Consider the following 112542-nt stretch of genomic DNA (forward strand, 5'->3'; position numbering starts at 1 on the left):
AAAAGGTCATCCTCCCTTGACTTGGCTAACTGATCCACCATGACCATTATCTCCATAGAATCTATTTTATTTTTTTAAAGATTTTATGTATTTATTCATGAGAGAAACAGAGAGAGAGGCAGAAACATAGGCAGGGGGAGAAGCAGGCTCCATGCAGGGAGCCCGATGTGGGACTCGATCCTGGGACTCCAGGTTCATGCTCTGAGACGTTCAACCACTGAGCCACCCAGGCGTCCCTATTTTATTTTTTTTAATTTATTTATTTTAGAGAGAGGGTGAGAGAGTGAGCAGCAGGGAGAAGAGAAGCAGAGAGAGAGATGGAGAGAGAATCTCAAGCAGACTCCCCAAAGCTGGGCTCAAAGCTGGGCTCCATCCCACGACCCTGAGATCGTGACCTGAGCCAAAATCAAGAGTCAGACCCTTAACTCACTGAGCCACCCAGGTGCCCCTCTCCATAGACTGTATTAAGTACAAAGTTACTCTAACATTATGCTGGTCACCACAGAGAGTGAGTTGATGAGTAGAGTTTGGATATTTTCATCTACTTTGAATCAGTCTTCGGTGTGTAGTGGATGCTGTGCTCAGAACTGGGCTGGATTCTGAGATGTACAAAAGGAGTGTTAGGCTTGGTCCCTAACCTGATGGCGTAAACAATCTTAACACACCTCTTTTTAGATTGGTCTTACAGCTGCATTGTACAATAAAGCAATTTAAGAAATTGGGACACATTCCAAGACGTTTGAGAAGTTAAGGGTCTCAGGCAGGCAGATGGAAGGGAAAAGCAGATAGAAGCCCCAGCACATAAGTACACTTGAGACCGCAGGAGTGTGAATCTAGTAAGTATTTATTGAGTGCCTGCTTGGTGCTCAGCACTACTCAGACATCGAGGGTGAATACAAGAGCTAAGAGGTTGGGTACCCACTTCAGAGGATGACCTTCAGTTGAGATTTCTAGTCACTCCAGAGAGAACAATAGAAGTGAGTTTCTATTGAAACAATAGAAGTGAGGTGTGCTCTGGCGCAGAGGTGGGGGGCAGGGGAGGGGTAGGGAGGTGGAGGGGTTGGGGGGGTGGTTCCTGGAGGCCCCTGAGGCTAGTTTTACGTTGTCAGGAAGATGATGATCAAGCAGTTTGGAAGTGAAAAGGCAACATCTGTGAACAGCTCTCTGGATTCTTCTCTCTCCGTTACACCTGTCATCCTGAAGAAAGCATGATCCAGTCCGATCACTGGATCTGTGGGCAGACCGCTATAGTACTTAGATGAACTTAATGTGAAAAGAGTGTGCCATCCTTTACACTTAAAGTGAACAGCATGTGCCACTCTCGCTCCTGCAACCCTGCCAGCAACTCATGGACACTGTCCTTGAAAGAGATCCATCCGGATTCCATACAAGGCCCCACTTGCTCCCACCATATAGCCCCTCTTTTCTATTTTGACTCTGGCCATGCAACAAACATTTCCACTTCCATTACGACCCCCCCACCCACCCCGCCTGAGTAGCTGGCAAGGCCAAAGACACATTTTCTCTATTACTCTCAAATAGGAGCAGAGGTGGAATCTCAAGGCAGAAATAAATACTGAAAGCCAGTGAAGATGCCCTTTCCCCAGGCATGTCTTCTTGGGAGAACTATTCCTGAACAGAGCCATGGTTTTGATATTTAATGACATCTTTATAATCTCATATACGTAAATGTTAATTTTATGGTACAGACGACAATAAAAATCACCTCAAGAGGGAATAAAACAGATTTTCCTAAAATGAAGTCTGAGCATCATCCACATTTTGGAATCCTGGATTATTTTCTCCTTTACTCAAGTCCACGGAGGCATAAGGATTTTCTTCACCTCTTGCTTGATCATTCCTGTTAAATAGAGTAAAGTAGCCTTAGTAGAAGTACCGCTGGATGGACACTGCCTCCCTCGGACCCCACTGGCCCAGGCGTCTCAGACACCTTAGCATCTAATCCCTCCTCAATGAATCAGCCCCCTCCCAATGGACTGTGGTCCCCTAGAGAACATGCCCCATGAGTGGTTGGCACGATGCCTGGCAGGGCATGGGAGACCACAGAAACCTCTGTGCTCCGGGGTCATAGAGAGGGTGCCTCTGTACCTTAGTTTGCCTATTTGGCAAATGATGCCCCTTCACCGAGTCACCGAGCTAGTGCTAGCAGAGTGCTCATAGTACCTGGCACGCAGGCCTCAACGAGTATCAACCACAATTATTATTTTTAGGAGTGAAGTGGTCAGTTAGCCAGTTCCCTCATTCTTTTTTTAAGATTCTATTTATTTATTCATGAGAGACAGAAAGAGGGAGAGAGAGGCAGAGACACAGGCAGAGGGAGAAGCAGGCTCCATGCAGAGAGCCCGACGTGGGACTCGATCCCGGGTCTTCAGGATCACGCTCTGGGCCGAAGGCGGCACTAAACCATTGAGCCATCCAGGCTTCCCCCTTTCCATATTTTTAAAATTCTAATAATATGAATGTCTTCTATTCAATGCCTATTTTTTTTAAACTGAAGCTACCTTAGGGAACTAAAAATCTCTATGGTGAAGAATCGGTCGGACTAGACCAGTGCATGTCAAAATTCCATCAGGAACACGTTTAAGCAACCTGGATGCGCACAGAGTTTTGTCAGGTACTACAGAATATTCACCTTAATTACAGAAGCCCAGCGAAAGCCAGTGATTTCTCAATGTCAGAAAAGCCAACTAGTGGCAGAGCACGAGTATAAATCAGGTCTCTGACGATTTAAATCCTCCATGAACTTGGATCTTCAACTTAAGGACGAATGAGAAGTACTGGGGCCCACGAGTTAAGGGGATGACAGGGAGCCTGGGCCACCTGAAGGGGAAGGAAGGGGATGGAAGGGCGGCTGTATGGAGCAAATCTTAGAGCTCATTCTTGAAGGATTTTTCAGTGCCAACCATTGCTGTACCACTTCATTTCTAGACCAAGGTAGACTACGAGTGAGGACAGCCCCCTGAGCCGGCCTGCTCACGGCTCAGGCCTGCTCACACTTGCTGAGTTTTCAGGGCATCTTGGCAGTAAGGAGAGGATGCTGTGGCCAGGATGGAGTTTACCAGGGCACACTCGAAACCCCAGGCTGAGCGTTGACTGTGGGCCGGCGCTTGATAGGAAGGCAAAGTGCTGATGAAACCTGGGAAATCTCAGACACTGCATATTCAGGTGCAAAATTGTCCAAATAAGTAGTTGGCTCATACAGCCTACCACTTACTGCAAATTTGCCAGTTAGTTTTCCCTAAACCTTTCTGTTTTGAGATAGGTAAGTCGAGGAAAGGTCACTTACTTCCTTCGATTCCTGATCCCAGAGAAGATGAGCAGGACAATACCAACCACCACCACTCCCATCACGACCCCAAAAACAATCAGCCAGATGGTGACAGGTGGCTCATAAGGGGGTCCCAGTGTTGGCTGAATCCCCAGAAACTCCAGGCTGTTGTCATCCAGGCGGAAAACATCATTGATACGGCTCCGGTACATCCTATTTCCAAAAAGCAAAACACTTAAGCTAAACAAAACGGTGTGTAATGATTTACTTCTTACATCATTGGCCCCTGAAAGGACTTGATAAGGCTTATCCTAAGAATATATACCTTAAATAGCAGTGAACTCAAAGCAGATAACCAGGTCCGATGAAAGATAGGAGATTTGACAATTAGGCACCTTTTATGTCCTGCAGCCTAGATTAGGTCTGGCAACAGCTTCCTTGGAAAATTGGGTTGCGAGTGTGGAAATGTGCAACTGGCCGGCACTTGTTCATTTGTGACTGCTGTGCTGTAAAGGTTAAGTCAACCTATTTGGCAAGAATTCCCCTTCTGTCAGAGTATGTCTACAATGACTTTATAACAGATAATGGAAAAGGACAATTGGGTACATCTCTTCTGCAAATCAATCGTTGGGTCCTATACCCAGGTCTTGACAGTTACATTTTCCAAATAAAAGGCATGGACCTGGGACGCCTGGGTGGCTCAGCAGTTTAGCGCCTGCCTTCTGCCCAGCGCATGATCCCGGAGTCCCGGAATCAAGTCCTGCATTGGGCTCCCTGCTTGGAGCCTGCTTCTCTATCTCTGCTTCTGTGTGTGTGTGTGTGTGTGTGTGTGTGTGTCTCATGAATAAATAAATAAAATGCCTTTAAAAAGGCATTGACCTTTGGAGGCAAGGGAGGAACACAGGAGAGGGGCCTTTGCCAATTTCTCCAGCACTGGGAGGGGATATAGCTAAATTTTATCGAGCAAAAAAGGATGAAGATTATTTTTAAAACAAAATAGGGAAAGTGAGAATATTCTGGATTGAAAGCCAAAGTGTCTGGCAGCCCGTCCTTCTACCCTTGGGTGTAGTGCAGGTCAGGAGATCAGAAGGAGAGAGGGACATCAGTCAAAGCAGAATTAGCCATGTAACCTCAGCCTGAAAGTGTGTCAAGTCCTTCTGGAAGCAGTAAGTTTGAGAGCCCCTGCAGCTCACAAGGAGGGCTGGGCTCTTTTATGATGATCTCAGCTGGCACTTTTCCCCAAGACAAAAACAAGTCATTTGGAGGCAGGCAGTGAAGGCTCTGTGCGTGGGTGGGTTGTATACTGCAACTATGCCAGATTTTCCAGACACACTTTCCCCGGGCTGGTCTTAGATTTGCTTCCAAAGATGAACAGCAGCTCAAGAGGGCCACCTAGTGAACTCCCCCATAGCAGCGGGTATCTTCAGCTTTTTGTTTTGTTTTGTTTTGTTTTTTGGTGACAAGGGAAAACATCTACATCTATCCATTCTTCACTCCTGCTGTTTGGGGAAACAGATGAGGCACATTGGGCCAGTCGTTCCTTCTAGATGCTCACTGCCCATAGCAAGTCCCTCTCTTAGTGTGAAGGCCAACCGATGCCTAAGGAATCCTGTTCTTGCCTACCTCATTTCAGACTCTGGTTGCTAAAATGATTCCTTCATCCAAGTCCCTATAGCAAATGGTGGCAAAATGTGTCCGTGACCCTTCTGCATCTATCATTCTCCGTGCGTGCAGGCCGGACTCTCTTCAGCCGGTACCTGCTGCCTCTGCCCGAGAGTATTCTCAGGCCACAAGGGCCTTACTGGCCTGCAAGCCAGAAATGCTGGAGAAGTCACATCACCTGTCGGGCAGTTCTCAACCAGTGACTGGTGGGAGGTGGTGGATAAATACACCAGCACTGACGGGACAATTCAGGTGCATATTCTGCTCAGTCTCCCAGAATTCCCCAGCAGTGGTCCCTTGCTCGGTAACACGTCATTTATCACCTTCCTTCCAACCTCTGTCCCCTATGCTTTCTCAGAGCTTCTTGAGATCACCTCCCAAATGAACTACTTATGTTCAGATACTGTTGAAGGGCCTGCATCCAGAGTAGTCCAAATCAAGAGAGTTCCCTTACTAGGAGATCCTTCTGGAATTAAACCCCACGTTTTTAAGCTGTAAATGGCTGAGAACAGTGCCGGGCACAAAGCACACTAAACCACCAGTGACTGTTGTGGTGGCTTGTGTTACCTACCCCCACCCTTACAGTTTGTTTGAAAATAAAATCACCTGATGGCCTCTTCAACTTCAGTTCTGGGAATGATGTCAGACACATTTCCAGGTGAAGTGACAAAGAAGTTGAAGGAGATTCTTGGTTTCAAATCGCTCACCCACACGTTATCCTCCCTGCAGAGAAACAAAGGAAACACCTTTTCTCATGGCCAAGGACACAACAGAGAGACTGGGTGCTTTCCTTGCCAGTGGAAAGGGAGCTGGGGTGGGGGGTGCGTCACAGGACGAAGTCAAGAGACATGAGTGAGTGCAAACAACGGAAGGAGGGGATTGTCCCCAAATCCTTAGCTCTTCCCAAAGCACTTGAACTCAGTGACCTAAGTTGTGATAACACACTATTGGCACGATTTGTTCTGCCCCCCCCCCGTGTGAACCCCGGTTTCTTCTTTTTTTTTTTTTCTTCTTAATGACAGAATGGTGTCGAACTGAAAGCAGCCAGAGAAGCAGCGAGGAACCACTGGATGGGGGGCGTGGCCAGGACTGTGATAAACCCCACTGTGGGCAGCGATGGCTCAGTACCATGAACAGACGTGGTGTGTTCAGATCCTCCACCCTGCTCCACGCTGCCGATCCTGACGTGTTACACCCACAGCTGGGGGGGGAAGGAGTGCGCTTTCCGGGACAGTGGGACAAGACTGCGCTCTCCCAGCTGCCACAGGGATCCTAACAGAAGCTAAAGCAGACCCTTGTGGCTCCCAGCCCCTCTCACTCAGAAGAAAGCCAACGTCCTTGGAACGACTGGCTTGCGAGGCCCACGCAAACATTCTCGTCCCCTTCCCACCCCCATGGCCCACTACCGCCCTGGCCACAGCTCCTACTTGTCTTCTAGGATCTCACTGCTCCAGCCTCATTGGCCTCCTTGCTGTTCCTTCAACAGGGGGAGGATATCCGTGCCTCAGGACCTTTCCACCTGCTACCTTCCCCCTCATCCGTCTGCTTTGCTGGCGCCCTCTTTGCTTCAGTTGTCTGCTCAAGGGTTCATGAGGCCTTTTCTGACCGTTGCAGTTAAGGCTGACCTCTAGACACCAAAAGTAATTTGGTACTTTCCTCCCTCCAGCTTGTCACCATCTCATTCTACTATATTTCACTTAACATATTTTGCTGATTGTAACACACATGAAGCACATATTAGAATGCAAGTTCGATGAAGGCAGAGATGTCTGCCTTTTCCTGTCAGTCTCGAGGGTGGAGGAAGCATCTAGTGGAGGGTGGGAGTGGGGGCAGAAAGAGGGGAGAGGAAGGGAGAGAAGAAGGGAGGAGTAGGGGAGGGAGAACAAGGCTCTTGCCATCTACAAGTCAAGTAAGTCACGGTCCTCCCTAAAGAGAATGGCCTGAGTTCCAGGATAGCATAGATGTTTCAAAGTCATTAGGAGGTTGTTCTTCATTTCACTTGAATAAAAGTTTAAACATAATATCTTCTCAGACCCAAGAGAAAGAGAAGTCCTGGTTGGAGTAACTCGAGAGCACAGAGAATCAACTCACACAAAAGGAATCGTCTGGTTTTTGACTTCTGAAAAATACTGTCTCATGGCATATGCAATAGATGACCGGAACAAGTACATTTCATTGTTATTCCATTCATACTGCAAATACAAAAGAGAAGGACTGCTCAGTAGGGGTCATAGGATACCCTCAAAACCTCCTATTCCGGAGGTATTTTTAAATGCTCTAATACTCCAGAGAATCTTACTCTTCATTAGTCAGTGACCTCCTCCTTGGGTGAGCACCAGCCGCACCTGGAGGGCTTGTTAAACCACTGAATACCGGTTAAACCATTGAATAGTGGGCCCTACCCTCCTGAGTTTCTAATTCAGAAGGTCTGGGAGGAGACCCGAGAATTTGTATGTCTAACAAGCTCCCAGGCGGTGATAACCTTGCTGGTCAGGCACCTGTGCTTTGAGGTCCCCTTCACCGATCCCTTGACTTCAGTTTGGTAGGAGCTGAAATAAACATCCTGGGGGCAGGTTTGTAGATGGGAGTTATGCGAGTCATGGGTTTGGTTCAAATGTCCATGTATTGTACACCTGAGACTAATATGACACTGTTCGTTAGTTATACTTGAAATTTAAAAATTGGCTTAAGACAAAAAAAGTCCATGTGTTGTAGACAAAGATGCAGAGCTTTTACTATGTTTATAGTGAGTTCTCAGATATGTACAAGTGTAAAAAAGAAACTTGAGGTTCGAAGGGAAAAATAAGTGTTTGGAAACAAGGTAATTTGTTCTGGTCTTTGAGTGCTAAACAAACAGCTGGTGTATTTGCATACCCGATGAATATTTGCAAAAAGAGGGGGAAAAAAAGCATTCACTCTCCTCCAGTAGCTGGCAGTAGAGATCAGTGAATGGCTCAAATGTTGCCTCTCATTTAGAAAAAACAATTGACAAGGTTTCACAAAAGAATTATTAACTTCAGCTTGATACCACTCAGGTATGGAAGAAAAGCTGCTTTCATAATAATAATAATAATGTTATTAATATTGCTACTATGAATATTCTGGTTACTGTAAGTAAAGGTTGAGTTCACAAAACAATGCCAATCATCCAGGTGGACTTGGCCATGCAACAGCTCAAACTGCCCATACTCTGGCCTGATGTCTAGGTGTGCTAAAGCATGGGGCCGGTTTCACCCGAGCAGCCTGCTGCTCAGCCAACAGGCCTCGTAGCATCAAGAGCTAATAAAAAGATGATGGAGAAATAATCCCACAAACATTCAATGATGGTTAAGAACTAGAAATCGGAACGCTTAAAGTTTGGGAAGTGATGCACCTTCATTTTTATTCTTTCTTTCTTACATGTTCATTTTTTTACTCCTACTATGTTATCTATGTTTAGCTGTCTTACTTAGCTAGGAAAATGACACTCTAACTACTGTGGAGCCTTAGGGAATATTTAACTTGCCAGGAAAAGGAAGAGGGTAGAAATGTAATCTTGGGCTCTACCCAATGCAAACCACAATTTTCTATAGCGCCCTGGACTGCTCCACCTGACCGTCCTTCTCATCCTGCATGGCCTCCTGTGCTGCCCATCTGTCTGGGGATGCCCCGTTTTCTCCTCTTTCCCAAAGCCACTGCTTCTTCGGCCTGGCTAGCCCGAGACAGGTGTCTATCAGAGCAATAGCTGCTGTAAGAAATTCACACTCAGATGTGAGGAATTTGGTTTTCCATGAAACATTTGGGTAGCCCCCAGTGCAGATATACATCAGTAGTTCTCAACTTTGGCTGTAATTAGAATCACCTGCAGAACTTTTAGAACTCTTGATGCTACACTGCCAAACAATTAAGTCAGAATCTCTGGGAGTGGGACTCGAGCTTTAATATTTTTAAAGCATCCCATGTGACCCCAGGGTGCGGCCAGGTTTGAGAAACTGTGCTGTAAATCAGAGCTTCCCAGTCTTGTGACTTGTTGAAAATGCAGATTTGGATTAAGCAGGTCCAGGGTTGGGGGATAAGATTTGATATTTTTAACAAGTTCCCAGGATATGAATGATTGACTAAAACAAAACAAAGCAAAACTACTCGACTTCTGAAAACAATCTCTCAAAATATAACCTTGTCCTCTTCCTCAAATACAAGTAATGGTGGTAAGAGTGAATTAAGAGGGTGGACACTTGGGGCGCCTGGGTGACTCAGTCAGTTAAGCCTCTGCCTTTGGATCAGGTCATGATCCTGGGGTTCTGGAATCAAGCCCCCTGCTCAATAGGGAGCCTGCTTCTCCCACTGCCACTCCCCCTGCTTGTTCTCTCTCTTTCTCAAATAAACAAAAAAAAATTTTTTAAAGAGGGTGAACACTTGATATTTAAGATTGGATGTTTCTCATTGATCTTCATAACACCTTGAAAGTAACAAGGAAAAAATAGACATACCAATCCAATAAGGAATGTGTTACTAAAAAAAAAAAAGAAAAAAGAAAAACCCCAAGAGCCGAAGGCCAGAATCTGAGCTTGTAGATTTTAAAAGAAATATGTGGCCTGTTTTCTTTTAGACCACACTGGAATGGGCTTATTGGTCCTGTTTAAGGGAGTGCATTAAGAAGTAAAGGATGGGGGTGCCTGGGTGGCTCAGATCATGATCTCAGGGTCATGAGATAGAGCCCCAGAGTCAGATTCCACCTCCCCCCACCCCGGGAGTCTGCTTCTCCCCTTTTCCTTCTCCCTCTGCCCCTCCATGTGCACTCTCTCAAATAAATAAATAAATAAAATAAAATAAATAAATAAATAAATAAATAAATAAATAAATAAATCTTTAAAAAAAAAAAGAAGTAATGAACACACTGTCCAGAATACTCACTGCTTTTTCTCCAAGAGCTGATTTTAGGCTTATCCTCACTTTAATGCTTTGGTCAGCGTCTGATTAAAGAGAAATCACAGACTGTTACAGATGACAGATCAACCATGTTCATTTAATTCCTTCCCCTCCCAAGATCCCACCAAAGTTATAGTAAAGGAATTTTCTTAACAGGTACAAATACATTTTTTGAAAATGAGAAGTAATGGAGGAGGGGTAAGTGCTTTCTCAAGCGTCAGGAAGCCATGGCCTAGTGTGTATATCGGGGGAGTACAGACCCCAAAAGTCCCAGAGAATCCCAGAAAGGCTTGGGATTCGAGTATAGCTGGGGGTGGGAAGAAGATACCATACTGAAAACAAGGAGAATGAAAGTCAACATATGGTTAAAGCCACTGTGGGACATAGTTGATCCTCCTACCCCACATGGTCTTGCTTAGAAAGTCATTGGAGGCTCTGGTGCAGCAAAACAAGAGGTGATCCAAGAAAGAAGACATGGAATCCAGGAAGCAATGAATTAAACTCAGGAAAGCAGCAAAAGGATGGATGACTCAGGATGAAAACTGTGTGGTCCAGATTGAGACAGAAGAATGGAAGACTCTAAGAGGGAAATTTTTAGGAAAAAAAATAAGACTGAAAAAAATAGATATGTTGAAATACCTGTAAAAGATAAATGCAATGTTGATAGCAAATTAGACACTAAAAAAACAAGGCAGTAGAAACTCCAGGACAAAGAGCTACATAAGAAAGGATTTAAAATAGTACATTACTTGGCTCTTCAGGCATTATGATATAAGTACTGATAATTTCTTATAAAAATTATTAAGGGGATCCCTGGGTGGCTCAGCGGTTTAGCACCTGCCTTCGGTCCAGGGCTTGATCCTGGAGACCTGGGATCAAATCCCACATCAGCCTCCCTGAATGGAGCCTGCTTCTCCCTCTGCCTGTGTCTCTGCCTCTCATGGATGAATGAATGAATGAATGAATAAATAAATAAATCTTTAAAAAATAAAATAAAAATTAAAACATATTAAAACTTTATTGGTAGATGAGAAAGGGAGGTGGAGGAGTAAGAGATGCATGCGTAAAATTGACCAATAGTGAAACAATATAAACAAAAATGTTCAGAAATGAGTGTAACTGCCAGAAAGAGGTAATAGCATTAAAATTGATTTTTAAAAATTTGTATTTGAAGAGCAGGATTTGAGTGCAGTGGGTTGGGGAGTGTTAAACTCTTTTATTTTAAATATGGGGCTAATAAAGCAGACTTGAAAGAGAGAGGGCAGCCCGGGTGGCTCAGCGGTTTAGCGCCGCCTTCAGCCCAGGGCATGATCCTGGAGACCTGGTATCAAGTCCCACATCAGGCTCCCTGCATGGAGCCTGCTTCTCCCTCTGCCTGTGTCTCTGCCTCTCTCTCTCTCTATGTGTCTCTCATGAATAAATAGATACATTTTTTTAAAAAAGAGAGAGAAAATGTGTGTGTGTGTGTGTGTGTGTATGTGTAGTTTTCATCATGCCCAAAATATACTTAGGTGCTCAACAAATGTGCTTCCTCCCCAATAAAATGGAAGCTGCCACCATAGCACAGTCAGAAGCAGGGTCTACATGGAAAACATACTCGGCTGTGCCATGGCCCCATGAAATGGGCTGGAGGAGGCTAGGGGAAGCAGAAAGGGAGTCATTTTAAATGTGTCAACTCAATGTACTCACATGGACTCCAGTCAGTGTTCCATCCCACAAAAGAATTCCTATTTTGCTCTTTCAGCCAGGTAAACAAGGGTTCAAAGTAGTTAAGCAGTGGTCTTACATCCATATTCTTTGCTCCTACAACAATTTCCAAAGCGTAGGTCCAGGGTTTTGATTTTCCAAGTTTCAGCATTTCACTACATGAAAAAAGGGAAGGGTGGGTTCAGGGCTTTTTGAGGAATTCCAGATGTACACATATTTACACTATGATTTATGGTTTCTCCTCTTTGGCTTGGCTAAGTTTGCTCCAGGCAGATAAGAAAATAAGGCAGGTTAATGGATATATTCATCCTTCAATCTCTTTCCTTCCAGTGACTACAAAGGGAGTTCTGTAGTTAGTTATGATATGGAGAGGAGATAGACTGTCCAGCCATCACATGGTCTAGGTTCCTATGTGACCATTAAATAAACATTTAATTTGTGGATGAGGACATTTTGAGTTCAAAATTTTTCTTTTTAGAACAAGGAAATCAAATTCAAACCTAGGCATGGAAGTGAGTAATACTAGATAGCAGGAGAGGTTAAACATTTTGAAGTATTTCTTTAAAAAAGAGAGAGAGAGAGAGATTCACCTATGTATCTGAAAGAGAGAGAGGACTATTAGGGGGAGGGGCAGAGGAAGAGACTCTTCAAGCAGACTCCTTGCTGAGAGAGGAGCCCGATGCAGGGCTCAACCCCACCACCATGAGATCACAACCGGAGCCGAAACCAAGAGTTGGACGCTCAACCAATTGAGCCCCCAGGTGCCCCTTGAAGTATTTCTTACAGCAGCTTCTGCCCAGCTTCACTGGAATTGGAGATATCACACTTGTGTAGGGGACCTTCATGTTTAGCTATTTGACAAAGGGCTTCTTGAAACTGGAATTGATAAATGGTCCTTGTGTAATATCTATAAAATAGACAAAGAAACAAGAGAGCAGTCCTGTGTTTAGTTACTTTGCTAGACTCATAGATTGAGGCATATATTTAAATTCTGAGGCTAAAAAATAAAAAATAAATTCTGAGGCTCTAGTAACCAAAGAGATATTAGTCCAACCTCTTTCTCCAGAAAGACCAAAATATGAATCCTACAGACTCATCATAACCTACTTGTATTTATGTATCAGTTGATTACTAAGGCACTATCACTTTGTTACATGTTAGTTCACATTTGTATTGTGTTTTACATATTTATGGCCCTTTCATATAAATAACGCCAATTGATTCTTATGGCAGGCCAATAATATTTCTATCTTCCAAATAAAAAAAAACTTGAGGTTCAGCAAATTCAAGATCTGAGACTAATAGGTAAAGAACAGAAGTTTTTGGACTTCAAATTAAAAATACTCCATTACAGTTACTCTGAACACTGCCAGTAACAAGAAGACAAACAAAGATGATTTTATTTCCCCCAAGGATACTATGAATTCCTTCATAGTGGAGAAGAGATTTCACGTAAGTTTTATTGGACCCAATAAATCATGCTGAGTTAAACTGAATTAAAATTGATGATCTGTTTTGAGGTTCTAGGGGGAAGGAGAGTAGAAATAGGGAGAGAAATTATAGTCATTACTTCATGGATCCCTATTTCTTTGCCATTAGCACAGCTGTTCACAAAGCCTGGAAGTTAAACAGTGAGAAGAAAACCGTCACTTACCTGATGAATGAGTAATCATTAGCAACATGGAACAGAGATGCAGGGTCGCAGTATGTTTCATCATGGGGCACAGGTTCCACCACCCCGACTATATTTCGCCTTTGGGGAAAAAAGCAGATACATGAGCCAGGAGGCACCTGTCACAGGAAGGTACAGTTGGATGCAGCTAGTGTGGTTTTGTCTGCCAATGGCATTTAGACTGGAATTGGTTATCAGGTGAAATACAAACAGTGTAAAAAAAATTACAGAATAAAGCCCTGATGTGGCGATCTCTCTCTTTTTAAATTCATCCAGAATCTACCACTGGAAAACGGCTGCATCTTCAATACACTAATTTAATAAAGAGCATTGTGTGGTCAAAAATGTACAGTGAAAGTCTTCATAATCCCTCTTTGGCACCACATTTCATGTGCTCCTGGCAGACAGAATTTTGTAAAATTGACATCTTACCAATTCTTCAAGGCTAGCTCGAGGGCCCGCTCCTCTGTGAGGCCTGCCTCCGATCCCACCCACCCGCCGGCACAGTGAGCCCCTCCAGCCCCCGCAGCCTTCTCTAGCTGTGCTCCTTTGGCATTTCTCTCTGTGTTTTACAAGTCTTCACACACAGCTTCTTCTGAGCCCTGAGACTGGAGCTCCTGGAGGGCGGGGCTGTCCCTGTCACCTTTATGGTTCCAGTGTCAAGCATGGTGCCTAGTGCTAAGGAAAGGCTGCATGTATATTTGTTGAATTAATGGAGTGATTAATGCACAATGAATGATTTTAAGGGCCTGGTACCATTTACCTTTCAAAATAAACTTTTAAAAGGGATCAATAATTAATTCAATCAGGAAAAAAAAGGTTAAAAAAAGTAGGGAAACCATGTATTTGGCATTATTTAATCTTAAGACATTTGTCCTTTTGGATTGTGGAATCACTTCAGACACAAATTTAGTAATACTTAAATGCTAGAAATAGTCATTATCACTGCTGCCTCCTTCCTCCCAGGTAGGATTTATGTCAACAGAGAATCTTGGCAGAACAGTAGCACTGACTTAGACTAAACGGATACAGGACTGAATGTTATATGGGTAGATCTTTACCACAGAAAGGAAAAATAAGAAAAACAAAGCAAAAATAATTGACAGGAGTCTGACAAATAGAGGATGGAAAGATTATTCTTCCTCTTCCCCTTCCTTCCTCCCTTCTTCCTTCTTGCCTTGCCTTTCCTTCTTTCCTTCCTTCCTTCCTTCCTTCCTTCCTTCCTTCCTTCCTTCCTTTCTTCCTTCCTTCCCTTCATATCTGTCTTCTCTTGCAATTCTTTCTTCCCAAACCCATTGATTCATACCTGTACATTCCCAGGCACCATGCAAGGTACTTGGGCTACTGCGGTGAAGAATATAGTGCTGAAACTATTGAAAGGGATCATCATCTGTTTCCCAAAAGTGCCAGGCTCTCACTAGCCTGGAATTCTCTCTGTTACCCTCTACATACACCTGGCCAATTCCCACCTCTTTCTCAGAGCTCAACTCAGATGCCTCTCCTCATGTGACCCATCAGATTGGACTTTGGATCTTGCCTTGGATGTTCATGGATCCCCATACATTCCCAACACAACAGAACACATCGCCATGGTTTCATTTCCCACATCCTTCCATAGACTAAAAATTATTTGAAATCAAAGAAAACATCTGAAATGATCAGTATTGGATCCCCAGTGCTTTGCCTAAAATATCACAGTTTATTGGGTGACTGAGCACTTAAGATGAACCATGAGAAGTTGTGTCACCTGGTCCTCCTTAGGGGAGGGTGGAACCAAGGAAATGTTATCTGAGGAGAAAGTACCCAAATGGAGACTTAAAAAATAAAAAGGAGGCAGCATGTGTGCCTGTGTGTCTCGCATGTGTGCACGTGCATGTATGTGTACAGGCCAGTCAAATGCTTTTAGATAGTGGCAAAATCACAAGAAAAAACATTTTACTGATTGCATATTCATTGACTTACTTCATCTCCCACCAAGTTTTCATCCACTGGTCTTTGGGAATTTCACCCTTAAAGACCATCCACCTCCACTTTTCTAACATGTAAGTAAATGGTAGAGTTCCAACAATTGTAAGTGCTTGTTTGAGTAGGAAGTTTATTTCTGTTTCTGAAAGTAAAATGGAAAAGGGTAAATATTAACATGAGGATGACAGTGGATGTTTTGTGTTAGCTTTCCAATCTCAAGATATTATTCCTCAAGATATACTTACAACAAGGATGATTATGTGAGAAATGCTGACAGTGGACCTAGTAATACTTATATATTCATTTTCTCAGCCAAGGGACTTGGAGGAGGGTGAAGACTAGGATAGAACAAGGTAAAATGAACCTGCAAGTAACACCTAATCCTCAATTTTTCATTGGTGTCAACTGCCTTCCTTAAATATCTCTTATCAGAGCCAATTAGGGCTATTTCATCTACTGTCATACTGTTTACTCTTGTAAGCTCCATGAAGGCAGTGACAGTTAACGTTTCATTCAAGACTATATACCTAGCCTGGTGTCTCCTATATAATACCCTCTCTCAGTCTTTGTTAAATAAACAAATATTAGACAGATGTGGCCAAAAGCCAGTAAACCAGGGAGGAAAAACACAAAAAATAGCCTCCCTAGAAGAAACTATCCACTGGATAATCAGAAGTATAGTACACTTTAAATATACTGACATCTTCTTCACCTCAGTTTAAAATGCTTTAACAAATTATGTGATTTCATTTATTCTTTATTTAGTGGTGTAAAAAAGCAGTCGAGCTTATCCCTAGTGTACAAATGAAGCTCAATGAACTGTAAACAGGGGGATACTAAATACTTGGCACACCAAGTGCCTAGTGTTGAGAAAAATGCCTTGTACGTATTATATGCTCAGTAAATATCTTTGAAAGAAGAAAGTAGGCAAGGAAAAGAGAAGGAGGGAGGAAGAGAAGGAGGGAGGAAGAGAAGGAGGGAGGAAGAGAAGGAATGAAGGAATTTATTTAACATCATTCACAGATCAGGGGTAGAGCCAAGGAAGGAAGCAAGAGTTTTTCAAACCAATGGTATAACCACGTCTAGTACTATCCTAGTGATTCAATCATCTTTGCCTGGTGTCAGGGAAAATTTAAAAAATTATAAAAATAAATAGATGTCTGTTAATTGACTTAAAAATTACATTTTAAAATCAGGCAACGTGTGTGGTTGCTGTGAACTCCCTATCCTTTGCTGCTCCCTTCATGGGAGGATGTTGTTACTCGTCTATTACCCACTGGGTCTGTGCTTACAGTAACTTTCAGATGTGATGATGGCTTTACACTGACTACTCCCAGGCCTTCATGAGATTACCAAAGTCTGGAGCCAGAAATCAAGGCACAGTGAATTGCCCTCACAAAGATGGAGCTTATGACCTTGACCTCATTGACCAAACGTTCCAGCCAGTGGAGCTGATGTTTTGAACTAAATAACTAAAATGAGGGGAGAGAAATGTACAGAAGAGAACATATTTGGCTCTAAGTATCCTTTTACAAGGAAGAATCAAAAGCCACGGCATGTTCAGTGAAGAATCTGGATCTCGCGAACATTCATCATGTGCCATCAAGTCCCAGCCATCCAACGAGAAACAGGCTGCCTTGGGCAAAGATGTTGAAGGATAGCATGGAGCTGAGGGGATGTTACAGGGGCAATTTTATGCTTCAGCTGGGTGAAGAAAACATTTCAGTCCCATCCAGTCTTGATATTCCACCACCTGTTCTTTAAGAACTCAAATTTCAAATCACACTTTGCTTTGCATAATATTATGGGGAAAGCTTTAGGACTCTGGTTCTTGTTCTGCTATGTTGCCTTTGACCTCAGGCTCATTACTTTTCCCCTCTTGTCTTCAGTTTGCTACCTCTGCAAAACGGTTTTTAGAATGTTCCTGCTCTCACATTTTAGGTGGTTTTTACCTAGAACCAGAAGGATCTAGTCAGAATTCTAACACTAATTAGCTGGGTGACCTTGGATAAGCCATTTCAGTTCTGTGGGCCTGTTTTAGCATCTTCCCCCGCCCCCGTTAGATGTTTCTTAGAGTTCCAAGACCATTCATTCAGTCACCTCTCTTATGCCTTTTTCAAAGATACAAAACCACAAGTTGGCTTGTGATACATTCTTATTTTTTTAGGGAGGGGGGGAGGGGCAGAGGGAGAGAGAAAGGGAGAAACCCAAGCAGGCTGTCCGCCCAGCCTGACATGGGCCTCAATTTCACAATCCCAAGATCATGACCTGAGCTGAAATCAAGGGTCAGACGCCTAATCAACTGAGCCACCCAGGTGCCCCTTGTGATATATTCTTTAAAAAATGTTTTTACCAGTAGCAATTCCAGCTACCCATAAATATCATATACTTTATGTGGCAAAAATTAACTATATCCCACATGTGATAATAAATACCTTTGCCCACAACCAACTAAAGAATCCCCAAAACAAGCCATGAAAAAACGTCCATACCACTGTCTTCGAAAAAACTAGGAGGCAGAAGACCAATGTTTTTCAAATGGTTGGGTGTAGCTGCAGAAAGTGACATGATTTCCCCAACAGCTTCATGGAACCCTTCATTAGCTCCATTTCTTAGCAGGAAGGGTTGTGCAGCATATGCCATGTCATACTGGATGTGTCCCATCTCATGATGGGCTGTCAGGAAGTCATCCATCGTTACCTTTGTGCACATCTTGATCCTGAACAAAAAAATGGGCAAGATTAAAATTAATCTCAATGAAATTAATTTAATCATCATAGTAAGAGCAGTATAGGATTTTGGTAGCTTGGATCATCTTTGCAAATTTGTTCACCAATGAATCTTGAGGACTTACTTCTGAAACTGTACAAAGTGCTCAATATAAAGTGATGGGCAGGGCTGAATCCTATTGCTCACAAACTAATAGAAAGATAAGCAGAGCAGCCTGGGTGGCTCAATGGTTTAGCACCACCTTCAGCCCAGGGCGTGATCCTGAAGACTTGGGATCGAGTCCCACATTGGGCTCCTTGCATGAAGCCTGCTTCTCCCTCTGCCTGTGTCTCTGCCTCTGTGTGTGTGTGTGTGTGTGTGTGTGTGTCTCATGAATAAATAAATACAATCTTTCATAAAAAAATAAAGGAAAGAGGGCCAAAAACAAAGGCCTAGGTGGTCCCATACAGAGTAGAGAAAGATGATTCAGAGAGAGAAAGAGGTCAAAGAAGTCCAGAAGAGCAGGACAAGGCAGAAGCCAATGAAAAGTGGCATTTTAAAGAAAACCTGTAAACCTCGTCTAAGGCTTCAGTGACCCAATGCAATAAGGACTGCATTTGGCAGTTAGGTAGTGGTCCTGTTCGACTTGGCCAGAGCAGTCGCACTCAGGTGAACACAGGGGTCATATTTCAGTATGGTTCCCAATTAATTTTCTTACCACTCTGACCATGTCACCCCCTGATAAATCTCCTTTAAGTCTCCCCCAGTGCTGGGGAAGAAACTCAACCTCTTTAATACAGTCCAGTACGACCTGCTTTTCTACCCTGGTTTTTCTCTCTTCTTTTTTTAAACAATCACAAGAAGAGCTATGATATATTTCATGTCTGCAGTACCTAGTAGCCTAGGCTAGGAAATGTACATATGTTTAAGCCTCACTATAGCACCAGAGTCAGTGAACTGTTTTTGATAAATAAGTCTTCGTTGGAACACAGGCACCATTTGTTTATGTATAATCCATGGCTGCTTTGATGCCACAAGGGCAGAACTGGGTAGTTGCAACAGAGACCCACAAAGCCTAAACTATTTACCATCTGACCCTTCACAGAAAAGGGCTATCTGCACCACTCTAGTGGATGTCTCTGGGGTCCTGCCACTGGGGTCCTGCGCAGACCAGCTCCACCAGGCAGAGCCACCCGGCCCTCAGTTAGCCTGAGTCATCGCTGTTAAAAACCAACAGCTGCTTCCTTGTGCACTGCCTTTGGCTAAAGGAGAGGTGCCTCAACCAGGAGAGAATGTCTTCCCACACTCTGGGGCAGTCCACAGCCAGTGGCTGACTGATGTGGGGTTACAAAAGTCCAGTCCTCTTCGTTCAAGGTGTGATCAACTGTGATACACATCAGGCCCCGGAGAGCCCAGTGGGATCAAGCTGAAGGCCAAGTTTCCAACAGAGACCACACCTTACTTAACTCTTTCTCCTTCCCACCCTGCTTCCCTCACTCCCCTTTGCCTGACTTCGTCCCTCAATGAAACATTTGTACGAGAATCTTCTTCTCAAGCTGGGAAACCCAACCTAAGACAGTCACAAACCTGCTACCTGGAAATTACCATTCCAGTTTGTAGATAAGGAAAATGAAAGCCAAGGTCAAATACCTTGCCCAAGGCTGCCCAGCCACACCTGGGGTTCGAATGCCTGGGTTCACTCCACCATAGCCCAGGCTCCTCTTCACATGACCTTTATTCTAGCCTAACTTGCTGGTTCCAGTACACAATGCCAGGTCCTGCCTCTCTGCATTTGATCCTGCTTTTCTCCCAGCCCAGTGTCCTCCTCCCAGCTCCCTCTGTCCGAACCCTTCTCATCTTTTAAGCCTAATCCAAATGTCACCCGAAAAGCCCTGTCTGAACCTACAGCCTATTCCAGGTGTAGTCAGTTCTCTTCCAATTCCCCATAGAGTGTTCTCTGTGGTTTTCTTATAACACGTACCACTTTCTCTATTCTTCTTTTTTAAAAAAAGATTTTATTTATTTATTCATAAGAGACAGAGAGAGAGGGAGAGAGAGAGGCAGAGACACAGGCAGAGGGAGAAGCAGGCTCCATGCAGGGAGCCCGATGCGGGACTCGATCCCGGCTCTCCAAGATCACACCCTGGGCCAAAGGCAGGTGCTCAACCACTGAGCCACCCAGGTGTCCCTTTCTCTCTTCTATCCCAGATTATTTATTCACCTGTCCTGTCTCATTCACAGGAGAGAAACATGGAGGGATAGAACAATGCCTGGTGCACCTAGCCACCTTTGTAAATCTTTCTCATGGGGATACCACCCTTCCCAGGACCTGGTGAATCTAATGGGTGCATATTATTTCAAGTGAGGCAAACTGTCTAAAGTTCAAGACAGGGCCTGCTGATAATTCCATTTTTTCTGGAAAAGCCCAGATACGTTCTCATGGACTCCTGAGCCCTCATTTAAGGGGAGTTCACACATCCCTTCTGTGCTCAGGAAAGCAGAGAAAAAATCCAAATCCATCCTCATCACTGTCTCCATTGTTTCCCAGTTTAGTAACAGCCATATAAGGACCATCCTCACTACCTGAAGTCACCCCTCCCTAGGTCCCAAGCTGTGGGGTGGCAGACCACTTTCCAGCTGTCACTTGGCTCAGTTAGCATGGAGTTCTCCCAGAATCCTTGAGTCATGTTGGGAAGGCCAACAGACACAAAGAATTTCTCAGCCTCCTTGAATATCTTCCTTGCATCCCAGCTCTGGAAGAAAAAAAAAAAACATTTCATTCTAGCATTAAAATAACTGCATTCTTTCTGTTGGCTATGTACAGAGGCATGACTTTTCTGGAAGGCAATCTGGCGACATGTATGGACATGTCAAGCTTTCAAAGTGTTTATACTCTTTATCTCAGTAATCCTGTCTCTAGGGAACTAACCTAGGAAATTCTCAGAAGTTAGGTCAAAGAATTCCATTTAAAATCGGGGGGTTTTGTTTACTTTTAAAAATTAAGACATATTGGACACATCACATTCTGTAAATTTAAGGTGTACAACATGTAAGATGACTTTTAATAAAGAAAAAAGTGGAAACCTCCACCAGAATGGTTAAATAAATAATGATGTCTTCATGGAATGGAAAATCTAAATAAATTCAATTTATAAAGACTTTTTATTGATGTTTTTATAATTTAACATGAAGTTAAAAAGTAAAATATATAAACCACTTATATAATGTGATATTAATGAGGAGATATACAAAAAATTAACAGTCAACTGCATGATATTATGTATGATGTTTTTGTCTTTACTTTTTGTATTCCAAGTATAAACAACAGTGACCTTCCCTTTGCTAAAATACTATTCAACTCAAACAAACCATCATTGACTGAGCCCCTTCAAGGGAGGAGACCGTGCTATTAGGCTCAGTGGAAGACAGAAACAATAAAGTGCATATGAAGTCACGGACTTCTATAACCAAATAGGCCTGCATGTGACACAGTGGTCAGTAAGTAGCTAGGCATTGGCTTCATAGTCTGTATGGGAATCTAAAGTTTCAGAATGTTCCAGAACTGGAGAGGGACAGCAGTAGGTATCTGCCATCTAGCAAACCCTTCTGGGAGCTGACAGGACTTCTTTGGAAATAAGGCCCACATGAGGCAAACTAAGATTGTACAACTAGCAGATAATTCATGAATCACTTTGGGTGACACAGAAAACTTTCTCTGATCTCAAAGACCAGTCAAGTCTGGTTTTTCTCCTCTATTGCCTTTGGGGATTTGAAACAGGATGTGACACTGTGGATGTTTTTTATTATTGCCCTTTAAAGGCAATATTGATATTAATAGGTATGGCATTCTCAAGCAGAATGAACGTATGTATACCAGAACAGTGTAGACTAGTAAGCACAGTTAACATCTATTAAATGCAGAATGAATGAATGGAAAATGAGACTGGAAATATTAGGAGTTCTGACCTCAAACCTTGGTTGCTACTGATTATCTTTGTGACTTCGGGTGAGTCATTTACCCAGGCCTCAGTTGCCTCACCTACAACACGGATCCATCACAATCCCCGTCCTGATAGTCTCATTGGTTTGTTGTCAAGATGACCTTAGGAGAGATGGTGCATGTACCAATCCTGGAGATAGTCTAAGGAGCTATATGCAGATGGGCCTCTGCTGTTGCTCAGCTGTGAAACCAGACCTAGTATAGCTATGGGAGTTTGGAGGCCCTTGCAGCTTCACATTTTTATTTTGGTATGGCCTTTTCCAAGGAATATGTTATGTATGTGAAGATTTTCACTGCATGACTGTTTACAGGTTTAAAACTGGTATCAAGGAAAAATCTAGCAATATGTAAATAGTAAAGGAAATCATGATGCAACTCTCTGAGGACATTTTATACAGCCAATAGAAGTATGACCATAAATTGTACCCAGAAAATGTAGATTGTTAGCTGAATAGAAAAATAGAAAAATATGTAATTATAAAATGATTTCACCAATGGCAGGGAACACAGTGAATCTAAACCATTATGCCAAGATGGTAACAAAAAAGTAATTTAAAAATTAAAGACTCATAATACTTCTAACAATAGTGAATTTTTAAATATGCAAAAATCTCCTAAGGATATCATTTTTTCCTGTTCATAGAGATTATAGGCTGATTACCTCGCAGCGACTAACTCTGGAATGAATAATGCCAACCAGTCAGTAATTTCACATCTTACTGCCTAATGGAAAACTCAGGTCATCTCCATTTTTAATATCTCTCAAGATCAATACAATACTTATCATTCAAGGTACTTGATGTTACTGACATTGTAAATGACTTTCCCATAAAAAGATAGCTACATAAGAAATACATTTATTATTTTTTAAGGTTTTATTTATTTATTTGAGGAGGAAAGAGAGAGAGAGAGAGAGAGAGCAGGGGAAGGAGAAGCACACTCCCCACTGAGCAGGAAGCCCAATTTGGGGGCTCAATCCCAGGACCCTGGGATCATGACCTGAGCTGATGGCAGATGCTTAACTGACTGAGCCACCCAGGCCCCTCTACATGGTTTTATATGCAAAAGATAAGGAGAGAAAAATGGCAGAAAAAGAAATGAAGTTGAGGATTTAGATTTAGTTTTTTTTTAATTTTATAAATTAATTTTTTTTAATTTTTTTTTATTTATTTATGATAGTCACACAGAGAGAGAGAGAGGCAGAGACACAGGCAGAGGGAGAAGCAGGCTCCATGCACCGGGAACCCGATGTGGGATTCGATCCCGGGTCTCCAGGATCGCGCCCTGGGCCAAAGGCAGGCGCACAACCGCTGCGCCACCCAGGGATCCCTATAAATTAATTTTTATTGGTGTTCAATTTACCAACATACAGAATAACACCCAGTGCTCATCCCGTCAAGTGTCCCCCTCAGTGCCCGTCACCCATTCACCCCCACCCCCCGCCCTCCTCCCCCTCCACCACCCCTAGTTCATTTAGTTTTTAAGGCCTCTTCCTACCTGGTTCACCATTGCATTAGTAACATCTATGTTTGGTTTCTGTCCAAAGGGGACTGTCAAAGGGTACAGATTTGTCCAAAATCTACCCCACATATCACCTATTTAAAAAAAGATTTTGTTAATACATAGCAAAGACAGCAGAATTATAGACCTGATTTTACACACTGCATAAATTAGGATAAGTAAGTAGGCCATACAGTATTCTAGATTTAATTTAGTTTCTTTTCATTACCTCTTTTTGTTTTCTTATTTAAAATTTTCAAGGCTCTCTTCTTTTACTATCTCCTCTAAAAGGTTAAGATTTATTAAGATTATCCCTGTTTCTCCCATTTCAAATTACAATTCAAAGGCACAATTTATTAAATATATGCAACATCATAGCTACTATAGATTAGAAACATTCATATAATCCATCATTCATGGAACAAAATATTGCAAATTAAGCTATTAGTAATTCCTAATATTGGACTCAAGAGAGATCATATAGGATCATCATTCAGGAATCTCTACTAACTAGTAACAAAGTTCCACCTTTGTCACTATACTATAGCAATACACTTAATTGGGTAATTTTTCAAACATTTCAAATAAATGCTAAATTGGATTCCAAGGTCAGAGACCCTAAACGGCAAGATGGATCTACAAAAAGTCAATCTAATGGCAAGACCAGAATGTTGGTACCAAAGGAATGGGGCAACATAACTACATGAATAATACTCCAATGAACTCATGTTTTAAACAATAAAATTTAGTATAGATAAGTATAATGGCCTATGCTTAAATTTTAAGGAAAGATGTATCCAATATAAAAATATGTGATATGTGACTTTAGGCTGAAACACAGTCTACATGTAAAAGACCAAAAGGGACCCAACAAACAGTGTGACATGGCTTCCAAAACACAAATGTGATCTTAAGGTAAATAAATAGAATTATAGTGTCTAAAACAAAGGAAGTCATGGTACCATTTTTACTCTATATTGGCCAAACGTCATCTGGAGTAATTGTTCAATTATGAGCATGATATTTGAAGACAAAGACATCAGCAAGGGCTAGTTTGTCCAAAGGAGAACAATTAGAAAATTGAGATTTTAAAGAATGGCTAAAAATCTGTGTAGGATATTTCACTGGAAAAAAAGCAAAGAGCGTATACATTATGGTAACAATAATACTCACTAAAATATATTGGTTACGTACTCTTGTGCCAGGTACTATGCTATGCCTTATACAATGGTTGTTTAAAATATCTAGAAGGCCATCTTATAGAACAAGAATGAACATATTCTCAGTAACCTCATATCATAGAATTAGATGTAAAGAATGGAAGACATTAGAGGGGTGTTGATTCAGTCCCGTATAAGGTAGAACTTGCTTATAACTGGTGCCACGTGGCAATAGATTCATCTACCTTGGAAGGAAGGAAGAGCCACATCACACCAGACAGGTTTAAGCAGAAACTAAATTACTGAAGAATTCCTGCTAAAGACATTGTAGAGAGTACTTATATATTGCCTTAGAGTAAAAGTCTCTACAGGCCCTTTGTCCATATTCTCTCCTGCTGAGAGCTTTGGCTGTTGAGAAGAATTAGCTACCAGCAGCTTAGTTTGGTAGGAACGCTATGTATGCATGACATGACTTTTCAAACACATATTCTATTTGACCTTAGCTTCTATGGAGTGGTACAGATGAAGGAAGGATGGCCACTCTCTATAAGGGAATTAGACGATTCAGTAAAAGACCCTAGGTCTTTCATGGTCTACAAAGTCTCCATGGCAGGATAGAAAGTTCTTGGAAGATTGAGTCTCCTCTTAAGCTAGGCATTTTTCTTCATGGCAAAAACTTCATTCATAACCCATATGATTCCAGTGAACTACTACAGTTTAGAATAAATTTATGAAGCTTTCACTCAAGCTATACCTTAATTCTAGAAAGCCTTTCTCTCACCCCTGACCACCCCCAGCCTACCAAGCATTAACAATATAATACTAAAATGCCAAGCTCCACCTCAAGAGCTTAGTTAATCAACTTAAATTGTAAACTTATTTTCCCAATTTCCACTCTCATTTGAACTCGGAGTTTTCTTTCTAGTTATCCTAAATAACTCCTTATCCTTTGGACTGTGGCCAACATAATAACCTTTTGTGTGTAAAATAAAGTAATGCAATAAAGAACAATTTTAAATGGCTTTAATGTTGAAGAAAGTGCTTGCAAAATGTGATTTTGATAATGCTACTAACTTCATTCGCATAAATTTCCAAAAGTTTTATGTTGGGCCTCCTTCCAAAAAACAATATTATTGGTGGAAATAACAAAGAACAAAGTACACCGAGAGTTCCTGGAGTTTCTTACCAAGCAAATGGGCTGGGAGGCATCCAGTTGGGCTGATATAGGAAGGGTAGGTGTCCATCAACTTTGTCCTCACATAAGCATGAAGATGTTGATACAATGGCATAATCTGAAAAGCCCAGAAAGAAAATTTAAGACCAAGAGTAGCCTACTCCAATTTCCAATTCCCAACACTAAAAATAGGAACGTCTTTAGACAATTAGAATTTCCCTAAATTCTGATTTCTTTTTTCAAATATTCTGGAAAGTTTGAAAACATCTCTTCTTCCCAGATATTGATAATGACTAGCTTCATTGCATAAAGCATTAAACATACCTGGAGGAATACAGGTCCCAAAATGAAAGCTGATGCAAAAAATATTCATTTTTAAGATGATACCTACTTCCTTTGTTTATAGATTGAAGTACCATTTATATCCCACAAAATTCACCCATTTTTAAATGTATAGTTTCATGAGTTTTAGTAAATTTATGTTAGGCAACTTTCACTACCACCCAGTTTTAGAATATTTCCATTACCTAAAAACTTTTCTTGTGCCCATTTGCAGTCAAATCCAGTCCCACCCTCAGCTCCAGATCACTGAACTGCTTTCTGTCCCTATAGTTTTGTCTATTCTAGAAATTTCATATAAATGAAATCATTAAGTATGTGACCTTTGGTGTCTGGTTTCTTTCACTCAGCATAATTTTTAGGTTCATCCATGTTATTACATGTATCAGTCATTCATTCTTTTTATTACTGAGTAGTGTTTCATTGTATGAATACATCCAAGTTTGCTTCATTTAGTATCTCATGGAAACAATTCACCAGTTAAAGGACAACTAGGTTGTTCCCAGTTTGGGGCTATTATGAATTATACTTCTATAAGCATTCATGTATGAGTCTTTGTATGGATCTATATTTTCATTTCTCTCATATAGATACCTAAGAGTGGAATACTTTAATTATATAATAAATGTGTAACTTTTTAAGAAATGCCAAACCACTTTCCACAGCAGTTGTGCCATTTTGCATTTCTGTGTCTCTACAGTGTCTCAGCAGTGTCTCCACATCCACACCAGCACCTGCTATGCCAATCTTTTATAACCATAACCATTCTAGCATGTGTGTAGTGTTTTTTTTAGATTATTTATTTATTTAAGAGAGACACAGAGAGAGAGAGCATGAGTTGGGGAAAGAACAGAAGGAGAGGGAGAAGGACAAGCAGAAACCTCACTGAGTGGGGAGCCCGATGCTCGATCCCAGGATCCTGAGATCATGACCTGAGCCAAAGTCAGACGCTTTATTGAATGAGCCACCCAGGCGCCCCTGTGTGGTGTTTTTTTTTTAAGATTTTATTTATTTAATCATGAGAGACACAGAGAGAGAGAAAAAGAGAGAAGAGGGGGCACAGGCACAGGCAGAGGGAGAAGCAGGCTCCATGCTGTGAGCCCCACGTGGGACTCAATCCCAGGTCTCCAGGACCACGCCCTGGGCTGAAGGCAGCGTTAAACTGCTGAGCCACCCGGGCTGCCCTGTGTGGTGTTTTTTTTTTTTTTTTTTTTTTTTGTGTGTGTGTGTATGTGTGTGTGTGGTGGTTTTTAATCATGGTCTTAATTTGCACTTCTTTAACAACTTTTTACTTGTTTATCTGCCATTTATATAACGTCTTTGATGATGTACTCATTCAAATCTTTTGCCCATTTCTTTTCTGGGGAGTTGTGTCTCCAACTTCCTCTTTTTAATAAGAGATTTTATTCATTTATTTGAAAGAGCGAGTACACAAATGAGGGGGAGGGGAAGAAGGAGAGGAAGAAGCAGACTCCCTGATGAGCAGGGAGCCCAACTCAGGACTTGATCTCAGGACCCTAGGATCATGACCTGAGCCAAAGACAGATGCTTAATTGACTGAGCCACCTAGGTACCCCTCTCCAACTTCCATTTTTGATAGTTTTGTCTAACTAAGGCTATGACAGAGAGGTCTACATAAGAAGTTTGAAGGCACAGGGGTAAGGGAGAGAGTGGGAGCCAAAATGAAGAAAGAAGGAGACATTGTGAAATGTCCATGGGATACTCTCCCTTCCTAAAAGACTTCCTTAGTCAAAGGTAGGGAAAGAATAGTATCAGTTGTCCTGAGGAAGGAAGCAAAGCCTACAGCTCTGCTAACAAAGTAAGACAGTGTGGGTCCAAAGTATTTCACCAAGACTATTCTTTCTTATAATCTAAAAGACATTCCTCCCTGTAATCTTTCCTTTTTATAATCTTGCTATTGGCAATTCCTGGTCAATTCAGTGGCTAAAAAGGGGAAGAAAGCAGAGCAGTTCTGAACATCCATAGGGGTTGCCCTATTGTTCTTTTTTTCTTAAAGATTTTATTTATTTATTCATGAGAGACACAGAGAGAGAGAGAGAGACAGAGACATCGGCACAGGGAGAAGCAGGCTCCCTGCAGGGAACCCAATGGGGGACTTGATCCCAGGATCACGTGATCACATGATCCCATAATTCTGGGATCACAGCCTGAGCCAAAGGCAGGTGCTCAACCACTGAGCCACCCAGGTGCCCCTGCCCTATTATTCTTTAAAATCTTATCAAGCTCTAATATTCCATAACTCTGAGACCTGGGAATGGCTGACTAGTGTGTTAAGAACAAGTCCAAATGCCTTTGGTCATTGTCCCTTCTTCCCATGCACTGCCCTACACCTGTCTCTGTGTACGGTTCCTTGGTTACCTGTGTGAAGGTATGTTCCACATCATCAATCAACTGGTTGCGGCTATAGTTATAGCCATTTTCCCACTCCTCTTCATAATCTCCTCTCCAATAATCCCCATAGTCCTCATAATCTGTTTTTAAAAAGGAGAAGGAAGAGAACATAAGGGAAATAAAGAGATGAAGCACAGTATATATAAATTAACCTTGCTGGGAGGTTAAAAAAATCCAAAGATGTGTCACATTTTTATTGCCCTTCTAAATAATAACTCAAAGGCATGAAATGAATAATAATACTAGCTAGTGTCTGTTAAGCACTTGCTCTCTGCCAGAAATTTTAATGCATTATCTCATCTAACATGCACAAAAACTCTACAAGACTGACATTAGTAAAATCCCCACCATGCAGATTAGCATGATGTTCTTAGACGGTGAAATCATTTGTCCGGGGTCACACTACTGGTAAGAGGCAAAGGCACACTCTGAGTCTCCTAGCCCTCGGCCTGGCCTCTATCTTCTCCATACTTCAGTTTACATCTTTGGCTTTAAAACGTGATTGGATTTGAGTTTTTAAATTCTCCTTTTGTTTAGGACCTTATATTTTCAAATCTAACTCAACTCATCTTAGACCTTGCCATAGTGAGCCTCTGTTTGCAAATTATACGTCTGCGCAGAACATCTCTTTGTGCTACATGTAGTATCTCAGCATCAGGAAACACGAGCTTGCATTAGGATATTAGCCAATGAAGTTTGCAAATGTATTTTAATAATTTTTTTTGTATGCATATTGGCAATGAATGATCAGGAGGAGGAGAGGAAGAACTCGTTGGACGGAAGGATATAGTGATAAGCTACAATCTCCAGCTTGCTCGTGGCTTGAGAATAGAAGTTTAAGTGGCAGGGAAAGACATTTAGAAACAACAGATGAAAAAAAATTCTTCCTTACTCAACCCCAGGGTGCTGAGAATCACCAAAGCATAAAGTTACTCATAATGCCACAGCTCCAGCTCATTATTCGGGCAGGAGAATAAGTTAGGAGATATGGAAATTCCGCCTCATGTTAAAAGTCTTATGACCCCACGATTTGAGTTATAATTACAACTGCAGAACATAATGGATTTCCAGCCTAAATTCATCTTTTTTTCTTTCTTTCTGGGACACCACCCTGACTTAAACACACAAATGACCTTTGAGAATAAACTGTGGCCAGATAGGAGTTTAGGGGAAAGACAGTGTCTCTGTCTTCCATCCTATATGAGAAACAGAATCCCTACTCAATCCCCAGGTTGCCTTGGGAAGCTCCTGACACTTTCCCAGACAAGTGATTTGTTTGATGCTCTCTAATTGAGCTCTTTAAAGTCTAGAAAGTCAGTGCACCTTTCCTTATTCCCTAATACTTTCCTCTTTGAGACACATAACCTGAATTTGTTCAGCAGATGATCATTAATTTAGGGATGCCTCTTCTATCAAAGGGCAGCCTTGGTAATTCCTGAGAAATAGCCCACAGCCCCAGAGAGGGCTTCAGGACCTCTACCAACCAGTGAACTTACTGTTTGCTCTTGCCATCTCATTTTTCAGGGCCACATACTCTTCATATAATGGCCTCAGCTGCTTGCCGACCTCAGACCTCCAGCCTTCCCAGGCCCAGAGCCTCTCATTGTAGTCTTTGCTGTTTTCCATTATGTCATCCAAACCTGTCATTGCAAAGCACCCAATAGGAAATAAACATGCATTTGCAAAAATTTTTATTCATAAACAATTATGTGAGCTTTAAAGGATTACAAGTAAGGCTGGCAGACAACAAGGTCATAAGGTAATTAAATTAAATCTCATGATTTATTGATTTCTTCATCTTTGTTATAGTTTCAAAATATTTCTGCAAGGAAAATAAACCATTGAAATCATTTGGCAACTAACTTAATTAAAGTACTTGGAATGTGATATAATTTACCATGAAGTTTTGTTAAAAGTTAAAAGTTCATCTATGTGTTGAAACACCTATTTGGAATCTTATCATTGGATTACCCATTTGAAAGGCACAAAGTCAACATCTAGTGCCAATCTCAGTTTTAAAATTTAGAGTAAAAAGGGGCACCTGGGTGGCTCAGTCGGATAAGCATTAAGCATCGAACTCTTGATTTCGGCTCAGGTCATGATCTCAGGGTTGTGGGACTGAGCCCTGTGTAGGGCTCTGGGCTCAGTGTAGAGTCTGCTTGAGACTCTCTCTCTCCCTCTGCCCCAACCCCAGTGTGTGGGCACATGCTTGCGCTCTCTTTCAAGTAAGTAAATAAATAAAATCTTTAAAACTTAGAGTAAAAAAATTAAATTTCATAATCATTGCTCAAAATTAATAACCTACCTGGTTCAAGTAATAAGCACTCCTGAGGATTACTTGGGTTACAAGCTTTTCCAGTACTGTAGATAGTGCTCATTGAATTTAGGATTGTGTTCAACTGCAAATTAAACAGAATAAATAACGTTTAAGCTGGGATATCTGCTGTATAGAATGCTAAGGCAAAGATGTCCTTTTGACCGTGTGATTTTTTTATGCCTCAAAATATAGCAGTTCACATCTTTTCCCAGTATCCTCCTTTATGTAGGGCAGGGATATCTCTATCCCTACCCCCATCAACTAGCACAGAGCCTTAGAAACACGTAATAAATATATGTGGAGTGGCTGAAATAAACAGATCTACCAAAATTCCAAGGATGTTGCTCAGGTACACATGCACAGAGAAATGTCTTTATTGTTTCATTTAACATTCTTTGAGTACACATTTACTGAACATCTACTATGTCCTACACTCTAATAACTCTGACATGAACAAGTCACTGGTCCTCAAGGACCCCACAGTCATGGGACAGTGAGGCAGCCATGAAATCAATAATTACATAACCAATTGACAAGTGGTATAACTGTCATGAAAAAGTGATGTGGAAGTCTGGCAGAGTGGATAAATGAATAACTTGGAAATTCAGGAATAGCCTCAGAGAGGAGGGGGCATTAGCACTGTGTCTTGGAAGAGAAGTAGGAATTGGTCAAGTAGAAAAAGGAGATAGAAGGCAGAGCCTAAAAAAAAGATGGATGGAGGTAGGGAAAGAGCAGGCATTTTCCAGAAGTGATGACACATTGAAGGAAACTGGCATAGTGATACTGACTTAGGGAAGGAGGGGACATAAGGATGGAAGGTCAGCAGGGGCCAGGTCATGAGGGCCCATTTGTGCCACACTAAAGAGCTTAAACTTTACCATGGAGGTAAAGGAGAGTAAAGGTAATAGAGTTAAGCAGTGCTACTCAAAGTGTGGTCTGTGGACCAGTACAAGAGAGTAAATGGTTTGTTTCTATTCTGTGTAAGTACAGGAATCAAGAGAATACATTTTTTAAAGGGAATAAATTTTTATTAACTTTTTAAAACCGTTTGATATTTCCATGACATCTAGATGTGAGCAATGAAGTTAACCAAGTATTGATCTACAATGGATTTGGTAATAAGAGAAGAAAGGGAATAAGAGAGGGAGAAAAGGAGGGAGGGAGGGGGGAAAGGAAGGGAAGAGAAGAGAAGGGAGGAAGGAAGAAAGGAAGGAATGAAGGAACTGGTTATCTTTCACATTTGATTTAAGAAGCACTGGATGAAAGGCTATTTCCCTTCTCCTATTTCCCTCTTCCATTGTTCTTTCACTCTGCTACAAGAATCATTATCCTAAAACATGAAATAGATCCCATGCTTAGAACATCAACAAGATCCCACAGTCCAAAGGAATCAATCCAATTCGTTACCATGGCACAAAACTCCTCATGGTCTTTGTCTACCTGTTTTTTTCAATCTCCCCTCCTTCCTCTCCATTAAATTCATATATCCTTGAGTCCTCTCTCTCCCCAAACATTCCAAGCTTTTACACGCATTTCAGTGGTTTTCAACTTTGGCTCCACGTTAGAATTACCTAGGATCTTATAAAAAAAATACAGGATCCAGGTTCCACTCAGGCTAGATCAGTCTGTCTAGAGACTCTACAAGACCAATGGGCAAGGTTTCACATGGTGTCTTTGTGAAAAAGATGGAGAAGTATGGAATGGATAAGATAAAGTGTATTATAACAAGTTAGATAATTGGATCCAAAGAATGTGGAATAACAAATATCAACTTGTAGGAAGATATGTGCCATATGGTTTTATCTTTGTCCTTATCATGAATTTTTTCTTTTTATAGATGGAGATTACAACACAGAGTTCCAGAAGAAAAGCAACTTAGAAAGAAGACTTTGATGTTAAATAGCCAAATATTTTAGATAAAAATATTTTAATAGGTTAGATCAGGGGTCTGTAAACTATGATCTGCAGACCAAATACCGTCTGCTGCCTGTTTTTGTAAAGTTTTATCAGAACACAGCCACACTCATTTGTTTATGTACTAGCTATGCTGATTTCCTGCTGCAACAGCAGAGTTGACTCATTGTGACAGAGACTATATGGCCCACTAAACCTAAAATATTTACTATCTTTCCTTTTACAGAAAAAAAGTTTGCTGGCTCCCAAGCTAGAGAGATGGGACGAGAGATGTTATTTTAACAGGGAAAATACAGGCTTTAATTTGAACAAACTACCTACTTAAGAGCAGAATTTTGAAAGCTATCATTTTAGAGCAACATTGGTAGAAGAGATTTAGAGACTTCATGGACAGTGATATTGTTATGAGCCAACATGGAATCTGACTATCAAAGAACCCAACTCAAGCAAACAAAATCCAAATATAGTCATAGACTGTCTTTTTTTTATTTATTTATTTACGATAGTCACACACAGAGAGAGAGAGAGAGGCAGAGACATAGGCAGAGGGAGAAGCAGGCTCCATGCACCGGGAGCCCAATGTGGGATTCGATCCCGGGTCTCCAGGATCGCGCCCTGAGCCAAAGGCAGGCACTAAACCACTGTGCCACCCAGGGATCCCCATAGACTGTCTTAATAGATGTAGAACACAGGGTGCAGAACGTCATATTCCTGCTCACCTTCATGCAGACCAGAACCAACTCAGAGTGTGATGTTTACTTTGAGGTTACTGACAAAATGAAGACAGCAACTAGGACTGGTTAGAAAACTTGAAACCATTGTACAGAGGAAAATTGACAGAGCAAAGGATGTTTAGCCTAGATTTTTCTTTAAAAAAGGACTCAACTAGTTTTTAAAAAGAGCTACCATAATTTATTTAAAAACTATTGTAGGAAAGAGCGATTTGGATCCAGAAGGCAGAACAAAGCAGAGGTAAAACATTTAATGTTCAATGGAGGGAGCACCTCCATCAATTAGGGGGACCCACCTATGATATGGATGTCTTAGAAAGAGATGAACCCCCCCCACCTCTAAAGCAGTTTGAGCTGAGATTCTTAGCCATTTGTTAAAGATACTGCAGACAAGAGTCAAGAATGAAAGGGGGAAAGGACTGGACCACATACAGGACTTCTCAAGCTTGGTACTATTAACATTTTGGACCACATAACTCTTTGTCATTGGGGGCTGTCTTGTGCATTGTAGAATGTTTAGCAGCACCCCTGGCCTCTACCTACTAGGTCTAATAGCTTCCTTCCCCCAGTTATGACAACCAAAAATGTCTCCAGATATCATCAAATGTCCCTGGGGCAGAGGGCAAAATCACCCCCGGTGATCATAACTGACATAGACGAAATATATTCTTCAGGCTGCCTGGTCCTACGAAGGCGACTTCTGTATACAGTATGCATATACAACACAGTGCCCAGACAACACCAGTTTAACTTTGTGTCCTAACATAATTATTACCAGTGTCTTCTTTCACTTGCAAAAGGATTCCAGTTTGGATGACAAATTATGTGGTCACCCTACCTAGGCACAGAGCTCTTTCTAATGTCAGCAGCACTATATTTGCAGATAAAGGAAGCAGCCATGGGGATATTAATGTTTAATGTTTCCCAGATATTTCAGCTCCTGGGGGTCAGTGCTAGAATGTTCACATACTCGTTGGTTCTTGTCTGCTGAGAGCACTGATGATCCACTGTGCTGAAGGGCCCGCAATTGACGCTTGACTGTGGAATCCTGAATTTCTTCAAGTGGGTATGTTTTGGCAAGCTTGGACTGTTCTTCATAAAAGGCAGACCATTTGGCCCCAGCATTATTCTGAAATGACAAAAAATAAAATTGAAGTCAGAATGGCACTGCTTGAACAGATAGAACAGAAGATACTGTCCAAAAAAACATCTGGTGGAATATATAATATTTCCTGAGTGGTTTAGTTCTCTACTTTGCTGAAGGTCAAGGCTTAGGTTATGAGTGATCAGGCCACTCTTGGTCACTCTCTCTTTCTGGCCCAGTGCCTAGTTTTCCCAAGGGTCCTATCCCCAGAACTGGAAATGAATTCTCACAGATAATTCACATTGTGGGGCCCCGGAATTTATGGCCTTAGTACTGTGACGTGGGTGAGTTAATTGGGGATTTGAGGATGAATGCTCTAAAGGGAGAGCCCAGTAAAGCTTGGAACAAACTTAATGGGAATATAGCCCCTCATGACAATGGGAACCATAATAAATGAGAAACAGTTTGCAGTGAGCTCCATGGTGCCATGACTTACCAGGAATTCTGATCTTAAATTATGTTCCCCAAAGAATGTTGCCCAGAATATGGCCGTTTGGTAGCCATGGTGATTTTCTAACAGCAAAAGAAACCAACAAGCAGGTGATGATACTCACTTGCCCCCATCTTGAACATCAGTATAGGCAAGTGGACTTCTCTAGACTCTTCTAGTGCAGTCTTTTCTCAATGTAAAAACTAATTTCCATTTATCAAAGATGAAAATGAACAATTACTTTGTACACTGTACTTTTCTAGACTGTATTTAAAAGGTAGCATATGAGACAAGGAAGGACTCCATTCTTGAAGTCAGACACCTCTGACTAGCTGTGTGACTTTAGGCAATTTACTTACCTTCTCTGAGCCAGTAAAATGAGAGTAATAATAGGACTTACCTTAAAGGGTTGTTGTAAGGATGAGAACAATTAACAAATAATAAAATGTTTATCACAGTATCTGATACATCCTAAACATTCAAAAAAAGGTAGCTATTTTATAATTTATAGAAAAAAGTTTTTTGTCCTTAAGTTGCTTAGGACAACTTATCAGACAGTTGAGATATGCATCATGAATGTTTCATTAATAAAATATAAGAGCGTATGATAATGTCTAAACTTTGAGTGCCCAAACAGTTTCTGCTATCAGAAAAGAAAGACTCATGCAGGCAAGTAGATTTGGCCCAGCCCTCATGCAGAAGACCTTAAAGTAGGTAGGAGTTGGATGGATGGAGAGTACTTTGCAGAATAATTTACTTCATTTGAACTTCCTAATCCCATGAGATAGAAAATCCTTCTGTCTCCATTATTCATAGGTGCATAAAGGGGCTGGGAGAAATAAATAGTGGTTATGGGAATCAAGTGACACCACCTGGATCCTGGATCCCATGGTAGACAAACTCTAGGATGGAGCCCATAATCTTTACCACCAGGAGGTACACGTTTGTGTGATCACCTCCCCCTTGAGTGTGAGCAGGAGCCATGATTCACTTCTAACCAGTAGAATATACCAAAGGTGACAGGATGGACATATTTGTGTTATATAAGATTGTAATTTTCATCTTGCTAAAACTGTCTCTGTTGCTGACTTTGATGCAGCAAGATGCCGTGTTGTGAATGACTCTGTGGAAAGGACCACATTTTGAGGAATTGAGGACATGGATTCATCCCCAGTCAAGCCTCAGATGAGACCACAGTGCTAGCCAGGACCTTGATTACAACTTTATAAGACTAAGAAATGGAAAAAAAAAGACTCAGAAATGGAAGATGCAGCTACACTATGCCTGGACTCCTGACCCACAGAAGCTGTGGGATTATAAATGTGTGTTATTTTAAGCTGCTAAACTTGTGATAATTTTTAACACAATAGATAACTAGTACCAATCCCAAAGGCAGGACTTCAGGCACAATTGCATTTTCCAGGCTAAGAAATTTCACTTTTATTCTTTGAATACTAGGGAATCACTTAGGGGCTCCAAGCATGCACATAACATGATGCAAATGGCATGTGGAAATGACAATGGATCAGGCAAGAGATGAAAATAGTGGCAGTAAAAATGGAAAATGATTTCTCTTTTTATTGAGCACATACAACCAACCCCTCAGGAACTACTTTTTAAATTAATCTTCACAAACAATCTTGTGAGGTAGTTGTGATTGTCTCCACTTCACAAATGAGGGAACTGAGGCACAGAGCAGGTAAGTAGCTTTCCCTAGGTTACACAGTGAGTAATTGAAAGAACCAGAGTGCTAACCCAGATATGTTTGCCTCCAAAGCTAATGCTCCAAACATCGATTATAGATAGTATTCAACACATTCTATTCTTCTCTGCAGCACACATGAGTGGGAAGTAGTGAGCTATGGAAAGAAGAGTTTGATCTATGGCACAGACTCATCTATGCAACCCACCACTCACCTCTAAGTCCCTATCCTTCTTCCCCCAATCCAGGATGTTCTACTGTCAAGCAAAATTTCTGGTAAAACTTTAATACCAAATTATAGGAATAATTTTATTCTCAATCTCCTCTTGAAACAACTCACAATCCCCAAAAGGGCCCAGTCATAGAACTTTTTAAAATTATACTGCATATAGGTACTTTGAAGATATCTGTCTTATTTTATCACTACCATACTCTAAGTGTTATACTTTAAATCCGCCCCCCCCCCCCGCAATTACATGATGTTGCCTTGAATTTTGACCTCCTAGGGCATACTCCTCCTCCTCCTCCTCATCTTCTCCTTCTCCTTCTTCCTCTTCTTCTTCTTCTTCTTTTTAGGGCATACTCTTCCATCCCAAGCTATTCTTTTTTCCAGAGCTCTAGGGACCTGAACTAGTTTTTTGTTAATTTCTTGGCTTGATATTCCTGCATCATGCTAGTAGTGGAAGTTCAATTTCCATACCTATTAAATAACTAAAGGATGAAACCTGAGTCTGATCAAGTCTCTAGATCAGGACTCTGCCCACCATCTGATTTTATAAATAAAGTTCTAATGGAACATAGTCACACTCATCTATGTATTGTCTATGGCTGCTTTCGTGCTACAACGCCAAAGTTGAATAGAGGCTGTAGGGCCCACAATGCCTGAAATATTTACTATCTGGCCTTTACAGAAAAAGCGCTCTTCCCTCTGCCCTAGGTCTATACATTCACAGTAAATGCAGGGGACAAAAGAGCATGGTCAGCAATATTTAGACGGCACAAATCAGCAAGTCCAGAAAGTGGGAGTTTCTATAGCACCAAAAATTTAATTCTTTAGCAAATAAATTGCAAAAAATACAAAATAAAAAAGTGAGGGACTCCGTAGATCAAAAGACAGCTAATGTACATCCTTCAAAATGATTAGGAGAGGATATTGTTAGATCTTGATTCAAACAAAACAGCTGAAATTGAAAAAAGAAAGATGAGGCGGTAGGGTGCATGTGAATGCTGACTAGATATTTGACAGTACTGGGGAGTTATTAAGTTTTTGGCATGGCACTATTATTAAGGTGGTTTTAAAAATACTTCGAGTGCTCCAAGGTAAAATATACACACAAAACTATATCATGTTTTGGATTTCCTTCAAAATAATCCAATAAATGTGGAGTTGTGTAGAAAAATAAAACAAGACTGGCCAAAGTGTTAATGATTTGTAAAGCTGGATGAAGGGTATGAGGAGATTCAATATACTCATCTCTCTTCTTTTACACATTTGAAATTTTTTGTGATAAAAAAATAAAGAAAAATCATACGACAGAGTACTCTTTGGCAACAAAAAGGAATGAAGTGATGCTACATGTTACAACATGTAAATTTAAAGAAGCCAGTCACAAGAGACCACACATTGTTATGTTTCCATTTATATGAAATGTTCAAAGCAGGCAAACCTCTGGAGACAGAAAGTAGATTAGTGGGTGCTCAGGGCCAGGGGCTGGGAGGAAGAATGATAGCAGGCATGTGGCTTCTTTCTGGAGTGATGAAAATGTTCTAAAATTAGATGGTACCGAAGGTGGTATATAAACCTTCTGTAATATACTAAAAAGGCTGTAAATATACTAAAAAGCATTGAATTGTATACTTTAAGTTGGTGAATTTTATGGTGCATAAATTATATCTCAGTAAAGCTGTTGTTAAAGGCTCTCCATAGTCAAAGCAAAGAAAAACCTTCACCTTATTCCCCATGTCCTATAACTAAGTCTGAAACCCCATGAAACTGCTCCCAACCAAAGGAGTCAGCCAAAATTAACTTCATGCTCTTCTACCCAGGTACCCACCACCCACCAAGGAAAAGCAGAGGCTCCTGACCACCGGACTGCCCTCCCGGCTAGTAGCTGGTGGCACCTGCTTCCCTTTTGCATCCTAATATTTTCTCTTTCCTTTAAAGGGTCCAGACTTTCTGCAGCTTGGCCACACTTTATGATTCATGCCCTTTCCTCTCTGGCCTTGGCTCTAATCAACCACTGCAATTTAAAAGTAATAACACTTAATGATCCAGAGATGATTTCAATAAACATCACTACGTCTCATTCTTTAACATGCCTTCTCAGCAAAGGGCACTCCACGGAACTGCTACATGTCTCTTTTGCAGTTATACCTTCCTCCCACACCCATAGCAATAATACTGTGTCATTCTCCCATGCTCATAAGCTTCAAGCTCTGTTCTGGTGGCTTTGGGTATTAATTCGGGCTTCACAGACACCCTACAAGGCAGGTATGAGTACAATGTTCTTTTTCACAGGTGAGATAATGAAGGTGCAGAGAGGCAAATTAACCAACTGAAGCTCACCCAGCTGGAAAGTGGTGGGGCCAGGATCTGAACCCGGCAGTCTGGCTCCAGAGCCCGGGGGCATAAAGCTGGTATACTTTCACCCGCCCCTATGGGATCAGCCAGCTGAGAATGAAAACAAATAAACAGGACACCACAGGCACCTCCAACAGAGAGCAAATAAAAAGTGAGAGAAAAGCAACAAGAAAGAGATAAAGAGAGGTAAGACCAAAATATGAGATAAGAAACAAATGATCTCCCATGATGATACCGGGCTGTCAAAATCTCCAGGATTTCCCTGAGCTTTAGAAAAATGGAAAACCTTTTTTGGGGGAATTTCAAAGGAGGTGGTAGGTCTCAGATTTTATCTGTCCTGTGAGTAGCAGTAATTTAAACACACAGCCTACTAAGCATTTGAAAAAATAAGCTCCTGAATTACATTTTTGAAGGAATGTATTGCTATCCAAGTGTTGCGAAATCTTTTAAATAATGTTACTCAGCTTCTAGCACGAATATGTAAGGATACTGCTTTGATATCTGTGAGAGAAGAAAGTCCTAAATCCTTGCACTTGTCAAAGCATCTTGCTTTCCCAGAGCATTCTGAGATTTGTCAGAACTGGCTTAATCACAGTTTTTCTGGTAGGGCTCTGAATGGGTTCTGTGACCTTTGAAAGTCCCTCAGAGCTCCGTGACAATGAAGGAAGGAATTCCCAAATCCAGCCTCCAGACCCCTGGTTACTTTAATTACTAGCTAGCTTTTTCACTAAGCCTCCAATTGCATTTTCCAGTTAATATATCATTTTAGAGAGTCTTTAGATATTCCTGTTGACACTGTAAGCTTGGGAAAATTATTAACTCAATAACTTATGGCATTTCCACGAAATGCTTTAAAACCCTGATTATGATGAGAATTATGGTGGCAATTTTACAAAGCATGTTCAATGGTTTCTAAGAATCTGGACCGAGACCAGTAAATTATTTTGTAACAGTTTCCAAATGAGCCCCAAGGTCAATTAAGTTTAGTCGTCTGGGACTCCAAAATCAGAAATACTAAGGCAAACATCCAACCTCACAACTCAGAGCATTTCTTTGATTTCCCTTTTCAGTTGTATGGATAGTAATCTAATCTTTAAGAAGCAACAAATATCCTTATGTAGCCATGAAAACTCACCATCTTTTGGAGATTCTCGTCGGTAATATTGGTGTTATAATTCCAAGAAGCAAGTGAACTTTGATAAGACAGCTCTTCAGCTTCATAGTTAAACTTCTCCAAAAATGTGTTGACCAGATCCTCAGTGGATTGAGCAGCAGTTAGAGCAGCAAGGCTGAGAAGGAGCCAGGAAGAGCCTGACATCTTTCCCTATGCACCAAGATCCCATCCACTGAACAACTTTCCCTAGAGTAAAACCTCTTCATGAGTTTTTCTGTCTCATCAGCCTTTGAACTTGGGTTGGGCACTGAGCAGGAAAGATGAAAAAAAAAAGAAGAAGAAGTAGTAGTAGAAGAAGAAGAAACAGTAAACAATCTGCTGAACCAATATAAAGTTCATCCTGGAGAGGACAGATATATAAACAGATTTTTAGAATGATTTTTAAAGTAAATCAAATAAACAAATGTTATTCATTAATCCTAGAGAATCATAGCTCTCCTAGCATTTTATAGCCAGATCCGAACTTGCACATTTGGTTAATATGTTCCTAAAAAGCTGTTAAAGATACACTGAAGGTGTTATAATTTTACAGGGATTGAAGAAGCCTAGATTTAGGGATCATGGGGGTATTGTTGGTACTTATATGTTTTACAGACAATTCCATTAAAAGTCAGTTATCCCTCCTTTCTTTTTATTTTAAGCTCAAATTCACAGAAAGTCTCTACTTGGGTAACATTTTCCCTTCTTAAACTACTTTGTCCTTGTCTTTATGGAATTCATTTTTTTCTGATAAATTTTAATTTCCATGGCCAGTTTTTAAAAGTATAAGACTACCCTCCACTCCACAGGTTAACTCACGTGATCTGGCTTGGGTAAACTTAAAATGGCTTACTTTCTACTTCTCAGATGCCATGCTGAACCCTGGTTCTATGGCTGACTTCCCTGTGTGCCTCCGTCCCTTTTACTTACCTGTTCTAAACTCAGTCGAGGTCCCAGGGGAATAAAAATGACTCTGCATGGTATGAAATTCAAAGAATGTCCATGTCACGCTCTGGTCATCCAAAAGCATGGAATCATAGCAATGCAGAATTCAGAGAGACTTCAGTGGGTATCCTGTAGAGTCTCAAGAGCTGGATTAGTGTCCTCATTCCCGGGGTGCAGGTATATCAGAGATAAAAGAGAGGAGCCACTTTAAATGGCAGGGCTCATGGGCCAGCTTGATGGTGATTATGAAATCTTCACACAGGGAAAATATTTCTTCACCCAGAAAAACAAGTCTTCCAGGTCCAGGTGCAGTAACCAAGCCTTTCAAAAAAGTTTTCATGACTTTCCCTATTGCATGGTTGTTATATTAGTGTTACTATAGAACAGGAAAAAATAATTCTAAGTAATTGCTCAAAGTGCTTTGCATTATAATATCTCATTTAAGTAAATTTTTTAAAGATTTATTTATTTATTTTTATATATTTTTTATTGGAGTTCAATTTGCCAACATATAGTATAACACCCAGTGCTCATCCCATCAAGTAATATTTATTTATTTATTGGAGAGAGAGAGAGCGAGAGCGGGTGCACAAATGGGAGGAACAGGGTGAGGGGTGGGGAGAGAGAAGCTCATGCAGACTCTGTGCTGATTGTGGACCCCAATGCAGGTCTCAATCCCATGACTCTGAGATCATGACCTGCGCCAAAACTAAGAGTCAGACACTTAACCGGCTGTGCCACCGAGGCACCCCTAGAGGTAAATCTTTATTATCGATACTATATAGATTAAGAAACTGAGGCTCAGGGATCCCTGGGTGGTGCAGCTGTTTGGCGCCTGCCTTTGGCCCAGGGCGCGATCCTGCAGACCCGGGATCGAATCCCACGTCGGGCTCCCGGTGCATGGAGCCTGCTTCTCCCTCTGCCTGTGTCTCTGCCTCTCTCTCTCTCTCTCTCTCTCTCTCTCTCTCTCTCTTTCTCTCTCTGCGTGTGACTATCATAAATAAATAAAATTAAAAAAAAGAAACTGAGGCTCAGAGAACTTAAATAAATTGCCAAACCTCATTAAGCTAGTAAGTTGCAGAGCCAGGTATGCCTTTTGATTCTAGGGTACAGACCTTTCCATTATCGTCAGTAGTCTTAAGAGCAACAATAGAGGTGTAGATAAAGAGCAGTAGAGGGATGTGTGCCTTCAGTAAAGATGACAGATTTGTTTTTGCCATATTAAAAAGAGGGGCTCTCACTATCCTTAATATGAATCAAAATATGCAATCTTTCTAACAAAGTAATTGACAAATTTAAGCAATTATGACAAAGAATGTTAAAAGAAAGTTGGCGGGGGTGGGCATGGGGGGATCTGAATTTTCAGAGTTTCAGTATAGTACAGCACTTCCCACATTTGAGGAAGCTGGGATCCACTTACTTCTCACAGGTATTAGGAGAAAAATCAGTCAAGAGAAAGGGGAGCAGCATGTGAGGCTTTGAACAAAGAGTTGGAATATTACTTTTAATAAAAGCTGAAACAAAACCCTACTCACGTCACTTCCTGAATGAAGCTCTTGGGTTTAGAAAAAAAAATGGAAGTAGTCCAATTTCAATTCATGAGGCAGAAAATAAGATTAACGTGATCAAATTGAAATGGAGAAAGCAGGATATGAAATCTGAGAGCTAAAAATAGATGGACAAGGAGCCTGAGATAACAGTGAGGCAGGAAAATTCTGGAAGCCAAGAAACTTTGAAGAGTCGGAAATAGAAGAACTGTCACAATGATTCCGTAGAACTAGCTTGTCATAGCAAACTGCAAGCAAGTTTGTTCACTCTCCACTGAGAAGATGCTGCTGTCCTGACAGGTACCCAGAAGTGTTCTGTCCAAGCCCATGTTGAGAATGGGAGGACTCCACTCAAGACCCAGGAGATGGGATCCAGAAAAACAACTGGCTCAAAGGAACGCACTGTCTTTGAGAAATAACAAAGAAGCAGAAAAAAATAGAAAACTAGAGATGCAGGAAACCTGTTCTACTTTTCAAAAGGGTTGGAGGGTGAATTTCATAAGTGTTAGAGGAAGACTTTGATCTTGACACCTGATGAAACTATAAAATATAATTTTTAGGATGTGGTTTGCATTTGGGAAATATATAGATCTCTGGTCCTAAATACATATCCAGGGATTCATTAGGAACAAGTCACATGCTAACTGCCTCATTTCCTTTCTCTTTTTTTCTTTTAAAGATTTTATTTATTTATTTGAGAAACAGAGAAAGAGAAAGGGAACACAAGCAGTGGTGAGGGGCAGAAGGAGAAGCAGACTCCCCATTGAGCAGGGAGCCAGACTTGGGGCTCAATACAGGATCATGACCTGAGCCAAAAGAAGATGCTTATCTTACTGAGCCACCCAGGTGACCCATCTCATTTCCTTGCTGATGAAAGAATACAATAGAAAAAAAATTACAAAGATACAGTGTATCTTCCACTTTGGTGAGGTATTTAACAAAATGTAAAGTTATACAACTAGATTTTTTTAAAAGATTTTATTTATTTATGAGAGGGGGGGCAGAGACACAGGCAGTGAGAGAAGCAGGCTCCATGCAGGGAGCCCGATGTGGGACTCCATCCCAGGACTCCAGGATCACGCACTGGGCTGAAGGCAGGCGCTAAACCACTGAGCCACCCAGGGATCCCTATACAACTAGATTTGAATGTCCCCAAAACAACCACAGAGTACAGGGTGAAGCAGTCCTCTGATTAACAATAGTTCATGTCCAAAACAAGAATCTTTTTTTAAAAAAGATCTTATTTATTTATTCATGAGAGATACAGAGAGAGAGGCAGAGACATAGGCAGAGTGAGAAGTAGACTCCCCTTGAGGAGCCTGATGTGGGACTTGATCCCAGGACCCCGGGATCACAACCTGAGCCAAAGGCAGATGCTCAACCACTAAGCCACCCAGGTGCCCCCAAAACAAGAATATTGATTCAACAATTATTTATTAGCTACCCGCTATATGCCAGGTGCCATCCCAGTTATTGGATATACATTAATAAGACACAAAGAGTTCCTGTGGATATCATCTGATATAAGGCAGGGTAGAGGGAAGAAACAGCTGATGATCAATGCTATGACTTTGCAATAAGCAGGAAAGGAGGGTGGTGAGTGATGAGGTGGGGATGAGAGGATGACCTCTGAGCAAAGATCTGAAGGAAGGGATGAAAGTCATGTGGGTATCTGGGGAAGACTGTTCCAGGCAGAGAGTAGCAAGTGCAAAGGGTGCAGTCAGGTCTCAAGAATATCAGAGGCCCTTGTGTCTGGAGCCTCGTGCCTAAGGAAAGTGGCAGGAGGTAAAGATGGAGAGAAAGGTAGGGGCCACATCAGAAGGGCTGTACAGATGATTGGAGAACTCTGGCTTTTCCTGTGAGTAATGTAGGAAGTTATTGGAGGGCTTCCAGTAGAGAAGTGATTCACTCTCACTACAGATTAGAGAGCAGATACCAAGGGGGTGAGGGTGGAAGCAGGGAGATCAGTCAGGTTGTTACCACAGCAGTCCAGATGAGCTGGGTGAATAAAAACTTAATACAAGCTGTAAACCCAATCTGGTTGGGATACCTGGGTGGCTCAGGGGTTGAGCGTCTGCCTTTGGCTCAGGGCATGATCCCAGGGTACTGAGATCGACTCCCACATGGGGCTCACTGTGGGGAGTCTGCTTCTCCCTCTGCCTGTGTCTCTGCCTCTCTCTGTGTGTCTCTCATGAAAAATAAAATCTTTTTTAAAAAAAAAAAGCCAATCTGGCTGCCCAACAAAAGAAAAATTCACCTACGACTATCTTCAACTTTATTAACAGAAGTATCAGATGCAAAATAATTTAGAGCATCAAGTTCATGTCAGAGGAGCACAAGTTTAGAGAGACACAGGAGAGTATCTAGAGGAAAATAAACAAGAGAGTAGAAGGTCTAAAACAGTGTGATTTGAAGCACAGTTCAGACACAGAGGAGGACAGGATGGACATCTCTCCCCCATTGTGAGCCTGCCGTTTAGAAGCCAGGTAGCATAATGGACTTATGCCACTTGCTAGCTGTGTGACTTTAAGCAGGTAAATAGCACCTTGGCACCTAGTTTCCTTGTTTCAAAGCTGATGATAATATTATACCCATCTCATAGCATATCATGAATATTATATGAATTAATATGTGAAAACACAGAGAAGAATGCTGGGAACCTAGTAGTAAAAGCCACTCAAAATGAGAGGAGCTGTGTAATAATTCAGTCCCTTCGAGAAGTAGGGGAAATGAGAGAACTGTCCATAGTACAATTTTTGGCTGTAGGAAAACTGTCATATTTTGAGAATGAGCAGGCCCACATAAGCAAAATGAAAATGTACTACTTTGATTATAGGTTGTGTGTGCATCTTTAAACCATTGAAGACAGAAATTTTTTCTAAAATATATTTCATCCTAATTAGGATGTTGCCTGAGCAATTTTTTACGTGTCTTTTTTTTTTTCCCCAGAGGACTCAGTGTCATCATCTTGCATAGTGTTTACTGACTAGGCTATAATGTGATAATGTCTTTAGGGCTTTACATTAATGGCCCCGGAGAGCTTTATTGCTCTTAACTCTGCTGTCTCTGCAGGTTCTGAATCAGCTGTCACTTCTTGAAGAATCTACATCTAGTAACCCTGCCCACAACAAATCTCCTCCCCGTTGGAACTGCCGTCTGCTAAAACCTAAACGGAAACCAGATAACCATGGAGTTCAGTCAGAAAATCCCTTCTTCATAGGCTCAGAGCTGAGGGTGTGTCTGCACTCTGCTGGAGCAAAGTGCATAGACTTTGAGATCCATATTTCCCTTACTGCTCTACTTTCCATATCCTTCCAACTGAGTCATCAGTGGTGAGGTTGCCAAATAGCTATGGCGAAAACATCTTCTAGTTCCCCAAGCTGAGAAGATAACTTTGGTTAACTTCAGAGAATAAAGGATGTTTCTTGCAATTTCTTGTCTTATGATTGATAGATAATGCTTCCAAAAGAAATAACAAAGGGCATCTCAAACATAAAGCACAGAGAAATTTAAAACTCCACATAGCCAAAAATTGTTTGCATTTAGCTCAATTGGTTTTGACTACATACTTATCAAAGTGGATTTATAAGTACTTTATGGAAAATAAATAACAAGTTGACTTTATTGCCCAAAGGAAAAGCTAAAGCTCTTTCCTGTTTACATTTCTAGCTGCCTAGCAGTCCCTTTTCCCTACAGAAAGAGGAAAGATAATCTCCATTAACAAAATTGACAAATATTTTCAACAGAGTTTAAATTTGTGAGGATGAGCTGTGGATTCCAGGAGGGTTGTACTAATCACCACTGGTCTGAATTTATCATTGCACGGTGCTTGCCATGTAACCCAAATTTATTTCTACACCCAGACTAAAAAATAGCAGGCAACACTAGAGCACATTCACTTCTAGGGCCTTAGAAGCAAAACTTGAGACTTTATCCTGAGTGAAATGAGAACCCATGGTAGAGTTTGAACAGAGAAGTAACATGATCTCACTTGCATTTGAAAAGAATCACTGGCTGCTGTGTGGAGAAGGGGATCCATGGGGACAAGACCACAGACAGAGACCAGTGCGGAGGTCATTGCACCATAGTGCCTCGGTGGTAGCAGCAGGGTTCGTGAGAAGGTAGCTAGATTTTTTAACACGTTTTGAAAGTAAAGCCAACAGGATTTGCTAATGAATCAGGAATAGGCTCTGAAAGAAAGACAGTCAAGGATCACTCCAGGGTTTTTAGGACTGAACGACTAGGAGAACAAGGTTGACCTCCATTTGCATGGGGAAGGTTGCAGGTAAAACAGTTTGGAAGGAAGACTAGGAGTCCAGTAGAGTTTGTGATACCTCACAGAAATTCAAGTGAAGATGTTGAAAAGGCAGTTAGATGGGCACCCCAGGTGGCTCAGCGGTTTAGAGCCGCCTTTGGCCCAGAGTGTGATCCTGAAGACCTGGGATTGAGTCCCACATCGGGCCTGCTTCTTCCTCTGCCTGTGTCTCTGCCTCTCCCTCTGTGTCTCTCATGAATAAATAAATAAATAAATCTTAAAAAAAAGAAAGAAAGAAAAGGTGGTTAGATATACAAATCTGCAGTTTGAAGAGTGGCTGGGGATGAATACGAATTTGAGAGTTATCATCTAGAGATGGTTGGTCAAATATATCTTTTCAGTTAAGACCAAGAGGAAAAGACCTTACTTCAGAATCCCAGTGTGCTGGAAAGCATTACTTAGCTCAGACCTGAGGAGGAAAATAGGATGGATAAATAAGGAAAAAAGTTACTTGAAACAATCCCCCCGCAAAGGAGCCATCTGTGGACTAAACAGAGAAATGATAAAAAGGGGGTTCTAGTCTTTGATTTAAAATCTAATTTGTCTGGTATCAGGATTGCTACCCCAGCTTTCTTTTGATGCCCATTAGCATGATAAATGGTTCTCCAACCCCTCACTTTCAATCTGGAGGTGTTGGGTCTAAAATGAGTCTCTTACAGGCAGCATATTGATGGGTCTTGTTTTTTAAATCCAATCTGATACCCTGTGTCTTTTGATTGGAGCATTTAGTCTATTTACATTCAGAGTAATTATTGAGAGATATGAATTTAGTGCCATTGTATTACCTGTAAAGTCACTGTTTCTGCATATTGTCTCTGTTCCTTTCTGATCCTTGTTACTTTTGGGCTCTCTCTTCACTCAAAGGATCCTCTTTAGTATTTCTTGTAGGGCTGGTTTAGTGATCACAAGTTCTTTTAGTTTCTGTTTGTCCTGGAAGCTCTTTATCGCTTTTTTTAAAAAAAGATTTTTATTTATTCATTCATGAGAGACACACACACAGAGAGGCAGAGACATAGGCAGAGGGAGAAGCAGGCTCTCCATGGGAAGCCTGATGCGGGACTCAGTCCTAGGACCCCCGGGATCACAACCTGAGCCAAAGGCAGATGCTCAGCCACTGAGCCACCCGATGCCCCTCTTTAACGCTCCTTCTACTCTGAATGACAGCCTTGCTGGGTAAAGTATTCTTGGGTGCATGTTTTTCTCACTATCAGGGAAATACAAATCAAAGTCACAATGCGATACCACTTCATATCAGTCAGAATGGCTACAATTAATAAGTCAGGAAACAACAGATGTTGGTGAGGATGCAAAGAAAGGGGACCTCTCTTACAATGCTGGTGGGACTGCAAGCTGGTACAGCTACCCTGGAAAATAGTACGGAGTTTCCTCAAAAAGTTAAAAATAGAGCTACACTACAACTCACCAATTGCACTACTAGGTATTTACCCAAAGGATATAAACATAATGACCTGAGGTGGCATATGCACCCCAATGTTTATAGCAGCAATGTCCACCACAATAACCAAAATATGGAAAGACCTCAGATGTCCATCGATAGATGAATGGATAAAGAAGATATGAAGATGTATACACACACACACAATAGAATATTACTCGGCCATCAATAAATGAAATCTTACCATTTACAGTGACATGGATGGAACTAGAGGCTATTATGCTAAGTGAAATAAGTCAATCAGAGAAAGACAATTATCATATGATTTCACTCACATATGGAATTTAAGAAACAAAACAGGATCACAGGAGAAGAAATAAGATGAAATCAGAGAAGGAGACAAACCATAAGAGACTCTTAACTCTAAGGAAGAAACTGAGGGTTGCTTGCTGGAGGGGAGGTGGCTGGGGTGATGGGGTAACTGGGTGATGGGCATTAAGAAGGGCACTTGATTGGGCAGCCCGGGTGGTTCAGCAGTTTAGTGCTGCCTTCAGCCCAGGGTGTGATCCTGGAGACCCAGGATCGGGTCCCGCGTTGGGCTCTCTGTATGGAGCCTGCTTCTCCCTCTGCCTGTGTCTCTGCCATTCTCTCTCTCTCTCTCTCTCTCTCTCTCTCTCTCTGTGTGTGTGTGTCTCTCATGAATGAATAAATAAAAATCTTAAAAAAAAAGAAGGGCACTTGATGGAATGACCACTGGGTGATGTATACAACTGATGAATCAGAATCACTAAACTCTTCTGAAACTAATAATACACTATATATTAATTAATTGAATTTGATTTTTTTAAGAAAGGAAGTTTCAGGAACTTGGTCAGAGCATTACATTTCTTCACTGGTTTAGAAAAGTAGACACATCTCAGGAGCACAGGGTGATGAGTTGAAGCAAGGTACAGGTTCAGAGAAGGCAGCTGACAAGAGAGATAGTCAAAGCCCAGCCAGGTCAAGGCTGAAACACTGATGGGCATTCAAAGCATAGAAGATTCCTTTTGGAGTCAGCTCCTGCCTCTCAGCTAGAGTCTGAGAGTGACTGAAGACTTTTACACTTTGCTTAATACTTCCTAATTGGCTCTAAATAGAGTAAACTTTGATCCTCTTTGGGCTCTACCTCAGTCTCCAGATTGAATATTAAAGCCAAGTTTTCTAATCCAACTAGAAATGTCCCATAGTTTTTTATCTTCTTGAACTCTATCAGGCTCATTTTGGAGACAATGTTCCCTTCTCTCCTTATCTTCTAAGGGATTCCTCTGGTCTGGGCCATTAGGAGGGGTAGTTACTGACTCCATCCCTAGGGGCCTAGAATAATTGGCTTAGACTAATTAAGATTTGCATCTGATTCATGTTGGAGAATGGTAGACATCCAACTAAAGTTGGCTCTGCCTTGAGGGAGTAGGGGGGAATGTCTTTCATATGGGTAATATACATAGTGCTTGTTTCACCCACTGCAGAAGGGGCTATTTGTGGGGGCATTTTTCCATAGAGATTTCATTCCAACAGTGAGTTTGGATTCTTATGAATTTCAGGCACAAAAGACAGAACTTGCAAAATCTTCCTGAATGATGCCTTGGTCTGGACAGAGTTTCCATCTTAGTATCAATATCATGCTGCTGCCCCTACCCCCTGACTATATATGATATAACCAAATAAGAGTGGACAACAGGAGGAAAAAATCCTGATAGTAGAGGAAAGATATCTATCCAAACCACTACCCCAGTTTCTCCAGGAATATAGCCCCCCCCAACAGTGGTAACAACTATCTGCTCAATAAGTGAGAGGAGAGAATGAAAATCATTCTGTGTTGCTGGGAAATTTTACTCAGATAAAAGATGATATGAATAAACTCTGATTTATAAGATTATACAACTTTTCATGATTTCAGAGAAATAGGAGGTGAGAGCAGCCCCAAGGAATCATCAGGTAGGCTTTTTGAAGGAGATGAGACTGAATCATAGAGACTAATACTACTAATAATAGTAACAATAATGATATCTAACCTTTGCTGAGCGCTTATTGTGTGCCACCCAGAATCAAGTGCTTTACATGTGCTCCCTCATTTAATCCTCACAACAGCCCAAGAGGTAAGCAAATGCACCATCCTCATTTCCTAGACGAGGAAACTGAGGCACAAAATTAAGATCACAAAGCTCAAAAGCAATGAAACTGGAATTTGAGCCTTAGCAGTCTGGTTTTAAGGTCAGACTCCTTGGGGTCGAAAGGGCTTTTTCGACAGACATGGAAAAGAGGGAGGGTCAAGGTATGGAGAAGCATAAAAGGTGTGACTGGACAGCTCAAAAAACGGCCTCAGGGGCAGCCCGGGTGGCTCAGCGGTTTAGCAACGCCTTCGGCCCAGGGCCTGATCCTGGGGACCCAGGATCAAGTCCCGCGTCAGGCTCCCTGCATGGAACCTGCTTCTCCCTCTGCCTGTGTCTCTGCCTCTCTCTCTCTCTCTCTCTCTCTCTCTCTCTCTCTCTCTCTCATGAATAAATAAATAAAATCTTTAAAACAAAACAAACAAACAAAAAAACTGGCCTCAGGATGACATGAAACTTGCCTCAGTTACAAAGTTTCTCTCCTTATCTTCATGATTTTCACTGAGAGGAGACCATAGGTGCTCTGCCTATCTTGATAAAAAGCTGGTTTTTCTCAGTAGGGTGAGTATATTCAGGAACAAGGAATGATAACTAGAGATCGTAGATTCAAAGATGACAACTTCAGATGACATGGCAATAATTTTGTTCTCTTCAAAGCCAATCTTTGCCGGTGATAAAAAGCAGTGGTTCTCAACCAGGGTAATTTTGCCTCCCAGGAGGCAATTGGCAATGTCTGAAGATATTTTTGGTTGTCATAACCGAGAGAGGGTGGGTAGAGGTCAGGGATGCTGCTAAACATTGTACAATGCCCAGGATAGCTCCCTGCAAACAAGAATTGTTTGGCCTCAAACATCAAGTGCTGAGGTTAAGGGACTCCAATCTAGATAATGCTATGAGCACAATGCTCTCAAGAACGAACGTGCATGCGTGATTGCACCTCCCCGAATCTCAATCAAGACCAAGCAGAATAGTAAGTAGCAAAGCTGCCAAGGTGTGCAAACACAAAGTTATCTTAAACATGGCTTGTTTATATATATAATATATATTATATTATATATATTATATAATATAATATAAACAATATATATAATATATATTATATATGTATACTATAGTATATATATAGTGTATGTGTATGTGTATGTATATGTATATATATATATATATATATAGTGTCTGTGTGTATATGCACTGGTCTCAATAGCAAATAGGAGAAAGCAAGAAAAAATAAAATATAAAATATCAGTCCAAATAATTAGCTCTGTTTTGAACATCACAGGGAAGAGAACTGACACTCGAAGTATTTACTGTGTGTAAAGGGCACCAATGTACATCAGCTTGCTGAGAGTTCACAACTACCCTTGTGCAAGTTGATACTTTTCGAATCCTCAGCAAGATTAGTAATTAGCTCTATGTCACCCAGTAAGAGGACAGGGACAGGACTCTTTCTGTGGGATTTGGCAAAGGTTCAAAGGAACTAGTAAGACTGTTGAAGGAGAAAATAATCATAATTTTTAAAAATAGATGAAAGGATGTAGCACTTCTGCCTTGAAATTTGCTGACGTCAATACTTAAGGACATATTATCTAGACAACTCCCTCTCTACCAAGAAAAGAACAGGATGAAATGGGTGAAATAACACATCAAAAGCTCATGTTTAGTCCTAAGGGAGACTCGCTTAGCAGTTGTAAACACTGACACAGACTACTGAACGATGTGTGTAATGCTTATCTCTGGAGAGTTTCATCGGCTGAGGGCTTAAACATGGCTTTGACTGAGAGGGAGGACATGGATGACCAGAGCTCCAGTCAAATGCTGCCCTGGGAAAAAGAAAAAAATAATAATGGAAAGGAATAAAGAAAGCCTACAGGGCAGCCTGGGTGGCTCAGCGGTTTAGCACCGCCTTCAGCCCAGGGCCTGATCCTGTAGACCCAGATCGAATCCCACGTCGGGCTCCCTGCATGGAGCCTGTTTCTCCCTCTGCCTGCCTGTCTGTCTGTCTGTCTCTCTCGAATAAACAAATAAATAAATAAAATCTTAAAAAAAAAAAAAAGAAAGCCTACAGGACTTGTGGAACACCAGTAAGAGAAACAATGTATGTATCACTAGAGCCCCAGAAGGAGAAGAGAGAGACAAAGAGGTAGAAAGCTTATTTAAAGAAATAATGGCTGAGAGAGATTTATCCAAGTTCCTGAAGCTAATAGGTCACTCAACATTTCAGTCTAAAATGATGCTCTCCAAGACACATTACAATAAAACTGTCTAAAATCAAAGACAAAGGGGAATTTTTTAAATAGCAAGAGAAAAAAAAAACCCTTTCATACAAGGGAATCCCGATAAGTGTATTTATCAGCAGAAAACTTGCAAGTCAGGAGGGAATAAGATGATGTATTCGAAGTGCTGAAAGAATAATGGTTTACTCAGCAAAGCTGTCCTTCAGAAATGAAGGTGAGATACAGACTTTCCCTAAGAAATAAAAGCTGAGGGAGCTCATCGTCATTAGACCTGCCTTATAGGAAATGTTGAGAGGAGTTCTTCAAGCCAAAACTTAAGGACTATGATTGGTCACATGAAAACATATGAAAATAAACAGCATACTGATAAAAGCAAGGACATAATCAGATGCAGAATACTCTAATACTGTAATATGGCGGGGTGTTAACCACTTAACTCTAGTATAAAGGTTCAAGGACAAAAATATTAAAAATAGCTATGGGGGGGCAGTCAATTAAGCACCAGTCTTTGGCTCAGTTCAAGATCCCAGAGTCCTGGGATGGAGCCCAGGGCCTGATCAGGCTCCCTCCTCAACAGAGAGCCTGCTTCTCTCTCTGCCCCTCCCCCTGTTGTGCTCTCTCTATCTCAAATAAATAAATAAAATCTTTAAAAAATTAAAATAGATATAGATGCAATAATTTGCTAATGGATACATAATATAACAGGATGTAAATTCAAACATCAAAAACATAAAAGGGGGAGAGTAAAAGGATAGAGATTTTGTATGCAATTGAAGTTATTATCAGCATTTTTTAAAGATCTTATTTATTTATTCATGAGAGACAGAGAGACACAGGCAGAGGGAGAAGCAGGTTCCCTACAGGAAGCCCAATGTAGGACTCAATCCCAGAACCCTGGGATCATGACCTGAGCCAAAGGCAGATGCTCAACCACTGAGCCACCCAGGAATCCCTATCAGCCTATGTTTTATGTTTTATGTAATCCTCATTGTGACTACAAAGCAAATACCTACAGTAGATTCACAAAAGATAAAGAGAAGGAAATGAAAGCATACCACTGTGAAAAATTATCAATTCGTAAAGGAAGGCAGCAAGAGAGAGAGAGAAAGGAAAAGGGGAACTATAAAATAACCAGAAAACAACTAACAAGGTGGCATTAGGAAGTCCTTACCTATTGATAACTACTGTAAATGTAAATAGATTGAATTCTTCAATGAAAAGATGTACAGTGACTAAAAACCAAGACCCAACTGTCTGCTGCCTACAAGAGACTCACTTCAGCTTTTTTTTTAAGATTTTATTTATTTATTCATGAGAGACACAGAGAGAGAGAGAGAGAGAGAGAGAGAGAGAGAGAGAGAGAGACAGAGACACAGGCAGAGGGAGAAGCAGGCCCCATGCAGGGAGCCCAATGTGGGACTCAATTCCGGGACTCCAGGATCACACCCTGGGCCGAAGGCTAAACTGCTGAGCCATCCAGGGATCCCCTCACTTCAGCTTTAAGACACACATAGGTTCAAAGGGAAGGGATGGAAAAGATAGTTCATGTATGTGTAAACTAAGAGAGTAGGGTAGCTATACTTACATGAGACACAATAGACTTTAAATCAAAAGTGGTAATAAGAGACAAAGAAGGTCATTATATAATGGTGAAGAGATAAATTCATCAAAAAGATATGACCATTGTAAATACCTATGCTGCCAACATTGAAGCACCTAAAATACATTAAGCAGATCTGAAGGGAGAAACAGGCAACAATAAAATAAACAATAAAATAAAGTAAGGGATATTAATATCCCCCCCCCAAATTTCGACAATGGATAGATCATCCAGATAGAAAATCAACAAGGAAACATTGGACTTGAACCATACTTTGGATCAAATGGACCTAATAGACATATATAGAACATTCCATCCAACAGAAGCAGAATATACATTCTTCTCAAACACACATGGAACATTTTCCAGGATAGATTATATGATAGGTCACAAAATAAGGCTTTGCAAATTTTAGAAGACTGAAATTATACCAAGTATCTTTTCCAACCACTTTTCAATGGTATGAAACTAGAAATCAATACCAGGAGGAAAGCTGGAAAATTCACGAATAAGTAGAAATTAAACAATACACTGCTGAAGAACCAATAAGTAAAAGAAGAAATCAAAAAATAACTTGAAACAAGTGAAAATGGAAACATGCCAGTACCTTTTTAAGGACATTTTTCCAAAGAAGATATACAAATAGCCAATAGGTAACAATAGGTACAAAGTGCTCAACATCATTCCTCATCAGGGAAATGCAAAGCAAAACCACAATAAGATATCACTTCACACCTGTTAGAATGGCTGTGATTTAAAAAACAAAAAACAAAACAAAACAAAACCAAGAGATAACACATGTTGGTGAGGATGTAGAGAAAGGAGAACCGCTGTTCACTGTTGGTGGGAATGTAAATTGTGCAGCCACCATGGAAATCAGTATGGAGTTTCCTCAAAAAAAGTTAAAAATATAACCACCATATGATCCAGCAATCCCATTTCTGGGTACATATCCAAAGAAAATGAAAACAGGATCTCAAAGAGGTATCAGCACTCTCATGTTAATTGCAGTATTATTCATAATAGCCAGGATATAGAAACAACCTACGTGTTTGTCACAGAATGAATGGATTAAAAAAAAAGATGTGGTATAAGTTCTGGGAATGTAATGTAATGTACAGCATATAGTTAACAATACTGCATTGTATATTTGAAAGTTGCTAGGAAAGTAGATTTTATCAATTCTTACCACAAAAAGAAAAATACTATGTGAAGTGATGGATGTGTTAACTAACCTTAGCATGGTAATCATTTTGCAATGTATACATATACCAAATTATTACATTGTACACTTTAAACTTACACAAAGTTATATATCAATTATATCTCCATAAAGCTGGAAAACAAATAAAACCAAATGCTGTTCTGGGAATGAGTCCCAATCACAGCCCAATTGAGGCCTCTTCTGCCCCCACCTCCACCAACCCCAACTCCCACTCACTGTTTAAGGACCTGGGTTTAATAGGCATTCTAGTCTGTCCTCCATTACATCTCTAACAGCCTGATCCAATGGGTTCTCTTCTTTCACTTCCAACCCTCTCAGGACCCTATCTCTCCTGGCCCTTTATAATTTCAGTTTTGAATGGTTAGATCTAAGTGGTGGATATATGGGTACACATTGTGCTATTCCTCCAGCTTCCTTCATGTAAGACAATTGTTATAATAAAGAACAGGGAGTTTGCAGGGGCTCAGGGCAGATTATGTAGGGCCCTATTGTCATTTAGAGACTTTGGGGTCTACCTTGAAAGAGATGCGTACGCATGGAGAGGTTTGAGTAAAGGAATGACAGGGTCTGATTTTTTGTTTTAACAGGATATGTCAGGGGTTTCATCCTCCATTTAAATCTGACTCAATACAGAATAAGGAAAGTTGTATTTCTGGTTGTAGTTTTACCAGACCCTCTAAAACATGCCCTGCATTACCTACAAGCAAAGCATAAATGGCAAATGACCTAAATCCAAGTATAGCATAGGAATGGCCAATAATTATCCAAAGTGCTTTATAAATGCTGAAGCAGAAATATAATCCTCATCTTTAAAATTTCCATTGTGAAATTTCAGCATCCAATCTGTGTAAGGTTCTGATTTCTCTCTATGCCACTGCCCATGGTACAATATTCAGCTTGGACCAAGAATAATCCTGGCAACTACCCTGCATGTTACTCAATAACAGGGTTTCAGGCTCCCTAATTCCAATTCTTGTCCTCCAATGAGCACATACCTTGGTACATCCAAATTATTCCCAGAAGAGGAGTTGATGACAAAGTATATTTTTTTGACAAAGTATATTTTAAATGAAAAGAACAATATAATCAAAATATGGAAACTAAAAGAATCAGTTGCTATAAATCCTCTAATAACATATGAACACTTTAAAATGTTATATGACTTTGGGCAATATATTTAAATTCACTTAGCCTCCATTTCTTCTTTTGTTAAGTAGGATTAGTAATATTTGCTATTGGGTAAATAATGAAAAGCACTAAAAATTAGTTAATAAAATGAATCCTGTGAATAAAACTTTTATATTCTTTATAAAAAGTGATATTGAGGGATGCCTGGGTGGGTCAGCAGTTGAGCGTCTGCCTTTGGCTCAGGGCGTGATCCCAGAGTCCTGGGATCATTTCCCACATCGGGCTCCCTGCATGGAGCCTGTTTCTCCCTCTACCTATGTCTCTGCCTCTCTCTCTCTCTCTCTCTCTCATGAATAAATATAATCTTTTTTAAAAAGTTATATTGAAAAAAAACTTAACTGGTGTGCACAAAGAAAAGGAAGATCTACTTAGAGAAAATATTTTGCTACATGAATAAATATTCATTTACACAATGACCAAATCTTAGAAGTAAGACAACCTATCTGGAAAGAAATATAGATCTGGCAGGGAGGAGGTGAAAGGGAATGCATACATATGTAAAGCATCATTTGGATTCTCAACACAAAGAAAGAACCTTGAAACCCTGTTTTCTAGCCCCCACAACACCCTTGATTCCCCCAAAGGACTCCAGTATTATCCTTGGGGAGGTTTTGTAAATGGGCATTTTATTTGCCAATCTACCGGAATGTGCTGTGTCAAAGCACTACATTTGAAACTGTAACCTGAGGCTTTCTGCAATTCTTGTAACTGAAATGAACCTTGGTATTCCCCTTTATAGCTAATCAGATGATAATCTAGGAAGCAAATACTATATGATAGGAATCTAACATGAACTTCGATCAGTCTTGGAATGAATGATGGCGGATACTAGCATTGGCAAACCTCTGTCACTTTTGAGCAAGTAGATTTTAGTTCTTACGTTCATTGATTTAAATTCTCTTTAGTTCTTCAAAGAGCATGTTAGATTACCTGGAATTGTGCTAAATAAAACCCCAAAAGCTTATCATATCAATGAATTGTTCCACTGCTGGCCTGTGGCCCTGTTCTCCCAGGGACCTTTGAGTCTTTGCTTATAATAGCCCCAAGCAATGAAAAAATTGGATGAGTGACTCATATCCACAGACCTGGCAGACACATCACAGGCACCAATCCTCAATGTAAAAGAGTCTAAGTATCTTTAGAATTTGACCAGAGGCACAAAGTTCTATCACATTGAATAGTTAATTCAACAAAACAGCTTATCCATCCAGTGAGACAGAATTTTTTAACTGAATTGATTGGGAGGACAATTGATTTGATAAATGTAAATTAGTTCAATGATAGTCATAGAATAAAAGATTTTAAAAAAAGAAAATAATCATTTAAAAACAAGATTGTTACCTAATTGAGTTAAAGTCAATACTGGGATAATTATCTGAGTTACACAAGTTTCTATCTCTCTTCTTTCTTCAGAGATTGTACAGGATCATATCCTCTGGGGGGGGAAATCGAGGTATTATTGGGGCTAGAAGTAATGTATACTTGGAAATTTTTTCTTTACAATTACAGTCGAGCCTTGAACAATGTGGAGGTTAGAAGCACCAACCCCCTGGGCAGTAGAAAATACAGTTATAGCTTTCAACTCCCCAAAAACATAACTACTAATAGCCTAATGTTGACTGGAAGCCTTTCCAATAAGATAGTCAATTAATATATAATTTGTATGTTATGTGTATTATATACTGTGTCCTTACAATAAACTGAGCTAGAAAAAAATAAAATATTATTAAGAAAATCATAAGAAATAAAAAATACATTTATAGTACCATACTGTAAAAAATCTACATATAAATGGACCCATGCAGTTCAAAGACAAGTTGTTCAAGAGTCAACTGTACACTAGAAGCTTTCCAGGTTTTTAAAAAATTTCTTTGTGTTGAAAATTCAAATAGATACTTGATCTATATTCCTACCAGTTGACTCCCCACCAGATCTATGTGAGGTTGTGTCTTTCCACATGTCCTTTATTTATTTCTGAGATTCAGCTATTATAAATATATGTATATATTCATATAGTAAAATACTTCCCTTAAACCCTCTTATTCCTCTTCATGGCCTCAAGTTGAGTAGTCTCAATATCATCTTTAATAAATTAAAATTTTCACTTACACAGCACATTGTCTTTATTAATTTTTCTGTTTTTTATTATTTATTTCATTCTGTTCTCTCAATCTTTTGGGCAGATAGGGCAAGTATTAGTTCCTTTTTAAAACTAGTCTATTTACACTAAATGAAGACAACTTATTTCATGGGATTGCCTTCTCTCCACTCTTACAAATCCCAGCACACACAGGATCACACAATTAGTTAATGGTGGTGTTAGGATTAGAACCCAAGCCATACAGGTAATGCTGTATATATGCCAGTATTAATCTACTTCCATTGGGATCTGGGGCAGCATCCCATCACCAAACACTTGAATATTTCTGCATTCAATATTATTAAATACAATAAATACAGATCACGAAGAGCATTGTATTTGTTCAGGTCAGGTGTTGCAGCTAAATGGTTTTCAGAGGGTTTTGGGGTTGGGAATTGCAGATAAGGGACTGTGATTATGTATTCCTCGAGCCCTGGTGCTCTCCACCACTATGTGAAGCAACTAGCCATTAAAATACAATGACTACTTGCACATCTTTTTTCTCTTACTCCAAGGCTTTTCTAGATAGCAAACCAATCTACTGGTGGTCAGCAGAGAGCACCATTAACCCCAAGAATGTTCTCCATCACTTTCATTGTGCACAGGATTTAACTCTCTTTTTTCTTTTACTACGAAGAGCTCGACTACACTACACAAAAGCATTCAATTTTTTTTTTACCTACTTATTTCGCCCTCTCAACTCTCTGGCTTCTTTCAGGATAGGCATAGAGAGAGGAGGAGGAGTAAAAGGATAAGACCAAATCACAGAAAAGTCAAGAACAAAGAGTGTGTCAAAGAGGAGGGAAGGGAGCCCTAGTGTAAAATGACTGTAAAATAACTCCAAGATATTCAGGAGGGTGAGGACCAGGACTCCATGACCTTAACAACCAGAAATTCATTAGTGATTTTGAGGAAGCAGTTTCCTCCATGAGAATGGATGCCAGAATGCAAAGAGTTGGGAAGCAAGAGGATGGTGGTGAATCCAAGATGGTGAATGATAGACCTAATCTTTAATGAGCCAGGATCAGTGTCCCTCAAAAGTCTCAGACTATAAATGAATTCCTTGTACTAGTTCCATATACTTTCTAATTCTTCCATTAAAATCTGCTTTTCCTCAAGCACTGACAATAAAATACAGTCAAAGCTAGTTCTTGTTAAATCATATTCTCTTTTCATTAAATTGCTGGCACTATAACAATTTGTCTTTTAATATTTTATATCATAAATGTACAATACTTAAGCTATATCATGAGTTAATATGCTGTGAGGTGGCCTGAAGGCTGTCTTACCATGTATGATGTATTTACGTGGGGAACATCTTTCCTAAATTCCAAGAAATTGACTAGCAAACTAATAGCTTGAACCACAGGCAATTGACATTTCTATAGATCAAAAATGATTGCATAGCATGAATTTTATCTGATTCAACTTTACAAGTTTTCAAATGCAACCTTGATACAAACTGAATGTTGCCACAAAAATTCATTCTTCACTAATATGGTGGGCTATGAATTGATGGTTTAAGATGACAAATGGAGTCCAGGGAGTGATTAAGATATTATTCTTATTTGGACTTTTGCTAAATTCTTCAAATAAGGACCACTTGTTCACTGTACCAAGGCACTTGACAGTGGCACTTCTAGCTTGCCTGTCCATGGTGGCTAGTGTTCACTTTTGTTCTATGCTATGCCCCGGAGCTCATGTTCTACCCTTTCCAATGGTCTTATATATGACCTAGCCCTGTTGTTCTGAGAACCAACCTACTTTCAGATTGGGTCAAAAGATATCAGACACTTGGAAAAAAACTAGGATCATTCTCTCTGAGTCTGATTAAATGTCTCCCTTCATCCAATACCCCACACCTATATTATTATCATATAATCACTAATTTCCAAAAAATATAAGTGACAACAAAGAGTAACTCTTGAAAAATTACATTTAGAGACACAGATATCACTTCATTACTGGCAAAATTCTCCCCTACTACCCAGTACACTGGCACCAACCATTTGCACCTTGCTAGTGCCCCTACTATGCTACAATAAAGAGGCTAATGCTGTGCTTTATAAGTTGGTTCTTATTCTGTACCCATAACTAATATAAAATTCTTTTTCAAACAATGCTATCAAAATGAAGAGCAAAATAAATCAATATATAACCAGAAGCCATTCATTCATTCATTCAACCCCAAATTCCCTAAAATAGAATGGTATTCTTAGTAAAAAACTTAATCTTGTCATAAATAATCAATGGTCCCTTCTAAAATATTCTTCCTGTTTGCATTTCCTGAATCTACCATGATATCTTACATAGAGTGAACATTCAATAAGTTCTTGAGGCAGAAAGGAAGGAACAAAGAAAAGATAGTAAAGAGGGGAAATCTTCCTTGCATTTGCTTATATAATCAAGTTATCTAGACATGCATTATTTTTTAATGAAGAAAACAAGATGTAAAATGGGAAATAAAATATTACATTAAAGGAGCCCCCATGAATTTGAAATAAGGACTGGTAATTTGGACTCTGAGATATTTTTTAATCTTTTTGGTTCTTAACCTGTGTTCCCTCCCATTCTTTTTTTTTAAGATTTTATTTATTTATTCATGAGAGACACAGAGAAACAGAGAGGCAGAGACACAGGCAGAGGGAGAAGCAAGCTCCATGCAGGGAGCCCGATGTGGGACTGGATCCTGAGATCCCAGGATCATGCCCTGGGCCGAAGGCAGGCGCCAAATCGCTGAACCACCCAGGGATCCCTCCCTCCCATTTTTTGTTCCTTATCCAGGATATCTGGAATCTGATTATGGATCAAATGTGGGAACTCATTGCATTCTTTTAAAAAAAAAGATTTATTTACTTTAGAGAGACAGAGAGTGTGAGCAAGGGTGGGGCAGAGGGAGAGGGAGAGAGAAAATCCCAAGCAGACTCAATGCTAATAAGAGCCCAACGCCCGAGGTGGGCCTCAATCCCATGTCCCCAAGATCATGACCTGAGCTAAAACCAAGAGTTGGCCACTCAACTGGCTGAGCCATCCAGGCACCCCTATATTCTTTAATATAGAAATATTTGGGGGCACCTGGGTAGCTCAGTCAGTTGTGTCCAACTCTTGGTTTCAGCTCAGGTCATGATCTCATGGTCATGAGATTGAGCCCCGAGTTGGGCTCCATGATCAGCGAGGAGTCTGCTTGTCCCTTTCCCTCTGCTTCTCCCCTGACTCACACACTCACTCTCTCTCTCAAATAAATAAATAAATCTTTAAAAAAATAATGTAGTGATGTTTGTATTGGCTAGTCTTTGTGGAAAACATGGAAGGTGAAACTACACCAAAAAAAAAAACACACACACACACACAAAAGTTACCTGCATTTACATTTCCTCTATGAAATAAATCCAGATATCACCATCTCACCTAATTTTTTCTTAAGTGACTTGCTTTTTCAGATGCTCTGTCTTTCCAGTTTCATCACAGATTTTGTTAAAGGCTTGGAGAGTGGACTGACAGCTGTATTTCCACTAGCTTTACACCATTTTATTTCCAGTACATATCACCTCACAATGTGCTCCCTTGTGACACATTACAGGATCATTAAATTAAAAACGAAAGGTGTGGTTGATGACTGACTGCTCTCTAATTACCCTGAGTGTTTGTCAAAGGCAGTAGGCAGAAGGCATAAACTGCATTTTGCTGTTGATACATCAACTGTCAGGTTTATAGCACATTTCTGTTAGCATAGAAAACTTCCCCAATAAGGATATCTAATGGAGCAGACCTTTGCAAGTGGAATCAATCCCCTCAGCATCAGGACAAACAGAAGTAAAGAAAATGATCTAGTGATCAAACTGGTTCATCTCATGCCTCCGAAATAAGAAGCCTATCTGGGATCAGTGTTCCTCAAACTGTTGTTTCCCCATTATTGAGACTTTTTAGACATCTTTTCCTAATAGCTCATCCAGAAAGTGTTAATACCATATACTTTTTATCTCTTTATTGTCCTTTGGAGGAGTATAAACCACTGTCACATCTAAACTTTTTTTCTCCCCACTAAGAACAACTTCTACCATCTTGAGAATGCGTGTCTTGAATTATGCTTGCTACTACACACTGAATTCTGATAATGTTTCACCAATTCTATATGAAAATCTACCCTATTCTGGAGTATACAACTCAAGAAAATGTAAGATAGAAAATGGTTCTTTAGCAAATCATATATTGTCAACTGAGAGAGCAAATTTCCTTTCTCTCCTAAAAATGAGGAAGTCTTACTACTATGAAAGAGCATATGGTTCCCAAGTCAAAATGGTGTCCAAATAAAAAATCTCACACCCATAATTTCAAACTCCTCCACGTATGGGGAGAGGGGCAGGCTTTGCTCCCAGAAAGTATAAGTCTATGAACTTGTAACAACTACCATCTCACTTATTTATCAGCACACATTAATTGAGCTCTGATTATATAGACTTTCAGCTCTGTAAGGGTGGGAATTGTGTTTGATTTTGCTCATCACTATAGAATAAAGGACAGAAAGAAGGAAAGGAGAAAGGAAGGAAAAAGGAAGACATGGTACTATGCTAAATGATTTGAACACTGCCTCTAGGAATATTATATTTAGTGTGAAGATACAGATGTATGGAAACAAATAAAGTAAAATATTATAATGATTGTCACTAAAAAGATACATAGCTATGGTGAGATTACAAAGTAGTAGTTAATTCTATCTGGCTAAAGGTGAAGGGAAAGTGAAGTAGGCTATGAGAATGTTTGTGGAGACAGTGAATTAGGAGTTGTGTGGGCCCTTAGGGTACTCTTGCCTATATGGTCTCCTTCCTCCATAAAAACACATTTAAATATAACATAACTATAGTACAACGAGAGGAGTATAATTATCTGGGCAGTCTAGGAACACGTGGCTGGGAGATCCAGACCCCCCAGGAGGGGCAAGATGTTTAAGTGAGAGAAAGGCTAAGGACGAGCTGAAGAGTGGCTGAGAGACAGGGAACAATGTAGAGAGAAGAGCTCGTTCAAAGGCCTGGAAGTGAGAGATCTGTTATGATTAGATGAAAAAGAGAGTTAGAGAGACATAAAGAGGAGGAGGGTGAGAGATGAGATTGAAGAGGAAGGTAGAAGTCAAACTGCAGCAGGTCCTGGCCTATGTTTTAAGAGTCTGGCTTTATCCTAAAGATACTAAAAAGCCATTTAAAAGCATTTATGTTAGGAACCAATATGATCAAGTTTACATGTAGGATATTCACTCAAGCTACCTTACAGCTAATGGACTGGTGAGGGTATGGTGGATATTCTGGGGGTCCACCAGACCCCCTCTTCAAGGCCCAGGTACTCATCCCCAGCTTCTGAAACATTGGCTTTTGAAGACTCACAGCTGACTTCCTTCCATGGGAACTGCTCCAGCCACAGGGAACTGCCTTTCCCAAGAGCAGATCCCCTCCCAGAGAGCACCCATGCCATGACTGGCTAATGTGGAGATACAAAGGCCCAGCCACCTTATCTCAATCAGGGACAAACTCAGCTCCTAAGGTCCTTGAAGGATTGTCTGAAGCCTCTGTTGTAATGATGTTGCTGGTCACTACTCCCTCTGCCTAATCCTACCCTATTATTTTCCTATTGCTGTATAACACATTACTGCAAATTCAATGGTTTGAAAAAAAACCCACATTTATCATCTCACAGTGTCCATGGGTCAGGAGTCTGGGCACATCTTAAGTGGGTCCTCTGCTCAGGCTGCAATCAAAATGTTGACTGGACTGTATTCTCATCTGGAGACAGTCTGACTGGGGAAAAATCCACTTCTGAGCTCACTCTTGTTGTTGACAGAGTTCATTTCCTTGTGGTTGAAGGACTGAGGACCTCAGCTTTTGGCTAGTTGTTGGTCAGAGGCTGTCTTCAGTGCTGAAAGGCTGGCAACAATTCCTAGAGGCCACTCACATTTTCTCTCATGTAGGCCTTCCCAACATGGCCACTTACTTAATCAAGCCAGCAAGGAGAGTCTCTAGAACAAATCTGCTAGCAAGACAGACTCAGACATAATATAAATTAATTGCGGGAGTAACATCTCCTCATCTTTGCTGTATTCCATGCAGAAGCAAGTCACAGGTCCCACCCTCACTCAAGGAGAGGAGTTACATGAAGGCATGAACATCAGGAGATTGCAGACATCTTACAGTCTATTTGCCACACTTGCCCTCCTCACTTCTTAACAGGTGTATCTCTTGAGAGCACTCCCCAATAAACCTGCCTGCAACTACCCATCTTGGAGTCTGTATCTGGGGAGCAACACTGGGGCAGGAAAGGGAGTTAGAAACTGTTGATGTAACATCAACTATGGATGATAACAGTAGGAGAATGAGCAGTGAATTTTCTTTCTAGTCATAAATGTGTAATAATTTATTAGAATTTAGAATAGTCATGGCCTATTAAAGTAAAATGAAGTCTACAAACTATAAGATGTCTTCAAGCAAGGATGCACACAACAAAAATAATTCATTTCTAGGGCTGTAGAACAGATTACACATAACTAATAAAAATTAGGCTTACTGATCGCCACAGTATGAAAATAAATCTCAAACACACAATTAAAAAGAGACGATTAGCACTTTATTAAATTCACATAGATTGTACTTTTACAAATTACAGAAATAGTCAACCAATAGGGCTGCCTTATTAGAGAATGGTAGAGAATAAGTATTGGTATGACAACAGGATCAAATTCCACCTTGTGTATCGACACTCCCATTTTCATCCATCTCATTTACAATCATTTTTCATTCTTGCTTAGTCAGTCACATAATGATATAAAAAGTATTCTAAGTGGATCCATTTTCAAAGACTTCTACACCATATTATGGGTATTCTCCACTGGAAAAATATTTCTCCTTAGGTTTTCAAAGTGTGAAAAATATATATATATGTAGTAGCCTGATCCTATTTCTAGAAATGCTTAACACTAATGCACTTTTAAACCAACAACTAAAGACACCACATGACTGACTACACTTATACACTGTGTTGTCAGAGAAATATTTTAGAGTATTTTGAGTAGTCAACAGTTTATGATTCCGATGGTCTTCATGGGTATAACTGATTGCCTTTTACCTTCATGCATATGCAAAATTTCTTACAAAAGAAGAGGTGAAACAAAATAGATGATCTGCCCTTGATAATTTATAATGCTCAGCAGTTGCACAGAAATAAGTGTTGGGTTTCTTGGGGAAGTTAAACAGCAGCCCTTCAGAGAGGGGTGAGCCGCTCATCCTCTGTCATGAAGGCGTCATTAATGTGCCCTCCCTTCGTGTCCAGAGGATCGCAGGGGATGCCATTCTCAATTGTGATCGTGTTTTCACACTTATCTTCAGTGTCATCTGCTTCAGATGGTTCTTTGCTCTTCCTAAATGCACATAAAAAGAATGATTGGGATCTAGGAAAAGAAAGCCTGGTCTTCTGTACAAACATGGAGAGCAGGAGAAAGAAGAGGAAACTTAAAATGATGAAGTAACTGATGACATTACATATTTTCAAATAAATTGCAACGATCATAAAGAGCTAATGAGGTGGAAAGTTGCTACCAAGATAAGAAGTCTGCATGGATGACATATATACATACTGGTCAGAACAAGGGGTTTTATTTGGAATACTAAAATAAATATATATGAATACATATATGAGTGAATATATACATTTATATGAATGAATGTGTATATATACATATATACACATATACATTCACATACAAATTGCATGAAGGAATGTGAAGGAAATGTATGGTAAGTTAGCAAGTTAAAAAATTTAGCTCTAGAAGAACAACTTAACAAAAATTGAATTTTAAAAAAAGTACTAAATTCCTCTCACAGTATTTGACAAGTAGTTTGCAAATGTTGAGTGAAAATAAAATTTAAATGAGATATCAAAAAGCAAACTTATATTCCTTTGTAGAAAAGAAGTAACCATTAAAAACTGCAGATATTGGGATGCCTGGGTGGCTCAGTGGTTGAGCATCTGCCTTAGGCTTGGGTCATGATCCTGGGGTCCTGGGATGGAGTCCCACGTTGGGCTCCCTGTGGGGAGACTGCTTCTCCCTCTGCCTATGTCTCTGACTCTATGTCTCCCATGAATAAATAAAATATTTTAAAAATATTTTAAAAAGTAAAAACTGCAGATATCACTGCTTAGTTCCACTCACTGTAAAATAGTTGCTTTCATTTAAGTTGGGTTTTTGGAACTCAGAATGCATTTTACTAATTACATTACAACTCACAGCTAAAATTCTGGGCCATTCCCTCCACCAAAAAAAAACCTCTATGTGATAGTATAAATCTTTGAGTTTCTCATTCTCAGACCCTTTATAGATTCTGCTAGCCTTACCCTTAACATTTCCTTGGAGTGTGGAACACCGTAACCTTGAATTCAAAGGGTCTTCCTGTCTTTTGTGAAAGACCAAGACACTGAGCCAATTATGCTTGATAACAAGAGATTAATTTGGGGGCATCATGGAAGCATGATTTTGGGCTCCCAGACTTGTCAGAGATTGCTTTGTCCCAGTAATCTGTGGAAACTTCAAAGAAGCAGACCTGAATGGATCACACTGCTGGAATGGTAGGCATTGCTGTAGTGACCAGGATGGACTCCCACCACTATGGAAGTCCCTTAGAATCTTGGTAAGTCTCTGGTGAGTGAGGAGGTGGTGAAGATGCCCAGTGATGACTAAGGTAGAGTTCCCTATTAGTCCTGCATGAGAGTCCATTTTAATGCTTTAAAGAATATGGTGGAGGAAGGGAGAGAAAAAAAAGAGCTCTTATTTACAAAGGAATGACAACTATTATAGAAAGAGTAACAGAAATAGAAAATCACCACTACAATAATAATTGATTCTGATGAGGCTCATCAATGGATACTCAACCATTAAGTAAGAGATGATCAGGGAACAGGGTATTTACATGGTCTCAGTCTACTACCCTCACAAGCAATGTACTGATTATAGAGATATTTGTATTTTGTCAAGGAAGAAATCTAGTGAACATCACCAACAATGAGACAAATTGACAAGTGCCTCCAGGTGTGATATACTGATATTTTATTTATTTATTTATAAAATTCTGTGTTCTGTGTTCCTACCCCACCTCATCACCAGTTTCTTTTTTATTTGAATCACTGGGGAGGAAGTAATAAGACAAGTTTCAAATTTAAAAAAAATTTTTGGGTGGCCAATGCACCTATGCAAATTTTAAAATATTTTATAGAACAGCTGATCTGGACTCAGAACAGCTATTGGCATTCAAGTGATGTACTTAGAATTGGATGAACAGACACATGGATAGTTGGCTAGACAGACGGATGGATGGATGGATCAATAAACGTAGATCAATGGCTGGTTGGCTGGATGATAAATTAACAGATGGATGGATGGATGGACTAATGCTATAGGCAAAGTTACTCAGACAGTAGTCCAAGATAGATCCTTTTTTAAGATTTTATTTATTTATTTATGAGAAGCACACGGGGGGGACAGAGAGAGAGAGAGAGAGAGAGAGAGAGGCAGAGACACAGGCAGAGGGAGAAGCAGGCGCCATGCAGGGAGCCTGACATGGGACTCGATCCCGGGGCTCCAGGATCACGCCCTGGGCTGAAGGCGGCGCTAAACTGCTGAGCCACCCAGGTTGCCCCAAGGTAGATCTTGAACGGGATTCACCACAGAAAGAGAAAGAAAGAAAAAGTGAGAAAGAAGAAAGGAAAAGTGAAGGAAGAATATATACACACATAATATTTCTTGTATCCCTTATGTTGTTGCTTTTCCAAATGAATGGAGGAAAATATTTGTTTTCCTACCTTAGAAATTAGGAGTTAATATAGATTTTGCCAGGCTTTGCTGATGGTAATTGGATAATTCTAAATAGCTTAGGTTCATAAAGAAAGGTAAAGTATCATTCCAATACTGTAGATTCCACTGTCATCATTTGAAAGTATTTTGCCATCATATAAGCCACTGTTGAGTGTTACAATTTATCACTACAAGCCTAATGCTGGATTAGAAGTTGGGGGTCCTAGTCCTAGAGACCTAGGAAAGGATAAGCTGTTATGTTTTTCAATCCTCAGGGTGAAGACACTGTACTGGCCATTCTAAGTTTCAGCCATCAGCAATTAGGGCAGCTTGGGGTGAGCACAGAATTTCATGTGATGAGAAGGGTCTTATAGCCAGGTAAAACCACCTACCAGAGGACTAGAATACTGTAGACAGGAGTATTGTTACTTTCCACATTCTCTAGAAGGCAAAAGCAAGTGACATTCTATAACCATCATTCATATCACTTCCATTCATAATACCCAACATTTATTGAATAACTGTTTTGAGTGACTACTATGTATTCAAACAGACACAGTCCTTGTCCTAAAGTGAAAAGAAAGGACTTAATAAAAGGGGGAAACTCTGGGGACACCTGGGTGGCTCAGTGGTTGAGCGTCTACCTTTGACTCAGGGTGTGATCCTGGAGACCCAGGATCAAGTCCCACGTCGGGTTCCCTGCATGGAGCCTGCTTCTCCCTCTGCCTCTCTCTCTGTGTCTCTCATGAGTAAATAAATGAAATTTTTAAAAAAGGGGAAAACTCCAAATTTCACTCATCTTCCTCCCATTGTTTATGGACTATAAAAAAGAGGAGTGATGTTTCAGTAGGGATGAAGCCCCAGGAAAAATGTATATTTATGAATTACCATCAAAAAATGTCTAATTCATGCAATTTCCCCAAAACCCACTCCTCATTGGGTTTGGAGTGAATAGGATTTTAAATAGTCAAATCTTACTCTAAAATTTGTGTCTATAAGTATGAAATTCATATTACAGAAATCTTAGTGGATGGAGCATTGGTGGCAATGCAATGGTAGTCTTAGAAATAATGGTTGCCAGTTTTCTCAGTTAAGGAAGTGTTTTTATCAAGTTAGATGAAAAATCACAGAGAACCGGACACATGCAGATCACTGCAAGGAATCTTGCCTCCCTCTCCGAACCATAAAGAAGAACTAATCATTAGGTATCACAAAGGAATGGGGAAGAACTAAAAAGAAAGATGCAAACAGATGAGGACAAGTTTGTCTTCTTTAGAAGAAGGATTTCTCAACCAAAAAGATTCTGAGCAAAATGGCTGTGGATATGTATCTAATGGAGCCGTGCCAGTGACAAATTAGGTACATATTGTGCTTTTGTGACCTTAGATCCAGTTGTTCAGAGTCTTGGCATTGCCGGGCTTCACAAACTGCAATGTCAGTAACGTGCTGGCTGGACATGATAAGCAGCTCAAAGGTTATCTAACAGTAACACAGCCCTTTGTCACATTTCATAGTATGTACTGTAATAAACTGATTCACTGCCTCTGCATTGCTCTTACTAACAATAATAAAACTTAACTATGTTTCTGGATCATTCTGATTTGATATTCTGCTAAAAACATTAATTCTTTTTCCTGAAAAAATAAAATTGAGTGTTAATGACTTCTGCTGTTCTTGCAATATCAGGTGGTTCTGGAAGATTTTTTTTCTTAAAGTAACGAAAATACCTGAAACTAGCTCTTAAAGCCTTGAGAGTAGACATTTCTACTCATAAATCCAGAAAGAAGAGGGGCAAAACAGGAGACAAAAAAAATACCGGGTGACCCTCGGAGCTAAGGAATATTGAGGAACAGGGTTTGCTCAAGATAAAGCAGTGGTGGCTAAAGTACAAAGAATATTTCTGTCTCCCTTCAAATAAGATAAGGCTGAAGAGCCAAAGACCAAGAATAGCCAGGAAAACAAAAACAGATAGATAAACATGATTTTAAACCAGAACAGAATTAATTATTGGGGATTTAGGACTATCCTCATAATCAGTATAGATGATTCCTGGGGAAAGTATCAGTGCTGCTGGAATGATTTCAGTGGGTGTTGTAGTCCAGTGAGATTGACTGGCTCTGGGATCTATCTGGTTTTAAATACGGTTACTACTAACTTTCTAACCATGTGACTATAGGCAAGTTGCTTTATGTCTGCCCTTTGGTAGTGATAATAATAATAATTAGTACCTATTACATGACAGAAACCTAAGTGCTTTGTATACATCATCTCATTTAATTCCTATTGCAATATTATAAAGATTTTATCATTATTCCTGTTTTTCAAATGAAGGAGCTCAAGCTCAAATATGTAGAGCAGCTTGTCTTGAGAATGGAATAAGATTGGTGAAACCAGTAGACCGAGAACTCTATTTAATCTCCCCAAGCTTCAATCAAAACACACATTGGATTCCTACTGAGTATGTACATTTAAGAACAGCAAAGGAAAACAATGATCAGCTCTAACATTTCTGATTTTATTTTCACATCTATTATTTATTTTTTAAAACTACATCTCATTCATTTTTTAAACTAAAACTCCCAAATGTTAATTTAATTATATATATTTTTTCAATTTAATTTCAATTAATTAAACATATATTATTAGTTTCAGAGGGAGAGGTCAGTGATTCATCATTTTTATATAACACCCAGTGCTTACCATATCAAGTACCCTCCTTAATGCCCATCACCGAGTTACCCCATCCTCCCTCCCCCTCCCCTCCAGTGACCCTCAGTTTGTTTCCTAGAGTTAAAAGTCTCACGATTTGTCTCCCTCTCTAACTTCATCTTGTTTTATTTTTTCCTCTTTTCCTCTCTGATCTTCTGTTTTGTTTCTTAAATTCCACATTTAAGTGAGATCATATGATAACTTTATTTCCCTGACTTATTTCACTTAGCATAATGCCCTCTAGTTCCATCCACATCATTGCAAAGGACAAGATTTCTTTTTTTGATAGCTGAGTAATATTCCATTGTATATATATCCCACATTTTCTTTATCAATTCCTCTGTTGGTGGACATCTAGGCTCTTTCCATAGTTTGGCTATTGTGGGCATTGCTGCTATAAACATTGGGGTACAGGTGCCTCTTCAGATCACTACATTTATATCTTTGGGGTAAATACCTAATAGTGTAATTTACACATCTATTTTTAAGACTACTGATTTAATTAAGACTTTATAAGAATGTGAGGTTTCAGTATATGAAAATGTTGGCCTGCCCCATCCTCTCATTTGAAAAGCAATATTCGTAGAAATCTAAATGTATTTCTGTTTACTACTGACCTCATGGGAATAGAAATATAACCAGAAATAAACCAAGGTAATTTACTAATGACTCTGCTCAACTGTGAGCATTAGCTAGGATTCTATGTCCTGAGTCTTTCACCTGGCTTTGTTACCAAGTATAAGACTATAATCTCCGTATAGGCAGGGACCATCCATGTTATCTATGTATGTATCTTCCATGATAAGTACTAGAGCTCCCATTACAGAATGAATGGTCAATAAAGGAATAAGATATTTTTTACCACTTTGGGCTTTGACTTCTGGAGAAATGAATTTAGATCACTGTTAAGTTCTTTTCCTAAGACCCTAACGTTATTATAGTCTATTTATGTACAGGATTCATAAATCAATTCTATGATGCACATGCAAGTCTGAAATCATGCTGTGTCTGCGACTCTCCTTTTATACAACAGTGCCAAGTTATATAGAATTAGCACTTTCAACTGCTTTTTGATGGTGATGCGAGTAAGTTAGATTAATAGAGCACTGTCCAGTGTATAAAGCACTTCTGTGTATTACCTAACTTCGTCTTCTCATCATAACTACTTAAGAAAATATTATTGTCCTCATTTTCCATATGTGACCTGCTCAAGATCACTCAGCTAATAAGCAGCAGGGTCTGAGATCAGAACCCAAAACCAAGAATATCGATCCAGGGCTTTTTGTACCAAAACACACATCACATCAACTGCATCATCATTGTCATTGCCACATCACCACTACCATCACAACTACTGTCAACATCATTACTATCATCATAAAGCTGACCAGAGAACTGAAACATCTACTTGTGGGCTGGCACTAGACACGGATCTAGTACAGACATCATTGTGGAATATATGCAGTTCATCTTGGGTACCTGCCCACCTACCGAGTCACCTAATTGTTTCCCAAAAGTAAAAAAAAAAAATCATTTTCCAACTTTTTTTCCTTCAACAAGTCTCTCATTTCCATAAACTGCTATTCTCAACTAGATGTAATAGAAAAGCAACTCCCTCAAATTATTTCACGAGGAGGTGGCATTTGTAATGGTGTACTGAAGCTGTCTGGTACAGGCTTGTAAGAGGTGGTTGTTAAATATTCAGAAATTTCTACTTGATAGGAAATCAACAAATGCTACAAATTGGGATATTTTTTTAGAAAGCTGGTTAATCAGCTCACCACTATTATGGTAAATAGTAACCCCAATATGATCATTTGGTGTGATCAGGTGTTTGTTAACTAATAAAGTCCCAAACAATGGGCCATTGAACTGGAAAAAAAATTTTTTGGAAAAATTTTTTACAGTATCATGGCAATATCTGGATGAAAACAAGATCCCTTTTCAGTAATACTTAGTCACAGAAATGGGTTAAGCTGATCTTGGATAATAATACTGTTTATTTAGTGCATGCTATATCCTAGGTACTTCATACACATTTATTTCATCCAATCCTCGTGGAAGTCTTATGAGATATTATCTTCTTAATACAGATGGAGAAACAGTCCCATGCAATTTGGATGACTTGACCAAGGTCATTTGGCTAAAGGGTACAGCTGGTGTTTGAGTTCACTTAGTTTGGCTTCCAATGACTGCATACTTTACAGCCAGCAGCTATGAGTAATCAATGTAATGCTGTTATTGACACAGGTAAAATAATTTTTAAAGCTTTATTTGAGAAATCTCCTCAACAGTAAGTTTAAATACACGTATATGTCTTAGATGACAGTGGCACTCTTCTCCACAGAAGCAAAATGGCAATGGAGGTGACCCTGCAGTCTCTCCTGGCCTTCTAAATTTCAGATTTTATATCATGAGAATGATGTTTGTTAATATCCAATGTATGGGTTGAATTGCTAAGCAAATCTTCATCTTCCTCAGGACTAAAGGCATTGGGGACAACTCCTCCTTTTTCCATGATTAGAAAGGGCTTTCATCACAATTTCCAGGGCTCTCCCCACTTCAGACTGTATCCTCTCCACACCTTCAAAGCAGTACTTTGCCCAAGAGAAGCCCACCACAGATTGTATCAAATTTAAAACACAACAAATCAATTTATCTTCAGAAGGTTGTCATAACTGTCCTGACTCTATTTGCCAATTAGTGATGCTCTCCAGGTTGACGCAAGAGATTTGTCTATCTGTTTTCCTAGTCTGAACACAAAATGAATTTGCGAAGGCAAGGCTGTGACAACAGCCTCACTTCTCCCGGGCAACAGATTATGATGCTACGCACCCAATTATTATATTACTGCAGAATCTGTTCAGCAGGAAAGAGATAGCACAAACTGGAAGACCAGCAAATGGCAGGATAATAAAATAACAGTAACAGCTAACACTTATTGAGCACTCGCCGTAGACCAGGCACCACTCTAAGCACATCACTGCATTAACTCTTTTTATCCCACCAAGTTCGTTATTTCCAGTATACCTTGCTGTCGCTCTAGCAAAGTCATCTCTGCACAGGCAACAAAGAAAGATTTAACCAACTCGATGCTAGTACCACAAACATATCCTCCTGAGCTTCCGTTCCCTGACTCATTCCCTGTGCCCTGAGTTAATGCATTGCATTCAAGAGCAGAATGTAGGATACAAATACTTTGAACCTAAGCAGTATGTCCATTCTTCTAAATCGTACACTATACTGTGCTAGTGAGAAAACTGGGAACCAAGGAGATGCAGTGAATTCACAGAGGTTATGATCATTACAAATCATAGAATCACAGTATTCTAGGAGTAATATGGAACTCAAAAATATTAACCATAAGTATTCAAATATTGCAAGGAAACCTTTCTTAATATTTGAAAAAAAACTCAAAACAAAACAAATTAACAACTTGTACCAAGGCTCTTTGCATTGCATGACATGCCAACATAAAGAAAACCAAGCAAGTACAATTTGATTTTAATCTTTGAATTTAAGTTAGGGACTAGATGCAAATCTCATTTATTTCAGAGCATTTCACTTACCATTTGTGAAAAAAATCTACAAAGGCCAACATTTAAAATGATTCCCTTCTGCTAGTAACTAGAGTGAGACATATGGAAAGTGGTAAACCTCCAGAGAAACATTTAGTTGAAACCACACTTGGCCAAACTCATCCCACATGTCTGTGTGGGCACTGACCTTTTTGAAAACCAATGCATGTCCCTGTAATTCCATTTATCAGAACTCCTCTTCCTTGGTATCACATGAGACGTTTTCAGCAGAATCAAATTGTCTAGTGAAGAGTAAGGACTCTCTCCACTTCCCTTCTTGATCAGAGATACTTGTAAACAAAATTATTCCCTTCTTTCACCATGCTGAGAAATCCTATCCTCCTCTCCTCCTGTCCCACCCCTTTAGTAATTTTCCTGCCAGTCTGAAATTCTCTCTTGAAGTAATCTCAATAATTTAGATGGCAAAGTTTGTAGGTGCCCCAGAATCCAGGTAAATGAACACAGAGAGTAGGAATCCCTAAATCGGAAGCTCTCAAACCAAGTGAATTAGAATAACCTGGAATAGTCATTAAAATGCATCCCCTTCACAGATTATAATTTAGAAAGTCTGCAGTAGGGCAAAGGAACCTACATTTTAAACAAGTGTTCCAGGTGATTCTGATGCAAGGTGTTGATTCAGAGTTCACTTTGAGGAACATGGTTCCATATAATACCACAGGCACGAGAGGGACAAGTAATTGTTGAAAGGAGGAAAGTATAGAAGGCCAAGAGTATCTGGGACAAGATGGCAGCTGCAGGGCACTGGGCCAAGAAAAGGCAAGCCAAGATGGGGGTGCATGGAAAGAACTGTGGAACTGCCATCATTTGGAGGTAGAGGACTATGAAAGATTAACTCTGCTTACCCAAAAACTTTGCTTAGCTTTGTATATCCAACTTACAAAAGCATGATACAGATATTAAAATCAATTCTTGATATGAAATATTCATATGGTGTAGAATAAAGAAAATGATAGTAATGGAAGGAGTCATAGTAAGAGACACTGTGCTCTAAAAGGTCTCTAAAAGAGCCTAAGTAATAATTTTGAAAATCACCAATATTTTCAAAGTTTCAAATTTAAGGCGTTATCTTCAGCTTTGGGAACATCCTCACATTTTTCCAAGTCATGAGGAAATAGGAAAATCCTCTGTAAATTACTCTATTTAAGTATCTTACCTTCTACGTTGCCGGATTCCTGATAAAATCAATAACACGACTGCCACTATGACGATGCAAAATATCACACCGAATATAATAATCCAGATGGGCACAGATGGATCAGTGGGTGGTGCAAGAGTGGTAGGAATTTTTAAAAATTCCAGAGTCTGGTCATTCAAAAAGAAGGCATTGTTGATCCGGTTCCTATTCATTCTATGATATAATGATAATTAAAAACAAACAAGAGAGAGAGAAAAAAATTAGAAACAGAAGGTATAAACCTATCTCTCCATGACTATAATTATCTCTAGAAACAGAGCATCCCTGTAGCAAGAGACCTCAGGTTGACAAGACAGTTTAACAGGAGCAATCATGCTGTGGTACTCTTTTCATGGATGTTCTGGATGCTACAGAAAGGCTCCCCTACTGCCCTCCATAGTTGTGAATGTCCTAGAAGTAACCAGAAATCCTGAGCATCAAGCTCTGGTCACCATGTTTTATTTCCGGAAAGGTAGCATCTAGATTAAGATGACAACCCTATTTAAGGTGGGCTTTACATATATTAATAATTATTATAAATTAAAATCTACATTATATCTAACATTAAACTTTAATTTTTTCATTCTCTTTTCAATAAAACAATATAATCAATAACAAAATAACAATACCTACCTAAAAACCACAAAATCCCCCCCCACCACTATTAACCACCACCATTTCCCCTCTTACCCACATACCCCCCCTATTTTATCAGTTTTATTAATTTATCAACTAATAACGCTCCTAATCAAAGCTACTATAGCACTTACTCTTTCTGTACAACATCTTTTCCATTCAATCTTATCTAATCTTCAAACTTAAATAAAAAAACACCAATACTATACAAATCATTAACACAAACCACAAACAACAATCCAACACCCTCCTCCTCTCTCACCCACCCAATACCTCTATTTCTATATATGATATACATCCCCCTCCCCTCCCCCTCACCCCATCACTAATAGAGATCTCTTAGATAGACTAGAGATAGAGATCCAAATCAAAAAAAAACTACAAACCCCAATTTCATCCTAACACATCCTTCCCCCCCCAAAACTTCCCTGCCCTCTCCCTTCTATAAAGTTATCCCTCGCTTTACTACCCCTTCTTCTCCTGTGTGTGTTGTGTGTGTGTGTGTTCTTTCAATCTAGTTTCACAGCAATACCTCTCCATTCTGACGCATTCTTCTTCTAATTAGTAATTGTGATGTTCTCTCATCGATTCTCCTCTACTCTAAATACGAGAGTATTTGCGGCTGGTAGTAGAAACGTGTAGACCGAAGTTGAGAGTCGCGGGAGGAATGTTTTGTGTGATGTGGTGGCCCCGGTTGTACTATACCAAAAGTGACAAGAACAATACCAAAGAGTATAGTTGTGTGTGTGTGTGCACATGGCCTATTCGATAGCGACAACGCACATCGAACGGAAACAAGGATCCCTGTCTACCCCCCCTCACCCTACGTGAGCTATAGTCCAGCGCGCACGCACTCGCGGGAAGTGAGAGCTTGAGCATGCCCACCACTTTTGAGCTGTGTTTTGAGGGACACCTGGGTATTCTTTAGACCAAAGTGTGTAGTGAGCACAGGAATGGAGACGTGGTATAGTAGATTTGTTCAGGAAACTGCAAGTTTCAGATGACTAAAGTAACTGGTGCTTAAGGAGTCCAAAAATCCAGAAAAATATCAAGGTAAATGAGTGACTCTTCCTGGGGGAAGTCTGCATTTTTGGTGGTGGCAGCAGTTAAGGAGGGGTTGATAGCCAAGACTTATTTGACTGAAACTAATTTAGTGAATTTCTAACTGGAATTTGCAAACTAAATGAGATTTCTTAGAGATATTGTATGGCCTTTACTGAACTCACACTAGACAAGCTGACTTCATCTACCTCTAGAGCAGCAATGGGAAATACATATATAATATTAGCTTCATATGTGACTTCAAATTCTCTAGGAGGTACATTTTAAGAAAAGTAAAAAGAAACACGTGAAATTATTTTTTAAGTAGGCTCCACACCCAACATGGGGCTTGAACTCATGACCCTGAGATCAAGAATCACATAGTCTACTGACCAAGCCAGTCAGGCATCCTGAAACTATTTTAATAATTGTCTTTGCCCAGTATATCCAGGAAAATATAATTTCAATCTGTAATCAATATTGAGTTGGTCCACATTTAATTTTGTACTCAATATTTGAAATCTGATGTGTGCTTTACACTTAAGGTGTATCTAATCTTGGACTAGCTACATTTTAAGTGTTCAATAGCCATATATGGCAGGTAACTACATCCTGTAGTGTGCAGGTCTTGAACCTGACAGTAATGGCTTGAGAATCTCTGCAGACCAGCACCAGGCTATCAGGAAAAACCTCTTTTAGCAAATAAAAATCTAAGTCGAGGCATGATTATTCACAAATGTGAAAAAGAATCCCAGCCAGATACTCTATAACAGGGTATAATTTCAATGAAATTTTTTATCATTATATCCTCTAATTCCATCTACATCATTGCATAGGGCAAGATTTCATTCTTTTTGATGGCTAAGTAATATTCCATTATATATATATTTTTTCATACACTCACACATCACAACACATCTTATTTATCCATTCATCTGTTGATGGACATCTGGGCTCTTTCCATAGTTTGCCTATTGTCAAACTATGGAATGTTTCCTTTTTCCATAACTTATCATTGATAATCTGGGAACACAAACCTCTCCATAAAATAATGAACCCCACCCCACTACTAAGGTATAACTCAGAGTAATATGAGAAGTTGCTCTGTATTCTCATTCTATCCACCTGGTTAGTGAACATTTTGCTGTTCTTTTGCCTCTCAGGCTGATTAGAAGTCCTAGATCAGTACAGAATAAATCTTCAACCACCACTTAAATCCCCAATAGGTGTCAATCACCATGGATATCTTCCAGCTAAGATTGGCCTGATAAGGCCAGGCCCTCACAATAGAGCTAAAACAGACATCTGAGAACTAGTGGGTCATTCCCTCATGTAATCCCATAGGTGTGGACACTCTGGGGGAGAGGAAAAACACCACTGGATGTGATGGCAGCATGCCTAGGTTCAAATCCTCACTTTTCATTTTTCTAGCGTGGTGGCCTCAGCAAATCAATTAGTCTCCCTGAGTCTCAATTCCCTTGTTTATAAACCAGGGATAATAACAATTACTCAAAAGTGATTGGTGTTGACATTAAATGCCACAGATGTGCAGGAACATGCTTTATGAAGCAGAAAGTGTTATGCAAATATTAAGTGGAACTAGCATTATTTTGCCCAACTCCACAGATTCTTCAGTTTTGAAATTCCTACTACCTGCCCTCTAGTCACCATCCCTTTGTTTTTCATGCTATCCTTCTTTCTTGGTATTGTTCCCTCTATTTTCAGACAGTCCTGATGAAACCTATCCCTGACATAAGTTCTCATTCCCTCGGCCATCCTCACCTGCTAAGTAGCTTCTCCTGCTAGGACCTTTGACAGAGACATTTTGTTGCGAACATATTCACCTGCACCCTCTCCACCTTCACCCCAAACACTCTTCTCTCTCACCTTAATAGAAGCCTGCTTTAACTGCAGTGCCTTCATTTCCTTGTAGCCCTCCCAGATCATGAGGAGGGCTTGAATAAAATTCCTTTTCATGTGAAATACAGTGTTCCTAATTCTTATTCCCTATGTGGTGTGTCTTAACATTTTTTAGTGGCAAAAGTACAGGAAAAATTTAGTTCAAACCTTCTTGTTAAAGCAGATGAAATCATTTCCCACTAGTATATATTCTCAAAGCCTTTACTTCAGCAAGGGAAGTAGATGATCACACAAAAACCTTTGGCATTTGATTATATACCCATTATCTTAAATGTTAATATTTTACAGAGAGCTAATGAGTTCTTATAATAGATATTTCTCCTTGGTAAAGAGAATAACTTGTATTTCAGTAACCTGTAAGTGCTTTGTGAGGAGAGTTACTTTTTTTCATTTGTCTTTTTCCAGAAATAGTTTATTTCCTGAACTCATTCTTCCAATATACCTTTGCCCAACATTAATCATTTGAGGGATGGAAAGTGTACATATATAAAGTGTGCATTAACTGAAGTAAAAACAAATTGCATCCTTCTTCTTTGAAGACAAGAATACAGTTTACTTTTGAAAGTTTGCTATGATCACAAGAAGAGGAGGAAAGGAACTCTTAGGAAAAACTGTAAAATTTGAAATGGGTAAAATTATTACTACCTGGTGAATACACCTTTCTGGAAAAGTTATACCTTATATTTGCCTTTGAGTTATTTCACAAACCTGTAAGTAGTAGAAAATGGACATGATGTAAATGATTCTTGTCCATAGAAAATCAAATGATTTGTGTCTGGTGGAATGTGATTGATCACTACCTGATGGACAGAATGGTGCATCTTTTTGTAAATAGACATCACCATTCCCTGATTCCTATAGATGCATGGTTCCTTGAAGTCTTCTTTGAACTGGTTTTACCATTTTACTGAGTTCCCTCATTAATTAACAAGATAATACAATTTTTAGTGGCATTTATTTTTAATTTGTATGAGAGTCATGCTTTTACCCTGCTTTTGAAAAAGTATCTTTAAAAGGCAAAGACTGTACATTAAAGAAGCTAAGTCCTTAGAGACCCAAGAAACAAGAATATTTTTATTGGTTTTTAAATAAAAATCAAAAGTACGGGGAACCTGAGTGACTTAGTTAAGTGTCTGCCTTTGGCTTAGGTCATGATCCCAGGGTACTGGGATCGAATCTCAGATTGGGCCCCTGCTCGGCGAGAAGGCTGCTTTTCCCCCCATCCCTCCCCACGACTTGTGTTCTCTCTTGCTCACTCTGCTCTCTCTCGCTTTCAAATAAATAATCTTTTTTAAAAAGTCAAAGGTATGACTTGTCCTTCAAAACGCCTTACATTTATTAACTCATTTAACCTTCTCAACAACTCTGAGAGAGAGGTACCATAATAACTACTCCCATTTTATAGATTATAAGAGGGAAACAAAAAGAGAGAAAGTAACTTGTCTGAAGTCAAGCAGTTGGCAAGAGGTAAAGTCAGAATTAAAAACCTAAGCATTTGGGCTCCAGAATCCACATGATGAACCATAACACAATAATGTCGTTCAAGGTGTTCTTGTCAAAAGAAGACAGCACTAAATATTCGTAGCTAATATTTAAACTAGGGTTCAGCCACAGCATGACTGACATTTGGAGTTGAATAATTCTTTGTTCTGAGGTGCTGTCCTGTGCATAGTAGGATGTTTAGCAGCACCCGTAACTTCTGTCTATTCAATGCTAGTAATACCCCATCCCCATCCCTGCCTCAATTGTGACAAGAAAAATGTCTCCAGATATTGCCAAATGTCTCCTTGGAGGCAAAAGTGTCCCTGGATGAGAACCACTGATCCAAACCAATCCGTAATATAAACTAACAAAAGTAAACCTTTGACATATTAATAAATAAATCACTGTGAGGCAGAGAGAGAATTCTTCAAAATATATGAAAACAGTCAAGTTAATCAACAAGCTAATATGATGTACCAGTAGAAGACATATTTAGTGGTAATTACCTTATGGCCGACTGTATCTCAACAGCAGGAAGGGTGTGATTTTTTGAAGGATCTGTAACCACAAACCAGAATGACACCCGCTGGGTTACATTGCAAAGTAGGACGTGGGAAATTCTGCAGATGATGGGAAAAATACATTAAAAGCAAACAATGACTAATTCCATTGGAACATCCACTCCAGAGTGATTACCATCTTAAAAGGTGTCTTAGCTATGAATAAAGTCATTTCTACCATCCTTTGTTTCAAAATAATATATGTAGGGATCATTCGTTAAATAGGAACCCAGCAAAATGAAAAAATAAGAAAAAGGACACAGTAGAGAGTGTTAAAGCATTTCATTCTCCATCATGTGCTTACAGCATCCCTGCTTCCCCCAAACTGGGCCTCTTTCTGAACCACAGAAGCTTTTGGTTTGTCCTCATCAAGCTCTTTTTAGTCTCATTCAGCCTTGCACATCTCAGATCCAGACAAATCAGTTGCCCACCTTTGGTCCAGTACTTGCTGACTGTGTTGGCCACACTACCATCCATCTTCCACTCCAATACTGGAGCTGGCACAGTAAGAGACCTCCAGGCTGAAGTGTTATCATCAATTTACCAGCAGCCTTTAAACACTATTTCTACAGTTATCTACTTCACAACTGTAAAAAAGGGATGTACCACACTACTCTATATACATATATTAGCACTAGAGATGACAGCAGAGAAATGACCTTAGTGTTCATATTGGAGACAATTATATATGAATGTAGGAAAGATACAAAGCTTGAAAAATTATAGGGAAGTCCACAAAAATCAACGTTGTTGGGGCTAAAAGATAAACCCTGAACGGCTGTCACCATTTCCTTGAGAGCAAAATCGCAAAACGGGGGGGGGGGGGGGGGCTCAGCAAGCAGCCTGGCAGATGGAAACGCACGTGCCCTTTACGAGTGCACACAAGCTCGTCTTTCGTTAAAAGGGCGTTCAAGTGCTCTACGTTCATTTTCGCGGTAACGCAACAGAGGGCCATTGTGCGCACGTTCTGTACTTGTGAGGAGCTGACGGAGATGGGCGCATCTCGTCCGTCCAAACGTCGGGGCCGGACGCCAAGGCCTCCTGGCCGCGCTGCCCAGGCCAGGCGCCGCGGGCCTGCGTGGGGAGCTGGGGGGCGCCCCCGGCAGTTGCCGCGCCCGCCAGGCGCTGGCCCAGCTCGCGCAGGACCCGTGACCCGTGACCCGTGACCCGTGACGTGACCCGTGACGCAGGGTTCCCACGAGGGGCGTCTGCCAACGGTCGCCCTGGCCCTGCGCGCCTCGCGGCTGCGGACACGGCTGGGGGCCGGGGGGGGGGGGGGGGGCGCCTGCGGGAGCGACTTGCCGCGGCAGAGGCGGAGGCCGGAGCGCGCCGCCCCGCGGTCATGGGCAGCTACCTGAGCTCGTACCTGGGCACCACGAAGGACACGAAGGACACGAAGGACGCGCGGCCGCGCCCCGCCTGGACGCGCCCCGCCCCGCAGCCCGGGCCCGCGCCGCGCCCGCTGGGCCTGGGTCAGGGCCAAGTGCTCTCCTTCTACCGCGAGCTGTGGGGCCGCCGCAGGCCGCTGCCCACCCTGCCGCCCCGCTGGGGCCACACCGGGGGCCAGGGGGTCGTGGTCCCCAAGCCCTGGAGACGCTTCCACAGCAAGTCGCCCCTCGAGATCCTCACCGACTGGGACTCGCCTCGCAAGACGTGGACCAGGCCCTGGCTTTGGAAAGCCCAGAGCCTCCTGAGCGTCTGGAACATGGTGACCGTCAACGTCCCTTCTCCTGAGAGCCGAGGCAGCGTCTCCAGGGCTCCAGGCGACCAGGAGCACCCGGACCCCGGTGCCGAGGAGAGCCCGCTGCGGGCTCCCAGCCGACGCAGGAGAGGAAAGAAGAGGACCCACAGACCGCTCTGGTTTGAAGCCCCCCACGGCAAGAGACGGAAGCTGAACGCAGAGGCCAGGGCATCTGCCTTCAGGCCCGTATGGAGAGACGGAGTGGTCCCGATCTTTGTGCCCAGGCCTGGGCCTCTGAGAAGAGGCTTCTGCTCCTGGCCTCCGCCTGTCTAACCCAACACCCACCTGGGGCCCGACCTGCTGCCGCGACACCAGCAGCCCGGGGCCCTCCCTGTATCCTGAGCCACAGTCCCGCCACCACCACCTCCACGTCCTGAGACTCCAACCCGCCGGCCGCCGGCCGTCCGTTTACCCTGCTGGCCCCCGCCCCCTACGTGAGGCACTGACACCACCAGCCAGCCCTCACCACCCCAGCCTGCACCTCTGCCAAGGCCCCCAGACCCGCCTCTGCTGATCCTGCAGGGCCCACACCGAAGAAGAAACAACACCGTTGCTGTCAGAACCTCTGCCTTCCTCCTGCCCTGCCCTGCAACCCCACCTACCTACCGGGAAGGCCTGCTTCTCCCCTGTTTTCCCAGTTTCTATAGTGAAAGCAGCGTGCGTGTTCTATTTTAATAAATAAGAAGAATAAGCAACTTGAGTATCACACAGTGTCATTGTCTTTCCTTCAAAGGTACGTGGAGTGCGATTTCGTCTGCACCAGGAATTCTCTACCCTGGCACTCTCAACATCTGGGGCCAGATAACTGTTGTTTGTTGGGTGCTGTCCCCTGCTTCGCAGGCTTTAAGCAGAATCCCTGGCCTCCAGCCCCCAGGGGCCAGCCAGCATACTCAGGTGGTGAAAATACAAACGCGTCTCCAATCATTGCCAAATATGCCAGGGCGAGGTGGGAGGTGGGCTGGATGGTGGGGGGGTGGAGGAAGGGGGCGGGGTGGGGCTGGGGTTGGGGGGTGGGGAGGCACACTGGTGGACAAACTCCGAGGGACGCTGACCTCTACTGGCAGAAACGGTCAAGCTGGGTCTCGGCAAAATGCGCTGTTTTAAAACCCGGCACAGATAGACATGAACAGACTGAAGTGGTCTATGCTTAGCAAAAAACATTTCCCCCAGCTTTGGAGAATGCGGTGCAGTGTGATGGATTCAAATAGCTTGGCCCTATTATTCATCAGAAAATGCAAATTTAAAACCAATAAACTACTCATTTAAGCTCCTCAGGCTGGCAAAAATGAAAATGCCAATCACGTGAAATGCAGAGACTTGGAACCCCAGGCAGTGCTGCAGCTGTGAATGGGTCCGGCCAATCTACAGGAGCACTTGCAAGGGTCTCCTAGAGCAGAGTGTGGCTACCAGAAACTCTTACACATGAGCGCGCGCACAACACACACACACACACACACACACACACACACACACACAAGCACGCGTGCGCACGCAAAGACTGGTGAGGGTGTTCTTCCCAGCACTCTGTCAGGTCAGACAACTGGGACAGTCTAAATGCCCACCAGTAGGCGAATGGATAAAGTAAATATGCTACGTGCTATCGAGGGGGCACTCTTCCACAAACTGAAGGAAAGAAATAGCCCAAGGATTCTCCACTCTTGGGCTCCTGGGCCAGATAATTCTGAGCATTGCAGGATGTGAAGCCGCACACCTGGCCTCCATCGCCCAGATACTGATAGGACCACCCCTCCAGTGGTGACAGTCAAATGCACCTCCAGGCATTGCCATATATCCCCGGAGGGACAAACACCACCCCCCACTTGGAAATCGCTGAAGTAGAGAGACCTATGTACTTTTTAATGACAGGTTACATCTCAGAAATACATGGTGAATGAAAAGACGGGGCTTAGTACATTACGTGCAGCATATGCCCTTTATGTAATTTAAACAAGTGCCGAGTAATATTGCTGGAATAATAGGGGAGGCTAGGAACCGGGTAAGAGGTCATCTGGACACTCTGCCTGCATTGTTCTTTCCACCTAAAGCCTCTTTAACTACTGTTCAAACACAGATTTCACGGCATTCCCCTTCAGAGAGTCAGAGGATATGCTGTAAACAAAGCAAAGTCCCTTCTCCCATGGAGCTTGCTTTCTAAAGGAGGTGGAGACACAAGATAAACGAGTAAATAAATGGACACACTAGCAGGTGCAAAGAAGTATAAAGAGGTATAAAGAAAAATAAGGGGGATCCCTGGGTGGCGCAGCGGTTTAGCGCCTGCCTCTGGCCCAGGGCGCCATCCTGGAGACCCGGGATCGAATCCCACGTCGGGCTCCCGGTCCCGGTGCATGGAGCCTGCTTCTCCCTCTGCCTGTGTCTCTGCCTCTCTCTCTCTCTCTCTCTCTCTCTCTCTCTCTCTCTCTCTCTCTCTATCAAAAATAAATAATAATAAAAAAATAAAAAATAAAATAAAGAAAAATAAGGGAGGGGGAGGAGGGACACATACAATTCCACCAACACCACTGTGCCCCAAGTACTTTCCTGTGTCCCCATCACCTTGGAACTATGCCATCCTTTACTACCAGTTCAACTCTGTTCCTCAGGGTTTCCATTGGTGGCAACTCCTGCTTTCATGTAGAACCTCCGCAAAGAGATTGAAAATATTTTATCTACCTAGATACAAAGATTTCTAGGAGATTCAGATTGTTGCCGAAAACACTAAGCTCAACATTTTCAATGTTGACAGCTACTGTTAGATACAAAATGTCCTCTAAAAATCAAGGTTGTGTCCTGAAGTTTACTCCCTGCCATTTGCCAGACTTGAGTCAAGGCATTTCACGTTCCACGAGTTGCTAGAAAGGGTTTCATTTTTTAGAAAAGACTTTATTTATTTATTCATGACGAGAGAGAGAGAGAGAGAGAGAGAGAGAGAGAAAGAGACAGAGACACGGGCAGAGGGAGAGGGAGAAGCAGGTTCCATGCAGGGAGCCCGAGGTGGGACTCAATCCTGGGTCTCCAGGATCACACACCAGGCTGAAGGCGGCGCTAAACCACTCGGCCACCCGGGCTGCCCTAGAAAGGGTTTCAGATCTTAGTGTGTCCACAAGGGTGCTGGTGACATTTTGAGTAGGAAATTCCCTATTAACATGCAACTGTCCTGAGCTTGGCATCAGGTTCATTCTCTCTCAGCCTCAACCCCTAGTAATTGCCACAACACTCTCCAGGCATACATGTAGCTCCCAAACACACCACATTTCCATAGGCTACCTGGATGGAGGCAGAAGCATACCCACATAAGAAACACTTGTAAACCTTGTCCAAAGTGTCAAGGTTCTGAGAACCAAGGCAGACCAAGGTCTTGGAAACCAGAGAAAGATGGAGAAACTGGCTCCATCACTAGAGTGGTCACTGAAGAGGCAGAGATATGGAACAGAAGAAGGACATTAGTGAAAAAGGGAAGAGGGTCTGAAAAATCCCATAGCTCAATAATATTGAAATAATGATAGTTCCTTAATTTTTATGTATCTATCAGGGTTACTTCCTATAATGGCCGTAGTGATATGGGTGAAGAGTCTACAGCAGAGTTTCTCAAGCTGAGCACTGTTGACATTTTAGGCTAGAGAAGTCGTGCTTGTGGAAGGCTATCTATTCTTTTGTAGGATGTGTAGCACATCCCCAGCCTCTACATGCTCCAGGCCAGCAGCACATCCAATTGTAAAACCTAAAAACATCAGAGCTCAAAATATCCTCGGGAGCAGTGCAGGGAAGAAATCCCCCAAGGTTGACGACCATTGGTACACAGGATCTCTTTATATTATGTCTGCAAGGCTTTTGTAAGCGTAAATGCATTTTTTCTCATTGAACACACACCAATACAGGAGCAAAGCAGTTAGTTTTAAAGCTGCCTCGGTACAGTAAAATGACCTACAAGGATAAAACTAGGCAATGGATTAATAATAGTTTTTGACGGGCTTCATTGATAAGGAGATAACATACAAATGTACTTTGAAAATAAGAGTCATTCAAATCAGGAGCGACCCGTACTTTGAAAATAAGAGTCATTCAAATCAGGAGCGACCCGGTGGCGCAGTGGTTTAGCGCCGCCTGCAGCCTGGGGTGTGATCCTGGAGACCTGGGATCCAGTCCCACGTGGTGCTCCCTGCATGGAGCCTGCTTCTCCCTCTGCCTGTGTCTCTGCCTCTCTGCCTGCCTCTCTCTCTCTCTCTCTCTCTCTCTCTCTCTCTCTCTCTCGTTCTACCACTGAATAATTTTTTTAAAAAAGAGTCATTCAAATGCAAGATATTGATAGCCTTCAGCATAGGAGTGGTCTTAATAATTATGTACAATTTTTGGAAATTTGTTCCGTAACATGTTTAGACGTATCAAGAATTTATCAGGGAGCCACCCCCTGTTCTCCTGGCCTCATGAAGCACGACTTCCATCACTTGTGCAAGATCCACATGAGCGAGAAAGGGGAATAATTTTAGTTGCTGAGGGTCTTCCGCTAAAGAATATTAAGTATCATTGAACACCAATAAAAAATAAATTTATTATTAAAAAAAAGAATATGAAGTATCCCTCCTACATGGTGGCTCCTCCAGTAATATTCCTGGTGGCTCCTCCAGGAATATTAAGTATCACTGAACACCAATAAGAAATAAATTTATTATTAAAAAAAAGAATATTAAGTATCCCTCCTACATGGTGGCTCCTCCAGTAAAATTGCTAGGATTTTTAGCAAGCAAAAAGTAACCTTCTGCTCAACAAATACCAACCATAGAAATAGAATTGTCGAGAAGCTTTTATACTTTGTTCAGATACAGGCAGTTGAAGTAGTAATGAGAAAGCCCACTTGCTAAAGGATGAGGTTGTGGGAAAGGCCAGGGGAGAGCACACCCTGCTTCTGGAGACAGCTGTATGGCAAAGGCTGTAGAAGACAGAGAAACTCGTGAACTGGAGCTTCCTCCTTGTCTGGATGATGCTTTGAGAAATTAACCATGATGTCTTGGCTCCCCCAGGAGTGAGAAACAGAGGGCCAACAAGAGGTAGAACGCAGGCAGTACAGAGCTACCTCTTCTATGGCCATTGACACGAGATCCATCAGGGGAGTGTCTACTGAGGTAGAAGAAGGGGGAGAAATGGGTGGGTGGGCACTGTTTTCTTGTGCGCACTGTACTCTGATAGTTAGGCCTGAGGTTTAAAGTCCTGGATGTTAAGCATGTTTCACTCACTCACAAAAGGGTACTCACAACTAGCATAGATTAGCCGGTATGGTTAGGGATGTGAGGAAAAGCGCTCCTACTGCAAGGGCTTCCAGATTCCATGACTCTTCCCAGAAGTGCAGGAGTGTAGTGCTAAGACCCTTCAACACCAAGGTCATAGTGTCTTGAGCCAACAGAAGATTCAAAACCAAAGAAGTAGAGGCATACTTCCTGAGATGCCTCAATTGGCTCACAACATTCCATACCCCACCTGAGAACAGACCCAGGACAGTCGGAAGGGCAAAGGGCTTCTAGATGTCATGTGGTTTGTCCACAGTTCTTGTCAGGAGGGTCTCTAATCCCTGTCCTGATACGAACTTCATTGTCTCCAAGCAAAGAACACCCTCTTTAATTTTATCAGCTGTGGAGTCACCTGGGTGATTATTAAAAATCCTTAGTTTGGGGATCCCTGGGTGGCTCAGCGGTTTAGCGCCTGCCTTTGGCCCTGGGCGCGATCCTGGAGTCCCAGGATCGAGTCCCATGTCGGGCTCCCGGCATGGAGCCTGCTTCTCCCTCTGCCTGTGTCTCTGCCTCTCTCTCTCTCTCTCTCTCTCTCTCTGTCTATCATGAATAAATAAACATAATCTTTAAAAAATAAAAAATACAATAAAAAATAAAAATTTTTAGTTTATCTGCAACACAAGCCTTCTCCGGGCCCTGGGACATGAGAGCAAGGCCCAAGTCTGTGCTGCATTGGGAGCCCCTGTATTCCTGCCATGTGGCCTGTCTGGGCACTCAGTGAGCCTTGGGAAATGGACGGATGGATTGATAGATGGATGGAATGGAGAAATTATATCTCAAGAGAGACAAGCCGAGAAAGTAAATTGAGCCATGACCAAATGGGAAAGGGGGGGAAAGGAGGGAGGTTGCTTCTCCCAAATCATTGTTTACTCAACACAGCTATTCAGACAACACAATGACAGCCGAGGTCTCCAGCAGCAGAGCATCCCTGAATACAGCGAGATAGGGGTGGGCCCAGAGGAAGTGTAAATGTGAGGGAAGTTGGTACTGAAATGGAAGTAACACGAGGCCTGATTGTACAGGCTAATTCAGTACTAATTTACTTAGCACCCAAAAGATACAAATTCCTCCCATTCGTGGGTTATGTACTCCTAGTGTGATTTCTCCCTGGTCTTTCTACCCAACGTGACCACACTGAATGTCTTCTAAGATTTACAGGAGGTATGCCTGGGTGGCTCAGCGATTTAGTGCCTGCCTTTGGCTCAAGGGGTGATCCTCAAGTCCCAGGATCGAGTCCCACATCAGGCTCCCTATATGGAGCCTCCTTCTCCCTCTGCCTGTGTCTCTGCGCCCCCCTCTGTCTCTCATGAATAAATAAAATCTTAAAAGATTTACCTGGAATGAAAAATTAAACAAGCAGTTACTGAGCTAAACTTGTCTTTGTAAAGTTTGTTTTGATGTACTAAGTAAACTGAAATACTTAAAATCTTCAAAGTTCTCATCACAAGAAAAAAAAAACCTAAAATTACATACAGTCACAGATGTTAACTAGACTTCTTGTGGTGATGATTTTGCAGTCTATACAAATATCACTTCCTTATGTTGTCCACCTGAAACCAATGTAATGTGGTAGGTCAATTATACTTCAATTTAAAATTTAAGTAAATAGGGGCACCTGGATGACTCAGTCAGTTAAGCATCTGCCTTTGGCTCAGGTCATGATCTTAGGGCCCTGGGATGGAGTCCTGCATTGGGCTCCCTGCTCAGCAGGGAGTTTTCCCTCTCCTCACCCCCTGTTCGTGTTCTCTCTCTTTCAAATAAATAATAAAATCTTAAACTAAAGAAATAATAAAAACTTTTTAAATAAAAAATTAAGTAAATAAACTGAAATACCAGGAGCACAACTAAATAGAAATCCTACATTTTCAAGATTGTAAATATAGGGGGGTCTGATGGAATTATTGGAATTTGCTTCAATAATCATTTTGTTCAACTCTTTTACAAAGTACTAATATCTGTATGTATCCTAATGGCTTCTCAAGCAAATCCTTGAAAAGGTAAAAATGTCCACTCCCTTTCCTCAAGTGTGGAAAGCCCTGGATTTATACTAATCCTCTACAATTCTGCTCCACTGCCATTTCTCATCAAGGGCGCCAGAGAGGCCCAACTGCATCCAAGGGGTGGTAAGAATCAGGCTCTTGTTTCTGGAAATCAAAGGACTAAATAGGAGCGGGGCTGCTGTTTTATTAGCACAAGACCATTAATCCCCTTACTGTGGACACAACAGCACGTTGTTCCTTTTTAGATCATAAGACTTATCCTTGAATAATTAGGCAGAGGAAGAAATCCATTCCATGTCCTACCCCATGGAGCTCAGAAAAAAAAATGTCATGCCTCAGTAAGACTTCTCCCTCTCTTGCTAAAAGTGATAAATTACCCTAAAAGCCAACACTTGAGCAAACTAGGCAGGTACATTTCCCAACTTACTTGGGAAATAGACTAGAGTCTAACCTTAGATTACATTTCTCTAGAAACTATCCTCAACATTTAAAAATTTCTGTGAAACTATTTTACTAAATCTGGCCTAACCCTTATTGTAATAACTTGAAAGCACCTAGTTGCCATCTTCCTCAAATTCATAAGGAATCTTCATGTAACTTGTTCTAAAGAAATCAGAATTTCCTATCATTGAAACCTTCCCATACATCTTCCATTCTTCTTTTAAGAAAACCCAGGTAGTTTCAAGAAAACGACTTGATATCAAGATTTAAGTAAGGACATTGAACGAGTTGTCTTGTTCTTGTCACATTTGGTCCACTTTCCTATCATGGCTCCCAGTCCTGGCTTCCTCGGTGTGGGCGTGATGCTGTGTGAGGCTGTGTTCCCTGTCACCTTGATCCCAGCAGGCTTTGGGACAGGTTCAAGTCTGTGCATTCAACCGCAGCCGTGCAGCTCCCCAGGCCGGCCTCAGTAGACCACGATGCACAGAGGTTTCTACTTCTCACCCCTTTGCCTTGGGCTGCCCTGTCAGCTCCTTCTCCTTCACTCCTTGGCAGCATCTGCAGCAACTGGTGGAGCTTTCCAGTCACTTCGACTTCAGAAAGAGTTGAGGGCAGTGGGATTGGAACTGGGATCAAAGCTGTCTTCCTGCCTCTGGCACACAGCTCCTCTCCCTCCAGCAGTGGCGGCCTAAGCGGGGTGCTCCACTGATTTACTTACTCCCTCTGCACACTCCTCCCCCCGACCCCGCTTGTCTCCCCTTCTTTCCCCCCACCCGCTCCATTCTCACTCCTCTAGGAATGGCAAGGAAGAGGGGAGAGGGCTGTGGGCATCTACAGAAGGAAACAGCAAAGTTCCTTATCCTTAGCCAGGGCTCTTTGCAGACCGCGCCCCCCCCCCCCGCCGCCCTGGCTGTTCTGCTGTTGGGGGTCCTCTCCTCTGCTGTGGTGGGCATCCTCAGGTTCTCCATTTAGAGCACCTGTGGGGGCCCTGGGGACCTGCCTGCGCACCTCCACACTGCATCTTCCCTGACGTGGGCGATGCACTCTCACCACCTCCCTCCATCCCACCCACTCCCAGGCCTCTAGTGGTGCTCTCCCAGCCTCACGTCACCCCCTCCTCCTTTCCCTGCAGTGGGTTCTCAGCCCCAAAGGCAGGGGGTCCCTCCAGCTCCCTCCTGCAGCCTCTACTTGGTCCCAGGAACACACTGCAGGGCAGACTGCTTGCAAAGCTCTCCTCTCTCAACCCAGTCACTGGAGCTTGAATCAGCCTTCCACCTTTAGACTTCTCCAGCTACAAGGCAGGCTCCGTTTCTGTTCATGGTACCTACGCCCTCAGGCACTGGGCTCACCATCGTGCACGTTGGGGAGCATCTGATGGGGAAATAATATGCCAGTCTCTCTTCTACAGACAGCTCCACTCTCTGTGAGCGGTTCTCTGCCTGATGTGAGGTAGACAGGGACACGAGCGAAGGTATCACTCAAAGCGCATGATTGCTAGTGTGGCAGGTACCACAGCTCATCAGAACGGACACAGTTGTCAGCACCCCACCTGGCTGCATGGTGCATATGCGCTGGAACCCATGCCCACCCGGTCCTGTCCTGTGGGGGAAGGGAGTGGAAACGCCACAGCCCTCTGCAGGCCCACAGCCCCTGCCCCTCTGACCCTCCAGCTCTCTCTCCCACTGCCTGCTTGGGTGAAGGTGACTAGACCAGTTCAGCTGTCCCATCTGTCCTGCGTGGACACAGCCAGGACCTCTCTCCAGGAAAAACAGCCTCTTGCATAGTCAGTCAAGGGTGTCCTGGATCAAGGATATGCCAACCATTGGTTGCCAAGTATGCCAAAGCATCCTCGGGAGATCCTGAGCTCTGTATCACTGGAGGAGGTCAAGCTTGATGTAAGAGATATTGTAGTAAGGACTGGGTAAAAGGCAGAATGAAAGCGAAACTATTTTTTATTCTCTTTATAATTTGATTATCTTTATAATTATAAATTATATTATATTATATATTATAATTTGATTATCTTTAGTGAGTTACTTTTTACTGTTCAATTCTGTACATCTTGGTGTCTTCGGATTCTCTACAATATTCATAAAATCAGTAATGAGGAAAAATAAGTAATAAACAGTAATATTCCAGATCTGGATCCCTGAAGCCATCCCAGAAATGGATATTTGCCACTGGGCTAGTCTGCTAGGGCTGCTGTAGCAAACACTACAGACCCTGTGGCTTGAACGACAGAAATGTAATTTCTCACAGTGCTGGAGGCCAGAAGCCTGAGATCAGGGTGTGGTCAGGGCTGATTTCTTCTGAGGCTTCTTCCTTTGGCTTGTGGATGGCTGTCCTCTCCTGTCACACCTGGGCTTTCCTCTGGGCACATCTGTGTCCTCATCTCTTCTTCTTGTAAGAACACCATTCATATTGGGTGAAAGCCCACCTATATGACCTCATCTTACATGAATTATCTCTTTAAGGGCCCTATCTCCAAATACAATCACATTCTCAGCTACCAGGGGTTAGGACTTGAGCATATGAATTTTCAGGGAATGCCATTCATCCCATAGCAGCTATCTCCAGGGTTTATTTTGTCCCTCGCTGGCACCACAAGACCATTTGGGGCAGAAGAGTTAAAATCTGAGGTAGTTGCCAAGCTGCTAGTGTGTTCCATCCTCCCTCATGCTGGAGAGAGGCAGTGTCTCTACAAAGTTGTTTTCAAACTTGTCTTGCATTTTGTGGTGCCCTTTCCCACAGGGGAAGCCTGTTTTTGTAAGGATGCAGGCTTCCTTATGGCAGCACATGGAGAATGGGGCTCAGTCATTGAACTGCATCCTAAACACATCCTTATTCATTAGGCAGCCCTTATCACTCAGCCTCCTGACAGCAGTATTGCTGGCCCTCGTACTGCCTTTACAGAAAGGTTTGTTGACCTCTGATGGAGTTTTGTACTTTTTGACTTTTTCACTGGGCTTTGGCAACAAGTTTCTATATATCTTGTGGAAGTGAAACATGTTTGCAAGTAAACAAGATCAGATAATCATAGACTTATACAATACCCCAATTAAAAAGAAAAGTTCAAGAGTGAATTCCTCAAAATTCATCTAAAATGTTTCATGCTTACTTTTTTAAAGATTTTATTTATTTATTCATGAGAGACACAGGGAGAGTGAGAGAGGCAGAGACACAGGCAAAGGGAGAAGCAGGCCCCATGCAGGGAGCCCAATGTGGGACTTAATCCCGGGTCCCCAGGTTCAGACCCCAGACTGAAGGCAGCGATAAACCAATGAGCCACCGAGGCCGGCCCTATTTCATGTTTAAAATAACTTTTCCTAATAATGGGAACATCCAATTTAACATAACCACTTACAAGGTTTAATGCAGGTACCCATAGTTAGAAATAGTATGATAAACACAGCAGTGTGTAAAGGCTGCTGACCAGAAGAGTAGAAGCTAAAGAGACTATTTGGGGGAGGGGGTTGCATTGTAAGATGACAAGGGGGCTTTTTTTATTATTTTTTTCCTTTCCAATTTTTTTGCAAAGCAATCACCTAATTTTTTGAGAAAAGTTATAATGTTATAATAAATAGTTGTGGTAAGAATATGCAGTTTAAAAGGCATAGGATATTTACCCCAAAGATACAGACGCAGTGAAAGGGCAGGACACCTGCACCCCAATGTTTATAGCAGCAATGTCCACAATAGCCAAACCATGCAAGGAGCCTCGGTGCCCATCGAAAGATGAATGGATAAAGAAGCTGTGGTCTATGTATACAATAGAATATCACTCAGCCATTAGTAATGACAAATACCCACCATTTGCTTCAATGTGGATGGACCTGGAGGGTATTATGCTGAGTGAAGTAAGTCAATCGGAGAAGCACAAACATTATATGGTCTCATTCATTCGGGGAATATAAAAAATAGTGAAAGCGTTTAAAGGGGAAAGGAGAGAAAATGGGAAATATCAGTGAGGGAGACAGAACATGAGAGACACTAACTCTGGGAAATGAACAAGGGGTAGTGAAAAGGGAGGTGGGCGTGGGGTTGGGGTGACTGGGTGACGGGCACTGAGGAGGGCACTTGACGGGATGAGCACTGGGTGTTATGCTATGTGTTGGCAAATAAAACTCCAATAAAAAATAAATAAATAAATAAATAGCATATGATAAACACAAATACATTTTTTCTAAAACTATAAAATAGGAATGGAAAAAAATAGGAATGGAGCTCACCTTGGACGCAATTTTGTTTTACTATATACTCCGTCTTTTAATTTTTTGAATCATGTGAACATATGAACTATTATAAAATATATATGTGCGTGTATACACAAATACATATATCATATGTTTATTTTGCTTCCCCAAATACTACTGTTCTGTTTCATTCTTTATATTCACATCCCGTGTATGAGTTTGAGGGAGGCCAATAAATAGTGATCCTCTTTGTCAGGGTCTGAATCTTTACAGAATTAAGACAAAAGAATGAGCAGATGGGAGACCAAAATAAAGGGCCAGGTTGGAGGATACAATATTAATCAGGAGGAACGTTTTCTTCCTAATTAAATAAAAAATCCTGAAAGGAGATAAATCCATTTATAGTGTCCCAGATAGAGCTGAACTGGGGGCACAGATCACATATGCTACAATAATATGCAAGATACTTAACACCCTTTATGCTGTGGCACCTGTCCATGGAAACTGTTCTCATCTACACATAGCACAACCAGCCATAGAGTTGCGTGGCCTGCCCACACAGGGCCTGACTCTGTACTTCGTGTAGGGAGTAGCACAGAAAAATGCCTGCTGTCTGAGGGCAGGCCTGCTCCTGAAGAGTGGGGAACCCAGAGAGCTTCTCCTCTCAGCTCACCAATCAGGTCCAACATTTCTCCTCTCAAGGGGAAGGAAAGAAGAAACAGAAAAAGCAGACGTGTTACCTGAATCACAAATAGAGGTAGAAGGAAACATTACAAATAGAGATGATTCCTCTGGAAGAATAGAAAAAATGTAAAACTGTATAAAGTTATATTAGCACTCCTAAGAAAATCACCAAAGTGCTGTGAGAGATGCCAACAATGGGATGAACCTATCCATATGTGTTTCTAAAAGGAGTGCTATGGACTGATTTGCTCCCCTTCCCCCCGAATTCCTATGTTGAAGCCCTAACCCCTCATGTGACTGTATTTGGAGGCAGCCAATGAGGAGATAATTACAGTTAAATGTCATCATAAGGGTGGAGCCCTGGTGGCATTAGTATTGTCATTAGAAGAGACACCAGAGAGGTCCCTCCCACCCTTCCACCCCCCTCAACAAGGAAGAGGTCTTGTGAGAACCCAGTTCTAGTGGCGTCTGCAAGGCAAGAGAAAAAGCCTCAGAATGAAACCTACTTTGCCGGCACCTTGATCCTGGCCTCGCAGCCTCCAGAACTGGGAGAAATAGGTGTGTGTTATTTAAGCCACCCGGTGTGTGGTATTTTGTTACGGCGGCCCTAGCAAACTAACACAATGAGAGCAGAATTCTAGCTACCTGTCTACAAGAGAAACTGTATGTACATAAAAGGAATGTAGAACAAACTTATAACAGATGACTACATCTAAAAAATTTTATCATCATAGTGCCTATTGAACACAGCATTGTTGGAACATAATATAAACTGTAAGGTAAGCTAAATTACAAAAGGTTTTCTAAATGTTACAATGTGGATCCTTTCTAAAAATTAGGTTAATTATTTTCAAGACAGAATTTTGAATTAATGCAGGTCTCAAATAATACTGCAAATAGCCAATTAAGATTCTTTACTGTTTACTTACTCTGTTGTTTCTCTGTTGGGAACTTTTCTCATGGAGAAAGCCACCATTGCTTTGAAAAGATATTCCTCATTTGTATCCCAGACATACTAAAAGAGAAGTAAAATAGAAAATGTAAGAGGCATAGGATAAAAAATGGCCCACTGGAATCTAATTGTGACCACAGTGGTGGTATTCAGTGCCTGCCCGCCCCCCTTTCTCTTTCTCATACACTGAAGACTAGAGATCAAGATAAATCACGTCACGGTAATTTCAAGATAGGCTTTCTTGGCCATTCTATCATTCCAAGTCTGGTGTACTTTCCCTTGCATTATCTTCTTCACAATCTGCAGTATTAGAGCCAGTCAACAGAGAGGGCATTTGGACATCGTAGCCAGGACATCTACAGTCAGTTCCCTTCCTCCCTTACTCTCTCCCCTCATAAACTGACTACCTCTCTCAGCTTCCAATCCTTTGCTAACATTGGTACAATTTTTCTTTCCATTTTCTTAGCTGGAAACTTCAGTGTGTGTGCATATTGTGGATTGACTTGTGTCCCTCCCCCCAAAATTTATATGTTGAAGTCCTAAATCCCAGTACCTTAGACTGTAATCGTATTTGGAAATAGTGTCTTTACAGAGGTGATTAAGTTTAAATGAGGTCACTAGGGTAGACCCTAATCCAGTATGGACTGGTGTCCTTGCAGGAAGAGGAAATCTGGACATAGCCACATATAGAGGGAAGACAATGTGAAGGTACACAGAGAAAATAGCCATCTACAAGCCAAAGGGAGAGGACAAAAACAGATCTTTCCGTCACAGACCCCAGAGGATCCAGCCCTGCTGATATCCTGATCTTGGACTGCTAACCTCCAGAATTAAAGGAAAATAAATTTCTATTGTTTAGGCCACTCACTTCATGGTACTTTGTGATAGCAAGACTAGCAAACTAATGTGACTGAGCACATATTTTAGGTGAGTAATCAAGTATAACTAGAGAAAGTCCCATAACAGGGTTTAACTCTAAGTTCATGATGACCTACTCCCAAATTGGTTGGGAACCCCTTAGGTCTCTGTCAGTTCTCTCGTTCGTTCTCTCTCTCTCTCTCTCTCTCTCTCTCTCTCTCTCTCTCGGTTCACAATGACTATTTCAAACCTCCTTCAGCTCCCCTCTCCCCAACCAAACTCAGTGCTTTCCCTTACACTTCATACTCACTAGATTCTCTTATCTCATAATTTTCCTCAAGTCATCAATTTAAACTCCCCCATCCTCCTGACACCAAACAAAAAAACTTCCTCTATAGGCACATGTTATCCACATCTTCCCCCAAAAGGCTGAATGTTGCATTTCTCTTCCTGTCAATGGCTATTCCATCCACCTGTATTAGGAACACTTCCCGGGATGCCTGAATGGCTCAGGGTTGAGCATCTGCTTTCGGCTCAGGGCATGATCCCAGAGTCCAAGGATTGAGTCCCACATCGGGCTCCCTGCATGGAGCCTGGTTCTCCCTCTGCCTGTGTCTCTGCCCCTCTCTGTGTGTCTCTCATGAATAAATGAATAAAATCTTAAAAAAAACTTGTAGAATATTAAAAAAAAAAAAAGGAACACTTCCCTCTGCCCTTCTCAGGATCTAAATGATATCAGTTTCCCCTCTCCTCTATACACTGGACTTTGACTTTTAGCCATGCTCAAGCCTTCCCATTAGAACACCAAAACCAAATCACTTTCCTCAATCCTTCTTCCTCCACCTACTGCCACCTCTCTCCTGCCCTCCACAGCCAATATCCTCAAAGGAGTTGTCATACTTGCATCTTTACCTGTTCACCTCCCACTTATTCTTAACTCCCTCCATCATCCGCTTTCCAGTCCAACCACTCCACAGAGATACCAGTGACCTCCACATGACTCAACACAGTGAGTGCCTTTCAGTCTCATCTTGCTTGATCTGTCAGCAGCATTGACACTCTTGAACACTTCCTTTAACTTGAAGTTAACATCACTTTTGTGATACACATTCTGGTTTTCCTCCTGCCACTTTGCCCCCTTTGTAGGCTCATCCTCTTGTATAAGGGCTTCAAGTTTTAGAGAACCGCAAAGCGCTATGCTAGATTTACCCCTCTTGTCACTGTCCTTTCTCCCTCAGACCGCCATCTACTCCATGCTTCCAATATCACCGTAATGCAAATGACCCAGGAATGTATATCTCAAGCCTATCCTGTCCTCACCTATTCAATAATACCTCACACTCAACAAGTCCAAAATTACAGCCATGATTTTCTTGTCTATACCTGCTTCCCTGACTCACAAGTGGGTCATCACCCATTCAGTTGCATAATTAGAAACTAAAGTGTCATCCTTGATGACTCCTTTCTCCCTTTCTTTCTACTTTTGTCCCTTCTAATCCGCCTGCCACACTGTGACCAGAGTATTTTCTAAGCACTAATTCTATCATAACATCTCTTCCATAAAACTCCCACTTGCTTTAAAGTAATAGCAAAACTTCCTAACACAGGTTACATATTCTTTAACCCAATCTCTCCTTTCTACCCGAGCTCATCACATGCCATGCTCTACCTCACTGCTCCAGTTGCAGAGACCTCAGCCTTCCTTCCATTCCCTCCTCTCACCAAGTTCCTTCCTGTATTAAGCCTTTGCATGTTCTGTCCCCTCTGTCCCTTTTTCTTTTATTCTCCAGCACACCTCCACTCATGCTTTAGACCTCATAGCAAATGCCAAGTACTAAGGCCCTCAACAAGGCCAAAGCCCCCACATATTTCTCCTTCCTGTGATACTGGTCAAGACTGCACATTTCATTTATTGAATGTTTAATGAACAGTCAATCCTCCCAATACCATAAGCTCCACGGGGGCAAGGACAAGACTGATTTATCTGCTGTTGCATCCTCAGCATCCAGCATGATGCCTGCCCTCGGAGGATCCCGGGATAAGTAACTACACTCTGGTAGGAAGAGTAGATTCAACAGTCAGACTGCGTGGGTTCAAATCTCATCTCTGTCACTTGCTGACTTGAGATCCTGAGCAGGTTGCTTAATTTCTTTGTACCTTGGTTTTCTCATGTACTCGACGAGAGTGGGAATGCCCATACTACCTTTCTCAAAAGGTTGTTGTGGGGGCTACGTGAATTGACGTGAGTAAAGTGCTCAGAAGGGTCCTTGCTGGAAAGTAAACTAAGTTCTCAATCAATGCTGGCTGTTATAATGATCATTAGTCACTGAATGAATAAAATAATATGTTTTTGATTTGGCCTGCAGACACAATACGTACCTCTAAGTTCTCTTAGCACTCTCTTATTGCTTCTACCCTGAGGCATCTTAATATCGCCTTCTATTCCGGAAAATTTTCACAGACCACATGAAGATACTAAAACTAGGATTACACAAATCATCTTAACTTGACAGGCCATCCTGTTCTTATAGCTACATGTGCCTTATGAGTATTTTTTTGACTTCAATTTCATAAGCACATATTTCATGTTGTTACTTTGAGAAAAATGGAAGAAACTTCACATTAAAACTAGCAACTTTTCGGGGCACCTGGGTGGCTCAGCAGTTGAGCATCTGCCTTTGGCTCACGTTGTGATCCTGGGGTCAAGTCCCACATCAGGCTCCCCACAGAGAGTCTGCCTCTCTCTCTCCCTATGTCTCTGCCTCTTTCTCTGTGTCTTTCATGAATAAACAAATAAGATCTTTTAAAAAAGAACTAGAAACTTTTCGTCCTATGAAAAATCTGATGTGGGTGAAATCGTGCCATCGTTTCACTGACTAGAAAACTGAGAAAAGATCCAAATGACACCAATGGTGAGGCGCAGAGCCCAGCCCAGACCTGAGTGCCCGACTCGGGCCCTGCAGCTCCACTATGTCCAGCTGAAGTGTTTGAGTTTACCAGATTGTTTTCTTTTTTAAGGTTTTATTTATTTATTCATGAGAGACACAGAGAGGCAGAGATACAGGCAGAGGGAGAAGCAGGCTCCCTGTGGGGAGTCCAATGCAGGACTGGATCTCAGGATCCAGAGATAATGACCTGAGCCAAAGGCAGATGCTCAACCACCCAGCCACCCAGGCATCCTTGGCAAATTGTTTTGTGTAACACAAAACTTCACAGATTTTCTAGCACATACTGCAGATTGAAGACTTTAGGCAAAATCATTGTTTAACAAGTTCCATTTTATATTTTTTTTTTTACTTTAAGACAGTGTCAGATTTGAGGTTTTTAGAATTAATCTCTGAGTTCAAGATAACTGGACAGAGGCTCATCACTAGAGAAAGTGGTGTTATTAACAAACAAAATTAAAAATGAACATGCAGGTTCACCACTTACTGCTTTATCTCCCAGAGCTGTTCTGATACTAAGTCTTACTTTAAAAGCATTCTCTGCATCTGCCAGAAAGACAAAAAAGAGCAGGTGATGATAAAAATCTGTCAAAACATGAAGTTCAAACATTTAACCGACTCAGATCAACAGAACACAGAACTTCAGTTAAACTGCCCCCAAAACTGAACGTTTAACTACAATCACCTTAGATGGTTTAAATTTTTCTTTCAAACTCATACAACAGTCAGTCTCAACTTTCAAGCCACAACACGCCTGCAGATTTTGAAAAAATAAAGAGGTCCTTCAGTCAAAGGCTTGTCAATCATTGAGAAAACTGCTACCCTATTTTTAAGTTTCACAGCTACCTACCTGGCTGACACAGTTGAGCATGAATCGCAGGCACCAGGACAAAGAGCAGGCGCAACATTGTTTCAGAAGGCAAAACACAAGGCAAAGGAAGCAGGGGAAAATCCAGGCTCCACTTAAAGCTGCCTTAGCCATTCTGTGACCCGGATTAGAATATCAGAGAAACAAGAAAGCCACCACCTAGAAGGTTTAATGATTAAACCCCATTATTTGGGTTAATACTTAGATAGAAACAGCCCATCTCCTGTCAGTTATTTACGAAAATCTATTTGGAAAACAGATTAGTTGTCCTTTCTGAACTCTACCTCCAGAGAATGTTTCCTCTGCTGACTCAAAGCCAGAATCCTCTCCCGTCCCTCCTGTCGTTGCCGGGCTGAGGGCACTGTGGAAAGAACAGAGCCCTCTCTAGACGTTTCCCCTTCGCTCCAACTTTCCATCTTTTCAGAGCTAAGATAGCTGGCTCCTAGATAGGCTATCTTAATTTGGAAAACAAACATCACCCCTTTCTATCTCTGGTGAACAAAGGATGCCCTTCCAAGGGCCTCACCTGACTCTCACCTGCACAGATAAACATCCGGGGAGTGCTTCCACTTCAAAGGGAATCCTGTTGGTCTGCCCTAAGCTCTGGTGGTGGTGTAAATTCAAAGTTCATGATACAGAACAGTGCTGTCCAATGGAGCATTCTGTGATGATAGAAATGTTCTACATCTGCACTATCCAACACGGTAGCCACCAGACATAGGTAGCTATTGACCACCTGAAAGGGGGGCTAGCCTACGACCCAGCAAATGCACTGTTAGAGATTTACCCCAAAGATTCAGATGCAATGAAATGCCGGGACACCTGCACCCCGATGTTTCTAGCAGCAATATCCACAATAGTCAAACTGTGGAAGGAGCCTCGGTGTCCATCAAAAGATGAATGGATAAAGAAGATGTGGTTTATGCATACAATGGAATATTACTGAGCCATTAGAAATGACAAATACCCACCATTTGCTTCAACGTGGATGGAACTGGAGGGTATTATGCTGAGTGAAGTAAGTCAATCGGAGAAGGACAAACAGTGTATGTTCTCATTCATTTGGGGAATATAAATAATAGTGAAGGGGAATATAAGGGAAGGGAGAAGAAATGTGTGGGAAATACCAGAAAGGGAGACAGAACATAAAGACTCCTAACTCTGAGAAACGAACTAGGGGTGGTGGAAGGGGAGGAGGGCGGGGGGTGGGGGTGAATGGGTGACGGGCACTGAGGGGGACACTTGACGGGATGAGCACTGGGTGTTATTCTGTATGTTGGTAAATTGAACACCAATAAAAAATTAATTTATTAAAAAAAGGGGGGGCTAGTGCTGATGAGCAATGAAATGTTCTATTAATTTAATTTATACAGAAACATGTGACTAGCAACTACATTAGTCAGTGCTGCTAGAACACAGTCATTAAGAGATTCCTGCCATGAACTAGATCTACTGGATTATTTCTCTCACCCTCAACATGGCACCTTCACAGTCACTGTTGTTATAATATCTTACACATGAGGGAACTGAGGATCTGGTGTTTAAGGCATTGGTGGCAATGGGAGGAAGGGAAGGTGTGTCACTTGAACCCTGTCTCCACCACACTGAACTGCACGGGTCTTCACTGGTCATCATGGGTCAAAACTGAAATTGCAACAAAGCCTTAAAGATGGTCTGAGGATTACCATAATGAGCAGAAGACAGTCTCCCCTAGTGGGCATTCTATGGATGCCAATAGAAGCCACCACCACCCCCCAGGCAGGTGGCTGTCAGGGCTTTCCTCTCTACCACACTGCCTCTTCCTGAATTCAGTCCCCAAATTCCACCTTGTTGCTTAAAAACTAGAATAGAAAAAATGAGACTGAGTGACCCTGATGTTAAATAGAAAACTTGGATTTTCAAAGCAGCCGTGAGAAAAAGATCAACAACTACACTTCTGCAACGTTTTGAGAGTCCTGTCATTTTTCCCCTCCTAGATAGGGTGATATTTTAGCAGAGAGGACCCATTTCTGTTTGGGAAGTCCACCTGAGGAAGCTTCTCTCCTCTCCCTCATCTTGGTGGCAAGGGTACAGGGTCAGGAAAAGTTGGATTAGAGGGAGAGGTGGCCAAAACTTAGGCCCATCATTCTAGCAATTTCACTATCAGGTGAAATGGGAATTTCCCAGAAGGGAGAGCTCACATAACTTACCCCTGAAAACGAAGTCAGACTAGATGAAGTTATTTTGGGAAATGTTAGACTAGATAAAGTCCTCATGGGAAGCAAAAGCCAGTAGTTGGAAATTATAACAAAGCTAATTATTTGCATCAGGGAACAAAGCTATGTTAGAAACAAATGTAATTCAGCCTCCTTCTAGCCTTAAACTTCATAAAAGTATCAAACATTTTTCGTGCTCTTAATCAGTTATGTGACTAGGATTGAAGACAGTAAAATGCTGAATTATAGTTAAGCCATTCTTTGACAAGCAAAGGAAGTCTCTTTCCTTTTGATTATGATTTCTCTCTCTTTTCAAAATACAATTAACCATTAAACAATTTATATGTGCCAATCTATTAGTGCTTAATAGGATTTTTTAAATTTGTCCTAACTAAAATATAATGGACATATGATATTATATGAATTTCAGTTGTATCAAAGAATGTTACATTTATATACATTTATATACATTACAAATGCTCACCACAATAAGTGTAGTTGCCATCTGTCACCACACAGTTATTACCATTTTATTGACTACATTCCCTACGCTATCCTTTACTTCCTCTAGTCTATACTTTATTGATGTTTGTTGTCTTATTTGAAAAATGACAGAGAAAAAAAAAGACAGGAAGAAAGAGCAATAGAAGTTCTGTACAGGAAACACAGAGAAGCCAAAAGAGAAAAAATACAAAATATCCGTAATACCACCGGTATGAATGACCAGTGGTAATACATCCTGAGAGCTGAAACACACCTGCCTCAGCCTTGGATCTTCTTGCCCGTTCTTGTGCGATGCTGTTGTTTTGTCTCATTGTAGCAGCACTGTCAGCATAGTAATGGCAGAATAACACAGACCTTTGTTTTCCTTACTCTAATGGGACTGCTGTTCTTCCACATGATCTGGTGGGTCACTTTAAACTTCATGTGTTGTGAGATAGAAAGTCTCCTATTATCTCTAGTTTATAAAAATCCTTTTTATCAAGAATTCATGTTGAATTTTATCAATTGCTCTTTCAGTGTCTATCAATATGATCCTAGAGATCTTATGATTTGGTGCATTTTACTAATAAATTCCTTTACATTGATCCAACCCTTAGATAAGCTCAGTTTGATAATTTTTAACACGCCCCTGGCCTTAACTGCTGTCTTTCCTTAGGTTTTTAAACCTATTTTTATAGAAGAATATCATTTAGGTTCCTTTTCAAGTGCTGATTCTTGAAGTTCATTTTTTTTCCTGGCCTTTACATTACCATCTTGAAAATGGTATACAAAGATTTCTAACATCGTCTATGTTTGCAAATACTTTAAAATGTAGAAGACAATTGCAGAAGAAATGGAGAGTTGAAGAATCTAGATCATACATATTTGGGGGGAAAAGTTCTTTCAAAACTGCTATTTCTTATATTGTCATTTACTGCAGGTTCTATGTTTCCGAGTCCATTCTGACTGTTCACAATTTCCAAGAAAATCATTATTTCATCAAGATTTTCCAGCATTCTCATGGACTTTATACAGTATTTCCCATCAAGTATCTACATTCATTGCTATATTCCCTTTGTATTTTCTAGTATTCATATTAATTTTTTCTCATTTTCCATTATTCTTGCCAGAGGTTTGTCTAGTTTCGTTGCTTAACCAAAGAATAAGATCTAGAACTTAATTTTCAAGTCTTTTTTTTCTACTTTCTGAGTCATCAATCTTATTTTTATTTATTAAATCCTTATTCCAAAAAAAAAATAAATCCTTATTCCTGTTGTCATTATGCTGGTTTTCTTGTTCTTCTTATAACTCCTGGGTTGACAAATAGGCTTATGTATATTTAGTCTTTCTCAGTTAATAATGAAAATATTTATGGCTATGATTTTTCCTTGGAGTATTGTTCTGGCCACATGACATAAAAAATATAGATGTACAGTGAACTCATACTTATTTTCTAAGTAGTCTGTAATTATAACTTCAATTTTCCGATATCCCAATGTTTGCTTAGAAAAGTATTTGACAGTAGCAAAATTAAGAGCAGCCGAAAATACAATGATGAAAAATATCAACTTTTATAATCCTGTCAGGTGACTAGAAAAAGTGTGACGATAAAATAAGACACTGTCAATGACTCAACTTAAAATATGAAAACTCAGGGATCCCTGGGGGCTCAGCAGTTTAGCGCCTGCCCTCCGCCCAGGGCATAATCCTGGAGTCCCGGGATCGAGTCCCACGTCAGGCTCCCTGCATGGAGCCTGCTTCTCCATCTGCCTGTGTCTCTGCCTCTCTCTCTCTCTCTCTCTCTCTCTCTCTCTCTCTCTGCCTCTCATGAATAAATAAATAAAATCTTTTTAAAAATATGAAAACTCTTGCAAGGTATGGGGTCACTTAGAACAGCTAAAACTTATCAAAGAGCTTGATAGCTCTATAAGATAGGTGGAACACAGAACTAGATACTTACTACTTTTCTTACCTCTTAACATACTGGGGATTTCCTCCACTTTTAAAAGTCTTGCACAAACTTGCTCTTTATTTTCACACGGAATTTTAAGCATTAAACCTCCAGAGACTTCATACCAAACTTGCTTCATACAATGTTCATTTCTGCAATTTCACATATAGGAGGTTCAGAATTTATCAGTAACAGTGGTAACGATGACAAGTAAAGCAGTTTCAATCATTCTGAACATGTTACTATTTACTTCCAACATTCAGAGTTTAGAGAACAAAGATAAAAAGTTGAGATTACTGTTGCCATGAGCAATACAAAAGGCACTGAGTCTCCTGAGACAGGAAAAAGAAATTGATTTCTCGTGTTTTTTCATACTCTACAACACTACTGAAAAGCAGTTTCTCAGCACATAACTATTGATCTACTACTCTGGAGGGTAAATTAAATATGAGATCACACAAAAAGAAAACACGTGTGTCACTCTTTTGATTCACGCAAGATGCCTCTTAGAGTTCATCAGAGTTGTAAAAGCATGTGGGCATATGAATACTCCATTTACTTGCAATCAATCAATGTGTAGGTAGAACCAATGTTGCTTTTAAATTTTGACCCTGAAAAAAAATAAAATAAATTTTGACCCTGATTATTCCATTTCATTGTCACAAATATGTATTTTGTAAACCTGGAATACCTAAAACCAGTAAACTGTGAAATCATTTCAAATGTAACTTTACTCTGTATATTTTTACTGGATTTTGGGAAATGTATTTAGCTGTGACATAATAAAAATATAAAAAAATCCTTTAATAGCTGAACCCATAAATTTTTTTAAAGATTTTATTTATTTATTTGAGAGAGAGAGAGAGAGAGAGAGAGAATACACATAAGTAGGGGGAGATGGAGAAGCATACTTCCTGCTGAACAGGGATCCCAGGACCCTGAGATCATGATCTGAGCTGACAGAGACAGATGCTTAACCGACTGAGCCACCCAGGTAACCCCCCCAAATTTTTTATAACATAAAAGCTTGCACTTTTCAAACTAATGGTTCCATTCAATTTTGCACAACAGAATTTGTAGAATTTGGAATATGGCCCTTTATCATTTAAATTGGAATAAAATTGATATACCATATAATAAACAATGTCAAGACGTTTGTAGTAATTAGTCTAATTTTCAATATAATTAGGAGGTAAGAAAATTATTTTATTCTTTTCAAATTGTCAGCATTAAGATGCTTGGGAAGATATATTTTTGTCTATAGTGAAAAATATTATATTTTAACTTTGTGGTTCTTAAAATTGGGGGGTGGAGGGCTGTATTTTTTCCTCCAGAAGACATTTTGGTAATGTCTGGAGACATTTTCAGTTGTCATGAATTGGAGAGGGTTGTTACTGACATCCAGTGAGTAGAGGCCAGAGATATTGGTAAACATCTTGCAAATTTCAGAAACATTATTTAAGCCTTCATCTGGTAACTTTTCTCTCCTTGTATTAGAGTTTAATGGAAGTAACTCACAAAAGGAAAAACAAAAGCTATAAGGGAATCGTGTGTGTGTGTGTGTGTGTGTGTGTGTATGTGTATGTAAAAATCAAACATACTTATGTTAACATCATTTGTTCCATATTCTGAAATTATTGTTAAAGTAAACTCATTTATCTTTTTACTAAGATGGCTAATGAGAAAGAATAAATGCCTGCTTGCTGGAGCACTGGGCACATATGGGCTGCCAATCCAACAGCTGATGCTTAGTAAGTATAGGCACATGTAAAACTCACTCTAATTGCATGCTGTTTCTACCTCCCACTGTCTTTCTTCTTCTGTCATTTACATTGAAGCCATTCCCACTTGAAATCTTCTCAGCACCCCAGGGCCTATGTCAGGGAATTCAAACTCTTTGGCCTCTAAGATCTGAATCCAATTTGGCTTTTCAGATGCACCTACACTCATGGCCCCTCCTCCATCCCTCTGACCTGCCAGTCCCTGCAAGTGAGACTCATCCCACCTCTGTCCTTTGTGTGTTTCTTTTCACACTGTTTTCAGTTCAATACGATGAACTTTCACTTTTTACCTTTAAACGTCTTATTGTTCCAGGTCTATCTCAAATATCACCTCCTTTGAGAAAACTTTCTTTTGTTGTTTTTGTTATTTGTTTTACACTTGTCTGATCCACTAACTTTTTATTCTCTCTCCTGAGTTCCCATAGCATTTTGTTCACATCTGTACATGCACCTATTGTCAACATGATTTACTTCTGTGTCAACAAATTTTAAGTTTCCGGAGAGCAAGGACTATATTTGGTTTAATTTTGCATTTCTCAGGAATCCCTGGGTAGCTTAGTGGTTTAGCGCCTGCCTTCAGCCTAGGGCATGATCTTGGAGTCGCAGGATTGAGTCCTGCAATGGGCTCCCTGCATGGAGCCTGCTTCTCCATCTGCCTATATCTCTGCCTCTCTCTCTCTCTCTCTCTCTCTCTCTCTCTCTCTCTCTCTCTCTCTTTCATGAATAAAATCTTAAAAAAAATTTTTTTTGCATTTCTCATGGGCTGTGAATATTTGATAACAGAACTGAATTTACTTATTTGAATCATAAACTAACATTTGAAGAAGCTCAAGAATGCAGATGTAAAAAATCATGAGGTACACTGCAAATTTTTTTCATTCCTAGTCAGAGAAAAACAACTTCTAGTATCTGCTAAACAAGGAACAGTTGGCTTTGGAATATTTGTATCTCCACTTCCATACCTATAACCTTCTTAAGATGAAAAGAAATCTGAAGCTACAGTATTTGGAAGGCTCATCAAATTTTGTAGGTTAATCAACAGCCATAACCATTATGAACTTAGTCTTTTTATTCACAGGGTAACATTTTTCTAGTTCAGAGAAAGTTAATCACTACTGGTTAGAAATAAAGATTAATTTAGACAAGCTGAGTGAGTGTAATTCTGCCTACTTTATATTCTTAAGAATTTAAAGGACAATTTCTTAAATGGAATGCATGTGGGTTTGTGTGTCTCATCTTATGCATGAAGATCAACGCATTAAAATCAGTCTCGGGGCACCTGGGTGGCTCAGTGGCTGAGCATCTGCCTTTGGCTCAGTCATGATCCTGGGGTCCTGGGATCGAGTTCCACATCAGGCTCCCCACGGGGAGCCTGCTTCTCCCTCTGCCTATGTCTCTGCCTCTCTCTCTCATGAATAAATAAAATCTTAATAAATAAACAAATAAATAAATAGCCTCAGGTAGTAAAAGCAAGATCTTACTGATATTTCTTCCTAGATCTAACTCTTTCCAATGTTGCTTGGGTGGCATATTAAGAGTTTTCTCATGGTTTAGGCACGTTATAATTTTTTCCAAAATTATTACAGCCATGCTCTATGGAGTAGTATTTTCCACCTTCTATTTTCCACCTTCCATTTGGCTTCCAGTTAGTGCCACCTAGTCACATTTAGCCCTGACTATGGGTACTTCCTTTGCCAACCTATATAGAAAGGTGGAGGGACCATTGGGCCATGTACCGTTCAGGTTAGATGCTCTCATTCTCATAACAGAATCTTGAGCTCTCCTCATTCTAATTGATATACAAAGCATATGAATTAACCAACATGTCAAAATTTCTGCCCTTAAATTCTGACCAGCAACAATGATCCTGACCCTTTTACTGTCTGAAAATCGTCAATAGCTTATAGTAAGAAATGTTGTTTATGAGGACTGCCTAAAAGACATGCATGCAATACTTCTATCACTACAAGTCAAAGATGCCAGATAGGTTGTTGCAGCCACTCAACCATCCTGCAGCCACTCAACCATCCTGCCCATGACAGACATTGTTAATCTACTACAGAACTTGTTCCTTTTGAGTGTGTACTCAGCCATAAAGCTTCCTAACAGTTTAGTCAGGTGACAAATTGAAACTTACTCGCCATCATGGGGAATAATGATCTAAATGCTGCCCTGAATAAAGCCATACCACTGAGGGCCTGTGATCCCAAACGAACAAAAAAGTTGGGACGGTTCATAGAATTGATTCAATACTTTGTGATGCTGGGCAACAGTTTACATTTAGGGGATCTACATAAAAATCTTTTTGGCATTTGTCTCCGAGTTAATTCCTAGTGCCATCATGATGAGGAATCAGGATTTCCCTTGGAAAATCAAGAAAACCTGCTTCTTAAAAAAACAAAACCAAGGGCAGCCCAGGTGGCTCAGCGGTTTAGCGCCGCCTGCAGCCCAGGGCCTGATCCTGGAGACTTGGGATCGAGTCCCACGTCGGGCTCCCTGCATGGAGCCTGCTTCTCCCTCTGCCTGTGTCTCTGCCTCTCTCTCTCTCTCTCTCTCTCTGTGTGTGTGTGTGTGTGTGTGTGTGTCTCATGAATAAATAAATAAAATCTTTAAAACAGAAAAAACAAAACCCGCGGGACCTGGAGGGCATTATGCTACGTGAAATAAGTCAGACAGACAAATACGGTAAGATCTCACTAACATGTGAAATCTGAAAAACAAACAAAAACAGAAAACTGAACTTGTAACAAATTATTGGTTGCCAAAGGCAGGGAGTTGGGGTGGGCAAAATGGGTGAAGGGGGTCAAAAGGTACGAACTTCCAGTTAGAAGATAAGTAAATCATGGGATGTAAAGTACAGAATGGTAACTATAATTAATAATACTGTATTGTATATTTGAAATTTGTTAAGAGTAAATCTTAAAAAGGTATCATCACAGGAAAAAAATTTTAAACTATGATTGTGATGGATGGTAACTAGACTTACTGTGATCATTTCACAATATACACAAATACTAACTCATTACGCTGCATACTTGAAACTAATATAATGTTATACCTCAATTACAAAAAGAAAGCAGCACTTACCAAGGCCTTGTCCACTTATTCCAACCCCCTTACCACACCTTAACTTTGTCAATTCTTGTCTCATCCAAACCCAAGTTGGAAAACTTCAGCCTGTAAGTTCTTGAGGGGTTTGAGTTGTCACTGGAATTTAGTACTCCATAAATACGATTTAAATGAATGAATAACTGGGGACACCTGGGTGGCTTAGCTGTTGAGCATCTGTCTTTGGCTCAGGGCGTGATTCTGGGTTCTGGGGATCGAGTCCCGCTTCTGGCTCCCTGCGAGGAGCCTCCTTCTCCCTCAGCCTATCTCTGCCTCTCTCTGTCTCTCATGAATAAATAAAATCTTTTAAAAAACTGAGTAACTGAATGGCTAACGGTAAGTGCCCTGCCTCCCGAAGTGCCCTGAGACTTCTGGACAGAAAAAAAAGTGGTAACCTTTTCCACTTTTTTTCTTGTGGACACAGGCTTATAAATGGAGGGAGTAAAGAGGATTAACCGTAGGGCAGGGATCTGCAAACACGGGTCTAAGTGTTGTGCTGTCTGGATAGACTCTAGCTAGCAGGAGGGCAGTAGGTGCTTAGAAAAAGTCACCTGAAGGAAATGTCAGGAGGTAGAGTGCTTATGCCTAGCATTTAAGGTTGGTTGAAGCCTGGTAGGAACACAGTTCCAGTCAGTGCCTAGTTGTTACCTATTCGGTTTCTGCTCGTGAAGTTGTGGTTTGGAGCTGGGAGAAATATGAACAAAGTCTATTTTTAGACGAAGATCACAGATACAAAGGTCCGTTTCACTATAAACGCCACTGACGTCTAGCTCGAAGGCGTGGTCGGTTTTCTCCGGAAACACAAGGGCCCCGCCCGCTCTTGAGCAGCTTCTCGGGGCCGAGCTCCGCCAGCAGAGGGAGAGCAGGAGGCGCGGCCCGGTCACAGCCGACGCAAACCCGGAGGTCCTGA

The 112542-nt window shown here is 41.1% G+C and overlaps 2 protein-coding genes across 4 annotated transcripts; both read right to left on the reverse strand.

Annotated features, from left to right (window-relative positions):
* Positions 1 to 826: 826 nt before the first annotated feature.
* On the reverse strand, positions 827 to 41627 carry ACE2 (angiotensin converting enzyme 2). Of its 3 annotated transcripts, XM_055339091.1 has the most exons (20): positions 41400 to 41627; positions 40452 to 40737; positions 34430 to 34588; positions 30803 to 30896; positions 29994 to 30137; positions 28465 to 28577; positions 25759 to 25864; positions 23410 to 23507; positions 20496 to 20665; positions 17696 to 17922; positions 15201 to 15345; positions 13221 to 13319; positions 12351 to 12473; positions 11549 to 11721; positions 9845 to 9903; positions 7043 to 7143; positions 5558 to 5674; positions 3308 to 3502; positions 1727 to 1861; positions 827 to 1197 (listed from the first exon to the last, which is right to left on the reverse strand). In XM_055339091.1, the coding sequence occupies exons 2-19, from the start codon at positions 40632 to 40634 to the stop codon at positions 1753 to 1755; spliced, it is 2415 nt and encodes an 804-aa protein (XP_055195066.1). In that variant the 5' UTR covers positions 40635 to 40737; positions 41400 to 41627; the 3' UTR covers positions 827 to 1197; positions 1727 to 1752. The 3 variants fall into 3 exon arrangements, with proteins under 3 accessions (XP_055195066.1, XP_055195065.1, XP_055195067.1); XM_055339090.1 differs by having other exon boundaries at positions 827 to 1861; XM_055339092.1 differs by lacking the exon at positions 40452 to 40737 and having other exon boundaries at positions 827 to 1861.
* Positions 41628 to 65798: 24171 nt separating this feature from the next.
* Positions 65799 to 102245, reverse strand: CLTRN (collectrin, amino acid transport regulator). The gene is made up of 6 exons (XM_055338555.1): positions 102097 to 102245; positions 101734 to 101792; positions 97421 to 97506; positions 82100 to 82213; positions 76494 to 76688; positions 65799 to 66605 (listed from the first exon to the last, which is right to left on the reverse strand). Exons 1-6 carry the CDS (start codon positions 102152 to 102154, stop codon positions 66449 to 66451), a joined length of 669 nt encoding a protein of 222 aa, XP_055194530.1. The 5' UTR covers positions 102155 to 102245; the 3' UTR covers positions 65799 to 66448.
* Positions 102246 to 112542: the final 10297 nt, after the last annotated feature.

Source organism: Nyctereutes procyonoides, unplaced genomic scaffold (assembly GCF_905146905.1).
Source record: "Nyctereutes procyonoides isolate TBG_1078 unplaced genomic scaffold, NYPRO_anot_genome, whole genome shotgun sequence".
Lineage (NCBI taxonomy): Eukaryota > Metazoa > Chordata > Mammalia > Carnivora > Canidae > Nyctereutes > Nyctereutes procyonoides.

Coding starts and splice junctions, on each gene's coding strand:
- ACE2 (XM_055339091.1), bottom strand. CDS start 40,634: ATGTCAGGCTCTTCCTGGCTCCTTCTCAGCCTTGCTGCTCTAACTGCT. Junction 15,346..17,695: donor TAGTTTTTTCGAAGACAGTG/GTATGGACGTTT, acceptor TTTTACTTTCAG/AAACAGAAATAAACTTCCTA. Junction 3,503..5,557: donor GAAGTTGAAGAGGCCATCAG/GTGATTTTATTT, acceptor TTTTGGAAATAG/GATGTACCGGAGCCGTATCA.
- CLTRN (XM_055338555.1), bottom strand. CDS start 102,154: ATGTTGCGCCTGCTCTTTGTCCTGGTGCCTGCGATTCATGCTCAACTG. Junction 82,214..97,420: donor CCCAACAGAGAAACAACAGA/GTAAGTAAACAG, acceptor CATCATCTGCAG/AATTTCCCACGTCCTACTTT. Junction 66,606..76,493: donor GGAATCCGGCAACGTAGAAG/GTAAGATACTTA, acceptor ATGTGCATTTAG/GAAGAGCAAAGAACCATCTG.